The 139,445-nt window shown below is 39.1% G+C and overlaps 14 protein-coding genes, 1 long non-coding RNA gene and 1 pseudogene across 24 annotated transcripts; 6 read left to right on the top strand and 10 right to left on the bottom strand.

Annotated features, from left to right (window-relative positions):
• Nucleotides 1-6,417: 6,417 nt before the first annotated feature.
• On the top strand, nt 6,418-9,861 carry LOC121761285 (S-adenosylmethionine carrier 1, chloroplastic/mitochondrial-like). The gene is made up of 9 exons (XM_042156929.1): nt 6,418-6,584; nt 6,679-6,794; nt 6,863-6,920; nt 7,073-7,222; nt 7,395-7,605; nt 7,996-8,041; nt 8,784-8,904; nt 9,038-9,110; nt 9,448-9,861. The coding sequence occupies exons 1-9, from the start codon at nt 6,497-6,499 to the stop codon at nt 9,650-9,652; spliced, it is 1,068 nt and encodes a 355-aa protein (XP_042012863.1). The 5' UTR covers nt 6,418-6,496; the 3' UTR covers nt 9,653-9,861.
• A 16-nt stretch (nt 9,862-9,877) lies between these two features.
• Nucleotides 9,878-10,950, bottom strand: LOC121761286 (remorin 1.4-like). Its single transcript, XM_042156930.1, has 4 exons — nt 10,571-10,950; nt 10,317-10,482; nt 10,148-10,229; nt 9,878-10,075 (listed from the first exon to the last, which is right to left on the bottom strand). Exons 1-4 carry the CDS (start codon nt 10,716-10,718, stop codon nt 9,884-9,886), a joined length of 588 nt encoding a protein of 195 aa, XP_042012864.1. The 5' UTR covers nt 10,719-10,950; the 3' UTR covers nt 9,878-9,883.
• Nucleotides 10,951-19,227: 8,277 nt separating this feature from the next.
• LOC121762008 (heparanase-like protein 1) lies at nt 19,228-22,701 on the top strand. Of its 2 annotated transcripts, none has more exons than XM_042157733.1 (10): nt 19,228-19,501; nt 19,962-20,216; nt 20,316-20,352; nt 20,448-20,631; nt 20,880-21,028; nt 21,130-21,366; nt 21,493-21,682; nt 21,767-21,892; nt 21,976-22,075; nt 22,141-22,701. In XM_042157733.1, exons 2-10 carry the CDS (start codon nt 20,007-20,009, stop codon nt 22,519-22,521), a joined length of 1,614 nt encoding a protein of 537 aa, XP_042013667.1. In that variant the 5' UTR covers nt 19,228-19,501; nt 19,962-20,006; the 3' UTR covers nt 22,522-22,701. The 2 variants fall into 2 exon arrangements, with proteins under 2 accessions (XP_042013667.1, XP_042013668.1); XM_042157734.1 differs by having other exon boundaries at nt 19,957-20,216.
• A 116-nt stretch (nt 22,702-22,817) lies between these two features.
• On the bottom strand, nt 22,818-26,395 carry LOC121762009 (GPI mannosyltransferase 2-like). 2 transcript variants are annotated; one of them, XM_042157735.1, is made up of 8 exons: nt 26,016-26,395; nt 25,635-25,740; nt 25,287-25,379; nt 25,017-25,212; nt 24,543-24,724; nt 23,840-24,090; nt 23,375-23,547; nt 22,818-23,118 (listed from the first exon to the last, which is right to left on the bottom strand). In XM_042157735.1, exons 1-8 carry the CDS (start codon nt 26,353-26,355, stop codon nt 22,951-22,953), a joined length of 1,509 nt encoding a protein of 502 aa, XP_042013669.1. In that variant the 5' UTR covers nt 26,356-26,395; the 3' UTR covers nt 22,818-22,950. The 2 variants fall into 2 exon arrangements, with proteins under 2 accessions (XP_042013669.1, XP_042013670.1); XM_042157736.1 differs by having other exon boundaries at nt 25,635-25,747; nt 26,016-26,256.
• An 8,298-nt stretch (nt 26,396-34,693) lies between these two features.
• On the bottom strand, nt 34,694-37,719 carry LOC121762247 (putative SNAP25 homologous protein SNAP30). The gene is made up of 6 exons (XM_042158062.1): nt 37,564-37,719; nt 35,782-36,713; nt 35,587-35,680; nt 35,314-35,444; nt 35,022-35,119; nt 34,694-34,930 (listed from the first exon to the last, which is right to left on the bottom strand). Exons 2-6 carry the CDS (start codon nt 36,610-36,612, stop codon nt 34,831-34,833), a joined length of 1,254 nt encoding a protein of 417 aa, XP_042013996.1. The 5' UTR covers nt 36,613-36,713; nt 37,564-37,719; the 3' UTR covers nt 34,694-34,830.
• Nucleotides 37,720-38,369: 650 nt separating this feature from the next.
• On the bottom strand, nt 38,370-41,999 carry LOC121762936 (myosin-10-like). Its single transcript, XM_042158963.1, has 8 exons — nt 41,830-41,999; nt 41,305-41,385; nt 40,899-40,958; nt 40,327-40,429; nt 39,508-40,081; nt 39,168-39,303; nt 38,893-39,060; nt 38,370-38,813 (listed from the first exon to the last, which is right to left on the bottom strand). Exons 2-8 carry the CDS (start codon nt 41,383-41,385, stop codon nt 38,754-38,756), a joined length of 1,182 nt encoding a protein of 393 aa, XP_042014897.1. The 5' UTR covers nt 41,830-41,999; the 3' UTR covers nt 38,370-38,753.
• Nucleotides 42,000-48,420: 6,421 nt separating this feature from the next.
• LOC121761312 (zinc finger protein ZAT1-like) lies at nt 48,421-49,620 on the bottom strand. Its single transcript, XM_042156962.1, has one exon. The coding sequence runs from the start codon at nt 49,239-49,241 to the stop codon at nt 48,609-48,611; it is 633 nt and encodes a 210-aa protein (XP_042012896.1). The 5' UTR covers nt 49,242-49,620; the 3' UTR covers nt 48,421-48,608.
• A 12,076-nt stretch (nt 49,621-61,696) lies between these two features.
• On the bottom strand, nt 61,697-63,327 carry LOC121760830 (annotated as a pseudogene).
• Nucleotides 63,328-66,760: 3,433 nt separating this feature from the next.
• On the bottom strand, nt 66,761-69,082 carry LOC121762563 (UDP-glucose 6-dehydrogenase 3-like). 2 transcript variants are annotated; one of them, XM_042158466.1, is made up of 2 exons: nt 68,930-69,082; nt 66,761-68,379 (listed from the first exon to the last, which is right to left on the bottom strand). In XM_042158466.1, the coding sequence occupies exon 2, from the start codon at nt 68,357-68,359 to the stop codon at nt 66,917-66,919; it is 1,443 nt and encodes a 480-aa protein (XP_042014400.1). In that variant the 5' UTR covers nt 68,360-68,379; nt 68,930-69,082; the 3' UTR covers nt 66,761-66,916. The 2 variants fall into 2 exon arrangements, with proteins under 2 accessions (XP_042014400.1, XP_042014401.1); XM_042158467.1 differs by having other exon boundaries at nt 66,761-68,384; nt 68,946-69,046.
• Nucleotides 69,083-72,121: 3,039 nt separating this feature from the next.
• Nucleotides 72,122-78,521, bottom strand: LOC121760161 (diacylglycerol kinase 1-like). Of its 2 annotated transcripts, XM_042155785.1 has the most exons (9): nt 78,420-78,521; nt 78,142-78,295; nt 76,154-77,612; nt 75,120-75,486; nt 74,907-74,983; nt 73,632-73,751; nt 73,338-73,502; nt 72,733-72,870; nt 72,122-72,447 (listed from the first exon to the last, which is right to left on the bottom strand). In XM_042155785.1, exons 3-9 carry the CDS (start codon nt 77,327-77,329, stop codon nt 72,298-72,300), a joined length of 2,193 nt encoding a protein of 730 aa, XP_042011719.1. In that variant the 5' UTR covers nt 77,330-77,612; nt 78,142-78,295; nt 78,420-78,521; the 3' UTR covers nt 72,122-72,297. The 2 variants fall into 2 exon arrangements, with proteins under 2 accessions (XP_042011719.1, XP_042011718.1); XM_042155784.1 differs by lacking the exon at nt 78,420-78,521 and having other exon boundaries at nt 78,142-78,377.
• Nucleotides 78,522-82,514: 3,993 nt separating this feature from the next.
• Nucleotides 82,515-87,459, top strand: LOC121761536 (cell division control protein 6 homolog B-like). 3 transcript variants are annotated; one of them, XM_042157181.1, is made up of 17 exons: nt 82,515-82,774; nt 82,948-83,047; nt 83,168-83,388; nt 83,719-83,793; nt 83,862-83,965; nt 84,140-84,246; nt 84,332-84,391; nt 85,001-85,074; nt 85,450-85,500; nt 85,644-85,693; nt 85,888-85,987; nt 86,138-86,227; nt 86,424-86,489; nt 86,577-86,672; nt 86,776-86,865; nt 86,949-87,034; nt 87,131-87,459. In XM_042157181.1, the coding sequence occupies exons 1-16, from the start codon at nt 82,592-82,594 to the stop codon at nt 86,979-86,981; spliced, it is 1,500 nt and encodes a 499-aa protein (XP_042013115.1). In that variant the 5' UTR covers nt 82,515-82,591; the 3' UTR covers nt 86,982-87,034; nt 87,131-87,459. The 3 variants fall into 3 exon arrangements, with proteins under 3 accessions (XP_042013115.1, XP_042013113.1, XP_042013114.1); XM_042157179.1 differs by having other exon boundaries at nt 83,165-83,388; XM_042157180.1 differs by having other exon boundaries at nt 83,165-83,388; nt 87,120-87,459.
• Nucleotides 87,460-88,047: 588 nt separating this feature from the next.
• LOC121761537 (biotin carboxyl carrier protein of acetyl-CoA carboxylase 2, chloroplastic-like) lies at nt 88,048-95,598 on the top strand. Its single transcript, XM_042157182.1, has 7 exons — nt 88,048-88,390; nt 93,691-93,744; nt 93,838-93,971; nt 94,057-94,363; nt 94,741-94,812; nt 95,076-95,141; nt 95,389-95,598. Exons 1-7 carry the CDS (start codon nt 88,244-88,246, stop codon nt 95,410-95,412), a joined length of 804 nt encoding a protein of 267 aa, XP_042013116.1. The 5' UTR covers nt 88,048-88,243; the 3' UTR covers nt 95,413-95,598.
• A 937-nt stretch (nt 95,599-96,535) lies between these two features.
• Nucleotides 96,536-101,422, bottom strand: LOC121761031. 3 transcript variants are annotated; one of them, XR_006041903.1, is made up of 8 exons: nt 101,312-101,422; nt 101,036-101,201; nt 98,572-98,686; nt 98,380-98,475; nt 98,182-98,283; nt 97,974-98,088; nt 97,800-97,897; nt 96,536-96,826 (listed from the first exon to the last, which is right to left on the bottom strand). It is a non-coding gene; the product is annotated as an uncharacterized LOC121761031 (long non-coding RNA). The 3 variants fall into 3 exon arrangements; XR_006041901.1 differs by having other exon boundaries at nt 98,182-98,278; XR_006041902.1 differs by lacking the exon at nt 101,312-101,422 and adding an exon at nt 101,272-101,285 and having other exon boundaries at nt 98,182-98,278.
• Nucleotides 101,423-114,169: 12,747 nt separating this feature from the next.
• On the top strand, nt 114,170-117,513 carry LOC121762941 (LRR receptor-like serine/threonine-protein kinase FEI 1). Its single transcript, XM_042158971.1, has 12 exons — nt 114,170-114,419; nt 114,518-114,653; nt 114,728-114,799; nt 114,883-114,954; nt 115,074-115,145; nt 115,235-115,306; nt 115,416-115,487; nt 115,769-115,875; nt 115,987-116,154; nt 116,243-116,575; nt 116,656-116,910; nt 117,005-117,513. Exons 1-12 carry the CDS (start codon nt 114,338-114,340, stop codon nt 117,352-117,354), a joined length of 1,791 nt encoding a protein of 596 aa, XP_042014905.1. The 5' UTR covers nt 114,170-114,337; the 3' UTR covers nt 117,355-117,513.
• A 12,493-nt stretch (nt 117,514-130,006) lies between these two features.
• On the top strand, nt 130,007-134,716 carry LOC121762108 (disease resistance protein RPM1-like). Its single transcript, XM_042157878.1, has one exon. It carries the CDS (start codon nt 131,461-131,463, stop codon nt 134,107-134,109), a length of 2,649 nt encoding a protein of 882 aa, XP_042013812.1. The 5' UTR covers nt 130,007-131,460; the 3' UTR covers nt 134,110-134,716.
• LOC121762109 (putative late blight resistance protein homolog R1A-10) lies at nt 133,890-138,940 on the bottom strand. 2 transcript variants are annotated; one of them, XR_006042163.1, is made up of 6 exons: nt 136,241-138,940; nt 136,130-136,159; nt 135,857-135,923; nt 135,618-135,670; nt 134,744-134,868; nt 133,890-134,067 (listed from the first exon to the last, which is right to left on the bottom strand). XR_006042163.1 is itself a non-coding variant. In XM_042157879.1 (4 exons), exons 1-4 carry the CDS (start codon nt 138,661-138,663, stop codon nt 135,647-135,649), a joined length of 2,544 nt encoding a protein of 847 aa, XP_042013813.1. In that variant the 5' UTR covers nt 138,664-138,940; the 3' UTR covers nt 135,419-135,646. The 2 variants fall into 2 exon arrangements, 1 of the variants encoding a protein (XP_042013813.1); XM_042157879.1 differs by lacking the exons at nt 133,890-134,067; nt 134,744-134,868 and having other exon boundaries at nt 135,419-135,670.
• Nucleotides 138,941-139,445: the final 505 nt, after the last annotated feature.

The raw sequence follows: 139,445 nt of genomic DNA, 5'->3' as shown, positions 1-139,445 counted from the left end.
GTGTAGGACCAGAAGAGACGGATTACATCCTTAGAGAAGTTCATGAAGGATCTTGCGGCAGCCACATCGGAGCTAGAGCATTAGCTAAAAAAGTTCTGAGATGGGGATATTATTGGCCAACTTTGGTACAAGAAGCAGTACAGCTAGTTAAGAAATGTACGAAATGCCAAATCCATGCAAATATCCCAAGGACGCCGCAGACTGATCTATGTGCTATGCAAAGCCCTTGGCCTTTTATGCAATGGGGCATAGACATAGTAGGACCACTACCACAAGCTCCCCGGCAAATGAAATTCTTGATCGTTGCCGTGGATTACTTCACAAAGTGGGTGGAGGCTGAACCATTAGCTACGATAACAAGCTCAAAGGCATTAGATTTTGTCTGGAAGAACATAGTTTGCCGATTTGGCATACCCCATATCCTCATTTCAGATAATGGGACTCAGTTTACTGACAAAACATTCAAGAATTGGTGCCAAGAGTTGAATATTCAACAGCGGTTCACTTCAGTCTCTCACCCACAAGCAAACGGACAAACGGAAGTAACAAACCGTACTTTGGTGAAAGGATTAAAAACTCGGTTAGAACAAGCCAAAGGACAATGGGTAGAAAATCTTCCTCAAGTCCTATGGTCTTACCGAACTACACCAAAAACCTCCAACGGTGAAACTCCGTACAGTCTAGTGTACGGCACTGAAGCCGTAATTCCGGTTGAGATCGGCATACCCAGCCCCCGAACCCTTAATTTCTCAACAGAACTGAATGACGACGGACTGAGAGCCGAACTAGATCTTGCCGAAGAAAGAAGAGAATTGGCCTTCATAAAAGAAGCCAAGTACAAGGAGCAAGTAACCCGGTATTATAACCAAAGGGTGAAAAAGCTGCAGTTTCAAGTGGGAGATCTCGTATTGAGAAACAATGAAGTAAGCCGAGCAGAAAAGCTGGGCAAACTTGAACCCACATGGGAAGGTCCGTATCGGGTGTCAGAAGTCCTGGGAAAAGGGTCTTATAAATTAACTCACATGTCAGGAGAACAAGTACCCCGAACATGGCATATTTCCAACCTCAAGAAGTTCTATTTGTAAGAGACAAGGTCCGGTCAGTCTTGTGTCTAGTTCGGTCCTAGGGTTATGTGCTTTCATATTTTTATTGTTCTTTATACTTGTCGTTTTTTAAAAGGTTAAAATCTTTTTCGTCCTTTTTATTTGTCTCTCTATGTGCGTTTTGTCTCTTATAAATGTTACTGAGGTATATTGCTCCTTAAAGGCTGATCCCCTTTTTTTAGAGCATGTATTAAAGACAATTGTGAGTCCAAGCTTCTAAGGAAGATACAAGATTCCACAATTCAGCTTAAGAAACAAGCAATTCGTCTGAAACGAACTGCAATAAGCCGAAAACCACTCCGGTTAACTAGGGAAAGTCCAATCCAAGCGATAAAACTCGCCAAATAAGGACACTAACTAAGTCCGGTCAAAGAAGAGTTTACTTCATAAGACCGAGGACGAGTACAATAAATGAAATAAAAAATCGCTGAACTGTAAATACGCAGTGATAGAAGCGAAATGAAAAAATTTCATTTACTAAGTCTTGTTGGGCATACAATTCCGCTGCCCTACGAGAATGCGTTACACCATTACAAAGGACTATTCTACTGTCTACGATTGCTAAAGTTGAGCCACCTATCCGAAAAAATCCTCATGATGCTGAGTTCGGGCGTTCCGAGCAGTTGAAGAATAAGTAGGTGGACGAGATGCTCTGATCGACCTACCGCCTCTTCCCTGAGTCCGGGAAGTTCTAGCACCTCGGCGGCGAAGAGTCTCTTCACGAAGCATTCGCTGATCTTGCTCACTCATATTCACAACTCCTCTACGAACTTCAGGGCGTTCTTGTCTTGACGTTTCCGGTTGCTCCTGAGTCCGTTGCTGATTTGGAGTAGAATTTTGAGTAAGTGGATTAGAGGTTTGAGTTGGAGTGTGAGCATCTGTTAGCGGGAAACGACTAAGGAATCTCTCGATTGAGGGACGCCGGGAAAGAATGATGTCGTACAGAGAAGCCAAGCGCCGCAATGATTTCACAACTTGTTGGCAAGCCGAGCTCTCCAGCACATTGTTCTTCCGGAGTACATGAAGCTTCTCCCACAGTTCATCAACTTGATTCTGAACTTCAGATATAGTCATTCCCCTGCGCCCGCAGATGAAATCTTCATATGCAGCCCTCTCAGCGATGACAGTATTCAGCTCGGCCTCCAGATCTTTCTTTATGGACTCTAAGTCCTTATTGTTGGACTCCAGCTCCACTAAACGAGCCAAGAGTTCATCATACTTCATCTGGTCATCTATAGCTTTTTTCTCAGCTTCATTTAAAGCCAAAGAGTATAGCCGCTTCCAGTGAAGTACCTCCAGCTCCTTAGAGTTAAGAATACGAAGCAGCTATGTCAGTTCGGCATTTCAGTTTACCGAGCAGGCAGTAAACCACAATAGGAGTAAAAGAGATTAAGAAGAGCTATAAGGAAGACACGAGTGTCGAAAGAAGAATTTTTTTCATTCACAAGAAAAAATTTACACAAGGAGGGCTTCAAGGCCATTTTACAAATAGAAAGAAAGAAACTAAACTAAGAGAAGGGAGACGAAATCATACTTCGCCAGTTTCGTCTCCGGCTTCCCTGTGGGTTTCAGCTTCTTTCTCCTTGTCGACCTCGGTCTCAGCCTCGGCCTCCCTCCTCCCTCCCTCCTGCTCGGCGCCCCCATCGCCGATCTGCTGCACCTCTTGCTCGGCGTGCCCGTCGCCGGTCTGCTGATCCCTCTGCTCGGTCTCCTTGCCGGCCTCATTTTCCTGCTCACCCTCTTCTTTGAAAATTGAAGCGGGTGAAACAGGCCCCAAGGAGGCAAAGATGGCCTCCATGTTCTCGTCACGGTCAGCACGGCAATTACGGACTCGTTCAGCAGAAAGCAGGACCGATGAAGACGCAAGCTCCTCAAGGAGCGGCAGACTCTGGAGACGCGCTGCAATCTCTCGGCCATACAGCGGCAAGACGACTTCGGGTTCCTGCTCAACATTATCGGTCATCAATTTCAGCAGATCACCGATAAGGGCCGAAAATTGATTGCTCAAAAAGAGTTTCTCCGTGTAAACACGGAGAGCCTCCCCCTGAGCAACCACGGCAGCCGCCTCCCTCTGTGTCGACCGCTCTCTCTGGATGATGAGCTGGTCTTTGGCACGCTGGGCTTCATCCTGAGCCGAGATCATAGCGGCCCTTGCCCTCTCAAAGTCTGCCCGAGCCTGTTCGGCCTGGTGACGAGCAGCATTCAAATTCCTCTGCATCTCATCATAATCGCTGGACGCTTTAGAGAGTTCAACTGTGACGAGTTTGCAGAGCATATTGTTCCTCTGAAAATGGAAAAAGGAAAAAGTCAACAGAGGGGCCACAAAAAAAATATAGGAAAGAAGCAAAGCCAGAAAATCAAGAAGAAAATTCACCTCTACAAAGTCCTTTGGCCATAAAAAGGGCTCAGAGATATGCTCCGAAGTGGCCGTAACCACTCCTGATCCATAACCCCCCTGGACAATGTCTCTCTCTGGCGCTTTTGGGGGTTTCTGAGTCTTCGCCTTCCCCCTTGCCGAGGTCGATCCCGGCTTTTTTGGATCCGAAGACTGACTCGAAGAGGTCTTCTGCCTCTTCGGATTCTTCTCGGCATCAGACGCCGAGCTGGTGGTTTTCTGTTTCTCCGGCTCCTTTGATTCGGAGGATTTGCGACCAAGCCTGCTTAGCATGTTCACTGCCAAAAAGCAAGAAAACAAAGTTAGTTTTCGCCGCTAAAGCAGTAAAGCATAAAAAAGAAATCCTCACCCTCAGTCTCTTCGTCCGAAGACGAGGAGTCGAACACGAAGTCACCCTTGACGAGCTCAGATTCCAAATACTGTTTCCTAATCATGGGAATCTTATTGAGCCCGCCCTCGAGCTCGTCCAACGGTTCTACCCGAGGATGAGGAATTACGGACTTCGGCCCTCTCCAGGAAAAGTCCGGAGCCGCTGTCCTATTGTAAAAAAATAAGCGATTTTTCCACATCGGCCATTTGGTTTTACAGAAGGCTCTAAAGGGCTGTAAAGGGATCAAGTAAAACCAGGATCCCTTTCTCTTAAACTGAAAGAAATTAAGGATTGCCCTCAGAGACAGATCCTTTTCTAGTCTACGCAGCTCGGCAGCAAAGGCCGATAAGTGCCTCCAAGAATTTGGAGTCACCTGACCTAAAGGAAGTTGGAAAAAATCAAGAAGCTCTACAAAGGCGGGGGGAAGAGGGAAACGAAGCCCGCATTCTAAGCAGGCTTCGTAAACGGTGGCATAACCCTCCGGCGGCGAGTTAGCCCTATGAGTGTCGTCGGGAATCACCACTAACCCCCCAGGAAGAAAATATTTTCTGTGTAAGGATATCACAGTATCCTTACTCAAAATGCTGTGAAAATATTCTACCGTCTTCTCCCCGGACTTTTTCCGGCCAGAAGATCCCTTACCCCCCTTCCTACCACTACCTGATTCAGAAACAGTTTCAGAAGAAGAAGACATGATTCTTACTCTTTGATGGTCGAAAGTCTCTGAAGAAATTCTTGAAGAAGCGGAAGAAAATTTTACGAAAAAGAGAGAGAATGCAGAAGAAATAATCGCAAAAGTGTTCCAATGATGAAGAAAGGAAATATTTATCAGATTCGCAGAGGCATTTCAAATTCGTCGCACCGTTTCAAATCCCACTTTTTCTGGATTCTCTGGCCGGATTTGCTGTCACATTTAATGCAGACACGTGCAGAGCACGTCCCCTGACGTCAGCCTCCCCCTTACACTTATCCGAAATGCCGAAGTGATTCACTTCGCTTTTCGGGGGGGGTGGTGATGGGATACGAACTAAACAACTAAACAATAATTGCGAGCCCAATAGCAGTGACGGCCCATCAGCCCAAAACCCAAGAAAGAGTATCAGTTCGGCACAACCAAAGAGTTCGGTCACAGCCTATAGCTCGGTAAAAGCCGACCAATCGAGCTCAACTCTCAGATCGGCAAAAGCTGATCGGCAAAGTTCAGCAGTTCGGTCTCAGTATTCGACCGAACAAGGAGATAGTGGACCCATGCAGGATCTCCACGACCTCCATTACACCCACGATCTATTTAGTGGTATTAAGCAGTTATCAACCCCCCTACCAGGGCTGCAAACCACGATCTTAGTTCGAATGTATAAATAGAACTTAGATCAGATAGACCAGGGTTAAGTTCTCTAGATCCTGAATCTCATATAGCAAATCAGTATTGTAATCTGTAAGCTAGATCAAGCAATACAAATTTGCCCTCTATTCTTCCCGTGGACGTAGATTTACCTCAGTAAATCGAACCACGTAATTTTCAGTGTTGTGATCTTCATTTATTACTTGCATTTATTCCCATCAAAAATTCGCTAAATCATCATATCATATTCGCAAAACAACGGTAAAAATAGAAATCAATAATTTGAGATGGGACGGAGGGAGTATCTCTCTTCTTATTATATTTCATGTTTTCAAGTTCGCTCAAGTGGTTGCCATGGTCGTCGGATTCTGGGCATAATCAAGGTATTCCTAGTTTATTGTGCAATCTGCCAAATAAACAGCTATTAACTAATTAAAGTTTTCTCATTAACGTGAGATTTACAACTATAATAACAAAATTAATTGAAAAAGATGAGATACAATTTTAATAACAAAATAACAAAAAAAAAGTATTAAAAGATGAACAGATTAAATGAAAATGAACACAGATAAAACATTACATAGCTAAGTTGAAATTAGGTCACATAAATATGTGCATGATGCTATCTAGTAATAAGGGTTTAGAAGTTATATGAGAAGCTAGTATTTTATTGGACTATAATTTGTTCAATAGTTTTTGTTTTTAATTAAACCAATATCTATCTTTTCTGCTAAAATAACATTATTGTGAATTCTTAAATAATTATCCCTTTATATTGTATGGATTAGATAGATTGCTTTATGTCACCTTAAATATATTAATACTCTCCCGTCCATCAATATAAGGCCAATTTTATCGGGCACGAGCTTAAGAAATGTAGTAAAGTGTTAAGTGAGTGGAAAATATGTCCTACTTTAATTATATTAGATTTATAGTGAAATACGAGTGAAATAAAGTTAATAAAATATAAAACTCATTACCAAAAATGATATAATAGTAAATGAGACATTTATTGATGGATGAGCGAGAAAATGAGATATTTATTGGTGGACTTGAAAACAATTTTTTTTAGCTATTCATTATTTTAGATTTATGTAGATATCTCAAAATTATGAGTGATATTAAAATTAAATTTCTATAAATTTGAAAATTTCAACTGATGGGACCGTGGGAGGTGGGAGCTCGAGCCAGATTAATAGGTCCACAATAAAAACCCGCCTTCTTCAAAAAATCACTCAACAAACCAGAAACCCATAAACCCTAGCTAGCTTCTACCTAAATCATCAATGGCGATCGAGTCGATCGACCACTCCACCATTTGCGAAAACGGGAAACCACTCACGCTCAGCCGAAACAACCACAGCCAATTCTTTGGTAGAGCTATTTTCCAGCTGAAATTGATCGATTCACGAACGAATGATATATCACTAGAGGTGTTTGATTAATTGCCAACATTGAACTTTTGCAGTATGGAGGGAGTTTTTATGGGGGGCGATTGCGGGCGCTTTTGGGGAAGGGATGATGCATCCTGTTGACACAATTAAGACACGCATGCAAAGCCAAGCTATATTCAGCGGTAGCAAGGTGATTCTTCTGGATTTGGAATTAATGCGAGTCTATATATTCTGATACGTGATATTGCTTATTCTCAGAATCAAAATAGTGCAATGCAAATGGTTCGTGCTGTTTGGGCTACGGATGGTTTGGCTGGTAAACAATTTTTTCATCTTCTCTGGTCCATTTGTATTTCTTAAAATAGAAGCATTGCGTCTCGTGAAGGAATTGTGTATTTGATAAACTTCTGGATTTGAAATGTGTCATCTTATATGTGTACTACAATTATGAGCGTAATTGTTGGATAGGCTTGTACAGAGGAATTGCACCTGGAGTGATGGGATCTCTTGCTACTGGAGCTACTTACTTTGGAGTAATCGAGTCCACAAAGAATTGGATGGACGAAACATATCCTGGTGTTGGTGGTCACTGGGCACATTTCCTAGCTGGAGCAATAGGTATGTTTTTGAACATCGTCTTTACCCTGTGTAGTGCGTGGTGGGCAGTTAGTACGTCTATGTAAAATTGTTCATTTTCTGAGATTTCTTTTCCCCTTTTCCCAATTCTCTAAAAGTGGCATTGCGTCGATTTACTTATGATAAGTGTCCTCTGTTTCTTTATGCTGTTCAGGGGATACACTTGGCTCTTTTATATACGTTCCTTGTGAAGTGATGAAGCAACGCATGCAGGTTCAGGGCTCTAAGAAGTACTGGACTTCTGTTTTAGTGAAAGAACGTTCTCAGGCAAAACTTGGTATGCCCACATATGGCTACTATCCTGGAATGTTTCAAGCTGGACGTTCAATATGGAAGGAACAAGGGCTAAAGGGATTATATGCGGGGTATCTACTATCTTAATCCTGAGTTACTTGTCTCAATAATTTGTTTTGTAAACCTGTTGCATTCACGACATGATCTGTTGGAATCTTCTTAGTTGTTGAACATAGAGTACGGAAATAGCATTCCATTAGAAATTGGTTTTTAATTTAAGACATTAGAACAGACAAAGTAGATGATACTTGCATGATGTTAGGATTCTATTCTGCACCATACTATCTGGCCAATCAAAATACGATTCTATTTGATTATGTCAATGAAATTAATATCTCTGTAACTAGCTTTTACTTTTGCTGTTTGCATCTGATAAGTTGTATCTACACTCAATTGTGTTCGTATAGAAGAAAATGTTGATTTCATATCTTGAAGAATAATATGCTGTTATTTTGTTGCAGATACTGGTCCACACTTGCACGAGATGTTCCATTTGCTGGACTTATGGTATAAACTCTGACTGGCTTCTAATCATCAAATACATTGGCTACAGTATTTGTTTATATCTCCAGCTGGGGCTAGGTCTTGCCATGCTCCTTTTTTTTGAAATATGAGAATCAATCAGAATACAAAAATGAAATATAACATGGATCACTATCTAGTTGAATTTTTATGCCTGGCTTGGATGGTTTTTGCAGAAAAATTGTGAAATTTAAGGAAACCTAAGGTTGATGTGTGACAGTGTGAGATGATTAGTTCCTTGTTGTCAAAACTGAGAAGTTTATTTGTTCATGGGGTTTTCACAGTTATTTCCCAAAACTCTTTCCCAAGTATGTCCCCATCAACCTTTCATGTTAAAAGAAATGCAAAACTCCGCTGAAAGCCTGAAAGTTAGAAGACAATATTTTGTGCCAGTGTTTCTGTTTGGGAAAAGGAGTTCAATGAATTGTGCTTGTTACCTTCTTCTTGCTTTTTAAATATCTGCACATGCTTTTGCAGAGATGAATATCATATTAAGATCTACACAGATATATCCTTATCTATCTGTGACACCATTTATGAAACTATAACCTTGTCTAGCATGTTCTACCTCTCTGTACAAAAAGATGCAGCCACCTCTATCTTTCTTTTTTTCTATGCTTATCGTGTCCATGAGTATTTCAATTTGGACAATTTTCATGTCGTTTAATGTATCCACTTTCATTACTTCATATGATGCTCAATAGATTAATATGTGTTTATATTGCAGGTTACCTTATATGAAGCTTTTAAAACCATGTCACAATATGGGAAACTGAGAATTTTCCCCAATTCAGATTTCCATACTAATAGTACTTTTGAGGGGCTTGTATTAGGAGGACTAGCTGGTGGTATGTTATGCTGTTTAAATTCCATAACATCTCTCTCTCTCTCTCTCTCCTACCATCACCCTCGTACTCCTCATATGAAAAGACTTTATCATTCTAAGAAGTTACAAGCTTGAGATATTATTTTTTCGTTCAGGTTTGAGTGCATATCTCACTACTCCACTGGATGTTATCAAAACCAGATTGCAAGTACAAGGGTCCACCATTAGGTAATAGCGAAGTTTTGATTCTATTATTCAATAAGTCTAAGTCGCTGCAAAGTAATATGTTAATACTTATTCAAGAAGAAATAATGGGAATTTATTTATTCTAAAATAGTGTAGTACTAGGAGGGAGTACTTTTTATTTTCACCAATAGATTGTGCTGCTTTGTTGGGCTTGTGAGATAGAAATTGCTACTGGAGAACTGGTCTTCAATATTTACATTCCTTTGGCCTTTATATTCTTTTAGTGTCACTGAATGTGACGGGGTGTTTTTATATTCCAGTTCACAGTTAAAAAGACCTTTTGTACTACATTATCCTTAACATAGATTTACTTATCCAGGTATACGGGATGGTTGGATGCCGTTTATAAGGTATGGCATGCTGAAGGAGTTAAAGGAATGTTCAGGGGTGGTGTCCCCAGAATTGCATGGTATATACCTGCATCAGCTCTCACCTTCATGGCCGTAGAATTTCTTAGAGATCATCACAAATCAACTAGTATATCAATAGACAAAAAAGAGTCTTCGTTGCAAGAGGCTTCTTGAAGAGCTGATCCTATATTCGATCTATCAATGTTCAATACGTCAAAGGGCTAGGAATATGATATACACAGGAAACAAAGGTATATTTTCATGTCCATGTACAAATCAAATCAGACTTCAAGATGAATTTTCAGTAACAACCGGCATTGCAGGTAAACAAATGTCTCGTTCTATTTGACTTTTCTTGAGAAACTGTATGTCTGTATGTACATTGTACATAAATAATTTGTCTTGTTAGAAGCAGAAGCAACTAACAGGAGCTTTTCCTGTAGCTCTCATTTCCCTAGCTTTGTCTTTCACGGTGGATTCTTCATGTTTTCTTTTCTCCTCGATCCGTGCTCTTGTTCCCTGAGCTACATGATCGATCCTGGCTATCTTGTTATAGTAATGCTTCATGTTTCTTGATTTTTTGAGTTCCAAATCTCCCTGCGATAACAACACACACTTTAAGCCACTATAAAGTTTACTTGCCTACCTTTTAAAAGTCAAGAAGCAAACCTTCTTCCTTTCAATCCGATGTTTCTCTCCCAATTTCTTCTCATTTTCCCAAGCCTTAATGTCATTGTGCAGATTCTCATACCTATACATAATAGTACTGAAAACTCAAAATCTATGCTTGAAACTAAAGATCCCGTCTCTGTCACCATAAAAAGGCATCTACTCTCACCGTTTACGAATCCTGGCTATCTGAGCCTTTTCCCAAGCATCTGCTTTAGAATCTGATTGTCGAAATGGTTGTGTATACCTTCTATCACCAGTAAAAGAAATCGCAGGCGTAACAGAGGGTGAAGGTGAACCCCTGGTCTCTTTCATAGATGCCTTTCTCATTGAATCTTTCATGCACCCCAGAAAAGTAAAAGAGTATAACATATAAAGTTGTAATTAAAATAATTAAAAGAGATTCGAGAGAACTGTTAGTACCTCGTTGTTGCAGCTCTTGTTTTCTGGTATTTGCTCTTGCAGTTTTAGGATTTGGAGTTATTTCACCAAGAGAATGTATGGCATGAGCAGAAGCAGCAACTGCCGAAGCAAAATCAGAGTCGTTGGCTTCATAATTGCGTCGCATCATTGGATTCGATTTTGATTAAATTTGTTTACGTTGTTATGAACAGTGGGAGATGAAATCATAAGACAAACAAACACACTTATATATATGTATGTTTGAGCAGAAAAAGTGGTGAAAAAGCAAAGAATTCTTGTTTCTTTTCTTACAATCTTGGAGTTGTCTTCGACTCTCAGACGTTGTAAATGTGGAAGCCATCTTTCCTCTTTACAGAGAGCTCAAATTAATTAAAAAGTTAGCTTTTACAAAGTTTTGGTTGAATTGAGGCTTGTGATAATCATATTCTGATTCCTTTTTTTTTTTGCAGTATTCTTATATCCTTGTGTGTGCACGATGCATGTTAGTTTGTAGTTGGAGTTTGTAAGGATCACCTATAACATCTTCTTCTACATTGCCTAATACATCAATAAAAAATTGACATATGGATGCTCTTCAAGAAAATAAAATAAAGATTAAAACTCTAATTACTACCTATTGCATCTCCTATTACATCTCCTATTCCTTTTATAAAGATGTTTTAGTCTAATTTTCTTTATAAACAGAGTGACTATGTGCCAATTTCTAATTGATATATTAGAAGATTTTTAGGATAATTAAAGTTTTTAATCTTTATTTTCTTTTCTTAAAAAGAATTCATATGTCAATTTTTTATTGATGAATTAGGAGATGTAGTAGGGGAGATGTTATAGGTGATCCTCACCGAGAGTAAATGCAATTATTCGAGCATTTGCTTCAATATTTATACATCTTTTGAATAGCAACAATTTCTATTTCCGTCATGTTTTCGATTTGGTTCGGATCAGATTTTTTTTAAAAGTAGATGTTTCGATCGGATCAGATCAGATATTTTGAAATCCGATGCAATCCAAAATATATTTATGAAATCCGATGCAATCCAAAATATATTTATATACTCCCTCCGTCTAATAAAAATAGAAATTTTGGGATGACATGAGTTTTAATGCATAATTTGTAAAGTATGAGAGAGAGAGAGAGAGAGAGAGAATATTGGAGTATGTTAGTGTAGAATGTGCCCCACCTCATTAGAAAGAAATATCAAAAATAGAAGTTGACTATTTTTATGTGACAAACCAAAATGAAAAAGTGTTTATTTTTATAGATAAATGATGTATATATTATACGGAGTACCACTACAAATATAAACCCAAACAAATACTGTACTACATAAAACCTTTGTGTTAACAATTCTAATGGTGATTTCGTAGTATTAGATTTTCAAATTTATGATTTTTTCCATTGGATTTTCGGATTTTATACTCTTATGCAATTTCGGATTTTTTGGATCAGATTTCACAGTTCGAATTTTAAATTTTGGATATGGATTTGGATTTTTGGATTAAATCAGATTCATTAATCATAAAATTTCAAATTTTCGGATCGGATGGTTTGGACAAAAATCCGAATGCTCACCTCTACTCAAATAAGTATAAAAAATTACATTTATTAAATACCACCGAAGATTATATTATCTAAATTTATTAAAGATTAAATAAAATTAATTGCTGAAATTTTTTTGGTGCGTGACCAAACTGAGATTTTGTTGAAGACAATTATGAGCATGTATCACAAAATTGAGGCGGCACGCCATAATTTTGGGGTTGACTTGAATTTCCAAGCTACAACCAACTTCTTCATCCAATATGTTAATGTTAGGATAGTCGACTGCAATATTAGTTTGATATTGTCCGCTTTGGGTCAAGCCCGCAAGGATTTGTTTTTGGGTATTAGTTTGATATTGTCCGCTTTGGGTCAAGCCGCACGGATTTGTTTTTGGGTCACTCCCAAAAGGGCTCAAACTAATTGGGGTTGGACAGGAATTATATACACCTTCCAACTTCTCTCACTCATCCGATGGGATAGGTTTGTACCCCAACAAACCTCCCCTCAAACCGAGACCACATCGGGAACGCAGTCGAAATGTAGTTGACACAAACATAGGTCGTTCCAACCCTGGCCCCTGGGTCATCCTGGCCCCGACTCTAACCCGAGTCCTTCAGGACCCGACCCTAACCGTGGCTCTGATACCACTTGTTAGGATCGTCGACTGTAACATTAGTTTGATATTATCCGCTTTGGGTCAAGCCCGCACGGATTTGTTTTTGGATCACTCCCCAAAGGGCCTCAAACTAATTAGGGTTGGACAAGAATTATATACATGATGAATCCGCGAATTTCTGATGGTGATGAATGCAGGAAGATGCAGATCACGACACAGAGATTTTACGTGGTTCGATTTACTGAGGTAAATCTACGTCCACGGGAAGAAATGAGGGCAGAGTTGTATTGCTTGATCTGTTTTCTTACAGCTTACAATACAGACTTGCTATTTTGTATTTGATCTCTAGAAAGCGAGAGAGTCTATTTAGAACTTAACCCTATCTATCTGATCTAGGTTCTATTTATACTTTGAACCAAGATCGTGGCATGCAGCCATTTACTAGGTAGTGGATGTCGTGGAGATCGTGGCGATCTTGCATGGGTCCACTATCCTGCATGAGTTAATGACTGCTTGACACCACTAAATAGATCGTGGGTGTAGTGGAGGTGGAAATCCTGCATGAGTCCACTATCTCCTAGTTCGGTCGAATACTGAGACCGAACTGATGAATTATTGCCGAGCAGCTTTTGCCGATCTGAGAGTAGAGCTTGATACCGACCTGAGAGCAGAGTTTGATTGGTTGGCTTTTACCGAGCTGTAGGCTGGGGCCGAACTCTTTGGTTGTGCCGAACTGAACTCTTTAGTCATGCCGGACTGATACTCTTTCTTGGGCTTTAGGCTGATGGGCTTTACTGCTGTTGGGCTTGTTTAGTACGTACTCCATCACTACCCCCCCCGGGAAGCGAAGTGAATTACTTCGGCATTCTGGATAAAGGTACGGGGTAAGTTGATGTTTGTCCTCGGTCTTATGAAGTGAACTCTTCTTTGACCGGACTCGTCTTTGATCTGATGAAATAAACATCTTTGACCGGACTCGTCTTTGGTCTGATGAAATAAACATCTTTGACCGGACTCGTCTTTGGGCTGATGTAATAAACATCTTTGACCGGACTCGTCTTGTGTCCTAATTTGGCGAGTTTTATCGCTCGGATCGGACTTTCCGTCGTCCTAATTTGGGGATCGGACTTTCCCTTGTCCTAATTTGGGGATCGGACTTTCCCTTGTCCTAATTCGGCGAGTTTTATCGCGTGGATCGGACTTTCCCTTGTCCTAATTCAGGCAAGTTTTATCGCGTGAATCGGACTTTTGTTGCAGTTCGTTTCAGACGAAGTGCTTGATTTTTAAGCCGAATTGTGGTCTTGTATCCTCTTTAGAAGCTTGGACTTCACAATCGTTGGCTTATTGCAGCTCGTTTCAGACGAACTGCTTGTTTAAGCTGAATTGTGGTCTTGTATCTTCTGTAGAAGCTTTGACTCACAATCGTTGGCTTGTTGCAGCTCGTTTCAGACGAACTGCTTGTTTAAGCTGAATTGTGGTCTTGTATCTTCTGTAGAAGCTTTGACTCACAATCGTTGGCTTGTTGCAGCTCGTTTCAGACGAACTGCTTGTTTAAGCTGAATTGTGGTCTTGTATCTTCTGTAGAAGCTTTGACTTCACAATCGTTGGCTTGTATATGTTCTAAGAAGGGGATCAGCCTTCGAAGAACAAGATACCTCAGTAACATTTGTAAGAGACGACACGCACATAGACAGACAAAACGCACAGACAAAACGCACAGAGACAAATAAAGACCAAGTAAACCAAATAAAGCACATTGACTGAACAGGACGCAAGACTGACTGACCGGACTGTCTCTTACAAATGGAACTTTTTGAGGTTGGAAATGTGCCATGTTCGGGGTACCTGTTCTCCTGACATGTGAGCCAATTTGTAAGACCCTTTGCCGAGGACTTCTGACACCCGATACGGACCTTCCCATGTGGGTTCGAGCTTGCCCAGCTTTTCTGCTCGGCTTACTTCGTTGTTTCTCAAGACGAGATCTCCCACTTGAAATTGCAGCTTCTTCACCCTTTGGTTGTAATACCGGGCTACTTGCTCCTTGTACTTGGCTGCTTTTATGCATGCCAATTCTCTTCTTTCTTCGGCAAGATCTAGCTCGGCTCTCAGTCCGTCGTCATTCATTTCTGAGGAGAAATTTAGAGTTCGGGGACTGGGTACGCCGATCTCCACCGGAATTACGGCTTCAGTGCCGTACACCAGACTGTACGGAGTTTCACCGTTGGAGGTTGTGGGTGTAGTTCGGTAGGACCATAGGACTTGAGGGAGATTTTCTACCCATTGTCCTTTGGCTTGTTCTAACCGAGCTTTTAACCCTTTCACCAGGATACGATTTGTTACCTCCGTTTGTCCGTTTGCTTGTGGATGAGAGACCGAAGTGAACCGCTGTTGAATATTCAGCTCTTGGCACCAATTCTTGAACGTCTTGTCGGTGAACTGAGTCCCGTTATCCGAGATGAGGATGTGGGGTATGCCAAATCGGCACACTATGTTCTTCCAGACGAAATCCAATGCCTTCGAGCTCGTTATCGTAGCTAATGGTTCAGCTTCCACCCACTTCGTAAAGTAGTCCACGGCAACGATTAGGAATTTCATTTGCCGAGGAGCTTGAGGAAGTGGTCCCACTATGTCTATGCCCCATTGCATGAAAGGCCAAGGGCTCTGCATAGTGGATAGATCGGTCTGCGGCATCCTTGGGATATTTGCATGGATTTGGCACTTCGGGCAGGTCTTGACGAGCCGCACTGCTTCTTGTACCAAGGTTGGCCAATAATATCCCCATCTTAGAACTTTTTTAGCTAAAGCTCTAGCTCCGATGTGGCTGCCGCACGATCCTTCATGAACTTCTCTGAGGATGTAGTCCGTCTCTTCTGGTCCTACGCATCGCAATAACGGCTGGAGGTAAGACTTTCTAAAGAGGACTCCTTCATGAAGTTCGTACCGAAGTGCTCGGCACGTGATCTTCCGAGCTTCTCTCTTATCCTCGGGCAATTGTCCTTGATCCAGATACTGCAAGATTGGCGTCATCCAGTTCGGCGAGCTGGATACTGAACGTACCTCGGCTTCATCAATGCTTCGATGCATTAATTCTTCCGCCTTTGAGCTCGGATCTGAGGCCAACTTACTTAAGGTATCTGCTCGGCTATTTTCCGCTCTGGGAATGCGGATTATCCGAAAATATGAGAAACTTCGGCTGATGCTTTGCGCTTTGTCCAAATACTTCTTCATTCTCTCGTCACGAGCTTCACTTGTACCCAACATGTGATTTACTATGACTTGTGAATCACAATGGACTTTGAGAGATTTGACGAGCAGACTTTGCGCTAACTGGAGTCCGGCAAGGAGGGCTTCGTATTCGGCTTCGTTATTAGTGGTTGGGAATGAGAACCGAAGTGAATAGGTTACCTCGTGTCCATCGGGAGCGATAAGCAGAATACCAGCTCCACTTCCCGTTTTATTCGAAGCTCCATCTACGAATCCGCTCCAGCAGTCCGGCGGCTTTTCTTCGGATTCCAAGGGCTGTGCTAGTTCGGCATTGGCAGAATTTTTCTGTTCGGCAATGACAGGGATTGCTTGATCGAACTTGGCCTCTGCAAGAAAATCTGCCAAGGCTTGTCCCTTGATGGCTTTTCGAGGTAGGTACTCGATTGAGTGTTCTCCCAGCTCTATGGCCCATTTGGCGATTTAGTCTTCTCGGCAGGGAGAGCGTCAATAGTTAGGATTACTCCATCATATTGCGGCTCGTTATCGTCTTCGGGATCCCGTTGCCTTTTCGGATCCTGAGGAGCGCAGTTCGCACCTCCCTGCTTTTTGTTCCTTTTCGGCTGCTTGCTTTGGTATTTTTTTAACGTCCCTGCTTTCACAAGGGCATCAATACCTGCAGCCAAATGTTGGCACTCCTCGGTATCGTGACCGTAGTCTTGATGGAAGGAGCAATATTGATCCTGAGGTCGGCGCGCGGCCGATTTCGTCATCCGCCTTGGCTTTTCGAACATATCGGAATGTAGTTCGAAAATTTCCGCTCTTGACTTGTTTAAGGGTACGAACTGAGCGGGCGGCTTCTCAGGATTGAGACGTGGTCCCAATCTGCCTTGTACCGGTGCCCTTTGAATTCTTTCAAAAGGAGTTCGGCGAGGAAGCCTCTGGTCGCTATGATCGGGCTTCTTTTCGTCTCCTCTAGATGAGCTGTCTAAAGACCGTTTTCGACGGTCTGCCTCATCGGCACGGGCGAACTGGTCCGCAATGTCCCACATCTCTTGAGCTGTTTGCGGACTGCATTCCACGAGCTTTCTGTAGAGAGCTCCGGGCAGGATTCCATTTTGGAATGCCGAAATGACAAGTAGATCATTGAGATCATCTACTTGTAGGCATTCCTTGTGGAATCTCGTCAAAAAGTCGCTGATCTTTTCGTCGTGACCTTGACGTATAGAAAGCAGCTGAGCCGAAGTGATCCGGGCTTCCGCTTTCTGAAAGAACCTCCTGTGGAAAGCATCCATTAGATCTCGGTAGGATCTAATGCTGCCTTGAGGAAGGCTGTCGAACCACCTTCTGGCGTTCCCGATGAGCAGCTCGGGGAACAGCTTGCACATATGGACCTCATTGAGACCCTGGTTCGCCATATTATACTGATAGCGTCCCAAGAAGTCATGAGGATCCACTAGCCCGTCATAAGTCATTGACGGTGTCCGGTAGTTCCGCGGCAAAGGAGTTCGGGTGATATCGTCCGAGAACGGAGTCTTTAATGCTCCGTACATGGCGAACCCGATATTTCTTCGGTACGGAGGAGATGAAGTTCTCCTGTGGTTCCGGTACCGAGGAGGAACAGGAACATGTCGGGGTTGAGGATTCTTTCTCCTGGAAGACACGTCACTACTGCGGTAGTGACTTTCATGTCTGGATGAGGAGGGAGAATCCGCCGTTGTCTTCTCCGGCTGTTGGCTCTTCTGCAGGAAGGTTAAGAACTCCTCCTGCTTTTCGGCCAAGAACAGCTTGACAGCTTCATTTAAATCGGGCTGCTGGGAAGACTCGGTGCGATGACTCCTGGAGTGGCTCGTTCCTCCTTCGTGAGAACCGGAGGTAGATGTCTCCCGAGGCCGTTTTTCAGACCTGCGAGCTGGACTAGCTTCCTCACGGTGATCACGAACGGTATTACGGGTGGTATGTGATCTGGTATGCATTTTTTTGGGGTGGAAAAAGGGTCAAAAATTCGCTTTATCACAAATTTGGTTCTCTGTTTCCCACAGACGGCGCCAGTGATGAATCCGCGAATTTCTGATGGTGATGAATGCAGGAAGATGCAGATCACGACACAGAGATTTTACGTGGTTCGATTTACTGAGGTAAATCTACGTCCACGGGAAGAAATGAGGGCAGAGTTGTATTGCTTGATCTGTTTTCTTACAGCTTACAATACAGACTTGCTATTTTGTATTTGATCTCTAGAAAGCGAGAGAGTCTATTTAGAACTTAACCCTATCTATCTGATCTAGGTTCTATTTATACTTTGAACCAAGATCGTGGCATGCAGCCATTTACTAGGTAGTGGATGTCGTGGAGATCGTGGCGATCTTGCATGGGTCCACTATCCTGCATGAGTTAATGACTGCTTGACACCACTAAATAGATCGTGGGTGTAGTGGAGGTGGAAATCCTGCATGAGTCCACTATCTCCTAGTTCGGTCGAATACTGAGACCGAACTGCTGAATTATTGCCGAGCAGCTTTTGCCGATCTGAGAGTAGAGCTTGATACCGACCTGAGAGCAGAGTTTGATTGGTTGGCTTTTACCGAGCTGTAGGCTGGGGCCGAACTCTTTGGTTGTGCCGAACTGAACTCTTTAGTCATGCCAGACTGATACTCTTTCTTGGGCTTTAGGCTGATGGGCTTTACTGCTGTTGGGCTTGTTTAGTACGTACTCCATCAATACACCTTCCAACTTCCCTCACTCATCCGATGTGGGATAGGTTTGTAACCCAACAGTTAAATTGTTTCGTTCATCTTCTATCATCTTATGCAATATAATACGTACATATAGTAAGTACACAAGGCCTCCATCCTAGAAACCTCTTGTCTTTCAGCGAATAATATCCTCTTTATTGATGTCATATGCCCTCTCGTCCATATTCATCGAGGATTAAGCATTGTAAACAACCGACCTTCTCAAATTAGTGTCACAAGAAGGTATTTCCGGTAACACTAGACGTATTGGCAATGAGTAGGAACAATGATCTAGTATCTAACACATCTATGAATATTGAACCAAGCCCTAAACACTAGTGGACCCCATCGCCAAATTGCCTATGGACTAGATACATCCAAGATTGGTGGCTGATTTTGAGTGAACTAGGAGGTTTCAGTCAACTATCTAAATCAGATTTAAAAGGAATAAAAGAAACCTGTCCTTATCACACTATGATCTTATGCAGACCTATCCAGATAAAATTGTGTAATTTTCATTATTAGGTGAAAATATTTCAACTTTCAGTGCAAGGTAGTTTAATGATTGGACCTCTGTCAAGCCGACAAAATTTTTGAATTTTTATTTCCATTTTTCTTCCACTAACACTGCTCTCCAATTGACTATCTCAAATCCCATTAAAATTCCAACAAATCATGGCCATAACCTATTACAGGCAATGATTTCTCGGTTGTTAATGAGTTGGGTCAGTATCTGATTCCGGGAAAAGATTTTTCAAGAAACATTAGTAAAGATTCATTTTTCAGCAATATTCCGTGTGCATTTGCTTCTTCATGGAGAATGAATAATTTCTACGGTAAATTTTGTATTTTTTTGTTCAACAAATTAATTGCTTCCGATCTATCTGTTGTTTCAAGCTTTATACAATTGCAAGATAGTTCTTACTACATGTCAATTTTCATCAGCTTTGTATTTTCTTGTTTCTTGAAATTGGTATATAACTTTGCTTGTACGACTGGTAATGCACCAAAGAAGCAAAGAAAGTGCGTCTATCTATTGAGCATATACTGTTTGTGTTACTATAATTTTAATATTGTGTGTGTGTGTGTGTTTGAGAGAGGAGAAAAAAGGGGGAGAGAGCGTTAATTCTGGAATTTTCTGTTGGAAACAGTAAAGAACTATGTTGTTCATTATTTCATGATTTGAGAAAGTAATTAAATGTTTTGGTTATGCTTCTTAGACTTGCTGTGATGAGTTTGATACACTCTCTGCTTGATTTTGTCGATTTCTCTTGTTTGATCACTCTTGTTGTCTAGTTGATTTGGCTGGGCGGCCTTGAAGTTCTACTGGTTGATCTGCCAATGGGATTTCAGGCCCTGTTCTTGGTCTTTCTGGCCTTTTGCTCGGCAATTTTGGCGCAGGAATCTAAAGATGCCAGAATTATCATCGACACTAGCTCAACCGTTGCCAACACGGATGCTAATTATATTTGTGCCACCATAGACTGGTGGCCAAAAGATAAGTGTGAATACAATAGATGCCCATGGGGGTCGTCTTCTGTGTTAAATCTCGTAAGTGGTGTCGATTTACTCATAAACGATGGTGTCTTTTGTTGCCTGGCTATGAACTTTTATGTTTCAGTCAGTGATTAATACTCGTTTCTTTTGTAGAATCTGTCTCATCCTTCTCTAATCAATGCTATTCAAGGTTCGTATTTTCCTTTTCTGTAACTTGACCTTTCCTGATATCCTGATTGCACCATGCCTTATATGAGCGTCTCATCCCGCCTTGTTATACAACAGCTTTCAAGAATTTGAGAATCAGAGTTGGCGGTTCTTTGCAAGATCAAGTAGTTTATGAGGTGGGAAATTTGTCATCTTCTTGTCTACCATTTACGAAGCAGAAGGGTGGATTATTTGGATTTTCAAAGGGTTGCTTATCTGTGCGGAGGTGGGATGAGCTAAATCAATTCTTCAAGAAGACAGGGTAAGATGCATTTGCTTTTGTTGGTTGAATCTCAATATTTCTGCGCCTTTATGAACATGTGTCTCTATGCATAGCTATCAAAGATTTTTCACTTGGTTCTCCAAGTGCCATTTCCCGATGTTTTTAGTTCTTCGATTGCTTTCCAAGTGCTTTAATCCGTGCCATTACTGTTGTATATGTATGATGATCGGTAGCTGTGTTTCAATCCGAGGATTTCCAATGGTCTTTGTTTCACTTTGTCGTTGCAGAGTTGTTCTCACTTTTGGCCTTAATGCTCTTTATGGGAGGTACCAATTGCGGAAAGGAGTTTGGGGAGGAGATTGGGATCCTAGCAATGCTCATGATTTCATCAGATACACTATTTCGAAGGGATACAATGTCGACTCTTGGGAATTCGGTACAAAATCTTGAACTACCTCTTTTGTAGTCAATGAAAGATCTCCTCTGATTGTGATCTCAAAGCGACCGATCAGTTCATTCTGTCGTTACTTTTGTTAGGTAATGAGTTGAGCGGCAAGGGGGTTGGTGCTAGTGTTAGTGTGCAACAGTATGGAAAAGATTTGGTCCGTCTCAATACTATGGTCGATGAACTGTATGCAAGTAATGCTATGCCCAAACCGGCTATCTTGGCGCCAGGAGGGTTCTATGATAAGTCTTGGTTCGATACGCTGCTTCAAGTGTCGGGTCCTAACGCAGTAAATGTTATGTCGCATCACATGTACACTTTGGGTGCAGGTAGGTTCTACCTAAAATTTCATTCGAGTGTTTTGAATCTCAATATTAGTTTAAAAGGTACATACCCGATTAGGAGTTGATAAACTCTAATTAGAAGTGAGGCTAACCTCTGGCACATTGTTGCAGGAAACGACCCGAACATAATGAAAAAGATTCTAAACCCGAGCCACCTGGACAGGGCATCATTAACATTTGGCAATCTTAGTGCCACGATTCAAGCAAATGGTCCTTGGGCTGCAGCTTGGGTTGGTGAATCAGGAGGGGCCTTCAACAATGGTGCTAAGGGAATATCTAATGCGTTCGTCAACACCTTCTGGTAACCTCAGAATCGACTAAATCTTCGTTGGAAAATTGAGAGGAATTTGCTGGTTCTGACAAGAGCTTGAAATCATGTATGCAGGTATCTGGATCAACTTGGAATGGCAGCTAAGTATAACACCCGAGTTTATTGCCGACAGACTTTGATAGGCGGCTTCTACGGTCTCCTCAACAAAACTACGTTCATCCCATCCCCCGACTACTATAGGTTAGGCTCAGCATCGCCGTTTCTTCTGTGCAAATCACTGTTTGTGTTTCGTCATCTCATGCTAATATCCCGTGGCAACACAGTGCACTGCTCTGGGATCGGCTCATGGGAGAGGGAGTATTCTCCGTTCACAGCCACGAGTCGCCATTTTTGCGCGTTTATGCCCACTGTGCAAAAGAAAGAGTAAGCGCCCTTTTACCATTCTGTTAATATGAAACGTGTTGTCTCTAAACAAGTCCCCGTCTCAGGCTGGTGTGGTCGTTCTTCTGATCAATCTGAGCAACCAGACCACGTTCGACATTGAAGTCGAATCGAGTGACAGTGCACTAGTGCAAGTCACCAAGACAAGTTCCGTCGTGCGTGGGATTAAGAAGTCGGTATCATGGATCGGCAAGAGAGCCTCAGATGAGAAACTGTCGAGAGAGGAGTACCGGCTGACTCCTGAGAATGGTGATCTTCGGAGCACAACGATGCTGTTGAACGGACAGCCGCTGCATCTGACTGAGACAACGGGAGGTGTGCCGGACCTCGTCCCCGTCCTTGTTGGCACGAACGCCCCTCTTAGAGTTGCTCCGCTTTCGGTGGCGTTTATGGTGTATCCCAACTTCAATGCTCCTGGATGCAAGTGAAGTTTGTCCAACAGTTTGAAGGTTTGCTTCACATCTTTCTTGTATTTGTACATGAGTTTTTGAAGAGTGATTATGGAGTCTTGTATTTTGGAAGGAGTTATGCTTTGTATTTCTTTGGTATTCTTTGGGAAATATAATTTAATGAAAACAATAATGAATGAAATTATATTCAATTAAAAATTGTCTCATTCTGTTTCATTCAAAGTAGTACTACTACATTACAAGCGAAGGCTTTTTAACATTCATTTCTTCATCTTTCTGCATATCTATGAAAGAGATTACCCAACATTTGTAAATTGCATCAAAAACACACAACTATATCTAAAAATGTTGGAATAATTTACAAGAATATGGTGTGAGTAAAGTGGCAATAAAAATGATAAAAATGTAAACTTGAAGCTTTGTTGTTCTGTCTAAGAGTCTCCTTCTTCAGGTGAAAGGATAGAAATTTGAGAAAAGCAAAGTGCCAATAAAAATGTAAGCAGCAGAATAAGCCCATATAAAATGACCCCATCTCTTTCCAATGCTCCCAGATCCCATTATGTGGGATGCGAACCAGTAAATAAGGGGGCTGGCAGATAAGAAACGAGTCGAAACCTGTCATGCGAAACAAGAATACATGAGCCAGATAAGTAGAGAAAGGCGACCATCTGCATGTCAAGAAGAAGGAAGAGAATCCATTCACGTTAACATCTCATCACGGTTTAGACATATAATTCATGTTGAGCCCTAGGGAGAATATGCACAAAACATTGTAGGACTTGATCTTTGAAAACATGGTTACATCAGCTACTTCAAGAAATAATTGAATGTAATATTCAAGAAGAGAGGCTAAAACAAGCTTGGAGCTGACCTGAACGTGCATGACGAAAAACGCTGTGGCAACCATGAAGCTTAAGTGTAGAGCAAAAGGAAGAATAACGACAGGATCACATTGCAGGCGATCTGGTCCTTCGTCTTTTGATGGCTCTATAACCATTTTTTCTCTTCTAACTGTTTTTTTTCTCAGTTTAAGATCCCCGCTATCTGCGTTATGCAATAAATGCAAAATTCTCTTTTTAGAATTAAAATCACAGACATTCTAGTAAAACAAGTGCACCACATCCGCATGGAACTGGCTCACTTTTTCTGACCCTAGATCATCCGAGGATGATACAGATGTAAAAGACAGAGTGATACACTAGATTACTAAAGCCATTACGCCTCAGAAAGTGAAATGTGGCCTTATTTTCTAAATTGTCATGTTCTGTTTATCTTAACGTCATATTCATATAATGAAGTAAAGAAAACAAATTATAGCTTATAGTAAAATGCACACCTTGCGATAAGTTAGTAGCACTGTACTCTGAAATCCCAGATCTGCTAGCTTGTCCCTCTGGTTCGGTAGATAATGAGGAACCAACCATTTTGCTTTCTTTTTGAGAAACTCGGAGACCAAGAGAAAGGAAAACCTCAGGCCAAAGCTTCACATAGTAAACAATAGAGCAAAGTGCCAGAGACAATATAGGAGATGCAAGAAGAAAATTTGGCAACTGTTTAACTTGAAAATATCTTAAGAAGCCCACTCCCCTGGCATAAAACCAAAAGACAGCGTAAGAGATTGAAACAAATATCTTCTAATATTTAAAGGATCACATACTGGCACAAAGTGAACTCAACTAGACACCAATCCGATCTTGCATATAAATCACTGGCTAATAAATCCTGACTTCGGTAAACTATACATGAACCTAGTCTGAGTGGCTATATGTGAAGCACAGTCAGACCATTGATATGAGGGACAAGTTTTGACAACTCTTCCACACAGATCTTAGTAATTCAGAATGTTGAGGAAATAAGAAAGAGGAATATCATAACCGTCTAGTTAGTGTCTGTAACATAGTTCTCACTATCATGAAGCCGGACTCTTTGTTTTAACACCAAAGAGGAAGCATCCTTACTTCCCTCTATAGATATATAGCAGCAATACCAATGCAAGCAGAAAAAGCAAAGTGGCAGAACGGATAATATGTGTAACATACCAATAACGGCTTTGAATGTAATTGTAGAGCAAAGGAAGTCGTGCCTTGCACCAAGGCCTCATTTCAGCAACAGAACGACCCATGCACATATTCAAGTATCCATATGCTTGAAAGGAAATGAACGGACCAAAGATAAATATAGATCGTAATGCTCCAGCAAGAAGAATCTTCGCTATTAGCCGCTGGCACACATAAGGATTGTACATAAATAAAACACAAGAGACATGATTCCAAAGGTCAACAATTATGAAGAGCATAAACATGCAAATTGAAAAACTTGCCAATGGTACTGGAAATATATAGATATGATGTGATAGAAATCCTCAACAATTTCAATAAAAATGAACTCACACACCTTTTCAGATACTAACACAAGTCCTGCTATTGGTGGAAGTAAACATATAGCTATTTCTAATTCAAGGAGGTTCCATTTTTATATATTCATAATGGGACACAATGCAGATGAGTACTCACATAAGAGCGCTTTCTGGAAGAGAAAGCTTCATTTAGTTGTTTCATTGCATGGTAACAAATGTAGCCTGCATTAAGCACTCCATTTGACCGTGCACAGCCTGACAGCGCAAGCCAAAGAGTAGCATAATTATATTTCCCATTCATGAAATGATACAACCCTCCGATTGACAATACAGCAAAAAGACTCTCAGAGTACCTGCAGGAAATGAAAAGCGTCATCACTCAAATCCACGCTATTCTTCTATATGAGAAAAAGGATCCAGAGGGTACACTGATGAGTAGAAGACTGAAGCTGGATTAAAGCAAAACAAAATTGCTGCTCTCAGTGCAACCTCCTCATCTTTCATAACAATAGCAGAAAGGCTGCATAATATATGATTTTAAAAAGTTAACATGAGAGGAAAATAATCACGTTCGAGGGATACGTACAACAGGATCTGAACTAGTAGCTCAATAAAAGCAATGTAAGCAGTTTACACAATAATTCAATCAGTAGACTGACCAAACCAAACTCAAAATCCATACTTTGTATTTGATAACTAAATTTAGCTGATTTGAGTACATAGATGAAGCATAAACAATTAAAACAAAGACGAAGCCGCTGCAGCTAAACCTCACCTATATAAATAAAATGCAGCAAAAACAAAGGCAATGTTGTTAATCACATAGCCGGATAATCCAAGCACAGCCCTGTATCCAATCAGAGGTACCAATGGAGCAAAAACTGCACACTAAAAATAAAAATCATATATTCTCCCAACAGTTTGAGCAAAAAAAAAAAGCAATCTTGATGCTTAATTTTTTGGAAAACACGAAAGATCAAAATAAACATGTAAATCAAACAAAAAGAATTAAACTTGTTCTACATGAAGCTACACAGAGAGCTGTAGACTATTTGATCCGTTCTATTTCCACTATCTTCAAATAAATCACCACTAAAAAGTTGAACTAAACAACTCTAAATTAAGTTGCGCAGCAAAATTAACAACTTTCAAAAACCTGATTTTGAGAAAATAGTGACGCAGAGGGGAAGCAAAGGCAAGAAGGCGTATGTCTGTTCGTATTCGTATCCGCACTCCGCAATGCGCGTGAAGTAGACGCCATCCCACACGATGCTGCGCTCAATCGCCGATCCCACTCGCGGCAGGAGAACCGGCGGCGGTGGACTCGATGAATTTGCGGTTGAGAGGCATGGCGGATTAATTGAAGCAGATGTGTCGTAGGGGCTGAGAAGAGATCGCCAGAGTATAATTAGGGCCACCACGAGAAACCTAGAGGCGACTGCGTAGCGGAGGAGGCGGCGCGTGTGAGCACCGAGGCGGTTGCCGGAGGCTCTCATATCGCTGAAAAATAGTTATTTTACATTGATTCCTTATTCAGTCTTAATAAAGATCAAATTTTTTTTCTAATTATTTAAGAGTAATTAGATTAATAGATTACTATAGTACAAGAAAATCAGCAATGGCGCCCGTCCCGGCAAGCAGGAATTCCGCGGCGGACATCCGCCATTGTGCATGGTATGCACGGATACGGAATTTCACCGAGGACACCGCAATTCCGCGGCGTTACGCGGAATTCTGTCGCGACGGGTGTGCGGACGTCCGTCATTGCGTTGACTCACACGGACGTCCGAGCGGAATTCCCGTTTATTGCATTAATTTTTTTTTTTAAAAATTCTATATATACGGCTCGTTGAACTGCATTTCATTCGTACCACTTGTTTTAACAAGTTTCTTTCTCTACATTTCTTTTATATATCTAGAATGGCTAGTAGTGATAGTGGTAGTGGTAGTGGTAGTGGTAGTGGTAGTTGGCATTAGGGCACCGGCAACGCTGTGCCGTTGCAGTTCCTATGCCGTTCCGGCGGAACGGTTCCGCGGCGGCACGCGTTGCGGGGTGCGTTCCGTCGCCGTTCCGTGCCGTCGCCATTCCTATGCCGTGCCGCGTTCCGTTCCGGAGGAACGCGGAACGGAACGTTCCGCCACGCGCCGAGGCGACGTGGCGGCCTCCCATTCGACGCGTGAAGCCCACTCGCTGCCCCGCGAGTGGGCTTCGTCCGGTGACGCAATAATTCATTTTTTTTAAAAATTTGAATTTAATAAAATTTTTTTTTTTTTTTGCAACGGTAATGAGACCGTTTTTTTATATCCGTTTTTTATATTTTTTAAAATTTTTATTTTATTTATTTACTCTATAAATACTCCTATTTCATACTCATTTCAATCACAAACACACATCTATTCCTTTCTATTTCCACCCCAATTTTCATCTCAAATCAACTATATTTTCCTTCTCCCAAATTTAATCAAACTAATGGATCCTTATGAACAAATGCGTCAAATATTGGAACAATCACTTGAAGAAGATCGACGACGGGAGGCGGAAGAAGCCGCGCCGCCCCAACGACGCTCCCGTACGTACATCCATCGTAACCGGGAGGAAGCCGCCGCAAGGTTAGTACGCGACTACTTCTGCGATAACCCGATTTGGGGAGATACGTACTTCCGTCGCCGTTTCCGCATGGGGAAACCGTTATTTCTCCACATCGCGAATACTTTGGCAGCCCGGGAAGAGTTCTTCCAGGAAGGGTTCGACGCGGTCGGCCGTCCCAGCCACACGACGCTGCAGAAATGTACTGCAGCAATCCGCCAGCTTGCGACTGGACAAACGGCCGACATGTTCGACGAATACCTCCACATCGGAGACAGCACTGGGCGAATGTGCTTGCTCAAATTCTGCCAAGGCGTCCGGGCAGCCTTCACCGACGAATTTCTCCGAAGGCCAAGCACGACCGATTGTCAGTTCCTGCTCAACCTTCACGAAACAGTGCACGGATTCCCCGGGATGCTCGGCAGCGTCGATTGCATGCACTGGCAATGGAAGAATTGCCCGGTGGCGTGGAAGGGGTCCTACACGAGCGGCCACAAAGGCACCCACCCAACCGTTATACTTGAGGCCGTTGCCGACTACCGCCTTTGGATCTGGCACGCGTACTTCGGGGTCCCCGGGTCGAACAACGATGTAAACGTGCTCCACCAGTCCGACCTCTTGACCGAAGTTTTGGATGGTAAAGCGTCGGCCATCAACTTCGTCGCCAACAACCGGCTTTATAAAATGGGGTACTATCTCGCCGATGGCATCTACCCGAAGTGGCCTACCTTCGTGAAGACGTGCAGTGGGTCTGCGAACCCAAAGCAGACTCTTTTTGCGCAGAAGCAGGAGGCTGCTCGCAAGGATGTGGAGAGGGCGTTCGGGGTTCTCCAAGCGATCTTCAACATCATCAAAGCCCCGGCTCGTACGTGGTTCATGGAAAACATGGTCGACATCATGTATACGTGCATAATCTTGCACAACATGATTGTCCAAGACGAAGGACCCGAGGCGGAAAATTGGTTCGACGACGAATCCCCCGGAAGCTCAACCGCAAGTAGTCCGCCTCGAAGTGGAGCGCATCCGTCTATACAAGAACGGTTATCTATTCGTGCAAGGACACGCGACTCTAGTGCCCACACCCAACTCCAACAATATCTAATTGAGCACATTTGGGCAAATTTTGGCGGATGAAATTATTAAAATTGTGTACTTTTATTTTTTTAGGATTTTAATTGTGTGCTTTTTATTTTTTTACGTTTAAGTTGTAATTTTTTTTAATGTTGTGTGTTTTTTAATAAAGTGTGTTTGTTTTTTAAAGTGTGTTTATTTAAATTGAATTGGGTTGGAAATAAAAAAAATGAAATTGAATGAATAGTAATTTAAGGAACGGTTAAGGAACGGTTAAGGAACGGAGGGTTGCAGGTTCCGTTCCTTAGTTAAGGAATGGAGTAAAAAAGTACAGTGGGGCCCTCAAATAGTGGTTTAAGGAACGGTATAGGAACAGCGTTGTGGATGGCCTTATGAACACATGATGCGTTTGATTCATGCACGTATGCGAGAATCAGCGGAGAGGGAGGAACAAGAGGCCTTGGCGCCGACGGTACCTCGACCCATCCATCGTCGAACTATAATACCCCGGGACCACCTCGCTACCCACGCTCGGTTGTATGAGGATTACTTTGCGCCGGAGCCACGGTTTGGGTGTTCATGCGACGGTTTAGGATGCATCGTCCTCTCTTTCTGCGTATCGTGGGCGCTTTGGAGTGTCGATACGGGTATTTCAGGGTGCGGGAGGATGCGGCTGGTAAACCCGGCCACACGCCGATTTAGAAGTGCACTGCCGCAATCAGGCAGCTGGTATACGGAGGCGCGACTGACATGTTCGACAAGTACCTCCACATCGCGAGACGACTGCCCGCGATTGCCTGAAGTACTTTTGTCAGGGCGTTAGGGAGATATTCGGGGATAGGTATCTTCGGAGGCCTACCCCCGAAGATTGTCAGGCTCTGCTGGATATGCACGGGAATCAGCACGGGTTTCCGGGGATGTTAGGCATCATAGATTGTATGCATTGGGAATGGAAGAACTGATCCGCTGCCTGGAAAGGGATGTACACTACTGGTTTCAAGGCCAAGAATCCCACGATGATCCTTGAAGCGGTAGCTGACTACCGGTTGTGGATTTGACATGCTTATTTTGGAGTAGCCGGGTCTAACAACGACATCGAAGTCCTCCAGTCATTGCTCCTTTTCAATGAGCAGTACATGAGCGTTGGTCCGGCCGTCAACTTCATCGCCAACGGCAACCAGCACAATATGGGCTATTATTTGGCGGATGGGATATACCCTATGTGGCTTGTCTTTGTGAAGACGATCAGATGCCCAGCAGATGAAAAGAAGATATATTTTGCGGGTCGCTAGGAGGCAGCACGCAAAGATGTGGAGCGGGCATTTGGTGTGCTCCAGGCTCGATGGGCGGTAGTGAAGGGTCCAGCACGACTGTGGTATGTTGACAGCATCGCCGACATCATGTACGCATGTATTATCATGGACAACATGATTGTCGAAGATGAAGGTCCAGCACTGACTGATTGAACCAATGATGATGCTGGTGCCGCGGGTCCAAGCCATGGCGTGGCCACTAGCAATGTACGCATGGGGATACCCCATGACGATGTCGATCGAGTCCGTGCATTTGCGGACATGCGCCAAAGACAAGCCTATGTTCGGCTCCAAAACGATATTATTGAAGAAGTATGGCAGCGGAGGGGTCGTCGTTGATGTAGTTTTTAATTATTGAAATATTTTTTTTAATTTGTTGAAATGTACTTTTTTTTATTTAATGGAATTTTTTTTCGTATTTGTGTCGAAATTTTAATTCCGTAAATTGTTTAATTCCAGAAATTGTTTAATTTGTGAATTTGTGATTTTTTAAATTGTGGGAAGTCATTTGGGAAGTTCTTGGGGATGTCAACCACTATACAGTGAGAAGTCCTTATGACGTAACAATGCAGTGAGAAGTTTGTATGATGTGGCAGAAGGTGTTTTTGGGAATTTCGAGGGGAATTCCGCGCCACTACTAATGCTCTAAATGGAAATAATCAAGGAGAGAAACTAGTAGTATAAAAAAAGAATTTCGCATAAGAGAGAGAGGAGAGGAGAGGAGAAGAAGAGATGGCGACTAAACCCACGCGCCGCGAAGTGCTCTCGCTCTTTCGATCGCTGATGCGGACGGCGCGTGAGTTCACCGACTACAACATCAGGGAGTACACCAAACGCCGTACCGTCGACGCGTTCCGCCACAACCGCAAGCTGTCCGACCCTGCGGAGGTTGCCGCCGCCTTCGCCGACGGAAAGTCGCAGCTAGGCGTGGCCAAACGCCAGGCCGTCGTCTACTCGCTCTATGCGCCCTCAATCAAGAGCGTTATGGAGATGTGATGCAGCCTGCCTGATTTCGTTGCTATTTATCAGGTCTATTTCCACCGCTAGGGTTTATGCCAATTTTCCCTCAATTTTTTTCAGTTTATCTGCAGTTGCTTGCTGATACTTGTTTGAAGAATTGAATCTGTTTCTTCGTTTATGTTTTTATCTAATTGAGTTTTTTTTTTCTATTTTCACTGCTTCAATAATCATTAAACAAATGTCAGTGCAAGGAACATATATCTACTTTTGTTTCAGATTAATCCTTTTCTCTGTAGATGTATAGTTTCCCTGTTGTTTGTGTATGGTTCATTTGAACAGTGGCATACCTTGAATATGTAAATCATAACCGAAGTCCAAAACCACTTTTTTTACTGTTACTTCAATCTACTTCTGAATGAAAGCTAACTTAGCAGAGATGTTTGTGTTCTGAAGATAATATTTTTGTTGAGGCATATTCTGGTTACCGTGGTGATAAATGAGTTGCTGACATGATTGATTTAAAAGATATTGGGATCCATTTTGTATCATGGAATTGAGGGGTTGAAAAATATTCAGTTTTAGTACTACAAAATATTTGAATTTGGAATTGATCATCTTAGTTCCACAAATTGGATCTTGACTTATAAAACTGACCTTGGTTGAAGAAATTTTTAAATCTTTCTTTGAACCTAATGAAGTTGACCAAACATAGGACATTGCATCACCGTGATTTGAATGATGTACAGTTTATATGATTCCACTGATTCAACCTAAGTTGGCGTCACCTTTCACATTGAAGCCCGATTATCTGCCACCAATACGGATTAGGATGGTCTCAGAGGTGTTGCATATTCTATGTGGGTGTTTGTTTAGGGTAGGTTGGAATAAATAGAAGGTACTATCTGTTAGTCATGAATGAATATATAATAATAATGCTGGAGTTGATGTAAATAACAATACTCGAAAGTATAGAGGATCTGAAAGTTCTTGAATGTTATTTGGTATGGTTGGTGTAGGTTTAGCATTCTGTATGAATCTGTTAATTTCAATTTCTTAGGCTAGCCGTGTTAAGTGTGGCTGTATGAAATCTATTATACGTACAAAGAGGAGAGTGCCATAGTGAGGGCTAATTGTGCAGCTAGAGATATTTGTGTGTGCGGAAAGTTACTATAGATCTAACATGGCATTAGATTTGATCTTAACGGCGAATGTCTAACAAGCATTGGCGTAATATCAGTTGTGGTTCTTTACAATAGCTACAGACAGTGACTTTTAACATGTTCTTTGATATTATTGTCAAATGAAAAACTATTACTAGCAACACTAAGTTTTGAATATGTGTTTTTTGTCATTTTTCTTCACCTGTGTCCCATATTGCTATGCCATGTTGTAATCTTTCTGTCAGACTTTTGCTCAGTTTTGACTGAAAATGTTTGATGCCAGAACTGTGGATAAGTGATTAGAAACCTTATTAATGCTTTAGTAACAAGTAAACTGTCATGTGGCCTGCTGTGCTACTCTATCAGTTTGGTATAAATAATGTTGTCAGATATGTTCAACAGCTTGACGATGGTGCAAAAGTTAGTTGGTAAGACTTTTCCCTTCGAGGGTTCGAATCATCATGGGGGTAAATGGGAACCATTATTGATCACTTAAAAAAACCTATGTTCAGCAGCTTAGCATGAAATAGTAATATTTTATGCTCACTCAGTGATGCTTAGTCTGAATTATACATCTTGTCTGCTGCATACATATTAGTTTTCGAGTTTGTGCATAACTACTGATGAAGGTCTATTTGAAGTTCGCTCATTTTCCAATTCTATCGATGTCTCAGGACTCGATGAAGGAAATCAAGAATATGGAGATGCATTCAGACAAAGATGACAGTTTGATCACTACTAGCTTCATTCTGAATACAGAGAGTATTAGAGAATGATATATGGATGGGTTGCTTATGTTTTGATATACCAATGAACATCTATTCGAAAATATTAGCCTCAAACAGGAATAATGTGAAGCTGCTTCTTATATCTCTTACTACCTCCGTCCTGCTTTAGGGGTCCCGGTTGATCAATTTCGGGCGTCCTGCTTTAGGAGTCCCGGTTGGAATAAACTAATAAAAAATGGCTACAAAGTAGATAAAAAAGTGTTAAAAGTGGGTCCCAACACCCACTACAACATTTATTTATTACACACTCAATTAAAAGTGGGTTTCAACATCCACTACAATATTTATTTATTACACCCTCAAACACTTTCTTAAAATATGTGTCCGACTCAACCGGAACTCCTAAAGTGGGACTGAGGGAGTACATAACTATTTTGCTGCATCTTTTTCACAAGCAATCTTTCTGGGCGTAATTAGAGCTCTTTGATGTTGTTGCAGCTATCATCTTTGGTTTTCTTTTAAATTTTGTTAAAATAAAGGTTGCTGCGTTTGTTGTTGTGTTATTTCATCGGCTCAAGCTTCTAGTTAGTCGGAGCAGATCTCCTACATCACTTTTCCTACTCCATTCCTAATGCACCTCTTTAAGTGTTTTTGAAAAAATAAAAAATTCAGGATTCAAACAAGTTAGTCTTGGGGGGCAAAACAGCAACTTTAATATTGGAATTGGAGCATAAATGCATTTGTATCTTTATGGCATACCAAGGACGTGATTAGTTAATGATGACATGGTGAAGAAACTGCAAAAACCTCTACATGCAGAAATGCAGGCATGAATAAATTCTGTTATAACTTGTCTGCCCAATGCAACTGCACCAATTACTCTCTCATTATTTATTGCCTCACACAAGTCAATTCCGAATCTACTGTTACTCATGTACATGTCATCACAACACATTATCAAATTTAAATATCATATACTATTACAACTTACAAGGGAGAATAAGAAAAAGATTTCACAAAAGGAACCTTTCTTCTTCTTCTTCATCATCATACCTCCAAACAAACAAGAGACCTCAGCATGCATGCTACTATCATAAATAAAGAAAATCAAGAAACCAAATATATAAGTAAAATTACTAGTTAGCATCTCTAGCTAGATATCAATTGTGCAGAGGATTAGGTCCGCTGGGGACGAGCCGCTTCTCAATGCCGTATCTGGGGTCTATCTCGTCCCCGTCTCCACCAGGCGGAGGAAGAAATGAGTGGCTGGGCCGTGGACGTTGATGGTGGACGAAATTGGATGGAGTGGCTGAGGCTGGTTGTAAGGTTAATATTCTTGAAGACTCGGTGCTTGCTGCCGCCATGAGGAGGATTATGATGGTGGTCGACAACCATCGGCTGGTGGAGGAAGAGGGTGATGAGTTCTTCATGCTAGTGAGATTGAGGTGAGAAGAAGAGTAGTAAAGAGGGAAGTGAAACAAAGGAGTATTTAAAAGTGAAACAAGTGATCCATGAAGCATGTACTAGGCGCCATTAATGCTCTAATCAATGAGGTAGTAGCATTTTGCAGCACCACAAAGAGGCTAAAGTTTCTTTTCTTTATTGAGGTTTATGGCAGATGCTGTAATTTTCAGACAATGCTGTACTTGGTCATGGCAGATTTCATGTTTAAAGTTCCCTTAAAAAAAATTTTCCCCTCTTTTTATAAAATGATACACTCGGAATTGAATTGAAAGCTAAGACCTGAAAGGGCGGAACCAACCAATTTTAGGTTCGGGCCAAAATGAATCCTGCATTTGGTCTGTTGGGCTCACCATGAGAGCAATGAACATCACCTAAGATCGCCAAACAGAATTCCCTTTCAAATCTACACATGCGTAAACTTGGCCACTCGTGTTCGTGTGCAGCGTTCAAACAAAGAAAGCAAGGAGTGACAGAGAAATAAATATGCAATATCATCACACATTTTTGGTAGAGAATAAAAGAAGACCCGAACTGCTATTAGCTTGGTGCAATGAACAGCGAAATATCTGTTTTGGTAGAATTTCATAGCCGATAATGAATTGATTGCATCATAGCATGCAATTTACATGTTACGAGATGAATGTTAACGCAGTCCAAGTAGATGTTGAAACATTACTGAGACAATCCTCTATTTTCTAAGCAAGTGACGTGTGCGCTGATTGGCACCTTTCACTCGGAAGCTTAGCTCCTCCACATCATCCTGAAAATGGTCCATAGCTTTGTTCTGCCTGCAATTGTAAAGCATGTCAATAAATATCCTACAACATTTTAGTCAATTTCGACCAGACAAGATATGTATTACAATATAGAATGACTAACCTGTCTATTTCAGATCCCATGTCAATAGCCATTTCCTTTAGATCACCCAAAATGTTACTTAAATCCGAGAAGGCATCATCTTGCTTCGCCTTCTCCACCTGTTACACATTATGATGAAGCTCAAATCATTAAGACAGATTTTAACTTGATTCGAGATAGTTAAGGTTAACAGTAGGGACCACTGGACTGGTGATTTTTAAAGCTTAGGGGGTTCGTTCTAATGCAGGTATATTTATGGTTTTTTAGTTACTGATGCAAACTTAAGATTAGATATCAGATGTCATCAGCATACCTCTACTTTCTGCATAGCACTTGCGGGTTCAGAGGTTGGCATACGTGTTCTTGTACATTCCTTCGAGGCAGAAGTCAAACCCAGTTTTTCCCTCTGCTCCAAGTGATTACTCTTTCTTTGAACGGGATCATCTACACAACCATCAGAGTTTAAAACACAAGTCAAGAACAAATGGTAGATTAAAAACCCTATGACCACACTGCATAAGCCAAAGAGATTCCTCTTGTAGACATGTGTCACGTCATGGGGAATGACTAAAATAAAATGATGCACCTCGGGTTAATACAGGGCCTGTTATTGAGCGCATCTTCTTAGGCTTCCATGTCTTGGAGAACATGCCCCCAAGACTTCCCAAAAGCTTCTCACCCTAAAAACAGTCGGAAATAACTTGAGACCTTAAGAGAGTGGCTTGTAAATTTCTAACACATTAATTGGGCTTATGTTACTATAGTATAAGACATAACATACCATACTGAGATCATGGTCTATTTCAGCTGCAACCATATGAGTTTTTGCAATTTGCTCTCCCTGCTGATGCAGAGTAACCAAAGTTTCCGAAGCAGTTTCTCTAATGTCACCTGCAATCTTGAGACAATTGTTCACAGCCTTCGTAGCCTCTTCAGCTCTATATGCTGCATAATTCTCTAGTTCCTGAATGGACTGGTTCTCTAGCCCGCCAGAGTCGCTGAAACCATTCTTGTATCTTCTTTGAGATGAGGAGCTACTGTTTCTCTCTTCATCATCAAAATGATTCGTGCTTAAATTTGATGCGAAGAGAGGAGGCTCAGAAGATGTTTTTCCAGGTGTCTTTGGGATTTTCTTGTTTGCCAATTCATTACCAGAATCAAAAGGATTGCTGGAAGGTCCTGAGGTGTGTTTAGACAAACCGTGCAAGGGAGATTTCTTTACACTATGGTTTGTGCTTAAATTTGATGCGGAGAGAGAAGAAGGTTCAGAAGATGTTCTTCCAGATATCTTGGGGGTTTGCTTGTTTTCCAATTCATCATCCGAATCGAAAGGATTACTAGAAGGCTTATTGACGGAATGTCGGGTATTGCCTGAGGTGTGTTTAGACAAACCGTGCAAGGGATATTTCTTTACATTGTGATTTGTGCTTAAACTTGATGCGAAGGGAGAAGGTTCAGAAGTTGTTCTTCCAGATATCTTTGAGGTTTGCTTGTTTTCCATTTCATCATCAGAATCAAAAGGATTACTAGAAGGATTATAGACAGGGCGTCTGGTATCGCCTGAGGTGTGTTTAGACACCCCGGGCAAGGGGGATTTCTTTACACTATGCATTTTGCTCAAGTAAAATACAAATAGGCTGATATTATGCTCGTCTTTAGCTTGTAAAGGTTAGGCACAGATCAGTAGAAGAAACTTACTGAATAACCTAAAAACTGCAGAAAACAAGTATTTCAAAAAATAGGAGTAAACATACTACATATAATACGTGGATGCAAGGCCAAACAGAAGCAACAGAGCCATAAAGAAGAAACTCACAGAATCCAACATATACCAGAAATCTACTTTTTTGTTGAAAAAAACTACTACTAAATCATGCCAGAATCAAATGCTTACTATTGATAAGGCGTGGCTATAACTTTGAGCAATAACTAGGAAAATGAATTCATTAATATTAGCTGGACATAACAATTTATAAAGTAAAACTAGGTAACACACACACACACGCACAACCAACACAACGAGAGGGGCCAAGAAATTTGGGGAAAATAACTTTTCTGGGTTATTCTGTAATAAACGAAGCTCCACATCAAGAAATAAAAAATTCTTGCTCATGTTTCAGTTTCAACATTGTAGAAATAAACACCAAGACATCCCTTTTTTGATACAAAAGATTCAGAAAGGATGGCCAAAGTCATCTTGATTCCATCTGAACATTTTGGTGCGAATAGAAAAACGTGGAAAACAGGCAAAAAGGTACCAAAACTCGCCAAATACATATCAATTTAGATGATATAATCAACAATATCGATTAAATAATCTACGCAACTAAATCCTCACGAGCGGAAAACTGACCACTATACCTCAACACCTACGCTCTGTAACTAATTAACTGGCGCATACACTTAAAAATCTAATTTCATCTTTAACAAAAAAGATTCTAGCACAAGACCTAAGAAAAGAAAATTGAAAAAAAGAAGTAGAGAGCTGTAACAACAATTCTTCAGATAAACTAACAATTGGAATCAGATAGGGATAGATTGAGAGAGAATCTCGGCGGGGTACCTGGATTTGAAGAAAGATTAGAGTGATCTTGTTATTGGTGGAGCGCTCCGAGAGTAACGCCCCTTTCCAAAACTAAATTCAACAAATCTAGACAGAGAAAATGCAGAGAGTGAGTGAAGGAGATTATGAAGTGGGTTGGGCTGGGCTCATTTCATTACAAACAAAACGGGAATAATAATGGAATTTTTAGTCAAAAAATGGAATTTAGTGATAATTTTTTATTAATCAACTTTTTCAAAAATATGAGATGGATCTAATTGGATGGAGCGTGAAGCTGACGTCACTCAATCCAATCAAAACCCTTTTTGAGAATCTGACCGTTACTTGCAACGATTATGTATAGTACAACACGGTGCACTGCTCCATGCTGACCTAACACCAATGGTATATAACCTGTTTTAATGGGTCATTACGAATTCATCGTTATTTCATGTTTGCTACAACAAAATTCAACTTGATAAATCGATATCTCATTGTGGTAAATTTCGTCATAGGTGTTTGACAACGTCAATTTTTTCCAATGACATCTGAGTCATCGGCTTAAATGACAAAAGAACGATTAATTTTTATGTCTAGGTCAATTAAGGGTTGGAGGAATCAGATGATGTTAACCATTATATTGCTATTTTAGCCAATGACCCGGAAACTATTTAGCAAAATTTTACGACATCAAATACCCAGTGATGAAATGTAGTATCACATTGTGATCGAGTGAAACATTAGGTAATTACTATGTAAACATGAATATTTTTGCATCAACGTAGAAATAATCTACATTAATGGTGAAACATTTTGCAGAATAATGTAGTTGTATAAAAATGAATTTATTTTGCACACAATGGTTTCAAGAAAATGTGTATGCAACAATCAGTAATCTCTTTTCATTTGCAAACTAGAACTCTTGCAAATACGAAGAACACCAACAACCAAGATTCCACTTGGCACCCTAATCAACATAAATACCTTCTGTAAGAAAAAAAAATGACAGCGGAGGGACGCCTCTACCAACACACTCAGCTGATAATATATCGGCTGCAACGTGCAGTGAGGGGATCAAGAGCAGAGCCAATGCAGCAGACTATTTCTGCAAGTGTCACTGCAGCAATCTTGAAAGGAGATGCATAGAACACTTTTAACGACGCAAAAAACTTGGAATTAGATCGATTCTAACTTTGAGGCCTTGCTGCGTCTCACTGCTTGTGGAGTTCAATATCTAGAGAGCTGGTGGATTTCTTTCTTTCTTCTGCAATCTTCACAACACATGGAAAAGGATATTCAGTAATTTTGAGACTTGTATTCATTTGGAAAGAGAAATATCGAGTGTACTACCTGAGCCTCCAATTCAGATATTCTCTGTACAGACAGATGTTCAATGCTGGCACGGCGTTTACACTCTTCATCAAGCTTGAGTGTCAGCTGATACCTTAGCTCAGCCATTTCCTGAGCTAAATCCTCAGCTTCTTCTTTTGCTTTCACCCTTTCATCTCTCAGTTGCTCCTGGTAAAGATTCACATTTGTAAGAACCAAAAAGCAAACTCGCCACTCTAACTTGATATAATTAGTTGGTTTGTGAGCCCACCACATTGGGTTATTTGCAGATGTACCTTGAGATTTCTTGCAAGACATTCTTGGTCATCTATCTGTCGCAACATATCGTCAATCTTGTTTCTCAAATTTCCATCTCTCGCTCTCAAAATAACGAGTTTATAAAAGAGCGCGCCCAAGACATTGCCATATGTGCTGCAAAAGTAGTTTTAAACCCAAAATGTTATAAATGCAGATAATTACAGTTACAGTTACATAGAACAATTATAGCAAGTACATAATGGACAAAAAGTATATAGTTGGAAACTGAAAATTCCATTCAGACGTGCCCTCTAGAAAGGGTCCTCTAACGAAAGTGTAGCTAGCAGAAGCATATGTGTGCATACTGAATAAGCATACCTTGTATATTTCTTTAGTTTACTCGAAGGCTGGCCCTCAATTTCCGACAGCCAGCCATGTAATTGCTCTTCCACATCCTTGACGAATGCTCTGACACTCAAATCAGAATTGTGCAATTTTTCTGTCAAATCATTATTTTCCTTCCATAACCTCTCGATGACCTGGTACGTGTCCTGATTTCTAGTTTCAAGGTCTTCAATCAACCCATTCAATGTTGAATTCTCTTGAGTTTTTTCTTCCAGCAACTTTTTTGTTTCAATAAGATTATGCTCCAATGTACTTGCGTCCAGCTTTATGCTCTCTATTTCACACTGATATTCTAATGCCATAGATGAAATAGATTCCTCCAGGTTTTCGATGCGTGATGCTGAACATCTTATTTCCTCCTCCTTATCCTCTATTTCTTGCATCAACAATGACTTTTCGAACTCGGACATCTTTGTCTGTTCCTTTAACCTACCTACCTCCGCTTCTAAAATTTCCATCTCTGCAAGTTTAAAGCCACAGCTACATGCTTGCTCGCCAGGATAGTTAAGGCTTGAGTTCCTCAAGCCTAGTTGATCCTGCAAGTAATCTATGAGAAGGTTTACATTTGATTGAAGACGTCAAGAAGAAAAATAAATTAAAAATTGGTGGTGAATAAATTAAAAGGACTTATGACATATATATGCTTGTAAATGAGGAAATTAAGTACAGGGAAAACTCAAATTCTTTTCTGGCAGTAGCTCAATTTTACCCCTATACCGAGGTGTGTCCATGTGTGCCTATGTGCATATTCATGTGTATATTTGTATGTTATCTCAAAGAGGATGCGACCACCTATTTCTTGGATGGAGTTGCTGAGTTCTCTTTCCAAATCTGCTATGCGCTTCTTGTCTCCTTCGCGGGATTCAGACAATGTTTTAACATGGAATTCCAATCTCTGTGTTGAAGAAAGCTCTAAATTATAGCAGGCATAAAATAACTGGAATCCTCTATTTAAAAGCCCTTAAACATGCATAGTAAAGACAGCTATGTCTGCATAGTGACATGTATTTTAAAATTACATAAAAACAAGGTAATCCAGTACCATAATTTACTAATTTGGGAATTTACAAAAGTAATAAAATGAAGAATACATATGTCACCATTAGTGATAAGTGATAACGAAACTGCATATAGTCGCCACCATTAGTGGTGACTTTGCCAATATCTAAAAAGTTTATCTAACTACCATAAATGCGCAAGTTTGATCCAATCCACCATAAAGTATTTAAAATTCTATTAGACATTAATATAACCTTTTTGGTTGGAAAGGACACGATCTAACAAAATGATTGAGGAAACAAAGGTTATTAGACGATGTGAAATGATTTATAAATCAGAATATAACTAAAAGTTAGAATAATAACCCTGAGTAGCTCAAACCCCTGGGACTTGGAATCTCTCAGCATCTCCTTTTCCTTCGTAAGCTGTTATCAGACCAAAAACAATGTATAAGTATGACTAGCATGCTAAATGTAGCCTCAATCAAATTGCACCTTTATCAAGAATTGCTAATCAGAAACTGATCCGATTGATAGGGAGTAAATAGATTTCCCTCGTCTTATGATCCTCATAAGCGTGGGACTCAAAGAACCAATTTCACTTTGTTTCGCCTATTAATGCCAATTCTTGTTTTAGAAATACAAGACACAAAGAATCCATTTCAAGACTTCGGTGAAACTACTTACAGATAATGTAGCAGCATAACTAAGAAAGGAAAAGAGTACATATATCACATGATGACATCAAGTTGAGATCTGCCCGGAGATTTACCTCCTTGAATCGTTCACGGATCTCCGACAAGTCATCAGCATCAAAAGAACCATCACTACCCCCACTTAAGCCACCAGACATCTGCAAAGGGTTAATACACTATAAGCATCATATCCACTTCTCCAATGTATACATTTGCAGTTAGGGGAAAACCCATCAAGTAAATACCATGATTATCAGGAATTAACAAAATGAAATTGATGGAAAACCCCACAAACCCTCATAATAATCAGTTCATGGAATCAACAATGCAAATTATTACAGACTATTGTTTAAAATGCAGCTAATTTAGAGTAATATATAAAATTGTAAGAAAAAACATAGTCTTTCATCAAACAGTTGCACGACAAAAAGCACTCATGCTATCAACCCTCTAAAAGGGACAAAGGAAAGAAGGAAATAACAAAAACGAAAACATTCATTGCATAAAACAGGGGTAAATACTAATAGTAACCCAAAACACAACAAAATTCCAGAAAGAAAAAGCTCAGAGGAAAAGAATTGTTCTTCAGAGGAATTACTTACACTAGGGATTCAGATATCAATTACGAGCTTCGACAGCTTGAATTGTGAATTGGTTGCTCTGTTATCCGTCGTCTTTGACTTTTTTATTAGAAGAATTTGCTGATGTTGGCTTGACAGTGAGGACTTGCCGGATGCGATGATTGTCGAGCTATAATTTGAATACTGGAATTTGTACAATAAATTTATTGAATTTATAGTAAGTAACAACCAAATTTTTTTAGCTTGAAATCAATTTTCACAGTAATTTATTCGCATTTATTCTATTCTTAATTGCATAAGCTTCTTGGGCCACCCTCATTTTCTAAAACTCATTTTGTTTTGGGCTTATATCACTTACCTATACTTCAAAAAATTAATGAAATGACGAAAACTAAAAAGGGGAAATGAAGGGAATATTTAATTTCAATCATTGACTAAACATTTTAAAATATCGGTCAATTTCTTTTACAATATTAAAGAATATTGGTCCTAATATCACCAAACTTTTAAAAATGTATTTTTTTTCCATGAACTTTGAACTTGACATATAATATCACGAACTTAAATAGTTGTCACTGGCCACAAAATTCACTACATTTGAAAGAGATGAATAATCATACTATCTGATTTCTAAGGATTTTGTTATCACATTATTATTATTATTTTTCAATAGTAATCATATCTTATGTGAAGTTAATAACAAATGAAATATAGTCAGATTTTATTGTTAGTGAAAAAAATTCAACAACTATTTAATTCGTAATATCAAGTTTAAAGTTTATTAAAAAAAATTGAAAAATTTCGTGAGACAAGTGATCAATATCCAATAGATTAATACTGCTATACATTTAGTAAATCCATATTTTGGATAAATATTTCTTTTGATATTATAACAATGTAACGACCATTTTCAAAACACTCAAAACTACAACGTTGCAATTAAAAATAAAGTAGACCGAGGACATTATAGTCAGTAATTAAAATCCCATTAATATGGGGAAGAAAAAAGAGGCGCTTCAAGAAAAATCGAGAGTTAATTTTCTCCTATTTTTATGGACACACGTCAACATCTTTAAGGCGATTCAACAACTCATCTCAAGTCTCAAGTCTCAAGTCTCAAGTCTCAATTCAGTTCTCTCTCTGTGCTTCTTAGCTGAATCAATTTTAGATCTGTTAAAGTAGGAGCTGCGGTGGGGATGGCGGGGCCAGAGATGCGGCGTCGGAGGCGGCGGAGTGGGGAAGGGCGAGGCCTCGGATGCTGCTACTGCAGTTGTTGCTTGGCTTTTGCTGTTGTGGTGTTGTCGTTGCTGCTCAACTACTACTTGTGCTACTCAGGCTATTTCGGTGACTGCGGTAAGGAAAATTTTGGATTTATCTTTCACTTTTTGAAGAAAAATCGCCTCCTCGCCGCTCCTAGACTCCGCCTCCCATAGCGATGCTGGTAGCTTCCGGATCCGGTTGGCCAAAATCTCGAGATCATTGTGATACGATTATATCTTCCAAAATATCTCACATATCTCTATTATTATATTACCATATCTTTTCTGTATCTTTATTATCTTGTTCACCAAGTTAGGTTATTCACAAGAGTATTATAAATATGAGTTTTGTTATCATTTGAAGTAATCATGAAAGAAATATAATTATCTTTATCGTTCCGTCTTTTATTTTTCTACAACTTACTTTTCTGTCTTTGTTCATCGGTTGCTCGACGGGAGGATCCCGCGAACGGACCTTCAATATCCGGCGAATTCTCGCCAATCATCATTGATACGGGTTTCTCCGTATCATATGGTGCTTTCATTGTGATCTCATCCTCCGTATTTCTGCTATCATGTCATGCACCTACACTGACTACGTCCATCGCCAGTTCAATAGACCGTTTCTCTTGCCACTGCCCATACCGAGCCCCACATCGTGTTGGTACCTCCAAAGCCAGAACGTGCAATTTGGATACTCCTATCCAGACCCGGCGCGCCCGATTCCAGCGCTATCCTTTAGCGCGCCAAGTCCCTCTTCGGTGTTCTATCTGTGCCCTGAACATGACCCTCCTGATGGGAACCCGTTGTACACCCGTGCACAACAGCCTTACCAGCTCTTCCAGCCGCCATCGTCTCCATATCAGCCTCCTTACAACGGTGTAGGCCATATGGAGCCTCTCGACATGGCACGTGATCCGGTGACGCCGAATTTAGAACCGAACCTACAGTTGGCTGCCTTGGCTTCACAGCTCGAGCGTTTGACTGCTATTGTCAGGGAATTGGAGTCTCAGATGGATTCACGTGAACGTTGCCCAGGCGATCCACACGCCGCGACGCGACCCCAGCTGATCTCCATCACGATCCATCTAGAAGCTCGCGTCCTGTTGTCATTGCTATCCCGCCTCCACCAGCCACGATATCTCTGCCGTGCGACTCCAATTTCGGGTATGACTCAATATAATTAATTGTCGTTGATAATGATGAAGCAGTGAAACCTTCTCCAAATACTACAATTGATTGACTACCTAGTTGTGATCAAGTTGGAGTGGAAGGGGTTTTCCAGATGAGCTCAACACTCACGCCGTTGGCCGTCACTGATGTCCTGATACTACCACCACCGCCGCTGTCTCTCGACTCTTCAACAGCGCAGCTGCTGGCTGCTGCCCCGCCGCCACCATCAACGACTATCTTCTTGCCGTGTAGCTCCGATAGGATTCATACCTTATCAATAATTCCCGCAGCTGCTGCCCCATTGCAGGTTCACGAATGTGACAGGGTCGACATACACTACAAGGGAAAGCTGATTGATGGAACAATTTTCGATCCCACTTTTGAACGAGGGGATCCAATTGATATCAAATTTGGTAGTGGGCAAGTAATCAAACGATGGCTAATAGTATTGGGGATGTGCTTGGGTGAGAAAAGAAAGTTGAAAATCCCTTCCAAACTCAATTTTGGCGAGCATGTTTTTGATCCTGGAGGATTCTTCGTTGTTAGCTTCGTGGTTCCCACCTTGAGGACAAGGTGGATTTCAACCGTGGGGGAGTTGATACGATTATATCTTCCAAAATATCTCACATATCTCTATTAGTATATTACCATATCTTTTCCGTATCTTTATTATCTTGTTCACCAAGTTAGGTTATTCATAGGAGTATTATAATATGAGTCTTTGTTATCATTTGAAGTAATCATGAAAGAAATATAATTATCTTTATCGTTCCGTCTTTTATTTTTCTACAACTTAGTTTTCCGTTTTTGTTCATCGGTTGCTCGACGGGAGGATCCCGTGAACGGACCTTCAATATCCGGCGAATTCTCGCCAATTATCATTGATACGGGTTTCTCCGTATCACATGGTTTCTTTGATTCAAATTTAGTTTTGTGACGCATATCTTGGTTACATTTATAACCTAATTTGTGGTGGAAATCGTGTGTTTATTCCTGTGATTTTGGCTGTTAATGGGAGTATGCTTCAGCTATTCTAACTTATCTTTTGCTAATCTTATAGTAATTTGTTGGTTAATGTTTGATAATGTTGACAATGAGATGGTTTTATTTTATTTCGTGAAAATTGCTATTTAAATCATAATTCTTGGTTGATTTATGGTTCATCCTGTAACTTATAAAAATAATTAATTAAATTATAATTATTGTACATTTCTTAATTATTCTATACAAATTAATTTTGATGAACCTTGTTATGATTTTTATACTTCATTGTTTATTCTTTTATAAAAAAAGAACATAGGGGAGGGACGCACGGAGTTTAAGAGCATCTGTAACGCGCTGGGCCGGGCCGCAAGTCGCGAGTCCCGGCTCGTCCCATGCGTTACACGGAGGCGAGTCACAGCCCAGGCCGGTCCCGGGGCCGCGTTCCCGGCCTGGCGAGCGTCCCGGCCTGGGACGGCGTTGCAGGGTGACGGGCCGCAAGTCGCGTGTCCCGGCTCAGCGTTACATGCTCTTCGGGCTCGGCTGCAAGTCCAATTTTTTTAATTCGATGTCTATAAATACGAGCCTTTGTTGTGCATCAATCTTACGTGCATTCCATTTCAATCCTGCATTCCATTTCAATCCTCTATTATACCCTTTGTTTCGGCGTCAATGGATTGGTTCAACAGCGATGAACGTGAGATGGACGAGTTCATTAACTCGAACAATTGGTACATACCGGGGTCGCAACCAACGCAGCCACAGCCTAGTCTGGGAGTCGGTAGCAACGTTGATGTAACATCGCCGGTCAACACCGATGAATTCGAGCTTAGTGAGATGGAGCCCGCTCAAGAGCGGGGCAAGGGCAAGGTCGGCGAGGAGGATGGGCCGAAGAAGTACAGTCCGCAAGAGACAATGTGGCTTGCGAGGAACTACATCGACATCGCCGAGGATCATATCATCGGCAACCAGCAGACCAGCAAGGTTTTTTGGGAGTGGATTGCTGAGAAGCATAACGCTGGTCGTCCTAAAGGGTCGGTCGAGCGTAGCTACGTGAAGCTGCAAGTATTGGGGCCGGGTCCAGGCGGATATGAGCAAGTGGAATGGAAAGTGGGCCAACGTAGTCCGAATGTGGCCGAGCGGGCACAGCGAGGCGGACCTCGTCGAGAAGGCGAAGGATGAGTTCTTCGCTGACGGGAAGAAGGCCTTCAAGTACTTCGAAGTTTGGAAGCTCGTCGAGAAGAGCCCGAAGTACACCAGCGGTGCCGAGCCGACGACAACTGGGACGGCGAAGAGAACCAAAGTTTCCGCCTCTGGAAACTACTCTTCGAGCGAAGGAGGTCCGACGATCGACCTCAACGTGACGGACGACGACGTCTTCTGCTCCTCTCCTAGCATTCAGAGCCGCCCGATTGGAACAAAGGCGGCAAAGAGGAAAGCAATGGGGAAGGCAGCTGCGAGCAACTCCGCTATGGTGCCACCGCCGACCAATCCGTCTCTGGATAAGATGTCCGACACTTTGTCGGAGATGAGTATTACATGGCGGATGAGCCAATTGACGGAGTTGACATCGAGGGATACATCGAAGATGTCGGAGGACGATCTCGAGTTGCACCGTGAGATGATCGCCTACCTTCGCGTCCAAATGAAGAAGTAGTGGTTGTGGCCCGGGTTTCTAGTATTTTAAATTTGCTTCGTCTAGTAATATAATGTTAATTTCTAATGAACAATGCATTTTCCCGGTTTCAATTGTTCAACGAATTGCGTTTACGTGTTAAATATGTTGAAGTTGTGAATATTGTCATTTATTAGTTGCGGCCTGCAGGGTTACAGCAGTTGGGGCCTGGGCGGCAACTGTAGAGGAATGATGACGTGGAGGGGACTTGGGGACGGAGTTATTGATGCCCTAAGTAAACGGCGTGTTTTAACATTATTATGGAATTAAACTTTTAATTTATCCTCAAAATATTCAATATAATTATAGGATTTACTCCCTTTCGTCCTATGTCACTTATAACATCGATCTATTTCTTTTCGGCATGAGATTTAAGAAAGTTGTGTTTAGTGAATTAAATAGAGTAGAAGAGATAATAAAATAAAAAAGATGAGAGAGGATAAAGTAAAAGAAAGAATAAAGTAAGTGTGATTAAATGTTTTGTTTTTAATAAAAAGAGAAATGAGAAAGAGGGGAGTAATACTTAATCATTTAATGATAACGCTTGTGGGCCTTTATAGGATCGATAGTATTTTATGAGTTTATAGTTCAATGAATTCTGGGCCTAAACCCCATCAAAGGACTTTATTACTCCTTGCTAATCAGACATCAAATTACAAGCCCAGTGACGGGATGGAATCACCTGTTGTGCAGATCAAAACCATCCATTGCTGAAATGAAAAAATAATAATACAAGTATATAAAATTAATACAAAATGTGGATGTGCACTATAATCTAGCAGTAGTCGTAGTATATAAAAAATCTAATGAAACTCTATTGGTCAGTATTTTAATCAATGGAGAGATATAACATCTACAAAATTGTTCATGGACTTTCAAAGAAATTCACATGTGTCATCGTGTAAAATTTCCGACAGTGAATTTCCAACTTAGACAAATTCAGATCCTTGCACACAACACAAAAATATTAAATTCCATGTAGTGTGAATAGATTATATAAATCAAACAGAAAGGTCTTATTCAGCTGTTAACAAAAAAACTGAAAAACTAAAGTCTCATTTTTCAACTAATTACAGATCTCGACAATCGTCATATAAGCATAGGCACAACGGTTATTTATAATAAACCTTTTTTCATATCTTGCCAAATTGTATCTTTAAATGGTTTTCTTAATCAACATACATACCGACTTGATCCAACTATACTTTAGTGAAACAAATGACGACATTACACATTAGAAATTTAGACAAGTGGTGTTATACTATTAATGAGATTTAAATGTATGTGTATGGTCAATGAAATGCACATAAAACTGCACCACTAATCCATATTTGAGATTAATTAAGAGCTGAAAGTGAGATGAGATGGGCAGTCATGTTACACGTTAGGTGACTTAACAACTACCTTTACTAAAACTCTCCCTTCCCTTTCCTCTTTCCCTTTTCCCCCATTACACAATCCCAACCCGATTTCTTTCCCATCTCTTCGTATTTCATTTCATCAGTACATGACTCTAACACGACACAAAAAGTTAGATTGAACAACAATGTTGTATATAGTAAGTAGAAGCAAGTTGTTTGCTTAAGCAATAAGCAAAACCAACACTTTAGTAGATTGAACAACAATGCTTTGGTGATGATTGAATCTTGAAAAACAAAAATGAAAAAATCTAGACACTTCATAGAAGAAAGTGCAAGCAACATTGGCAATGATCATGAGGTTGATAGAAGTGGCTCGCGGGTGGCACGAATCCACCATGGCTTCAACTCATCCTCGACCGGGGCAGGCAGGTTGAGGTCAAGAATGGTCTTGGGCTGATGATCAGTGATCAAATGTGATCTCTTGTGACCACCCAAAGCCTGGCCTGATGGGAACACCTTCAGGCAAATCGGGCACTCGTGATCTGGCTTCGGTATTTCTGTTGGAATTGTTGGAGCGCAGCAGCCTTTGAACTTCTTGTGACTGGCTCTGTGGCCACCCAATGCTTGGTAAGAAGGGAATCCCTTATTACAGATCATGCACCTAAACTTGGAGCAATCTGATTGGCTGAGAGAGTTAACCAACTCAAGATCAAGATTCCGACTGGCCTTGGATTTCTTCTTCCTCCTAGATTCGCTCTCCTCGAAACTGATGCAATCCATGGAGAGGAGTATAAGGCTCAAGGCCACCTCCTCCCTGTCGTCGTCATCATCATCATCGTCAGAGAATCTTTTCCGGGGCTTCTTGGGCGTTGATGAGATGTTGATCAAGTGAGACTTCATGTGGCCTCCCAGGGACCGGCCGCAGGGGAACATTTTCCTGCAGAATTTGCACTTGTGCTTTGATTTGTGATCAACTTCTTCCATAGCTATTGAATGAATTATGACTAAATTGCCATGAAAAGATGAAGCAGAGCAAGAAAAGTGTTGAAGAAAGTGAGCTACTCTCTCTCTTTCTTTGCTTGGTTGCTCTAACTAGAAGTAGAAGTAGAAGTAGAAATAGGGTAGTTGAGAGGTGAAGAAAAATATCAAAATATGAAGTGAAGGGTCGGTTACCTTTGTTGCTAATGATGGCGATCAGCAAGCCACTCCTACAATTAAACAAGACAACTTTTTTTCAAATGGGATTAACTAGTACTAATTCTTTTCAACATTAATGTTATAATAAATTGATAGATGATGATTTTAAAAAGTATTCTTTTCTTTGTCTTGGTTATAAGAAAAAAGGGAAATGAGAGATGGGAAATTCAAGTGTTTGTCTTTGGAAGTTATTCTGTTGGACTTTTACTATATGTGCTTTGTTGCAGTTTGCACAATGTAGGGGTGGGGCCCAGTTTTTAGTTGTCAACAAAGCTTGCCACTTCACTTACTTTTGTTTGACAAATCATTTTGGTTTGGATTTAAAGCTTAACTCTATGGTTGTGTGTTGAATGTTGATTGACTCACATTGCCTTACTTTGGTGAAGGGTAATGCTTGCTACTGTTTTGTGTAATAATAATGAGAAATTGAGTCAATTGAGAGTGTGTGTTCATTTCTAATTAATGCCCCTTTTCATCTAATTTATTGATATTGATGATCATTTGCCAATACTTATGAAGAAATTGATAAAGCCCAATTTAGTTGATAAAAATAATTTTTTTCTATGTAATAGGTTGAAAGTTTAAGTTATCACGGGGTAGATAAGGAAATAATATTAATCCACTTTAAATTAAAGAACTAATGAATGCGGGGTTCCTCATATTTTCCTTCTTATTTGGACAATGAAATGAAATAAAAATAAACAATATTCTAAAATAAATTAAAGAATATGATATAGAACTAGAAGGTTATTGTTTTTTCTTCTCTCTTCAAATATAAATGGAGTAATTTTGCATATATATAAATGGGTCAAAGAGCTCATATTCTAAAAAAGCATGAGACAAGACGATGTAACATCGAAATCAAATTTTTTACTTAGTGGGATCAAGTTCAAGTACTAATTTAGTAAGAATAATTAATTATAGAAGTAAAAAAAAAAGAATAATTAATTATAGAAGTAAATAACAAATGTTAGTTGGAAAATTGCTACTACTGTGATTAGTCTGCCGTTGCTGCATTAATGCCGGCCTTTTACGGCATGCTATAGTTTACTACTATTATCTCATTGCACAAATCATTTAATTAAAATTTATGATATCCTCATCTTTAGCCAACATTTTGTTCCAAGATTTAGCTGTACTTTGTCTATATTCTGCCAATCTTTTGTTTCTTTATATGTATATTGAATTAAGGTGGTTTGAAGATGGAATTATTGAGTGTGATTACTAGCTAGGAAACACTCCTAAATAATTGATTATTTTCCCAAACATTTTTGGTTGATTTGTTTGAGTAAGAACCATGTGCATGCACATTGTATGTGGTAGTGTTCATGCATTACATAATTTCCCCAACAATTGCTTTCTTGTGATTGGTTTATGGAATCTTGGTTTGGAAAAAAAGGATATAGTAGTATAAATTTGAGTCTAGAGACTTTCCTTTTTAGTTTGATCTTGTTTATTATCAAACTTCCTGAAATATAAACCTAAAGTATGTAAACTTTTGAAGGTATTGTACTCTCTCGTCGGTGATTAGGAATCAGGTTGAGATTATCACGAGTTTTAAGAAATATAAACGAAAGTTGGTGGAAAAGATAGTAGAATGTGTGTTTATTTTTATATATTAGTTTTATAAGTAGTAAAATGTGAGTGAAATGAACTAATCAAATGTGAGGTATAGTTACTATTTATAGTAAAAACAAACCGGGACTTTTAGTCGCAAATGGAAGAAGTACAAAATACAAACCATATTTTGGTGTTCAAGAAGATAGCATATGAGTAATCCATAGGATGAAATAGCCCAATGTTTTCTAACATTTCTTCTTCTTGATCTTTCAAGATATTGAATTAAAGTAATGGAGGCATTATCTTAGAGGAGTGGGCTAGAAATAGTAGAAGCAGATAGTGTGACAATAGTGTATTATATTTAATAACTATTAAGTCACGAAAATCAGTTGCAACTTTCACCCAACTTTGAGGACCACAACATGAGGTTCTCTATGTCACCTCATATTGTATTGTGACAAAGTGAAAAAAGGGAAATGTTACCACGTAGGGGCAAATCTGTCTTTCAAACAATAACCTAACAGCACCATCTCAATATAATTGACCTATAAACAGACATTTATTGGCATTTTGGACCTAACATTTTACCATAATACATCCTAAATTTCAAGTTGACATGAGCTCAACTCCCTGTCTGAATTTCCCAAATTACCCCTCAAATAGGTTAATGATAGAGCAACGTAATTAAGCTATAAACAGTTTTGATCATGATATATCTTTATTTATACTGTGAGGATTTATGCATATAGTAGTCAGGCCCAATTCGTAAGCCCAATGTATAGAAATAATAAGATGGCCCAGTTCAAATATCTTGAACTAGCCGTTGGAATAGTTAGCTGTTGTAACTGTTTTTGCTTTCTTGCTTTTCCTTCTTCTTTACTTTCGGTTAAGCTGAGTAGCAGCAGTTTGTGGAAGATATATAGTGTAGGCTTCAAGTTGTAACTCTCATAAGCTTGAATAAGATTTCAATATTCTCTCACAAACTTTTCTTCTCAAGATTCAATTGGAAGAGTTCAATCGTTCACTCTCAACTCTCTCAATACTCTCTGTTTAGTAACAATTGGGGCCGTCTGTGGGAAGGCGATTTGAGAGAGATCAGTTGCGAGATGGCTGCACGATTGGAGGCTGAAAAATTCACCGGCAAGAACGACTTCGGGTTGTGGCGTTTGAAGATAAAGGCGTGCTACTGATTCAGCAGGGTCTTTCTGCGGCATTGGAGGAGAAGGCTGCATATGTGGGGGCTGGGGAAGTGCTGGATGAAAAGGCGAAGGCCAAGCTCGCTGAAATTAACGCTAAGGCACATAGCGTGGTTATACTCTGCCTTGGAGATAAGGTATTGAGGGAAGTCTCTAAGGAGACCACAGCAGCTGGAATCTTGGAGAAGTTAGAGAGCTTGTATATGACCAAGTCTCTTGCCAATCGCTTGTGTATGAAGCAGAGGCTGTACTCATACAGGTTCTTGGAAGACAGAGGCATCTGTGAGCAATTGGAAGAGTTCAACAAGGCGGTGGATGATTTGGAGAACATTGATGTTCAAATCAATGATGAAGATAAAGCGATCATGCTTCTGAATGCCTTGCCGAGGAGTTATGATCACCTCAGAGATGCAATTGTGTATGGGAGGGAAAAAACTATAACCCTCTCTGAGGTGCAATCTGCTTTGCGGTCTAGAGAACTCCAAGCTGGCTCAACTAAGTCCTCAGAGGCCGTATCTGAGAGTCTTCTTGTGAAGAAGTTCAAAAAACCAAAGTTCACCAAGAAACCAGATGATGGAAAGGCTCCTGCACCAGGTCAGAAAGAAACCAGAGCTTGTTACTGGTGCAAGAAGCCTGGGCATATCAAGAAAGACTGCCATGCTTGGAAAAAGAAGCAATCAGAATCAGGTAAATCTCACCCAACCTCTGATTGTATTGAAGATTGTGATACTCCAGAAATTCTTAATGTGATGGAGAGTGGTTTGAGTGGGGTTTGGATAATGGATTCTGGCTGTAGTTTTCATATGTGCCCAAATAAGTCATGGTTTCATGAGTTGAAGAATGTTGGTGGTTCAGTCTTGTTAGGCAACAATTATGTCTGTGGTGTGAGGGGTATTGGAATGATAAAACTGAAAATGCGTGATGGCTCTGTGAAAATGTTAAGTGATGTGAGGTACATACCTGAGGTGAAGAGAAATCTGGTGTCTCTGGGATTGTTGGAGAAGAAGGGGTTCTCATTTTGTTCAGCTGATGGGAGAATGGAGGTTAGAAAGGGGAGTCAAGTTGTTATGGTGGCTGAAAGAAAGAATAGTCTCTACTACTTAATGGCAGAGACTGTGACAAGAGACCTAAATTCAGTAATTGTTGATGACCTAAGGTTGTGGCATGAGAGGCTAGGACATCCAGCTGAAGGAAGCATCAAGGAGCTGGTGAAGTCACGCCTAATTTCTGGAGATGTCAGCTCCAAACTTGATCCATGTGAGCAGTGTGTGCTTGGTAAGGCTAAGAGGACTCCCTTTCCCACCGGTGCTCATTATTCTACTTCTCCTCTTGAGTATGCTCACTCAGATTTGTGGGGCCCAGCTCCAGTGAACACTCTTGGTGGTGGGAGGTACTATATGACCTTGATAGATGATTATAGCAGGAAGGTGTGGATTTACATCTTGAAAGAAAAATCTGAAGCATTCCAGAAGTTCAAGCACTGGTGTAAGGAAGTTGAAGCTGAGAAGGGTAGTAAACTGAGGTGCTTGAGGACTGACAACGGACTGGAGTATCTATCAAGACAATTTGATGAATATTGCAAGGAAAATGGGATCAAACGGCGTAGAACAGTTCCAGGCACTCCACAACAAAATGGAGTTGCAGAACGCATGAATAGGACACTCTTGGAGATGGTGAGATGCATGTTATTTGGCTCTGGTATGAACAAGAAATTCTGGGGGGAAGCTGTTGCTACTGCTGCCTACTTGATCAATAAATGTCCCTCTACCAGCTTGGGTGGAGATACACCAGATTTTAGGTGGTATGGAGTGCATCCAGATTATTCAAATATCAGAATATTTGGCTGCAAGTGCTTTGCTCATATCAAGCAAGGCAAACTAGATGCTAGAGCCTTGAAGTGTGTCATGCTTGGCTATCAGAGAGGAGTCAAGGGGTATAGATTGTGGCATATTGAAGAGGGAAAGCAGAAGGTTATTGTCAGCAGAGATGTGACATTTGTTGAGCATGTCATGCCCTATCTTGAAAAACTAGATGGGGGAAACAGAAAGGAGTCGGCTCAGGTGGAGGTGGAGTACACTGATGAGTTTCTGGAACCTGTTGATAACTCTAATAACCAATCTGAGCCAATGACAGTGGACGGTGGTTCTGATGCAGAGGAAGTTGCAGATCAAGAACATGATCTAAGTAATTACCAGCTAACAAGAGATCGAGTCAAAGAGTACCAAAGCCACCATCCAGATATGCAGAGGCTGATATAATTTCATATGCCTTGTGTACAGCTGAGAAGCTGGAGTATTCTGAACCTGCTTCTTATACTCAAGCTATGGCTAGCAGTGATAGAGAGAAATGGATCAAAGCTATGAATGATGAAATGGATTCTCTAATCAGAAATAAGACCTGGATTTTGGTAGAAAGAACTGAGTTCATGAAGCTAGTAAGCTGCAGATGGCTTTACAAGAAAAGGTGGAGTCAGTGGGCACCGAGAGCATCAGATTTAAGGCTCGACTTGTAGCTAGGGGATTTACTCAGGAGGAAGGAGTAGACTACAATGAAGTATTTGCTCCAGTAGTCAAACACACATCTATAAGAATCCTACTGTCAGTGGTGAATCAGAGGGATTGGGAAATGCAGCAACTTGATGTGAAGATTGCATTTCTGCATGGAGATCTTGAGGAGTCTATATATATGTACCAGCCAGAAGGGTATTGAAGAAAGGAGATGAGAACAAGGTCTGCTTGTTGAAGAAGAGCCTCTATGGACTCAAGCAAAGCCCAAGACAGTGGAATAAGAAATTTGATGCACACATGTCTGCCAGTGGGTTCACTAAATCAAGATATGATGATTGTGTGTATATTAAGAAGAAGAGGGGAGTTCCTGTGGTGTATCTACTGATTTATGTAGATGATATTCTGATAGCAGGACCCTTCAAAGAAGAAGTGCAGTTGGTGAAAGATGACCTGAACAGCAGCTTTGAAATGAAAGATCTTGGAGATGCAAAGAGGATATTAGGCATGGACATATGCAGAAACAGAAAGGAAAGGACTTTGTGGTAATCTCAAGAAGAATATATTAGCAAAGTGTTGAAGAGATTCAATCTGAGCAATGTGAAGCCTACTTCAACACCTATGGCTCAACATTTTAAGCTGTGTAAAGCTCAGGCATCTAGCAATCAACAAGAAGCTAAAGAATTGGAAAGCATCCCTTATGCAAGCATCATTGGAAGCTTGATGTACGCAATGCTATGTACAAGACCAGACATCTCACATGCTGTGAGTGTCACAAGCAGGTACATGTCTGCATTTGGAAAAGAGCATTGGAATGCTCTGAAATGGACACTTAGGTACCTGAAAGGAGCAGGGAAGTTTGGAATTGTGTTTAGAAGGTGGGATCAGGCAGAGGAGGAAGCATTGCAAGGTTTTTGTGATGCTGATTATGCAACCAATCTAGACAACAGAAAATCTCAAACCGGGTATGTCTTTACATTGTTTGGTTCAGCAGTTAGTTGGAAGTCTTCTCTACAAAGTGTGGTGGCTCTCTCAACTACGGAGGCTGAATATATAGCATTGACATCAGCCATTAAGGAAAGTTTCTGGATCAGAGGGATGGCTGCTGAGTTTGAGGTTCATCAAAAAGCAATAACAATGCACTGTGACAGCAGTAGTGCATTGTGTTTAGCTCGTCATCAAGTGTTCCATGAACGCAGCAAACATATAGACGTTCGGTTACACTTTATCAGAGACGAGGTGGAGAAAGGTAATGCAAAGGTTGTGAAGATAAGCACACTACACAACCCGGCTGACATGCTTACAAAAGCTATACCAAAGGAGAAGTTGGAGCATTGTAAGGAGTTAATCAATGTCAGTGTTCTTGGCTGAACTACTAAATGCAAGGTGGAGAATTGTGAGGATTTATGCATATAGTAGTCAGGCCCAATTCGTAAGCCCAATGTATAGAAATAATAAGATGGCCCAGTTCAAATATCTTGAACTAGCCGTTGGAATAGTTAGCTGTTGTAACTGTTTTTGCTTTCTTGCTTTTCCTTCTTCTTTACTTTCGGTTAAGCTGAGTAGCAGCAGTTTGTGGAAGATATATAGTGTAGGCTTCAAGTTGTAACTCTCATAAGCTTGAATAAGATTTCAATATTCTCCCACAAACTTTTCTTCTCAAGATTCAATTGGAAGAGTTCAATCGTTCACTCTCAACTCTCTCAATACTCTCTGTTTAGTAACATATACATTTATATCTGATAATTATTTTGTGTAGAAAACTGGAAGTGTGCGTATGTATATAATGGGAATGTTAGGCTACACTTAGTTTAAAACAAATATTGTGAACCATAAATTTATTAGTAAGATAGTATATGCTTTGTTACTAAAACCATCTTCCCCCTTTTGAACACAATTAAGACTTAATCCTAACATCACTACTAAAGATGGATTACTAGGTTACTACTAATGTAATGGTTAGAGCATCCACAACCGTGCTCTTGCCAGCGGCACGGTTGTGGGCCCGGGCGGTACTATTCATGCCTGCTCTCTGGCAAGAGCACAACACCCACAACTGTGCTCTTCCGCAAGGACGAGCACAATTAATATAAAATTCAATTACACAAAAACATTTCCATAATATTAAAATTCATTTAAAACCCACAATAAATATTACAAATGACAAATAAAATTAAACATTGCATAATTAAAATCCTAAAAATTAAAAATTACATAATTAAAATCCTAAAAATTAAAAATTACATAATTAAAATCCTAAAAATTAAAAATGACACTACTCGTTGCCGAATTTCGCCCACATGTGGTTGATTAGGTCTTCTTGTAGTTGATTGTGGATTCGAGTATCGCGCATTGTGTGTCTTGTCTCGATCCTCTGGCCAACCGTCGTATGCTCGCCTCGGCGTAGGGGAGACCTCGCTGTTGAGCTTCCGGCTTCGTCCTCGTCGTAGAAGCTAGCCGCCCTCGGCCCTTCGTCGGCTATAATCATGTTGTGTAATATAATACACGTGAACATGATGTCGGCGATATTATTCACGTACCACAGCCGAGCCGGGGCCTTCACAATGTTGAATCGAGCTTGAAGGACCCCGAAGGCTCTTTCGACATCTTTCCGCGCTGACTCTTGACGCTGCGCAAAAAGAACCCGTCTCGGGTCGTGCGGGTTGTGGAGCGTCTTCACGAACGTCGACCACCTTGGGTAGATACCATCGGCGAGATAGTAACCCATGCGGTATATATTTCCGTTGATGGTGAAGTCGATCGCCGGTGCTACACCATTCATCACATCATTGAAGAGTGGTGACGAATATAGCACATTCAAGTCGTTGTTGGATCCAGCAACGCCGAAATATGCATGCCAAATCCATAGGCGGTAGTCGGCGACCGCCTCAAGGATAAGCGTTGGGCCGCCGCCTTTGTGACCGCTCAAGTGTTGCCCCCTCCAAGCAGTCGGACAATTCTTCCACCTCCAATGCATGCAGTCAATGCTGCCAAGCATTCCGGGAAAGCCATGGACTGATTCGTGAAGACGAAGCAACCGTTGGCAATCATCAGTGGTGGGTGCTCGAAGGAATTCATCCCCAAAAGCAGAACGAACGCCCTCGCAAAAATTCTTTAAACATAGGATTCCAGTGGACTCACCGATATGCAAATACTCGTCGAACATGTCGGCCGTTTGCCCAGTAGCGAGTTGTCGGATGGCACACGTACACTTCTGCAACGCCGTGATACTTTGCCGGCCGGCTGCATCTACACCTGTTTGAAAGTATTCAACACGTGCGGACAATGTGTTGACAATTCGCATGAACAAGCGCTTTGACATGCGAAAACGGCGCCTGAAGTAATCTGCCGGAAACCGCGGCTGGTCGGCAAAGTAGTCGGCAACGAGCCTTTCGTGGGCTCCCTCCCGGTCACGATGGATGTACCGTCGATTTGATCTGGTTCGTTGAGGAGGAGGAGCAGGGGTATTCGCCGCGACATATGCTTCGTAAGCGGCACGATGTTGTTCGTAGTATTCTTGTTCTTCGCGTTCCGCTTCCGCAATAATATGGGTGAAATCCATTTGAGAATTTGAGTGGGGGATGAATGTGTTGATAGTTTGTATGAGAATTATGAATGAGAGATGAATGAGAGATGATTTGATGTGATAAATGGATGATGAATGTGTGTATTTATAGATGATTTTGGGGAAAAAAAAATAAAAAAAAATCAAAAAAATTCAGAAAAAACGGGAAAAAAACGGCCATATTTTTGGGATTTGGAAAATATTTTTTTTTTATTTTTAGCATTATTTATAATTAAATACCGATTTTTAAAAAAAAAAATAAAAAAAAGTTTAAACACAACGGCTATGCCGTTGACGAATGGGAGCGCGCCACGTGTGCGTCCGCTGGCACGGACGTGCTCGATACATCGAGCAGCGCCGTGCCAGCGGCGCGGCTGCAGCGGCGGCGGTCCTGCGCCTTGCCAACGGCGCGGACGGCGGTGGCGTCTTTCGCCACCGCTGCGGATGCTCTTAGGCTTTTGTTAGATGATCTAATTATTAAACCTTATTTCTCCTGAAATTTTTAATTTGTAAATGAGGTTTGTGTGTTCTGGACTTCTGGTCTTGAATTAACGTATATGTGTAAAAGGCTAAAAGCCCAGTTATATCATTTTATAAATTTATTAATGGTCCACAGCAATATAGTACAGTACTTTCAAATGAAAATAATATAAAAATGAAAAAGACTTTTAAGTAAAGAAGACTTAATTTAATATTACTTGAAACTAAAAATAATTTTAAAAAAAATACAAAATCCCTTTACGTGGACAAGTGGATAAATAAAACATTCAAAGTCCGGGAACCACAAAGAAATAAATTCAATTTAGTATCACTAGAAAAAAAACTGGTCAAAATATTATTTGACCAGTCCCATATCGCTTAGTGCACTTACCATTAAGGTCATCCACAATAGGAATAGCCCAGCAATAGCCCAACCATAGCCTAGCCACAAACTCCTCCTGCCATATCATCAACACTAAAAATCCTCCTGTCACATCATAAATAGCCCAGTCATAGCATAGCCACATCATACATAGCCCAGCCACATCAATAGCCACATCACTAATAACAATTATATAAAAATGAAATAATTAACAATCACACAATATACGGAATTTAATTTACGAGACATATACGGGAAACATTAATATTAAAATTTTAAAAAGTACAATAATTTTAAAAAGTACAATAATTTAAAAAAATTACAATAATTAACAAAAAATACAATAATTCACTCGTCGTCTCCTCAATCGTTGTCGGCACCATCGCCTCCGCCTCCGTCGCCACCATCGCCTCTGCCTCCGTCGCCGCCGCCGGGAGTCCCTCCGTGCCGCCTCCAAATCCTTCTGCATGCTCAGGAGCAATGTTTGAAGCAAACTCTTCTCGACGGGGTCCACCGCCGCCCGCCATTCGGTCATTGTCTTGACCATCTGAGCGCGCGTTTGTTGACGCGCGAAGAATTTGAGATCCGCTGTGGATTGGCCAAGGGGGGATGCCGACTGGACCTCCTGGGAACCCCCGGCGACCCCCCTCGCCTCCCATTGAGCCCGCTTGTGCCCAACCGGGCGAGTTCGGCGAGCGAACGAACGAGGGGTCGGGACCTCCTGGGCCGTCTCGGGGAGGTCGTGGGAACCACCGCTGCTGCCGCTGAAATCACCGGTATAGTTCAGTCGTTGCTTCTTCGGCCAGCCAGCGTCGACATCTACTCGGAACTTCTCGGAGTCGTTCAGCACAAAATAGCAGTTCCAGTAGGTGAAGTCATTATACACCCCCTCCAGGGGGAAGGCTTTCTCCGCTATCCTCCTGCAGTCTTCCTCCATTTGGCCACTGCTCATCATGCGGAGGGCGTTGGTGTACAAGCCCGAAAATCAGGAGACCGCAGCCCTGATTCGGTCCCACCCCTTCCGGCAATCCTCCTCGGTGCATCGCCTCCCCTCCGGGCAAAACCTCTGGTAGGGCTGATATCTTGCCCCACAAGTAGACGATCCTCTGGTTGTTCGAAACGAGAGGATCGTCGCAAACACTCACCCACGCCTTGGACAGCGCGACGTTCTCCGCGTCCGTCCACCTCCTCCGTACCGAGCTATTGTCCTCACCCGGCTGCGAGGACTCGCCGACCCTCTTCCCCTTGCTTTTCTTCTTTGGGGCACCACGACCCCTCCCTGCGCCCCCCGTTTGAACGGGAGCATCCGGAACACCGAGAAGATCTAACCCCAATTCATCGAAGGAGAAAGTGTCAAATTGGGGCAACGGATGCGCCTCCGTTGGGGTCGATGTGTGCGACGAACCAGTCGAAAAATCAAAACTGGGGCGATAGACGTCCCCTGTGTTGTCGGGGATCCCCCCGTCGTCCACTGCGTCGCCGGTACCCCCCCAGCGTCCCCTGTGTTGCCGGGGATCCCCCCGTCGTCCACTGCGTCACCGGTACCCCCCCGGCGTCCCTTGCAGGCATCATCTGCATCCCGGGTGCCCACCCCGGCATCGCCGGAACCCCCCTAGCGGACTCCCCCCGGCTAGCATCCCGGGCATCATCTGCTGCCACAGGTACATGTTGTAGTATGATGGCATCTAACTCCATCCACTTCCCACGGGGATCGGGGGAGTTTGACCTTGAGACCCGCTACTCCCTGAAGTAGGCTCGTTGTTGAAATCCATTTACCGTTGTTGATCTTGTACAGAAATTTAGATAGAGAGAGTACTCGTTAAAACAAATGGCGCAAATGAAAATGACGTGCAAGGCGCGTATATATAGTGTTTCGAAAAAAAAAATCGCGTTAGGCGGTGCGCTAGGCGATCCGGACGCCACAATAGCGCCGAGCGGATCGCCCAGCGCACCGCCTAGCGCCACGGAACCGCCGAGCGCTAGGCGGTTTTTAATTCCGGAAACTGCTAGGCGGTTGCAATAGATCGCCTAGCGCACCGCCTAGCGCCGGCGCTCGGCTAAGCGGTGCGCTAGGCGCTATTGTGGATAGCCTAAGACGAGGGATTAGTCATATCTGTGAATATAGTAAAATTGACCAACCTCCTATCACTTTGTGCGATGTCAATTTGGACGAAGAACTAGTCCTCTACCTATATACATGAGGGATATCTTGAGAATTAAAAAAAAATGTTGGTATGAAGGATACCAGCTTGAGAAATAAAAAAATGTTTATTTGCTTAATTTGTGTGAGATAGTTACGGCAAAAACTCATTTCAAATGCAACATACTTTTATTTTTCATATACTAATAGACCAAAGTCTCAAAATAGTCCTTAACATATTGCGTTTTTTTATTTTGGTCCAAAACATTATCTTTTGAATTATTCGGTCCCTCACATTTGAAATCGGATCACATTTGGTCCATTTTGGACGGTTCCGTCAAATTTTTGACGGTTTTAATTACCGGGTCACAAATCCGTCACTAATTGGGAGAAACTGATCCGTCACTAATCCATCACAAGCTGTTCGAGATAATTGATCAGCTTTTCTTTCAAAAATAATTTCAAAACAAAAACAAAATGTGGTTGAAATCTCTCATCCATGAGTGTTGACAGCTTCCCACAGCAAGTTCCTGGGAGCCATGGAGAAATCGCGGGCCTCAACCGCGGCGGTTCTAAGCGTTCACAGCATCTACTTGTTCGCCTCGACGAAGGTTAAGCTCCGGTAGGGCAAGTTGTGCTTCTTACAGAGCTCTTTAATGATGGGGGAAACTTTCCTCAAATGGCACCTCGGCAGCCTGGGGAAGAGATGGTGCCCCAGCTGAAACTGCAGCCCGCTGAAGAACCAATCCATCCAAGAAGGGCAGTCGATGTCGATGGTCCCGGCGGTTTGTTTCTCGAACCAGTTGTTCCCCTTGGGCGGGCCCACGTAGACGTCGTCGGCGAAGTGGTTGAGCGTGAATTGGATGTGCTGGATGGCGCAGACACTGAAGCTGGCTAGCATGAAGAGCACGTGTTCGGTCCAATTGGGCAAGCAGAAGACGAGGAGAGGGAACCATGTCCAGAAAATCATGATTCCCAATATGTTTAGGGCTCGGTTGGGGACTCTGCGGTTGGAGAGGAGGTGGAGGAGGAATGTTTGGAGATAGAGATTGACTCTGGCGACGCACATCACAAGGTAGTAGGTGAGGTGCTGGTAGCTGATGAAGAGTCGGGCGATTGGATCGAATTCGAGATTTCTGTTGTAGAATTTGGAGGTGAGGTTGGTGAAGAAGCGGGTGGAGCCGGCGAGCATCGGGAGGTGCTGGAGATCGGGGTCGTAATCGAGGCTGTTGCAGGCGATGTGGCCCGCGTTGTGCGTCCACTTCCACCACGCAATGCTGATGCCGGTGAGGCAGTTATCGGTGAGGATCTGCGCCAGTTTGTTGAATCTAGGGCTAATCATGATGTTGTAGTGGCCGGAGTCGTGCCCTAGGTAGGCTACCTGCATCCAGATCAATCCGAGGAGGCCTCCGGAGAGAATGTATGTGAGGAAACCGTCGCAGCGGAGGACGTCGTAGAAGCAGGGGGCGAGGAGCACCGAGATGAAGCAGAGGCTGTAGATCACGCCGTGGCCTTTCTTCTCGAACATTCCAGATCTGGTGAACTGCGTCGCGAGGTTGCGATAGTCGCGAGAAAGCTGATCAATTATCTCGAACAGCTTGTGACGGATTAGTGACGGATTTGTGACGGATCAGTTTCTCCCAATTAGTGACGGATTTGTGGCCCGATAATTAAAATCGTCAAAAATTTGACTGAACCGTCCAAAATGGACCAAATGTGATCCGATTTCAAATGCGAGGGACCGAATAATTCAAAAGATAATGTTTTGGACCAAAATAAAAAAAAAACGCAATATGTTAAGGACCATTTTGGGACTTTAGTCGTACTAATATTAGTAGTAATATATATTTAACTTAACTACAATTGAAGAAAATGAGAAAGAAAAGAAATTTTAAAATAAAAGGACTGAAAGAAAGTTACATTTGGTAACTATATTCATTAATTAATGCACTAACAAGTAAAAAGAAAAAAATGTGTGTTGACAAATGATAGGTATTGTTAATGTCTGTTGCCAAATATCATAATTCGAATCCATCTTACTGTCATTTTTAAATTTAATATTTATCATTATTGAAAAATCTATAATCTGGCACATGAAGCTAATTACCTAAATTAATAATTACTCCCTCCGTCCCGCACTACTCGCACTTATTTCCTTTTTGGGCGTCCCAAGTTACTTGCACTCTTTCCATTTTTAGTAAAAATTTTCACCTACAACCGTCATTTTTGACTTTCCTATACACCCATTCCTTAATCTCCGTGCCGAAAAGGAAAGGGGCGAGTAGCCCGGGACGGAGGGAATATAATGCACATTTAGTAATTAATTATCTAGTAATTATACTTATACAAGCAAATAAGAAGTGGAATAAAGTGGTTTTGAACCTCAACTGCTCCTACAATCTTCAGTCCCAAGTCAAAGGAAAAAAACTCTCATTTGCAGCAAACTAAAATCGTTACAACTAATGAATTAAACTGTAATAATCACGATCAAACTTCAAAAATCACAACTCTAGTGTCTAACATACTAGTCTACACCATTAATTTATTTTAAAATAATTTTTATTTTGAGAAAACATACAAAATGACTCAAAGACACAAAATTCTCTTTAGTTGTCTCCAACTTATAATCTACTATTTTGAGAGAAAACGTGTTCACAAAATGAGTTATATTAGCACACGCTATTAATTACTAATATTTTAGTTATGTAGTCTTTCCCCACGTCATTATAAGTAATAAGATGGCACTAAATATATATGTAACAAAATTAAATAAATGTGCTTATAAAGACACGGCAAGTCGGCAACTTGTCTATTTTGTAGAGTGCGTACTGGTTAGAATAATATTTTTAAGAAAACAATTAATCACATATAAATAATGGTGCATATTGATTTTAATTCAGTTATAGGATGCTTTCGATCAGTCACTAGTTATGCCTTTTTCATCTTATTTTTATGAAGTACTTTTTCCATGTATACTTGTATCGCACTAGTGATTCAAATCTTCGACCTATAATTAGAAAGAAAACGTTTATCAATTAAATTGTACTCGGAAAAAAGAACCCAACAAACATATACACATATTCATTATGAATCTATGATGATAAACTAAATAGAGTTAATGGATTCCTTTATTGGTGGTAATGGTGCATGTGTTAGAGAGTAACTACTCAGCATTATATGCTTGATGAATTAACACTCAAAATTGCCAATGTTCAAATAAAAAAAAACATAATAATTTTTTTCATATAAAAAAATATAAGCAATTAGTTTGCAAAACTATCATTTCTGACTTTTGTCTGTTGTATTGATAACGTACTCTTTATTTTCACCAAACTAAATGTCAATTTCTTGCTTGCGTACATTTATATGTGTCGTCTAATTGATGTAAGTTTAATTTTGATTTTCACATTTCAACACTTACCAAAAAGAATTGAATACGTGTCTTATTAATTTGAATATTTGATTTATGAAAAATACTAGTAGTATCATAATTTAAAAGTTTCGATATCCTTATAAACTGGCTTTGTTGTCTTGAGCCTGGTCATTTGAAAACTTCCTCATTTAAAAGTATAGATTTGTAATATACGAAGAGTTTAAGAATTTGTGGCATATCAATGCACGAATTTAACTAGTATTGTAAAGTGTAATTCCGAGTCCCTATAAATTGAAAATTTTGTTATTGATTTAACTAAAATTTATATACTCCCTCCATGCCGGAGTTTTAATTTATATTAAATGAAAGAGTTTTCATTTTCTCAATTACCATTTCGTGTGTAAAATAACGTCTTTGTGATGTTCAAATCGACATTCTTCCATTAAAATATAAAAAATGTAATGAAAAATAATACTACTTCCGTCCCACAATAAGAGTCACACTTTGCCATTTTGGTTCGTTCCACAATAAGAGTCACACTTCATTTTTACTATAAATGATAAGTAGGTCTCACATTTCATAAACTCACTCCACTCACAATTTATTATAAAACCAATATAAAAACATGGGTCGCATATTCCACTAACTTTTCTAACCCACTAAATTTCTTAAAATTGTGCCCACAATGAGAGTGACTATTGGGGGATAGAGGGAGTACTACCTACTTCATTTATTTATTATTCAACAAAGTTGTTTCATTAAAATATTGTAACTTCTCAACATTATTTAATCCTCACTTTGTCATTTCTCCACTTTAGCTATTTATTAGTATTATTTTTATAAAACGAGTGCGCAAAAGTGACCGGGACTCCTAAAGTGGGACGGAGGGAATAATTAAATATTCTTATTTTAAAACTTTGTATTGTTATGAAATTTTCATGTTTCATTATAAAACTTTTTATTGTTATTTGATATTTTAATTAACTATTAGTATTATTTAGAAAAAAAGGTTAGATATATGGCATGTACAGTAGATGACCCCTAATTTCTTTCTTAGGTATTAATTTATAATTTCCTCTTTCTTTTTTCGATAAAAGACATAAAAACGTGGTTGAAGTATTTGGGAGATAAAAATAATTAATAATTCCTTTCTTAATGCGTTAAATATAGTTTTTCTCACTCTATTTTGAAAGAGGACAAGAAGTATATTTGAAAAGTGTTTGCGAGATAAAAAAAAATTATTGCAGATAAAGATGAGATTGAAAATATAATTTTAGTTGAAAAGTGTTGAGAGAGATAGAAAGAATATAATTGCAGATACTTTAAATTATCGAAAGAAAAATACTCTGTCACATTATTTATTTAAACTTGGGATGATAGTCATTTACCCTATGAAATGTATAGTCAAATCATGGTTAACTAATAGCAGTAGGATTTAATAGCGGATATATTAAATTCTAGAGTTTTATTTTATTTTTTTCTCAATTGTTGTATATACGTATAAAACTTATTGCTCAAAATAAATATGTTTCATTAAAATATGAAAGCAGAGAAAAAGAAATTAAGTGAAATAAAATAATATTATCAGTCTACTATCAATAGTTTTACTAGTATGCGGTACGCGTTTTAATTCAAAATTTATATGAAAGATACACTATCAGAGAAAGAAACTTACCCAGATGGAAGAGGACTAATATTCTTGGAATATTTAAAATGGAAACAACATGAAGTAGTACTAATATTCTTCGAAAAGTTGAGTTTTTTCCACGATCTTTGAAATTGGCAAATAATATCACGAATTTTACCCCGAGTTTGTTATTTCTCACAAATGAAAAAATTCCAACTATATTAATAGATTGAATAACAATTTTGGAGGGTGTGCTTCAAGAAAAACTATCCTCAAATATTGAAAAACTTGAAGCTTTCGAAGTTGTTGTCGAGAAATTACGAAAAAAAATCCATATCATGATATTATTTGCCGGAATTTTTTCATTGGTAGGAAATAACAAACTCGGGGTAAAGTTCGTGATATTATTTGCCAATTTTAAAGTTTGTGGGAAAAACCCAACTTTTTGAAAGTTTCATGATATTAGGTGCCAATATCCCTTTATAAAATAAGTGCAAAATTTTATTAATTCTTATTCATGAAACTGCAAATGCATCATTTAGAAATGAAACACAAAAAAAAAAGAAAAAAATAAGAAACAAAGCATAACAACTTAACCAAAAATTGCAACAATATGAAAGAATTTGAGTGTTGCACTAAGCCACAGCAGGCATATCCTTGAGCCATGGATCCAGTGGCTTCCCAATGGAATACACTATGAATCCAATCTCCCTCAGCTTCTCCACATCCACCACATTCCTCCCGTCGAACACGAACGCCGGCTTCTGCATCCCCTCGTAGATCCTCCCGTAGTCGAGCCCTTTGAACTCCTCCCACTCCGTCATCACACACACCGCGTGCGCCCCCTTGCTCGCCTCGTACGCGTCCCCCACCACGCTCACCTGCTTGGCCGCCTCCCCCGCGGCCGGCTGCAAGTGGGCCGGGTGGTCCCACTCAAACTTGTTCAGGGCCAGATCCCTCTGTATCTGGTCCTCGCTCACCTGAGGATCGTAGATCCTCAGGTGAGCCTTGTCCCCGATTAGCCCCTTGCACACGTCGATCGCCGCGGTCTCCCTCGTGTCACCCGTGTCCTTCTTGAACGCGAACCCTAGGATCGCGACCTTCTTCCCCGCGACCGTGTTGAACATGGACGACACCACCCGGTTCACGAACCGGCTCTTTTGGTAGTCGTTCACCTTGATCACTTGCCTCCAGTACCCGGCCACCTCGGCCAGGCCGTTACACTCGCAGATGTAGACGAGGTTGAGGATGTCCTTTTGGAAGCAGGACCCGCCGAACCCGACGCTCGCCTTGAGGAACTTCGGCCCGATCCTCGAGTCCGTCCCGATGGCGTGGGCCACCTGCGCCACGTCGGCTCCTGTGGCCTCACAGAGAGCCGACATGGCGTTCACGGAGGAGATCCTCTGCGCCAGGAACGCGTTGGCGGCCAGCTTCGACAGCTCAGCCGACCACAGGTTGGTGCAGAGGATCTTATCCTCCGGAACCCAATGCGCGTACACGGACTTCAACGTCTCGACCGCCTTTCGACCATCGGAGGTCTCCCGACCACCGATGAGGACGCGGTCAGGATTAAAAAGATCCTGAATAGCCGTGCCCTCGGCCAGAAACTCCGGGTTAGATAGAATCTGATACTTAATCCCCTTACTATTGTGAGTGAGAATCCTCTCAATAGCCTCAGCGGTCTTAACAGGGACAGTGGACTTCTCAACCACAATCTTGTCCGATTTCGAGACGTCGGCGATCATCCGGGCTGCGCTCTCCCAGTAGGTGAGATCGGCTGCCTTGCCGGCCCCAAGGCCGCGCGTCTTGGTGGGGGTGTTGACGGAGACAAACACAATGTCGGCCTCGGCCACGTGCCTCTCGACGTCGGTGCTGAAGAAAAGGTTCTTGCCCCTGCACTGCTTCACCACCTCATCCAGCCCTGGCTCGTAGATGGGCAGTACGTCGTTGTTCCAAGCTTGGATCCGGCTAACCGAGATGTCCACCACCGCAACCTCAATCGACGGGCACTTCACCGCGATCACCGCCATCGTTGGCCCGCCGACGTAGCCGGCACCGATGCAGCAGATCTTCACCATCTTTCACAACAATGTACAAACTGGAACATACACATTTTTGCTTCATTATCAATCATTATTTTTCATATTCCATCAACACAACATCTAATATCTCTATAGACTCTATAGCTTCAAGCATCATTAAGAGAAAATGAAATCACATTCAATGTAGTACTACATGATTGATGATTGTAACATCCAATTCTTCAATCAAAACAATCAACTTTCACTTTTTCTTTTATCATTATTTACTTAACAGAAAGCAGAGTAGAGAACTGAAGAATCCTTGATTAATATCCTAATACAAATCCTGATTTTTTCAAAATTTAATTACTTTAATTTGCAAGGAATGTTAACCTAAGTAAATCATCTAAATAATGGATAGTTAAAAATTAAACTTAAGCACCTATTTTCAAGGGCAAATCAAAGAACTCAGCCAAGGAATTCAGAGAAAATGAAAAAATGTCACAACAAATAAGAAGAATCACAAGATAATTAAACTAATTCTACAAAGCTTAAAAATCTTGCTAGAAAAAAAACATTCATTTATTTAGCAAAGAAGATTTAAGGGATTGAAAGCAGAGAACTGACCTCAAATGGGAGAGGGATGAAGAGAGAGAAAGCAGAGGTGAGGCTGTGAAGATTGTGAAATGAAAGAAGCATATATAGTGATGGGAGTAGGAGAAGATCTGCAAACAACACTGTCAAACTAAGCAAAGTGACGTGAGCAGGAGTTATTGCAATTTGTAGAATAAAATGCATATTAACGAACGTTCGACACGTTTACGGAGGTGTTCCTTTCAGTAACAAATAAGGCAATTTTAAACAGCTTTTCTTGCCTAAGTTTACTTTTATTGCACATTTAATTTAATAGTGTTAAATACCTATTTCCAATCTCAACAGTCGGAAAAGATTAATCGGATACTTTCTTAAATAAATAAAAATCACATGATTAATAGCCAAGTAGTACCTTATATACAAGGTGGTTATATGTTTCTATCATATTCTTTTTAATGCACTCCGGATCATTTTTCTTTTATGATAAAAAACGGAAAACTAAGTATTTTTTTCGTCCCATAAAAATATATGCATTTGAAATGGTATGAGAAATAATGTACTTTCTCCGTCCCAACCAAGGTAGTGGAGTCATATTCTTTTTTTGTTTATCCCAATTTAGTTGAGTCATTTTTTTGGTAAAATCTTTATTTCCTCTTTTACTTTACTCTATCTTCATCTCTCTTACATTGTTCACTCTCTTACTTTTCTATCTCCATTTTAACCTTTAATAAATCAATTTCTTAAATCTTGTGTCCAAAAAAATGCCACAACTACCTTGGGACGGAGGGTGTACAATTGGTAAAGTAAGAGAGATAAGAAGGATAGTTAAAATAGTTTTAGTGGATAGTGAAACTCATATTATTATTAGTGTTTAATGAGTTGTAATGATAGATCATAATGGTATAAATTGTAAATAAATTAATGTATATGAGTAATTAGTTGATGACAATTTTTCATAAATGGAAATGTCCATATTTTTATGAACGGACGGAAATGAAAAATGCACATATTTTTATGGGACGAAGGGAGTATCTTTTACTTTATTCATTCACCTAGTACTTTATTCTCTCTTATCTTATACTTTTTTATAATTTTATCTACTTTATTTTCATTTATTCTGACTTATCTCTTCTGCTTTATTCTCTCTTTTATTTTACTTTTTATTTATTTATTTATTAAAATTTTTTAACAGTACTCTTGTGATTCTATATGGTAAAGACGAAAAATTAATGGGAATTTGTTATATTTATCTTATCTTTTTAGGGAAGTTACATGAAATAACTACCCTCGTGATAATTATAAATATGATCTAGAAGTACTCATTGTTTTTGTTTAGGCAGATAAAAGAAGTAATCATTGGGAAAGTCGTTGCATTTTCATGTGAAAATAGCGTGGAGCCAATAAAGAATTAATTAAATATTGTTGATGATTTGCAAATCACGATTTCGAGAGTCGTTTAAAGCCTTGGAAGCTTGAGAATTGAGAAACAAAACGTGATTGGTTGGCTCGGACAGGCAGTTGAGTGAGCTCAAAGGCAAATTATTACAACCCAAAAAAAATACTAGTACTGGTATCTAAATGTACTTTTATATTCTTATCATAAAAATTGACATGGAGGTAAATATTTGGTACTCCCTCCGTCCCATAATAGATGGCACACTTGAGAAATAGCATGAGATTTTAGGAAATGTTATTTTGTGTGTTAAGTGGTGAGAGAAAATATAATTTTATAATTAATATGAGAATAAACTTTTTTCAAAAGAGGAAATGTGACATCTTTTGTGAGACAAACTAAAAAGAAAAGTGTGATATCTACTATGAGATGGAGGGAGTAGTATATTCTCATACACACATACAAAAATCACGTATATGTTGGTGCCTAAAATAATGGCCTCAAATCAGCAAATATTCAAGGTGAATTGTACTCCACTGTAACAGTATGTGAATTTTACGTAATATACACGACTATTTTATTTCTTTTTATTGCACTATGAGGTACTTGTAGTTGTACTACAGTTTACACAAATTTTAGTTTTCATGCTATTTAATAAATATACCAAAATAAAAATCTGATCGTGTAACATGCCTGTTTTCAGAGTGGCCCAGCCCAGCCTAAAGTTTCAATTTTGACCCGGTAGGCCCGCTTGACCAGGCCCACTAACTAAACATGTGGTATCTATTGGTAAATATCAATTGGTCCGACGATGAAAGCAACTGACTAGAGAAGACGTTTCCCTATCCATTACATTATAGGTTTGAATCATCACAATTTTATAAAATCATTATTAATTTATTTTTCAAAACGAATTATACTTTTTAATATACAGATTTTCGTAACTGCATTCATCTAAATTACCTAATGAAACTCGTCAGGAACAATGTGATCCTAGTTAATAACACCAACAAGAATTTTAAAATAAAGACACGATATCTACAAAGCATGTCTTAAATTTTAATCATATTAAGAAGAATACAAGAACACAGCAAACAGGAAAGCAGAAGAAACAGTTGCACACAACACTGGCTCCAGATGGGATTAAACTCACCAAACCATCCACGACGTCGCTCGAGTCCTGTCTGGAAGCTCAGCCCAAAGCAACACGGCAGCAACCTTCTCGACTCCTACGAACTCCAAGTGATCACCAGACAGCTCAACCGTGCTATCCGTGTCTCAAACGGCAGCTCAACACCACGTTCGTTTCACCTCAAATCCCCTTTCTACCTGCATTGCTTAGACCAGATATACAAGGAGAATTCCAAGACATCAAAGAAGCTATCTAGCACAGATAAAAGTGGCAGGGGGAGTCGATGTAGAACTGAAGCAAAAGGAACACGGGGATTCGTTCTGAGGCTCTGGAACAAGGTCAAGTGCAGCTTAGTGAGAGAGCATAAGCCCCAAAGCTAAAGGTGTAAATTTCAGATGCATATGATTTTCTTAAAAACAACTAGAATCACTATGCAAGAATATCCTTGTTTCAGATCATATACATTGTAATGCAACCGACTCATGAAAACAAAATTACCTTTCAAGTTGACGATAAGTTCTAGCTTTTCTCTCAGTCTATCCACTGATATAAATCTTCCAGTTCGATCCGATCTCTGGCCGCGCTCTCAACTTGAAGCTGTTGGCGGTTTAGATCTAAGAAAACTTCAAATAAACCATCATACCTTGTTCATGTTTGAAACAAGAGGAAAATGCAATATCCTGTATCAGCATTACTGCTAAAAATATTGCTGCACATTGAGGAAGATTGTTTGTATACAATAAGGTCACTAACAACATTCTTCTCTTTCTTGTAAATACTACATACAAAATATAGATCACCCGTAAAAAGGAAGAGAGACAAACTGATCATTTTTTACACGAACAGACGTGGTCATAGCTAAACGTAAAAGATAACCTAAGACAGCCTCAGAGCCATTTCTTGAAGCAGTGCCCTTTTCTGTGATGTATCGATGACATGATTCGTTTCAGCATTCTCAAGGACATCAGCAATAATTGCAGCTGCATGGTCAAGAGGTTCTTCTGCAGCTCTCTTCAGCATAAAGGCCTGTCAGTTAGAAATTGCCACAGATTAAACATCAGAACCCCATGATAATAAGACTAAAAGCTAACATCTCTTGATTTGTTATAGGGACAAACGCCATAATGATCATTCTGAATAATTCGTAAGATACTTGCCCCGATTTTTCTTTTAATAGAGATAATTGAGGTAAAAGACTACACTTGGTTTTTATGACTAACTTAACAACAAACCATTAGTTTAAGCATGGCTTAACTTTCATCCTATGAATAGATATGATTCTGGTGGAGGAGGGAGGAGGCAAAGCCAGACCTGTCCGTGATGTGTGATGGTTAATGAACAAGGTGGTTGGAACCATGGCTCTCCATCTATTTGTACCGGCAAGCCAGCAAAAATCTGAATCTTAATAGACTGCCCCTGTGCAAGCCTGCGAGCCCGGGATAGCCCAACCTGTCCAAGACACCAATGATAATACAATACAACAGATTAGTGGTCAGTCACAACTGAAGTTGCAAATACTTCACCTTCTCTCAAGAAAGAGGATATGCTTTCCTGCATAACACTGATTTTTCTAGATTAAACCTTAACGTGGAATTTTGGACTGAAAACATTTTCTATTTGTGGAACGATTTACTGTATTCATGTATTATAATGCTAGAAAATAGCTATAGTTTATTACAATGCTTATAAAGTATTTATCAAATTTAGTGCAAGAAATTCTTTGCTCTGGGATGAAAACAGTGATATTGACACCATAAATTCTTTAAATGATGTTTCAGATCTATTCAGAAAGAGATTTAAACCATCTAGTTCAATCTAATCACCAAATAAATGGCTGAGTTAGAACGAAAAATTCCTGCAACAAAAGAGCTTCACAGTGTAATCATTATCTCGTAGGAAAAAGGAGTTTGACATGCCTGCAGCTTTCCAAGATGCCATGTCCCTGAAATGCTTACTACCTCGAGCACTTTGTCATGCATAGATTGAGGATCAAAATTATCATAGTTCTCCTCTTCATTCTGCCATAGGTCGACACCACCCATATAACTCCCAATATTAGCTACAAGGATACCCTCTGCATCCTAAAACGATGAAGCAACATAACACTTCCCATAAGAATGCTGCACTAGATTGTTTGCTATACAAATATTTTTAAATAGATTTAGCAGAAAGAAATAGTAAAACTTAGATTTTAAAAACGATGCACTGACCTCAGGAACCTCAACCTCGACACCATCCACATCCACCCGAACTTGCCAGGGGAAGTGGGCAAATGTCCTATCCATTATGCTCCTAGCACCTTCTCTTGCATAAAGAACCTTATTCATGAACTGCAAGAAACACTTTATTTGAGAGAGATGACTAAAGTAACCTATTTCGTGAATGAAGGACTTTAGCTAATAATAGGGCCTTGACCAGTTATGGAAAATATACACAAGTGCACCACACAAAAAACACTTAACGACTCTCATTCAGAGTGATGTTTGCTAAGTGCATTAGCACCTTGAGAATAAAAGGTATTATCAATTAGTTAAATATTATGAACTTTTTAAAATACAAAAAAATACTACTCAAGCATTGATGCGAGTCGACAAACAAATCTAGTACATAATCTGATTTCAAATCCAAACATTAGCATAAACAAATTTCAAGTCAAAGACAACTAATGTCTTTAAATAAAACAAAACATACCAAAGAAGAAAAGAATCCACGGCACGAAGCCCAAATGAACATAAGCAAATCATAGAATATGTAAAACAACAATGGAAGAAATAACTTCAATATTTGTTATTAGCTGCACCTTATAATATAGAGAAGCTTTTTCTTACTAGCGGGGTTGGGTAAAAATAGAAGAGGTGATTTCACTATATTTATGGCCGGGGACAGGCCCATTTACAAGAATACAGTTTTTATTAGGGCGGTAGCTTTGAAAAGACAAATATCTTTTCTTTCATTTCGGGGGGAAATATGATCAGAAGGGGCTAATTTCAACCCCTCCGGTAAAATAAGAACAGCCCCCACATTCAAATGTCTACAAGGTGCTCTAAGACCTGATTATTTCGCTGTAGGTGAACAGACCAAAGCAAATGATAAAAAATTCTAGAGACTGAATGGCAGTAATTTAGGGGCATATATCCATGTCATTTTGTGACTGAATTTGTAAATGAGTCTTGAAAATTAAGAAACCTACAGCTTCCCTTCAACGAAATTACCAAAGAACAAGGAACATAGAATTTCCCATGCACCATCAAGCAAGAATGTAATATCAATAATAAGACACTCAGTCATTTGCCAGTAATTTCCGGAAATTTTGAAATTTTACTTCCATTGACACATTACAATGTTTTAGAAAAAATGAAACTTCAAGCATTCTATTTGCTTATAAAATACCATCATCCAATGTATTTACAAATAATTAACGAGTGCAATGCCTTTATTTCCAGAAGCTGTGACCATCCTCTACGATACAAACTAACAGCATCTACCTGGTTGTAGAACTTATCAGGGTTCTCTTCTCTCATATTATGGATTTCCAAAGCAACTTTTGCATCACATCCAACCCCTACAAAAGCAGAAATTGTTAATGAGGACACACATTTTGTATACAAAATTATCAGTGTAAAAATTGGTGCAAGGTTGTCAAGAGAAGTTACAGATAAATAAACTAAATATGGCAGGAAGTTCAATATGAAATGTACCAAGATAGTTGTTCATGAATTTAGGAGAATGGAGTGGTTTCCTGTGCTGGCTCGAGAATGATACCTGCCATCTATCAAGCATGGTAACTGCAGCATGTTCTATGTGATCTAATAATGTATACAGACCTCCTTGCCTCTCAACTGAACCTAGGCCAGCCCCCCAAGAAAGTACTCGGGACATGTCATTTCCAGTCCCAGCAGGAAGAATGGCCACTGGTGGAGGAGAAACAAAGTTTTGTTTGTCTATTGCATTCAGAACCCAGCCAACAGTACCATCTCCTCCACAAACAAGAATTCGGAAATGAGGAATCTTTCTAAATAAGTAGAGTCCAGCTTCCGGCCCTTGTGTTGAGCTTAACTCAAAAACCTATAGTGAACGAACTAATTAATGCACCAAACAGCATAACAATTACTATAGGAATATTGAAATACATTCAGTAAAGTAAAGATATTAAGATTAATCCGCTAGGACAAGCAGGAGCAACCACACACACACACACACAACCACAAGATATAATACATGGAGTCAAAACAACAATTGAGACAGGTATATACAGAGCTGCACAACTTCATATATCTGGTCTTGATAATTGTTTCTAATTACAGATGATTCCTTCAATTCAACCTCATACTAGCCTAATCACCAGAAAACTGGTGAGCAATGAAAACCATTAATTGATGAATGAATAGCATATTCATAAGCATAGATGATGCAACTACTACTTTCTATGCAGCTCTTAGATTTCCAATCTCTTCTTCCATAGAAGTTTCATTAAACTATTTGGTGGGGACGAAAAATCAATATAAAAAACTTTTAACCCAAAAGGGAAAAGTTGGTATTTGCCATGGAGAACTTATCTTTAATTCATAAGCTCTAACTATCCTAACTGGTGGGATGCAACTATCATCTTTACATTAGTGTTTTCCAAGATATAAAGATACAAGTTTATGTTCAGACACTTCAGACCTGTTCTAATGAATATTTGGTTCAAATTAATGCCAAGATTAAATGATACTTCCTAAACAACTCTGACCTGTACAGGATTCAGTAGAATATTCAGTCTCTGTTTGAGTGAATTTCCTCGTTGAGCTCCACTCTTTTTGTTGATGAACACGAGTAAGGGCCTTGCCTCAGGTGGCAGATCATCATTTATTTCATACTTTTGTCTCAGGCCTCCTAACTGAGTCCCCTCCTTTTGATTAATAGATAAGCTTCTTTTCAAACTAGGACCCGTTTCCATTTTTTTTGCTTCTCCCTGTTGGTCCACCTCCTCAGTATTTGTTTGACCGTTTTGGTTTTCTTCAGTTCTATGAGAACCATTCACCATCTGACTGGTCTCCTTCATAATCTCCATGGAGGTGCCACTCATATCACTACTATTACCAATATCATTTGAGATCTCAATTCCATGCTTATAATTCATACTCTGACATCTTATGCTAGCACGCACAGAAGATGCAATCCCATTGGCTCCTTGGGTGATGGAACTCAGAAATCCACCAGAAGAAGTCCTAAAAAATTGTTTCACATATAGAGGTGATAGTATAAGCCTTCTATAAGGTCCCAAATCACAAGCATCCCCTGTGTCATTGAACAAACTACCATGGCAGTCAACATGCACCAAGCGCTGACACCATAAGCAACACCATATTGGGGATTCCCTAAGAAAAGTACGACCGCATGACTCTTCACAGTAGCAACAGAATGAGGATTCATCGGGTTGATCTGTTACCTTGGTCCACCGCACTGCCCATTGATGCATCAAGTGTTCATAGCCAAACATCGACACACACTTACAGTCTCTGTGAGCATTAGAGGAGCAACCTAAGTGGGACGCTGCACCACATATGCTACAACAGTGAATAAAACTATCAGAAGCTACCATTTGGCTGAGGGTTTGGGAAGGTGGCACAGACTTTAAACAAACACAGCAGTTAAAGCTTTTCCCTCGAGCTACAGATTCCAAAACCCAAGTATGAGGAGCCATGGCAACCATGTTCCTTGTTTTGGGGTTTTTCTTTGACCTGGCTATGGCCATCATCCAAGTTAAATTAATGTTTCTTCTCCACTGGAAAGCAGTGTAAAAAATAGTTAATATGCCCACCAAACCAGCAATGAAGCAAGATACAATAAACAGATGAGATTCTGCCATTTCAGCTGGATTTATCCAGCTGGGAAGAAGAGCCTCAAAGTCCATGAAGTCATCCATGTCTAGAATAAGTCTCCAACTGTCTGCTTACGTATAATCGAGAAAACTAGCTATCTGTATCCAGGTTGTCAGCTTCAGCACCCATTGAGGTTACAGACACCAGATTTTACATCCCAAATTGATTGTATATTCAATCGATACTATCAGCTGTGTGAAACTATGTAATGATTCAACTGCACCCTTTCAGAAAGTTTCAGCTTATCTGAACCTTATTTTCCTGAAAATGCCTCAACTATGTTCCTGCATCGGTCAATCATCAACCTCTTCTTGCGAAGCTCCTTAGCTGAGATAATGAAATAAATAACTTCATAAGTTAAAACCATACAAAGATGAAATGCTACACTACACCTAAATACATAAATTGAACACACAAAAACATGGAATGTACAGGAAAGCAAGATCAGGTGGTGGAAAACACACCTTTATATTCTTAAATATTAGTAAAATTTTCATTTAGGCCTTAATATAATGTAGTTTACTACTAATTCTTAGAAAAACATCGTTCTGCTAATTCTAATGCACCTAGGCTATCCTAACGGCAAACCAATAATCGAAATAATCCACCTTATCAACTCATTATCCGAAACAAAAGCCATACATGGCAAACTTAAGAAAACCAAATCAACCTCATTCTATCCCTAACACCAGGGTAAATTTGCGCATAGTTTCAAAAACTCAATCTCTAACGACAAAATAAAGTAAAAAATTCCACGTACTTTTCTTCAACGTTAAGCAACCAACAAAGACAAAATCAACAAAAATGTCAAAATCTCAGGAAAATTATAAATGTGAATCTAGAAAGGGAAACTAACGAAGAGATCAACACCGGCGAAACCGTAGAGCGAGGCAATGTTTATCCCGCAAACAATGGAATCAATCACGCGACAGAGAAAATGAATAAATGCGATATCTATTGTTCCTTAGCTCGTGATTCTGTGCGGATTGAACGTGCGAAAATTGTTGTTTCTGCAAAATTACATGAAATCTGTATCATCAAATGTTGTTGCGTATGTATTTTTTTTTGGTTGAAATTCAAATCATTCTTCGTTTTTGGAGATACTGTAGAATCGAGAGAGGGAGAGAGGTATACTTGGCAAATGGATTCTAGAAGACACGTGGCGTGAAATAAATGCGTTAAGTGTGAGCTGCGTTGGGGCTGGGATGGTCGGTCATGTCATGGGCCCTGTCTTTGACTGCCTGTTGTAGCCTAGTTCCTAGTGGTCGCGTTACTTATTTTATTTTTAGAGTGAATATTTAAGATTAATTCTCTATTCTTTGAATAAAAAATTAAGGTTTCTAAATTTTTGCACTTTTTAAATAAAATTGAGTAAAGGCCAAAATTGGTCCTGAATATATAGTCATTTTACGATTTTGGTCCTAAACATTATCTTTTGGATTTTTTGGTCCTGCACATATGGACATTTGATCATTTTGGTCCTCCGTCAATATTTCCGTTAAAAACTAACGGTCAACATTATCTTTTGGATTTTTTGGTCCTGCACATATGGACATTTGATCATTTTGGTCCTGCACATATGGAATTTTGATCATTTTGGTCCTCTGTCAACATTTTCGTTAAAAACTAACGGTCAACGGCCGATTTTTGACTAAAACAATGGGTTGGGTCGGGTCGTGTTTGGGTCGGGTTTAGGTTACACGTTAAGAAAAAAATAATATTTTCTTAAAATCTAAGCATAATATTTTCGTTAAAATCTAAGGATAATATTCTTAAAAAATTAATTAATATTTTTTAATTAATAAAATTAAAGTATAGTATTTTTTAATTAATTTTTTCTTGAATTTGAAGAAAATATTATGCTTAGATTTTATTAAAAATAATTTTTTTATTATTTAATTTTATTATATAGATTTAATATTAATATACTTTAGTTTTATTATTTTGATTAAAAAATGATTATTTTAATTTGGTAATTTTTTATTTTATTGTGTAATATCATGTTTAAATCGTATAATAATATCATGTTTTAGTCGTTATAATATTTTTAATCAACAAAAATAACTAAAAATTAAAGTTTTATAATTTTTTAATTAATAAAAAATAATTATTTTTTTTCTTAACGTGTAACCCAAACCCGACCCAAACACGACCCGACCCAACCCATTGTTTTAGCCAAAAATCGGCCGTTGACCGTTAGTTTTTAACGAAAATGTTGACGGAGGACCAAAATGATCAAAATTCCATATGTGCAGGACCAAAATAATCAAATATACATATGTGCAGGACCAAAAAATCCAAAAGATAATGTTGACCGTTAGTTTTTAACGAAAATGTTGACGGGGGACCAAAATGATCAAATTTCCATATGTGCAGGACCAAAATGATCAAATGTCCATATGTGCAGGACCAAAAAATCCAAAAGATAATGTTTAGGACCAAAATCGTAAAATGGCTATATGTTCAGGACCAATTTTGACCTTTACTCAATAAAATTTAGAACCAAAATACTCCCAAATTTGTAAGAACAATTTTTGTTCATTCTCTTTACTACAAACTACTATCCGATATGAAATGGTAAATCAATTAATCTTTTCAATAAAAGGTTTGATCGAAGTTTCTTTTTATTTATTTTTATATTTATATTTTCTCTTTTTTCTACTTTCAAAAGTACGTATGCAATTTGTGTTTAGTTCTCATCTTCTTCTTTTCTTCTTTTTCCTATTTTCGTCACACATGTCAATGAAGTCAAAGACGAATTATTCAAGCCGAGGCAATAGTTGTAGGTGGCTTAGATTTAAACATTGCATTTACTTATATTGTAATTTGTGATTGTTTGGGTATCTCAAACGATATTTTGTTACTGAATATATGTGCTTCATTTGATATTCAAGCAAATTATATAGTAATTGCAGACTTCCAACATCTATTTAATAGTAGTATGAAATTGCTTCATAAGCTAGCCAATTGTATTGCAAAAAATACAATTTAATAATGCAAGCTAAATCAATAAGGAAAAATAAAACACCACAAGCAGCTAAAACAGCCAATCTCTCTTTCCATCCCTATCTTCGGTGTTGTTCGACGCGCTCGGTCTCGCACTGCCAGCCATCCCGATACCCCCTCCTCTACAATCAGGGGCGGATCTACATAGACTTGTAGTGGGGCAATTGCCCCTGCTCAAAATTTTACTTCTATACTAATTTTTTTTTTCAGATTTGAATATTTATTTGAGTTCCTTCTTAAATGCCCCATTCTCAATTCTTCAAATTATTTCCTTAGAGTGTCCACTGTAAGGCGGACACGCCCAATAGCCTCGCCCCAGTTTTTGTCCATAGCCCCAATTTTGTTGTCCATAGCCCCAAAATTTTGTGCCCGCCACTATAGTGGACACCTCCAATAACCCCCAAATTTTATAATCAACTTTCATTTTATAATGTTTCAAGTAATTATGAACAAATTTATCGGGCTATACGTAATTAGAAGAACACGACTATACGAAGTAGAAGTAGAATTAAAATTAAAATAAAAATAAAAAATAAAATAAAATCGGCTATAGCCGCGGCGGTCAGTGCCGCCACTATAGGCGCCGCGCCTATAGCCGCGTCCGCCCCCATTTCGCCGCGTCCTCGCCCCGGAGTCGGCTGAAGCCTGTCCGCCCCCTACCGCCCCCATTTCGGTGTCCGCCCCGCTGGCGGACAACTTCTCCACTATAGCCCGCCCGCCCGCCCTCCGCCCCAACCCGCGGCTATAGCCGCGGGCTCCCCATAGTGGATACCCTTATGCATATTTTTTGCCCGCTCTTAAGTTCAATTCCTGGCTCCACCCCTGTCTGCAACGGAGTCACATTGTGCTGCGACCGACTCACAACGTCCCCCAAAACCATTACCAATGGCCTATTACCCCTTAAAGAAAAGTATATTTTGTGTGATCAAAGGAATAATAGAAAGTAGGAATTTACTTAAAATCTCAAAGAAAAGAGCCTTTAAAGTAAAAACAAATAAATTTGATAGGAACTATGAATTTATTTAATTTTCGAGGTAGTATTCAACATACTTATAGCATGCACAACGGTGGACGTCGGCCCCGCGTCTGTCCGTGCCAACGACAAGGACGAGGCTCGCCGGCGCTGCTCGATGCATCGAGCAGCACCGTGCCAGCGAGCAGGCGACGTGGCGGCACACGATTGGGCAACGGCATAGCCGTTGCCTTTGAATATTTTTTTAAAATTCGTTATTTAATTTTAAATAATGATAAAAAATAATAAAAATTTCCAAATCCAAAAAATATGGCCGTTTTTTTTGCCCGTTTTTCTCAATTTTTTTGGATTTTTTTATTTTTTTCCCCAAAATCATCTATAAATACACACATTCATCATTCATTTATCACATCAAATCATCTCTCATTCATCCCTCATTCATAATTCTCATACAAACTATCAACACATTCATCCATCAGTTCACTCAAAACCTCAAATGGATTTCACCCATCTTATGGCGGAAGCGGAGCGCGAAGAACAAGAATACTACGAATAACATCGTGCCGCTTACGAAGCATTTGTCAGGGCGAATACCCCCACTCCTCCTCCTCAACGAACTAGATCAACTCGCCGCTACATCCATCGTGACCGGGAGGGAGGCCCCACGCCGAGGTGAGCATACGACCGTTGGCCAGAGGATCGAGACAAGACACACAATGCGCGATACCCGAAGCCAAGACATAATCAAACACATGTGGAGTAGTGGTTTTTTTTTTTTAATTTTTAGTATTTTAATTATGTAATTTTTTATTTTTAGGATTTTAATTATGTCGTTTTTATTTTATTTGTCATTTGTAATATTATTTAGGTTTTTTTTTAATGAATTTTAGTATTATCGAAATGTTTTTGTTTAATTAAATTTTAAATTAATTGTGTTCGTCCTTGCGGAAGAGCACATCTGTGGGTGTTGTGCTCTTGCCAGAGAGCAGGCAGAAAAAGTGGGCCCAAGCCCACAACCGTGCCGCTGGCAAGAGCACGATTATGGATGCTCTTAAATTTTAGCTTTTCAAAAAAATTGGTTAAACTTAATACTTAATGAGTCAAACTTTAATAGCATGTCTAATATGCCAGCAAACCAACTCGGGTCGGATCCCGAGACCCGCCCTGCAACTATTTCCCGCCACTGCACCCACTTCCCGCCGTATGAAGCATTTGTACACTACCATATAAACTATTGGCCATCACTCTCAATCCCCAACAGCTGCTCTCTCAATTTCTTCAACCCTTTTCCATCCACACTGCTTCCGCTACCAATCCCGAAACAGATATGCCGGCCTTCGCAGCTCTCCGTCAATTTCCATCGTCGGATCCGACCTCAGAGACCATAGTTGCCGTTACACCTCGGAAAACTCGCCTGAGATCCGATTCGGATGCTGCAATCGGATCGCCGCTGCGAAAATCTCCTCGATTGTGCAAAGAAGGCACCCCGCATAGCTCCCCGACAGCTAGTGTGAGCTCTCTCGCCCTGTAAATCTTTATTTTATTTATCAGTTATCCGGATTCCGTAATTTGATGCGATGTGAGGTGTGATATCTTGTTGTTATTTGTTTCGATGATGGTCTCGAGGTTTAATATGTTTAGTTAGTCTTAAATTTTGCTTTGGATTCTCATCAATTACGACAGATACGAAAATGCCTGAAAACATCCTTAAATTTGAGTGGATCACCTCAGAAGAAGCAATTATCTGAGGATTTTGTTGAGAGACAGAACTGGAATCCAAGAGGTTAGTGTTAATTATTAGGAGATGATGTGTTATAAGTATATATCGAGGTGTTTCAGGTGTGATTATGCCTGATTTGTTTCTGACTGGTTAGTTCTTACACGGTTAATTATTCGCTAGTAGATGAGACGCAACGAAGAGCTGCTAATGAGGCATTACATGTATCAACTGCCCAAATGAATGTTGTCTGCCGCGAAAATGAGCAGAACCGGATCCTGGATTTCTGCAAGAAATGCATCAAGGAAGAGAAGGCTGGAAGTCTGTATGTGTGTGGGTGCCCGGGAACTGGGAAGACACTGTCGATGGAAAAAGTAAAAGTGATGCTTGCCGATTGGGAAAACGAGGTACTCATTCCTGCTGCATCTAAAATTATTTTTTGCTTAGGTACAGAAAATTTGAATAGCATGATATTCACTGATGCTATTAAGTCTATGTCTATGTGAAATTTTGGGTTCCCAAGTAGTAAAATGTTTAGTACTGAAATGGAATATGACTTTCCAATTAAAATTGTTTGTTTCATGAATTAGGAGCCCCAATCAAAATTTTCCTTTGATCTTGATTAAGGACCGAATTTTAGCTTAAGTAGATGAAATGTTCCGTTTGTGATAAACAACATGCTTTTCCTACAATCCAGTGATATCATCTATATGCATTTTCTTTTCTGCGGGGAACAGGAATGTATACAGTATCCAGATGTCTTGCCCATCAATTGTACTTCTCTTGCAAATATGAATGATATTTTCAGCAAGGTATGTTGATGCTATGTACGAGTGATTTCAAACCAAGACCTCAGAGTACTGATACCTTGCTGTTATAGATTATTGAGAAAAACCATTCTGGGAAGAAACGTAGTCGTTCTACATCATCTTTGCAGCAGCTTCAGAACTTGTATTCTCAACAGACCCCTGGCATGAAGATGATGTGAGTGTCATGTGCCTTTTTCTGTTCCTTAAGCTTAAGACATGATAGTTCCCATTTTATACAGCTTATTTCTTGGTTAAGTAAATCTTTAGTTGCCATTATGTAGGAGATGCATTCAAGTTCTATGAATTCTATTGTTTCTCAACTCACTGAATACTTCAATTATGGTTACAGATTGGTTATAGCTGATGAGCTGGATTATTTGATTACCAGAGATCGAGCTGTGCTTCATGATCTTTTCATGCTAACAACACTTCCTTTCTCCAAGTGTATTTTGCTAGGTATGTTAAAATACCTTACAAGGTTGAAGATTCAAGGTCATTCACCCTGAGAGTTGGTTTTAATCTCTTTAACTTGTGTATGCAGGGGTTGCTAATGCTATTGACTTGGCCGACAGGTTTATCCCAAAGCTACGTTCTTTAAATTGTGAGTACTTGTTTTGAATCAGCTCATTCCTAGTATCTGCTTATTACATCTTTTTGGCTGCATCTCTTTTTTTTCCTGAGGAATAATTTACTCCTCATTTTGAGGTACTGGTCCTACATCATGTAATTATGAGGATCTACTGATGTTTTTTTCGACCAGATTACAAGACGAAAGTGTTCTCCTTGTGCTTGAGTACCTTTTTCTGATCTGTAGAACTACTCTTGAAACACTCATAGTTGCTTGCTTTCATCCTAAAGTTGTATCAAGCTTGCAGAGTTTGAAATTCAAGGATTTGAAATGAATTTGTTATTTACTCGAAATCTACCCAGTACTCGAATGGATTTTCATGTCAATGCAATGTAAAGGGTTTTTCGCAGTATTTAGTGTATCCAGTTAACTGGTCTCTCACATACTCAGTTCTTAGAACCTCATTCTCCTAGGATATACTTCATCTCAGATTTAGTTTACATGTGCATCCTTGGATGAGCTGTTCATTAGTATTCTATGTCATGCTTATTAGCACAGTTTCATCTGTCTTTTATATGTACTTTCTATAAAGTTGTCATAAATATCCCAGCTTTTGGTTGATTTATTATATTTTTAATTTAGGTAAACCTATGGTCATAACCTTTTGTGCCTACTCCAAGGATCAGATCATCAATATTCTTCAAGAAAGACTAAGGGTAAGCCTTTAATTTCCCAGCTTTTACCAAGAGCTCACTGGATGTCATAAATACAGGAGTAACATACTATTGAATGCTGAAGGAAAATCTAACATTAGTTGACCTACTTGGATCAAATTGATTGAAGGCTCTTGTTTACCTTATTCCACTAATCAGTTTTTTGCATAACTAACTTTAAAGCATATCTAAAAACTAATTAGGATAACATAGAAAGAAATGAAAGGTTAAAGAATACGAAAAACATAAAGAACGTTTTAGCTTTATCTCATCAGCAATGCATCTATAGAAGTATTCTCTGAAAAATCACATAGTTTATAGTATATGCTTTGCTTGGATAAATATCATGTCAACCTAACATAACTGCAATTTTGACAGGCAGTTCCCTACACTGTTTTCCAGCCACAAGCACTGGAACTCTGTGCCAGGGTGAGCTCAATTTCTTTTCCTCTGGACCATTAAAACACGTGGTTTTCTTTCTCTCCTCAGATTTCTTGCACCTTGACTGGTAAATAAGGGTCAGTTTGACATGTCTTAAAAATATTATGAATTATGTTCTTCTATTTCTGCAGAAAGTTGCTGCAGCATCTGGAGATATGAGAAAGGCTCTTGCAGTGTGCAGGTTCATATTTTTCACTTATGCTTGCGTACCCATCTTGTATGTTAGGTCCAACTGACTCCAAACAGCAGTTTCCTGAGATGCCATAATTAGGTCCTTAGTAAAATGGATTAAGTTACTATTGACTTTTAAGACGATGTGTTGCTTAAGTCCACATTGAACCGGAATAACAAGAACTTTTTGATATGTTTTTTCAGGAGTGCGATTGAAATTCTAATAGGTGACTCTATGCTATCATCATTAGATGGGCCTGAAGATCAACACAAACCTGCAGAAAATGTTTCGATGTCCAATCAAGTAAGTAACACAAGAAACATTATTATTATCTACTTAGTTTTATCATTCTGCCCAAAATGTTCTCTGAAATCTGTAGCGAAAAACCTATCTTCATTCCAATATGCACTCTGAAGATTTCAACTGTCTTTTTAAGATTGGGAACTTTTTCAGGTAAGAATAGATCATGTTGCTGCTGCATTATCAAAGGTGTATAAATCGCCAGTAGTAGACACAATTATATCACTGCCCCAACATCAGCAGGTAGGATAAATTTGCAACATTGTAGGGGTTTTTTATGATGGCATACATCATGTAGTTAAATAATTTGATACCAAAGTCAATCCTCTTCCAAGCTTTTGATTCAAACTAATCACCAGTTTTATGAGTAATGAACAATTTACACTTTTCTTTTAAATCTCCATATGCTTTGCTTTTTTAATGGAAGCTATATCTCCAGATCATACTCTGCTCAGCTGTGAAGCTTTTTCGAGGGGGAAAGAAGAAAGACACAACTCTAGGAGAGGTATGCTTTCTGGCTTCTGCTAGTTCTCGGTACCAATATTAGCCTTCCAAATGTGGAGATTAAGTTCCATTCATTATATTGCTGCAGTTGAACAAATATTACGTGGATGTTTGTAAATCGACTTCGATTCCTCCAGTTGGCATTTTGGAGCTTTCAAGTATGTGCAGGGTACTGGACGACCAGGTAAAACATACTATTCACAATCCATGCAAACACAACATTCTAGATGACTGTCTGAATATTACATACGTTCTTATTCCATGGGAAAAAACATTTGAAATTGCAGGGAATTCTGAAACTTGGACAATCACGAGATGATAAGCTAAGAAGGGTAACATTAAAGGTTGATGGAGCAGACATTGTTTTTGCACTGCAGGTACTCGATTAGCCTATATTCGTGCATTTGTGTGAGTTGTATCTCCCAAGTTCTATATTTGATCACAATAATGTTGGGAACAGGGAGTTCGATTCTTCCGGAACTGTCTGCAGTGATCCTTTGATGGTTGTAATGAGGCCAATTTTCTGCATGAAACCAAATTAAGGAGGTAAAGTTAGTAAACCACATACATGTTAATACACTTTCGGTTGCATTTATTAATTTTATTAACCTAAATTATCTCTCCCTCTCTGATCATGTATAGGCAAAACAACACATGCAGACCTCCATGCTCTAAATTGGTAATACTCAGCTGCTACGATTGAAGAGAAGCAAATGAGCTCATGAACGCAACGAAGAAGATGAAATAGCTAGAAGCAAGGAAGCCATACACTGTAATGTTCACTAAAACTGTAAATTATTTCGACAATATATTACCTTGTGCGACGCAGACTTTTATTTTATTTATTTTTTTATATGAGTGTTAACATTTGTAGAATGTACTTATGAGATTTTATAAGAAATACACATTACATTTTATTGAGAAATGATATCTCATGTGAGTACCAATCTCTAGGTACTTTTTTCGTAGCATTTTTGTTTTGTTTTATATACCAATCACATTTAAAATATTAATAAATCATTTAATAAATTATCTAAAAATTAAAGTTTAGTTTATTATTTTATTCATTCTTTTGAACTATAAAGATTTCGAACTTTGATGTTTAAATGATTCATAAAATTAATGATTTTAATTACAGTTTTTAATGTATGGAGTAATAATCAAACTTAATATATAAATGAAATTATAGCAAAAAGCTATTTTTGGGTTGGTAAGATTTAGAAAATGTGAATGAATACGAATAAAAGAAGTTAGTGGAATGTGTATTCTTTTTATATATTTTATAATAAAATATGAATGAATTTAAAAAAATATTCATAGCATCTCTTTGTCATATCATAAATATATAAAATAAAAGAGCAAAATGTCATAAATACTTATACGCTAAAAGAGCATATTTTGACTACTATATTTTAAATTAAAAAATAAAGCCGTGACATATAAAAATTTGAAATAGGCAGAAAACTTGCTGAAGTTATAAATGTCCCCACCGATTATTAATTGGGCCGAAAATATTGATGGTACAACGTTGGTTAAACCACCACAATGAGCCAAAGCAAAACGACGCCGTTCACTCTACCGATACCCTCGAGCGCAACGCCTCCATTTCTTCTCTCATTAACTCCGTAGTTTCTCACTTCATTCTCATCGCCCTCTTCTCCTTGCTACTACTTCGATATTTCCCATTGCATTCACGTCTACGACTGCAATTCACTGATTTGTCCTTTACTTTTGTTGGTGAAGCAACAATCATCAATGGCGTCTTTCAGCGTCCCCTCCCCGAAGGTTTTGCCACTGCTGGCCGCTTCATCTCAGCCGGCTCAGAGACCGAACTGCATTGCTTCGTTTCCTCGATCTGATTCCAGATCAACTCCTGCATTGACAAAAACATCTCAGTTTCTGGTAAAATGGCTGTCTCTAGCTGTTTAGTAAATTTATGCAAGTATCATGCATGGACGCAGTTTTCTAGATTGGATTGAGTAATGCTCTAGTTTGGTTGAGCTGCTAAACTGTTACTATCAATTTGAACTTTTTGATTCCGCTGCGGTTGATTGCAAGTCATACATATGGAAATTTAAATCATGCGCTGCTATTGCTTTATCGTGTGTATATTAGTTATCTGCGAAGAAATTTCGACATTAGAAAGCATTGCTGTGTAATTGCGTTGAGAGAAGATGTATTTTAACATATAGTTAAGTTTGTAAGAACTGAATATGTGATATTAAAATAGTATGTATCGATCTCGTGTGAATAGGAGAACACGACAACAAGTCTCCATCAGCATTCAAGTCAATATGTTACTCTTGAAGCATTATTGATAGACATTCTCAAAGTAAATTCATGTAGTAGGCTCCGTTGAGTGATTATTACATCCCACAATTAGCATATTCCCGATATTCCACTAGTTCTGGAGAAAATATTTACCTGGTGACTATATTTACACACCTTTTTATGAAGTGATGTATCAAGATTCGAGACTGTATGGAAATTCAAAAGATGTTGGAAATCTGAGAGCATTCGTTCAGAGATTGCATTTTGTATGAAAAGTTCAATTCTTGGTTTAGTGGTGATGAGTATCGTGGATATTGTACATGAGTTTAATATCTGACCGTTGCTTTTTAAATGGAACTTGTAATAATGGAGTGCTCATTTCAGTTGGAAGAAGCTCGGTCTTACCGAGCTGGAACTAGCCTGGAACTAGCCGAGAAGAAGAAGAAGGCAGAAGTCGGTAAGCTCAGCGGTAAAGAAGCTCGGTATGGAAGCTCGGTATGGAAGCTCGGTAAGGCAGCTCGGCGTTGAGCTGGAATGAGCCGAGCAGGAAGAGTTCGGTTGTAAGCCGAGCAGAAGGAGTTCGGTTGTAAGCCGAGAAGGAGTTCGGTCTTGAACCGAGGAAGGAGTTCGGTCTTGAACCGAGAAGGTAGGAGCAACCTAGCCGAACTAGCCGTTGGAGCAGCAGTTAGTTAGCTGAGATGTAGCGGTTATTCTTCTTGCTTTCTTGATTCTTCTTGTAGTTAGTTAGTAGCAGTTGCTACTTGTTTATAGAGCTTTAAATAGCTCACCGTGTATGTAGTTTAGTGAAGAGTTTTTCAATAAAGAGTTTTCCAGTTTTCTCTCCAAGATTATCATCTTCAATACTCAAAGTGTGAGTGTGTGTGTTTCCTGCATTGTGTGATCTCATACAACAGTGAGTGTGTGTGTGATCTGTTTGAGTGTGTGAAAGCCTTGTGTGCGTAAATCCCAACAAGTGGCGCCGTCTGTGGGAAAGGGATATTGAAGCTGATTTGCAGAGGATCAAACGGTTTCAGAGATGGCAGCAAGGCTTGATGCAGAGAAGTTCACAGGCAAGAATGATTATGGCCTGTGGAAGATGAAGATGAAGGCGATCTTAATTCAACAAGGCTTGGCGGCAGTTCTTGCAAAACCAGATGAGAAAGGAAAGGCTCCAGTGCTTGATGAAAAAGCTCAGGCAAAGATGGAGGAGATGCAGCTCAAGGCACATTCTGCAGTGATTCTGTGCCTTGGAGATAAGGTCTTGAGGGAAGTTCAAGAAGCCAAGACTGCGGTGGAGATCTTGGACAAGTTAGATGAAGTTTACTTGGCCAAATCCTTGGCTAACCGGCTGTATCTCAAGAAGAGGCTGTATGCCTATAGTTTTTCTGGAGATAGGTCCATCATTGAGCAGCTAGAGGAGTTCAACAAGATCATTGATGACCTGGGATCTGTTGATGTCAAGATCTCAGATGAGGATAAGGCCATTCTCACATTGAATGCCTTGCCTAGCTCGTATGACCAGCTAAGTGATGCAATTATCTATGGAAGAGATAAACCTATCACCTATGCAGAAGTCTATTCAGCCTTGATGGCCAAAGAACTCCAGAAGACAGCCAACAGAGGCTCTGCAAGCTCCAATGTTCAAGCTGCAGAGGCATTGAATGTGAAGAAGTTCAAGAAGCAGAACTTCAAGAAGAAGTTTGAGGGCCCTAAACCCTCAAGTTCTGATGCTCAGAAGGAAACCAGAGCTTGCTATTGGTGCAAGAAACCTGGACACTTGAAGAAAGATTGTCATGCATGGAAGAGAAAGATGGCCTCTGAGGGACACAATCAATCTGATTGTGTGGAGAGTGCTGATCCCCCGGCTCAACTCATGAATATCAGTTGAGCAAGGGTTCACCATATTGATGAGTCAAGGAAAATTGTTTGTGAAATCTGGAGATGTAGTGATGATGGAGGCTGACAGAGAGCATATTCTCTATTATCTGAAGGCTAAGGCTGTTGATGGAGAAAGCAATGCAGTGTCAGATGATTCCATAATGCTATGGCACAAGAGATTGGGCCACCCAGCCGAAGGAAGCTTGAAAGAACTCATCAAGAAGGGTCTGATCTCTGGAGATTTCAACAAGATGGACCCCTGTGAGCAATGTATACTTGGAAAGGCTAAGAAGGCACCCTATCCTACAGGTATTCACTCTTCTACAGCCCCTTTAGACTACATACATAGTGATCTTTGGGGGCCTTCACCGGTGTGTTCAATTGGTGGAGGAAAGTATTATCTAGCTATCATTGATGACTATACAAGAAAGTTGTGGGTATATATTCTAAAAGAAAAATCTGAAACACTCACAAAGTTCAAGATATGGTGTAAGGAGGTTGAGCTAGAGAAGGGTAGAAGTGTTAAATGCTTAAGGACAGACAATGGCCTAGAGTTCTTGTCTGCTGAGTTTGATCTGTTTTGTAAAGAGAAGGGTATGAAGAGGCACCGGACTGTTCCTGGTAATCCTCAGCAAAATGGTGTTGTGGAAAGGATGAATAGGACAATCCTAGAGAGGGTGAGGTGCCTACTTCTTGGGTCTGGTTTGAGCAGCAGATTCTGGGGTGAGGCTGTGTATACAGCAGCCTATCTCATCAATAAATGCCCATCTACTGCCCTGAAATCTGAAACTCCTGATTACATGTGGTATGGAGCTCACAGTGACTACTCAAAATACAAGGTGTTTGGGTGTGCAGCCTATGCTCATGCTAGGCAAAGTAAGCTTGAAGCTAGGGCTCTGAAATGTATCTTGCTGGGGTATCAGAGGGGTGTTAAGGGGTATAGGCTCTGGTGTATTGAGCCTGGTAAGCAGAAGGTCTTGGTGAGTAGGGATGTGGTGTTCTTGGAGGATCAGATGCCATTCCTGAAAGATAAGCCGGACTCCAATGAAGATGAGGGTGATTTCTTCAAGGTGGAGCCTGTGGGGGTTGGCCTAGGAGCAGGTGGAGTCATTGACTCAGGGAGTGAGTCTGATTCAGATAAAGAAGAGGCTCCAACTCAGGGCAACCAGGCTAGTGAGTCTATATCAGACTCTATCAGGGACTATCAGCTTGCAAGGGACAGAGTTAGAAGAGAAACAAGGCCACCAACAAAGTTCTATGATGTTGTGTATTATGCTCTGTGTGCAGCTGAAGGTATTGATGGTGCAGATCCACTCACATATAAAGAAGCTATGCAGAGTAAAGATAGAGAAAGATGGATTGAAGCCATGAATGAGGAAATAGAGTCTTTACTCAAGAACAAAACATGGATTTTGGTGGACAAATCCAAGCTGAATACAGATGGAAAGGAGAGGAAGCTGATCAGTTGCAAGTGGTTGTTTAAAAAGAAGGTAGAAACCACTGATAAAGACAGAATCAGGTTCAAGGCAAGGCTGGTGGCTAGAGGCTTTACACAGCAGGAGGGAATCGATTTCAATGAAGTGTTTGCACCTGTTGTGAAGCACACTTCGATTAGGATTCTATTGGCTGTGGTGAATCAGCTTGACTGGGGGATTGTGTTCAATGGCTGGGAAGGTGAATCTGAGGAGGTTGTGCAGGGCTATTGTGATGCAGACTATGCTGCAAACCTGGACAACAGAAAGTCCCAAACAGGTTATCTTTTCACCATGTTTGGAACTGTAATCAGCTGGAAGTCAGGGTTGCAAAGTGTTGTTGCTCTCTCAACAACAGAATCAGAGTATATAGCTCTCACTGCAGCTGTACAGGAGAGTTTTTGGATTCAGGGAGTGATTTCTGACTTTGGTTTTGACCAAAAGACAATGGTGATTCATTGTGACAGCAGCTCAGCTATGTGCTTGGCTAAACATCCGGGTTTTCATGAAAGGAGCAAGCACATAGACATAAAGTTGCATTTCATTAGAGATGAGATTGAAAAGGGGAGAGTGAAGGTGATTAAGATTAACACCTTGCACAATCCGGCTGACATGCTAACAAAGTCTCTAGGTAGAGACAAGTTTGATCATTGCAAGAAATGGATCAATGTTTGTGCAAGAACTGAGATGAGCCCTCAGGTGGAGAATTGTAATAATGGAGTGCTCATTTCAGTTGGAAGAAGCTCGGTTAGAAAGGAGTTCGGTAAGCTCGGCTTACCGAGCTGGAACTAGCCTGGAACTAGCCGAGAAGAAGAAGAAGGCAGAAGTCGGTAAGCTCAGCGGTAAAGAAGCTCGGTATGGAAGCTCGGTATGGAAGCTCGGTAAGGCAGCTCGGCGTTGAGCTGGAATGAGCCGAGCAGGAAGAGTTCGGTTGTAAGCCGAGCAGAAGGAGTTCGGTTGTAAGCCGAGAAGGAGTTCGGTCTTGAACCGAGGAAGGAGTTCGGTCTTGAACCGAGAAGGTAGGAGCAACCTAGCCGAACTAGCCGTTGGAGCAGCAGTTAGTTAGCTGAGATGTAGCGGTTATTCTTCTTGCTTTCTTGATTCTTCTTGTAGTTAGTTAGTAGCAGTTGCTACTTGTTTATAGAGCTTTAAATAGCTCACCGTGTATGTAGTTTAGTGAAGAGTTTTTCAATAAAGAGTTTTCCAGTTTTCTCTCCAAGATTATCATCTTCAATACTCAAAGTGTGAGTGTGTGTGTTTCCTGCATTGTGTGATCTCATACAACAGTGAGTGTGTGTGTGATCTGTTTGAGTGTGTGAAAGCCTTGTGTGCGTAAATCCCAACAGAACTGAAACAGTTAGCGGTTGAATATAGGATGCATTAATGCCCCAGTGATTAGATGTTCAATTTCATTGATAAATCCTATGCTGGAGATGGAAAAACTTGGGCTGCTCTGAGTTTTTCATGTCTTTTAACAAGTTTAGATCTGGGAATATCGTATAATGCAGTTTACTTAAGGTAGAAGCAGTGATGTTTACTTTGTAGATAACCGACAAGCTCTAAGTTATTCCTTTTCTGCAGGGATGTAGCCGCACCCAATCAGATGCCTTTAAGGTCTGTGCTCAGCTTAGTCAGGTAAGACAAAAAAAATGATGTTTGTATAAACAGTTTCTGTTTTCATTCATTGCTTTATTCTTCAATACTAAGATTATTTCCCATTTCAACTAGGCTGTGGTCCAAAAAGCTTCAAATGGTACTCCAGCTCTAGAGACGCTGCCTATCCTAGAATCTGAAAAGCAAGATGAAGCTCCAGATGCATCCTCTGTTTCAACTTTTATGAACCAAGTATCGGATCTCGTCAAGTATGTAAAACCAAATTGCACTAGAATCTGGTCATTTTCCCATTCACTCTCTATTTATAACTTCTCCATTTTATCACATGGCCAGGCTTGTCGATTCCAAAGATATTGTGGAGTTGCAGCTTAAACAATTGGATTGTGAAATCCTTATTCGGAAAAAGGAAGCACTGCCACAGCCATCAATTCCAGCTCCTGTTTATTATACACCACCTCCTACATACCAGTCTGCACTACCACCAAGCACTCCTGCTCCGGCATCTGCGGCCTCTACACCTTCATCTCCCACTTCAGCACCTGCACCAACAAAACCAAAGTCATCGCATCCCCCATTTAAATGCCCTATGGCTGGAAACTTCTATAGCTCTCCAGCTCCTGGTGAACCACCTTTTGTGAAGGTTTGCATGAAACACACGAATCTATACGTGAAGATATCTATCTATATATGATTACATACAGTAGATGTGTACACATTTAATAATGTCTATTCTTTATCTATATATATAGGCAGAGACTTTGGTGTGAGCTCAATGTATGTGTCTGGGAGGACTTTCTCATTTTTTATATCTAACTAAAGCTATCTCTTCTTGCAGAGGTGCCACACACAATATACAGCCAATACTTTTATGCTTAAAACTATTTAACTATATTTTAATCTAGGTTTGCAAAGGAAACAACAGCACATGCCATTTTATTTTTATCTAATGCATGAAACTCTGGTTGTTAACTACTACAACATGATTGTATATTTGATTTTCTTTTTCCTGAATGTTAGGTTGGGGATAAGGTGCAAAAGGGACAGGTACTATGTATTATTGAGGCTATGAAACTGATGAATGATATTGAGGTGAGCTTCAATCTCTTGAAAAACATTTATTCATGTTTCTATATTCTTGTTTATTGGTGGATGGTGGATACATGTCTAGATAAGTAATTTGAAATATGAATTGGGTGATTCAGCTTGAGGGATTTTCTGAAAGCTCACGGTTAAGCTCCTTGAGATTGTTGATTCCATATTGCTATTTAAGTACTTAGCACTGAAAATATGCTTATCTCCGTTTTTCTATACGCCATTCGGATTCCTTTATTTATTTATTCGTTTATTTTCAGGCTGATCAGTCTGGCACCGTAGTTGACATTCTTGTAGATGATGGGAAACCTGTCAGCTTGGATACGGTACAACGTTTTCTTTCTCCACTCTTACTCAAAACTCCATTTTTGAAATTCGTATCAGAGTTCTAGACTTCTAGCATGTGGTTGTGTGGGAAGCTATTAGTTCAAAGCTGAAGAAGCTTTGATCTCAAACCTGATCATATTTCCTCTGCGTATGATAGAATGATGCACCCTTAGTAATTACTGATCTCAAACATCATATTCCACAGATCTGCTATATCTCTTTCTCATAATTATTTTTCCTTTGCAGCCTTTATTTATAATTGAGCCATGAGGAACCAGGTTCACCTCTAATGAAGAACAACCATTAAAGCTCTTAAGTGTGAGATTTATTTGCCTTCTTGAAAACTACAGTGTGGAATTAGGACAATGTTGTTTTTCTGTAACGCTGTTTAGAAATTCTGGTGCTAATTTATAAACTTCACAATAATACGTATTTTTGCGTCCATCACATTTTTTATGGTCAACTAAAGTGTATCATCTTTTACTGCAGTAGTTTTAAATTTACTTTGGACTTTCAAAATTTCTTTGAATCTTCTTAATCTTAAAATTAATTTTAATTTTGGCTTATGTCAAATTAATAATTTTGTGCTTTCGATAAGTTTGGAAATAGGGTTAGAAAATAAGTAAGAGGACACCAAGGTGGCGATTTGAAATTCACATGAGATGTGTTTGCTAAAGATGAATATTTTGCAATTATCTCACTCATGCATTTTTTGGTAAAAAAAGAGATGATAGGGTTAGAAAATAAGTTAAGAGGACACAGGGTGGCGATTTGACATTCACATGAGATGTGTTTCCTAAAGATGAAAATTTTGCAATTATCTCGCTCATGTATTTTTTTGGTAAAATAAGAGATGATAGGGTTAGAAAATAAGTTAAGAGGACACCGATTTGACATTCACATGAGATGTGTTTCCTAAAGATGAAGATTTTGCAATTATCTCACTCATGTATTTTTTGGTAAAATAAGAGATGATAAGGTTAGAAAATAAGTTAAGAGGACACCAGGGTGACGATTTGACATTCACATGAGATGTGTTTGCCAAAGAGAGGACACCAGGGTGGCGATTTGACATTCACATGAGATGTGTTTGCCAAAGATAAAGATGAAGATTTTGCAATTATCCCACTCATGTATTTTTTGGTAAAATAAGAGATGATAGGGTTAGAAAATAAGTTAAGGGGACACCAGGGTAGCGATTTGACATTCACATGAGATGTGTTTGCTAAAGATCGAAGATTTTGCAATTATCTCACTCGTGTATTTTTTGTTAAAATAAGAGATGATGTGGCATTCGATCACTTAGAAATTAGAATAACAATAAAAAGTACTAAATAAATTAAAAGAAATTGGTTCCACCTTTCATTTACAGTACTCGCGTAAATTAAAAGTGTGAGTTTTGTGAAAAAATTTAAAATGTCAGTTTTGCCCTATTTGGCAGGAAACTGAGCAATATTACAGCTGATTATTTGAATTTTTTGCACCATTTTCTGTCATTGTGGAGCTTATGTCTGACCAGTTTGTAAGAACCGAGATTTTGCTATTTTTTAGGATGCAGCCTACTGTTAGTGTCATAGACTTTTCTAAAAAAAATACCTATTCTATCACAATATATATATATACTTTCGATTCTTCCAATGCACATGCGCCTGATCCATTCTTCAGTTTCCAATGCAATTTGTCCCTGAAAAAATTCTTCATATGTTAACATCCATATTTAAAATCTTTCATGTATACAAATTAAAAAATAATTTTGAAATTCAGTTTTTGAAGAAAACAGGAGAAAGTGTGAGAGCCTAAAAAATATTGCAATCTTTCCTGAATTAATAATTGTACAATGCAAAAAGATTTAAAAGTATATAAATTGATTTTTTTTATATGAAATTCGTGTCTATAAAGAAAATGGGAGAAGGGGCAGTAAAGAAATTGGGAGAAAGACGTAGTATTGAAAGGATTTAAATATGAAATCAAATATTAGTAAGTCTAACTTATACATCATGTATTCAGATTCGTATGTAATAACTTTGACAGACTGTAATATTATTCTGTGTAGTCCTTTTTAATCTAAATGGGCCGTTTATTTATAGTATGTAGTTACTTTTTTGTTGTCATTTAGTTTCGAAAATTTCGATTCAGGTGTATTTACATATCCTAATGCTATTCACTATTAGTAGAATAGATTTATAAGCACTAAATAGTGTATGAAAGTATTATCGGATTAATATATTATATCTGGGACAAATGAAATAATTGAAAGGTCCGTTCATCATTTTGTTTTTTGGGGAACTACACTTTTTCAAGGGAGTATAGGCCCAGCTTCCATCTCTTTATAAATACCATGTTCTCTCATATTTATAATTACTCACCTATGTTCACTCACTAACACTCACTCAGAATATCCCAACTCGGTTTTTGGTGGTTCTATTCTTTCCATGAATCTTCTATCCATGAATGTCTATCATACTCCTATTCTGTTTTTCAGCCATTAATATGTTTTTGTAACATTGCAAGATCTATAGCAGATGTTTATTTAATGCTATTTATCATTCTTGTTTGCAACCTATATCTTAATTAACCTGTTCAGTTTTATTCATCATGTAATGTATAGTTTGTCATTCCACGTTCACCTATATCTAGATGTTAAGCATAGAACGAACCTTTGTTTATGCCTTCATGATGCAATGTTCAAATCCAAGGTCTATATTTTACTCCCTACGTCTCATAGTAGATGTCACACTTTCCTTTTTAGTTTGTCCTACAAAAAATGTCACATTTCTTCTTTTAGAAAAAGTTCTCTCTCACATCAATTATAAAATTATATTTTCTCTCACCACTTAACACACAAAATAACATCTCCTAAAATCCCGTGCCATCTCCCAAGTGTGACATCTACTATGGGACGGATGGAGTATTTCTTTGGTATTTCTTTGGTAAACAGTTTATAACCTGCAAAAATGGATAGTAGATTAAATTTTGATTGATCAAACCCTTTATATTCTCAGATAGGACACTGAGGAATGATTGACATATTTTTCTTACCAATTTAGCTTTTCTGAAGTAATTGTCTTCCTTCTATTTTATGAAAACTTTGGGTGACATTTCTTCTGTTCCCATGAAGTATTCTTATGCACAACATCTTCCCTGGCCAAAAAAGATGGAGTTAAATTTCAATGGTGATTGATCGTTAATTTTTTTTCCTGAAATACTTCTCTGATCTGGCAGATTTATATTTCTTACCATAGTGACATTTCTGAAGTAAACTCTTTCTTTCTATTTTGATAGACGTTTCTTTTCTTCCATATAATCTCCTTTTCTTCAGAGTTCAGATTATTCCTTGCAAAAAAATAAGCAGTTAATTTAACTGTTCATTGATTTATTTATTTTCATTGTTTAGCTAAATCTCAGATGTGACAAGATCTGTTTTCTTACCATAGGTTCATTTGTTAAGTAATGGCTCCCTCTATCACCTAGATTAACAATCTTCGCCAGGCAATTGCTTGGTCCATCAACTGAGTCTGGTGTGCTCATGTCTATGAAGGTGTACCTAAAGATAAAAATTCAATAGTTTAGAGTGTGTATTCTATGATTACACTGTATATTGTTCTACCAAATTTACTAGGAAATAAATTAAATAATGTAAAATACTAGTTGAATGAATATATATTTCTGTTAACATATGTTCTGTTTTTGCATTACAGGGAACAAGAAGTCATGCTACTTTTCCTAATAACTTAATCCAGAATAAGGCTTCTCAGCTAGGGAAGCCCTTGGATCATCCGAATGAAGTGGTAACTATTTTTCAGTCAAGCTCTCCCTCATCTATCATTGCCAGATCAACCAAGGGTTCACTTTTTAATGACTTTGCTCTATTTTTCATTGGCTATCCTCATTCTCGATAACATCAACTATAAGAAAAAGATATTACAATTATAGGGGAGCGTTATTCTCTTTTCACATCTTAGATCCTTTTTCCTTCTTAATATTACGCGTTAGATCTAAGGCATCAACGGATCAGATTGATTCTATAAAACTGGTTCCGTGTTGCATTATAGAAGGTGGTTGTATGCATTACAGGGTTATTATTGACATTTGACGGAAAAGTAACTGCCACATTTTGGTATCTGCGAATAATGCACCACATGGTCACGAGTAATGCATATAATTGACTATATAATGCACAATATGTGAACTGCAATGCATACGAATAAGATGTACCATGTTATGATGTTTGGACACACGTTTCTTGTTTCCCCTAAGGGTTTAATAAGCTTAGGGGCTAGGGTATAGTACGTAGACACGTATGTAATCTTCACATGGTAACGAGTAATGGATATAATTGACTATATAATGCACAATTTGTGAACTGCAATGCATACGAACAAGATGTGCTGTGTTATGATGTTTGACACACGTTTCTTGTTTCCCCTAAGGGTTTAATAAACTTAGGGGCTAGGGTATAGTACGTACGCATTAATAACAAATTATAAAACGATACGAATAATTCACCAAATTGTCACGAGTAATGGATGTTATTAACTATATAATGCACAATATGTGAACTGCAATGCATACGAATAAGATGTACCATGTTATGATGTTTGACACACGTTTCTTGTTTCCCCTAAGGGTTTAATAAGCTTAGGGGCTAGGGTATAGTACGTAGACATTACTAACAAATTGTTGTTATTGGAATATACGTATGTGCATTATTTGGTTTAGGTAGTGCATTATGTAGCTGTTAATTGTCATTATGTCAGTATATTATGCATTATTAGAGGTATTGTGTATATGGGTTAATCAACGGATTGAAGATTACATACGTGCATTTAGTAATGTCTACGTACTATACCCTAGCCCCTAAGCTTATTAAACCCTTAGGGGAAACAAGAAACGTGTGTCAAACATCATAACATGGTACATCTTATTCGTATGCATTGCAGTTCACATATTGTGCATTATATAGTTAATAACATCCATTACTCGTGACAATTTGGTGAATTGTTCGTATCGTTTTATAATTTGTTATTAATGCGTACGTACTATACCCTAGCCCCTAAGCTTATTAAAGCCTCAGGGGAAACAAGAAACGTGTGTCAAACATCATAACACAGCACATCTTGTTCGTATGCATTGCAGTTCACAAATTGTGCATTATATAGTCAATTATATCCATTACTCGTTACCATGTGAAGATTACATACATGTCTACGTACTATACCCTAGCCCCTAAGCTTATTAAACCCTTAGGGGAAACAAGAAACGTGTGTCAAACATCATAACACAGCACATCTTGTTCGTATGCATTGCAGTTCACATATTGTGCATTATATAGGCAATTATATGCATTACTCGTGACCATGTGGTGCATTATTCGTAGCGGTTTCCAGCCATTATTAGATTACTATTGTACCCTCATAATGCACAAAATAGGACAAATAATGCAACACGGGATTAATTACCCAATGTTGATCTTGACCGTCCATTTCTCTAATCTAATGGCTGATATTAAGAAGGAGAAAGGAGGAAATATAGGAAAAGGAAATGAATACATCCCTACAATTATATTATACTTACTCCCTTACTTACCCAAGTGTAGTGGAATATCATGCCAGGGGAAATCTCAAATTTGTGACAAGCAATCACATAACTTGTCATCGATATAACACACATTACATAGCCAACATCCATTAATTCCAAATAAATAGCCAATTTAATTTGAATTTAATGGAAGAAGTATGAAAAAGATTCAAATAGTCAAATAGTGCTAGATTCTATACGAAACCATTGTAAAATTATGTCCTAATTCCTCCATTTTTTAATCTGTTTATGAACAAAAATCTTAGACTTGCAATTTTTGTGTTGCATAGTATGGAATATGACACAAAAATTTTACCTTTTTGAAACTGGACTGTATGATTTAGCCCCAATCTTTTAGGATTTTGCTTTTCTGCCAGTCATTGTTGTCGGTTTTGTTGTAACCTGAGAGCCGATGTTTGAGTCGGCGACCGTTCGCGTTCTCCATCTCTAATGGTCGAAAGCCGACCATTGGGTCTATGAATCTGTAAAATAGTAGTTGACATTAGCTAGAATCGTTCTATTTTTCATCGATTTGTCGTTATTTTGTTAAACCTTTTGAACTTTGCTTCGATTTACCTGAAATCGGTCGTACTCCGTTTGGTTCGGCGGTATTTCTCAGTCTAGGGTTTTCAGTTTGATTCCTCCGTCGATCTTTTGTTGTAGCTTCTGACCGCCATTCTAAGCATCGTCGACTACGGTTTTCATAGGGAGATGTCGGCGTGTTTTGGGAAGGAGACGACACGATTCAGTCCTTCATGGTTAGATGGCGCGGTTTGCTCCTGTTGACGACGATGATTCAATCGTCGGAGGAAGATCGCAGAGTCGTCGAATTTCTAGGGTTTGTGTGTGTCGGCGCCACTGAGGAGAGAAGAATGGTGAAAAAAAATGAATTTATATGTTATAATAATCAAGCTTAGAAATCCCTAAGTACGATTAATTTAATTAGTTGTATACTCTCCTAATTAAAGCAGCTGCATTAATTATAAATTATTTTGTATGCATAACATTTGGGCCATGAGTATTATTTATTTGGGGTTGTTGTGTCCCGGCAGGTATGTAAACTTTTATTGGGCTCTTTTTTTTGGAGCTATTTGGATATTCTACTTCTAATATTATTAGAATTAAATCCTTATATTAATTATTTTATTTTTGTTTAACATAGTTGGATGTTTTTTAATTTACAGAAAATTAAATTTGAATTATACTCTTTTACTCCCATAAAAATAAGTACATTTTTCACTTTGTGATGTCCTATAAAAGTATCCCTTTTATTTTTGGTAACTTCTTTCTCTCTAATAAAGTGGCCCCCGTTCTCCACTAATAATACTATGATTATTTTTTCTTTATATCCTTCTCTTACTTTATCAATTGTATATTAATTCTCATGTCATCTCAAAAGTTCATATTTTTATGGTACGGAAGGAGTATTTTATTTATTTTGGTCGTATTAATAATTAATTATTTATCGTAACCGATATGGATGCTCTGTTGAAAGTCCTATTATCTGAACCGATGTTGTTCGTGGTGAACATAATTCATGTATTTTGAATGAGAGTAATTTCGTTTCGTCAACTTTAAATTGAGATGAAGGTAATTTTAAACACTCTTTTTTTCTAAATATCAATAATTTTATAAATGCATTTAGGAATCCCACTACATTGAAATATAAATTTGTTAACTAAATTTATAATCATATAATTGTTATAGTGTTATGAATACTTATTGTAATTAACATATATCCATAATATTATTATATCCTTTTTTTTCTCTTTTTTTCTCACTACTTATCTTAGAAATTTTCTTTATTATTTGAAAATTTTATGTCCCGTGCATAGCATGGGTGATAACAGTAGTTCTATTTAAATCTTGTAGTAGTAGTAGTAATAATAATGTGCATGTAAGTATTCTACAAGAATCAAGTCATTTATCTCCAAATATGGCTTTAACATCTCTCAGTACTATGTAATCACCAAGTAACAATAACAAAAATTCATTCCTCGAAAATGGAAGAATTATAAAGTGTAACAAGAATGAAAACCTAATTTTTATTGTTAAAAAAGGAGTGGAAAATGATACTAATGAATATTTTTTTTGGCCCCAAAAGTCATGCCAAAATTCCAGTTGCTAGGAACGACATTAATCGCCTGGACAACAGAGCCATCACTAGTTGTAACCTCAAAAGAGAGTGCCTTCCCGAGCAGGATTTGGCCAACGAGCTGCCAATTCTGGCCCCAGTTACGGGTCATCTGAGTCCACCTGGAGGCGCCCGAGCTTCTGACCCGAACGGATTTGACATCCCCGGCCCCTCCGACGTTGTAGACGAGGACGAGCGTCCAGTACTTGTTCCCGCCCATCACGAACTTGACTCCGTCGGTCTTCCCGCACTTGACGCGCCGGTAGACGACCGGGACGACTCCGGCCTTGTACTCGGCGATCTTGAGGTACATGGGCATGGCCAGGTCGAAATGCTTTTGAGGGGGATTGCACCATATGTCCGTGGTTTTGGTGTAGTTGGGCGGGCAGAAGTTGGTGGCCGTAACGCGGATTTTGCCGGGCTTGCACGCTCGTGGGGCATTGACGCACACGATCTCGTAGCACGTGCCACAGGCCGCGCCGTCGTTGAAGAGGGCGGTGCTTAGGGCTGTCGTCGCTTGCCCGTACCCTTGGTTGACTACATTTGTGTATCCACATGCTGCTCCTGTGTTCAAAACACACCAAATTGTTAGTAGGAGTATCAAATAACGTACTTGATACGTGGATACAAGGAAACAAACCTCTGTGAACATTTCAATACCAAATACTATTATGACTAAATTTATAAGTTATTTATGCATATGAAGTGGCCACATGTCTTTGGGTTGGAATCCACCGATATGCAATCTTTAAATTTCAGAAGAAAAAAAAAGAAGATGGAGACTGTATTGGCCCAATGATAAATGGATGAATGCCTAGCAAGGATGGAGCCAAATTTATCGATATAGGGGAGAAAAAATATATATATACAAGTAAAATTTGAAAATATATGTGGGGAAATTGGAGGAGGGGCACTACTCCTATGCTAGATTTGTTATTGTGGTTGAGAATAAAGGTCTTAGATTCCAACTTACTATTACATGATCTTAAAAGTTTTTTGGTCTATTTATTGTAAAAAGCCGGCATAGGGTGAATATGTATTGTATACCCATTCCATCACGGCCATCGGGTGGGCCGTAGAAGGTTGCACGAGCGAGACCCCATCCACTCCCTACTAAGCTGGCTTCGTCACTACGATTGCCATCAACAACACCCAAAGCTACTGCACAAATACCTACTAAACCAATCAACATCACTCCATGAAAACCCATCTTAACTCAAATCTCAATATGTATTAGTACTTCAATCGAACTAGAAAGTTAATTCTATGTTTCTTCACAAGTTGATGTACTCTATTTATAATCATCATCAAAGGTTTGTTGTGCAGATTATCATGTTGACTACTCACTTAATTGTGTTACCAAAGTAAATCTGGTACCGAATATATATTTTAATTACTTGATCTTATTATTCCACAAATTTTAGATTATAATAAAATGTAATTAATTACTTGATCTTATTAATTACCATAGTGTATCGCTATTGAATGAAATTTTATATACTGTCATGTTTAAAAGGGCAACTGCATACTGAGTCTTTATAAGTTTTACAAAAGTATCTCTATACTAAGTAATATGTTGACAAAATACTTATAGATGCTTCAACTATAATTTTCTACTTAGTTAATACTACTAATGGAATTAAATATGTAGGAAAAATCTTTGCCATTAATATATAAATTTCTAAATATAAATAACTCAAAACTAAATTAGTTGGTTAGCTTCTGTATACATAAATCATAAATTATAATCATATTTGTAGGCTTGATGACTTTCACATTTTACTTAAATGAATTGTTTGGTGGCCCAACACTCAAAAAAAGTTGTTTATTCACATAAGTCCAATAGTTCAATCACCTAGGCATTTTAATTATTTCATAAGCCCAATCTACACTAAGTATTATTTAAACATAAAACCTAGTTAATTTATTACGTTCTACAATACAGAATATATACTACAAATTAAAGTCTAATTTTTGTCCCCTATATTTGTCCTAAAATTCTTTTTAGTCCCATACATTAAGTTTGTGATCTTATGGTTCATAACATATTGTTTGGGTATCTTTTGATCCCAAACATATTATTTTAGTCCAAAATAAATTTTCTATTAAAATTAACGGTTAAAGTAGTTGACCAATTTAATAACTTAATTATAATCTAATTAACCTAATTAACTTAATTAATTTAATACTCCTTTCGTTCCCTCATTGCTAAGACAAAACCATTCCACACAAAGTACAAGAAGAGAATGTTTAGAGTGTTAAATGGATAGATAATAAAGTGAAGTAAATTTGGTAATTTTAAATTTATATTTTCATTTGTATAAAAATTGAATTTTTATATGCATGAAAAATTCTTTGATTTTTTTAAACTGGTCATTCATAGTTAATTAATCCTAAAATTCTTGTTTCCTAAAACAGAATTTTTCATAGCTCTCTGCCAACTTAAATTTTGGTCAAACACAGTCATTAATTTTAACAGAAAATGGTTATTTTTTAACAAAACAATATGTTTGGGGACCAAAAGGTACCAAAACAATATGTTAGGGATTAAAAAGTTACAAACTTAATGTATGGAACAAAAAGTTTTTTTTTTATGAAAAATATAGGAAACCAAATTAGACTTTAGTCTATAAGTACTATATATGGAGATACTATTAAGTTATTATAATCTGTTAGAATTATTTAATCTACAGTTCCACACCTTAGCATAACTTGAAAATATTGACTTCTGATTATAAAAGTAACAAAAAAAAAAATTAATAATTCCTACTATAATAATTCAAAAACTAAAACAAATTCTAAAATAATTCACGCTTCAATCTAAACTACTATTACAGTACTTTAATTCCAATATTTCAATCAAGAAAGAAAAAATCTTAATTTTCTTATATTTTTATTAGTTTGAATTTTTGATTTTAAAGAGTGTTAGATGGACATATTAAATTAAAATAATCTTTTGTGAAAATGACTTTTAGCCTATAAAAACTTAGACTATTCTCTCTTCATTCTATAGCAGTGGAGACATTTCTTTGTGGCTCGTGATTTAAGAAAAATTGTGTTAAGTGAGTAGGAAATGAAAAAGGTAAAGAGATTAAGACAAAATAAAGTAAAAAATGTAAAGTAAGTGAGAAGAAATATGTGAACTTTTAATAAAAAGGAAAATGACTCTACTACTATGGAATGGATGAAGTACCGTATAGTAAAATGTATATATGTCTTTAGTATAATTTTCAATTTAATTAATAACGTCACTTGTTATAAATAGTGAAAGAGGAAAATCGTGGTCATTGATCTCCAAAATTTTTAATATAAATAGGGTACGTTTTTCACGAAACATAAATCATCTATCTTCTCTACACACAAAGCCTGAAAGTCCATTTCTCCTCTGCAATAATCACGATCTCGATTTCAATGGAAAGTTTTTCTTTGAAAATGGCAGCAATATTCATGGTGATTTTTGTGTATGGTCCAGCATTTGGAGATTGTATGACAATCGATATAAAATGCAATGAAGGGCAAAAATACGGAGATAAGTTAGAACGATCATTTTGTCAAGATTTACCAAGTGGACTTGGGAAACTTTGTGTGTGCCTTCGTAAGGATGGTTCTACTACTAACTAAGTCAGCTATGGTAGCTAATAATGTAGTGGAAAATTAGAAAATAAACTTGTTGACAAATAAATAAATCGATGAATAATGTTTTTGGTTAACCGCCGGTTCGGTTCGGTTCGGTTTGTGCATGCCTAGGTGAAGGAATCGGTAATTTCTGTCAATCTTATTCATTCAAAATGTACAAACTCATACACTCTATATAGGCCTACATTCTATCAAAATAAGGAAAACCTAATTTACATTTAATGTGTATCTTCTATCTATGGAAAGCTATCATACCATATCAATCATGTATAATTATGTATTATTCTCTTGATTTCTTTCCTACACTCCCCCTCAAGTTAAGTAACGGGATTACCGATACTCAACTTGTCCAATACTTCTCGGAATGACTTCGAGTTCACCGCCTTCGTCAGGATATCGGCTAGTTGGTCTTCAGACTTCACATAAGGCATCTCCACCACTTTAGCTTCAATGTTTTCTTTGATGAAGTGTCTGTCTACTTCCACATGCTTGGTTCGATCATGCTGAACCGGATTCTCGGATATGCTAATTGCCGCCTTGTTATCACAGAACAATCTGCACGGTTGGATTGGGCGAAGATTCAATTCTGTCATGAGCTTCCTTAGCCACAATATCTCTGTCAACCCACTTTTGATTCCTCGGAATTCTGCCTCTGCACTAGATAGTGCCACCACTTTCTGCTTCTTGCTTCTCCATGTCACAAGATTTCCTCCTGCAAAGGTAAAGTAACCAGCGGTTGACTTTCTGTCGTTCGGGTTGCCGGCCCAATCAGCATCAGTAAAACCATGAATCTCCATATGTCCATGTTTTTCAAACATGAGTCCGTGTTCAGTTGTCCCTTTCAAGTATAGAACTATCCGCAAAGCTGCCTCCCAATGCTCTTCTTGAGGTGCGTGCATGAACTGGCTTACTATTCCCACGGCATAGGCGATGTCTGGCCTAGTGTGTGATAGGTAAATCAGTTTCCCAACCAACCTCTGATATCTCCCCCTGTCGGTCTGTCTTCCTTTTTCCTTTAACTGTAGTCCATGATTCTGCACTATTGGCGTATCTGCTGGCTTGCAATCTATCATTCCGACCTCAGCCAATAGGTCCAGTATGTATTTCCTCTGACTTATGAAGATCCCTCTTTTTGATCGGAGTACCTCTATTCCCAGAAAGTACTTGAGAAGTCCTAAGTCTTTCATCTCAAATTCTTTGAACAAGTTCTTTCTCAACTCGCCGATTTCCTCTTCATCATCTCCTGTAATGATCATGTCATCCACATATATGATAAGGCACGTGATCTTGCCACCTCTCTTCTTCAGAAACAGAGTGTGATCTGAGTTACTTTGTGTATACCCATATTTCTTCATTACCTCAGTAAACCTTCCAAACCACGCTCGTGGAGATTGTTTTAATCCATAAAGTGTCTTCTTCAACTTGCACACTTCACCACCTTGAAACTCTGCTGAGAATCCGGGAGGAGGTTCCATAAAAACAGGTTTTGGTAGCTCTCCGTGAAGGAAGGCATTGGTTACGTCAAATTGATGGAGAGGCCAATCCTTGTTTGCGGCAACGGAGAAAAGTACTCTCACAGTATTGATCTTGGCCACTGGGGAGAATGTTTCAGCATAATCTACTCCATATGTTTGAGTATACCCTTTCGCCACGAGTCGAGCCTTGTATCTTTCTATTGTCCCATCCGGCCTCCTCTTGATCGTGAATACCCATCGACATCCAACAGTCCTGGCCCCTTCAGGGAGCCTGTCTTTCACCCATGTGTTATTCTTCATTAAAGCCTTCATTTCTGTTAACATTGCTTCTCTCCAGTGTTTGTGCTTCATTGCTTCTTCAGCTGATCGTGGAGTTTCTTCTTCGTCATATAATGCAGCTGCAAAAGCTCTTGCCATTTTCGTCAAGTTTCCCTGCACGAAGTTCGCCACCCCATATCGGCTCCTCTTTCCTATATTCTCTGGCGAGTATCTTTTTGGTGGGACTCCCCTTGTACTCCGAGGGGGGAGAATATACCGTCCGGTATCTCCATCAATGTCGTTTTCTTCCATTGGCTCTGTATCAATTTGGTCACTGGTAATAGGAACAGGAGTAGAGTCTGAATCGGGAATTACCTCGGATATCGTCGGAGGAGTATTTTGGGTTGGCGACTGAGATGACTCCTGTGGCAAGACCTGCTCGGCGGTAGTGACTCCACTTGGTTCTGTTGGATCCTCAATCGAAGAGCTTGACGATGGCACAACCCAACTTAGATAGTCCACAGTACTACCTGTGCAGCTAGTCCATGGCCGATTTCCCCAAATGATGAGTCGGCTTTGTCGCCGTCGGTATCTGCGGAGGGTGTTGCGGATGTTGGTGGCATGATCCTGCGTCGAGCCGCCTCCGTCTTCACCCACCCGTAGGCCGCTTCTACTGATGGGTAAGGCTCTTCTTTCAGTATTTCTCGACGTATTGGATCGTATTCTTGATTTAATCCCGTCAGGAACTTGATCAATCGTTTCTCGTTTGAGTGCACTCGGTACTGGTCGATCCCCTTGTCACAGCATGTTACGGGCTGTTTCTGGCAGCGGTCAATGTTAATCCATAATCCGTGGATTCGTCGGTAATAAGTTTCTAGATCCATGTCTCCTTGTCTAATTGAGATAACTTTGTCTTCCAAATCATAAATCAAATACTTATCTGCCTTGCTTTCATATGTCACGGCGAGGCTATCCCACAACGCTCTTGATGTTTGGTGATGCGCGAAATCGGAGATAATGTCATCTTCGATGTTGTCCACGATCCAAGAGAACACTATGAGATCGTTCTCTTCCCATTCCTCGAAGCCCTTGCTCCCTGGGCTTGGCGGTTCGTTTCGGATATAGGAATAGGCCCCCCGGCCTCCTATCTTCACTTTCATCAATCTGGACCATAATGGGTAGTTTCTCCCATTTAGTTTGAAGGCTACTGTAATGCCTTTGCTGTTCCTCAAGCTTTTTGTCTCGTCTGTGGTTTCTGTGTTTAGTTTGGTCTCATCTTCTTTGTCTGACATATTGTTGGCTGTAGGGACTGATTTTTGGGTTTGATTTTGGTCGGAAAAGGGTCGAGAATTGGTAATTGGCTATGATGAAAAAAATTCTGAGCCTAGGATCGAAAAAACTGCTCTGGTGCCATGAAGGAATCGGTAATTTCTGTCAATCTTATTCATTCAAAATGTACAAACTCATACACTCTATATAGGCCTACATTCTATCAAAATAAGGAAAACCTAATTTACATTTAATGTGTATCTTCTATCTATGGAAAGCTATCATACCATATCAATCATGTATAATTATGTATTATTCTCTTGATTTCTTTCCTACACTAGGTTTGATAATGATAGCAAAAAAAGGAAAATCGATGTTGAAAAGATGATTAGAGAATTTATATCCCTAAAGAGAGCGGGTGGTTGTAATAGTAATTTGTATAAATTGATACTAGTGTTTTGTAATAGTGGTTTAGAATATAATCACCCAAGAGTATAATTTTATCAGTCAGAAGTATCATTTTATCAACTTATATATCTTTTTATCAGGTTAAAGTATCATTTTATCCGCTGAGAGTATCATTTTATCAGCTTATATATAATTTTATCCGCAGAGAGTATCATTTTATCAAGTTAATGTGTCAATTTATCACCAAAAAGTATCATTTTATAAACAAAAGTATCATTTTATGCACTGAAAGTATCATTTTATCATTTTATCAGCCAAAGTGTCATTTTATAAGCCCAAAGTATCATTTTATTAAACAAAAATGTCATTTTATACACCAAAAGTATCATTTTATCAGCTGAAAGTGTCATTTTATTTTAAATAGCTTCAATCTGTCATCTCATTGACTCTACCACAATTTCTTGAATCATGACGACCCAACTCATGACCTTTACATGATACGCTCGGATTTTGCACTATTTTAAGACTATTTTTTTGGTTCGTTTTGGGTGTCAAATTTGCATTACATGTTCATTATTTGCATATTTTATACATTTTAGTATTTTGACGTGTTTTGTGAAAAATGGAGCTGAAAAATGGCATAAAAACGTCAAATCTGGAAGCTGGAACTGAAGTGCAACCCAACGGCCCGCTGGACTCATGCCACTAGTCCAGAGAGTTCTGGAGTTGTCCAGCGGCCCGCTGGGCATAGTCGTGCACGACAGCCTCTGTTCAAACTCATTTTTCTGGCGAGTATCATTTTATCAGGTTAAAGTATCATTTTATCCGCTGAGAGTATCATTTTATCAGCTTATATATAATTTTATCCGCAGAGAGTATCATTTTATCAAGTTAATGTGTCAATTTATCACCAAAAAGTATCATTTTATAAACAAAAGTATCATTTTATGCACTGAAAGTATCATTTTATCATTTTATCAGCCAAAGTGTCATTTTATAAGCCCAAAGTATCATTTTATTAAACAAAAATGTCATTTTATACACCAAAAGTATCATTTTATCAGCTGAAAGTGTCATTTTATTTTAAATAGCTTCAATCTGTCATCTCATTGACTCTACCACAATTTCTTGAATCATGACGACCCAACTCATGACCTTTACATGATACGCTCGGATTTTGCACTATTTTAAGACTATTTTTTGGTTCGTTTTGGGTGTCAAATTTGCATTACATGTTCATTATTTGCATATTTTATACATTTTAGTATTTTGACGTGTTTTGTGAAAAATGGAGCTGAAAAATGGCATAAAAACGTCAAATCTGGAAGCTGGAACTGAAGTGCAACCCAACGGCCCGCTGGACTCATGCCACTAGTCCAGAGAGTTCTGGAGTTGTCCAGCGGCCCGCTGGGCATAGTCGTGCACGACAGCCTCTGTTCAAACTCATTTTTCTGGCGAATTTGAAGTCTGATTAGGGCGTGCCACACACCATTCTCTTCGTCTTTGAAAGAGCTTCGCATTGGTACCTTGATCATCTAAATCGGAGTTCTCTGGAGAAAGTTATGGACGTTCTACCAAAGTCGCGCAAAGCTATCAAGGGCAGAATTTTAGGCGGAAATTCAAGAAAGGAAAGAAGACGTGACCTTGTGAAGTCAAATCTTTTCCTTAACCTATGGGGCACAAAAATTCCATATTTGCTATTGCTTGGAGGAAACGTTTTACCAAGTTTAAATCCTTTTCAATCTTATGTATACCCCATAACCTAATTCATAATATTCACCCTTCCATAGCCCCCAAAAGAGGAGTCTCCAAAGCTCCTCCCTCTCCGCTCCTTAACCTAATTCTTCCATCATTCTTGGAGATTGAAGCAAGGCAAGAGGAGCATGAATACTTCAAAATTCAACCTTGGGTTTTGTTTGTTTATTTCATGTCTCGTACTTTAATTATTGTTTTAGTTCGTCTGTCTATGGATTGCTAAACAATAAAATTTTGAGGTTTGATAGTAATTGATATTTAGGTAGTTCTTTTTATGTTCAATGTTCAGAACTCGTTTCACTTGATTTTTCTTGAGCTTTTTGTTCGACTAATTGGTCGATACCTTGATTATTGTCAATCTTTGATTGGTGATAGCTTTGATTGGTTTATCTTATGTGTTCATACAATAATTGTGACATGAGTATTGATGCATGATAGGGAGAAATAGTGGTAAAACTTGAGTCGAATGAACATAGAACTAATTAGAATAACAAAAGAGGTAGTGAAATCATTATCCTTGAAATTCCTCCGTTTGCCTGATAATATCTTATTTGTTTTATGTTTTTACTTTATTTATTTTTGTTTCAAACCCAAAACTCTTGTTTCTCTAGGTAGCATATGATGCTTAGTACATGATAGACAATTGCAATTATATTCCATGTGTTCGATATCCCTGTACTGACCTTTAGCTATACTAAATCTACCATGTATACTTGCAAGTATTTTTATTGCTAATAAAAAGAGCATCATTACCACACCATCGTTGTGGCTTATTTGCTTTCTTTATTACACTCTCCCTCTTTGATATCCTGTCACTAGCTGATCCTTTGGTACTAACAACGTTTGGAGGATGTACATCAATTACATCAGGTACTGTCATTCCATAAAAATCCTCAACCATCTTCTTCTTTTCAATGACTGAAGGTGCTGCACCATTCCCAAATATATGCTCTTCCAAATCATCAAGACCAACACTTAGCAAAGAAAGATGATCCATACTTCCCTCAGACTTTTGGACTAATCAATAAAGTTGGAGAACAACTTTTTCTTAACTTCCCGCTTTTCATCCAAATCTGCAAGGTAAAAGATAACATAGATACTATCATTTCTCAGAGTGAAAAATAGAATTTTTACAAACAAGGTTAAAAATGAAGCACACGTTCAAATGGTTGTTGCTCCCTAGATGGTAGACCATGGGCTGCCTTTAGTAAAGAGCTCTTCAACCACCTTCTACCAAAATATTTCTCAGGAATGAGATTAGCAGACTTATTCTTCAACAGACAAAATATATGACAACATAACAAACCAATTCTGGAAAACTTCTTACAACTACAGTCGAATGTATCTTGCTCAAAATCATACTACTTAACATCCCATGGTCTACCATATTGGTCCTTGACCTTATGCATCTTGATGTTATCCTCAACAGTTATAGAAACAATCTCACATCTCATACTTATTTCCTGTTGTACATCTTTTAAAATAGAATCAGTGTAGATTGTAGATGCATGTTTCTCAATAGGCAATTGGGTTGACAAAACATGAATAGTTGAGTAATTCAAGTAGTTCAATCGTGAATTGACGCATTCCTTTGAGCTCTCACAGCACAGTTAAAGAAATTGATGAACTGTACAAGATTTGCACATGGCTTTGTGTAGTTTTTAAAAAAGCTATTCTCCGATTCAGACATCGATGTAGTCCTAAGAAGCGACCCCATAGGAAAATCTCGAAAATAAGCAGGAACCCAGAATTTTCTATCTTCAAACATCGATCCAAACCAGTGCACGTCTTCTAATCCATACCGTTCCATTATATCATTCCATATTGTATCAAACTCATCAGGCTCTAACAAATCAGACCAAACACATGCATTCAACTCTTTTTTGAAATCTTCATTACCAAGCAAGAATTTGAGCAATTTATCAGACACTTTAATCATAATATGCCACATACACCATCGGTGTCTTATTTGTAAAAGTACTCGTTGAACAACAAGTTTAAATTACTTTCCATCCCAAAATAAAATGGACTAAAAATAAAAATATAAAACTTCACTTTTTTAAAATTTTATTTGCGCGCGTCGAAATGCCAGCAAATTCTCGAACCATTTTGCATTAAAATGGCAGCAAGAATTCAGACTCGGGCAGTGCAACGTTGGACTTTTCTTTTCTTCAAAATCACCATATCCTCACGCGCCATCTTGCCACTCGCCACTGCTCTGTCCAATAGACCTTCCTGGTTGCTGTATGCATTCACGCGCCTGTTTGAGAGTATTCTAACTACCCAATATTTTAAAATTGCTTACCAAACGGCTATGCTTTACTGCACAGATTCCCATACCATTTAAAAGTTTAGTGAGTGTGTTATGTTTGAGGGAGAGTGTATAATTCCGGTTTGAGTTTGAGAGGCAGCAAAAATAAGTTCTTGATGTAATAATAATAGTACTCTGTAAGACTGTAATAATTATGAATTTTTGAAGTAAGCACACTATTTATCATACCTATACCCACTCGTCCCTACCAAGTTTCAACCTTTTTATCATAAACTACTTTCCTCTTTTCTCCTTTCATTCAAATTCTTCCAAGAAAGTAGTGGTACATTTATAATTCAAAAAAATCAAATCTTTTTTTTAAAGCTTTATATCCTTGTTAAAAAATTTCACATTTGGAGTCTAGAAACGAAAATGGGTGTTTCAGTTTTGGTGTTCCTAGCTGCTTTGTCAACAGGCCTTTTGCTGGATTCCTCTCTTGCCCTCTCTCCAGATGGTATGGTGTTTCTTGTTGCATCTTTTTAGCAGAATCATAGCAAAAGTCTAGTCTTTATGCTCATTTCTTGTTATTGGTCTCTCTATTTCCCTCTCTAGGTCTTACACTGTTGGAAGTGAAAACCAGTTTGAATGACAGTAAGAACTTTCTGAGTAATTGGAATGCTATTGATGAATCTCCATGTAAATGGACTGGTATTACTTGCAGCCAACAAGACCAAAGAGTGATATCTATGTATGTATAACCCTTTTTTTTGTTCATTCATCTAATTTTCAGCTTATCTTAATAGAATTTATTTATGCCTTTAGAAACCTACCATACATGCAGCTTGGAGGATTTATACCCCACAGCATTTGTAAACTCGACAAATTGCAAAGACTGTGAGTCCTCTTGTAATCTTGTTACTTTTATTTTCAGTTTTCAAGTTTAATATTCTAAAGTTTTAATTCTGATCTGAATTTAGGGCACTTCATCAAAATAGTCTTCATGGTTTCATTCCTAATGAGATTGCGCAGTGTTCTGAACTCAGAGCCCTGTAAGTGGAAATGTGGAACCCCTTTTTTTGGTGATTTACACCATTCTTTCATGGAATAAATAGATGTTTTTAGGGATATAAGTAATCCTCATTTGTGAATACTTGGTGAGTTTGTGTAGGTATCTTCGAGCTAATTATTTTCAAGGAGGAATACCTTCGACTATTGGAAACGTTTCTATGTTGACTATATTGTAAGATCAATACATATTTTCTTCAGATTTAACGTCTGTTTACTTAACGTCCTGCTTTATTGATGAATGTATGTAATTTTGATGCGTAGGGATTTATCAAGCAATACATTGAAAGGTGCTATACCTTCTTCTCTAGGTCGTTTAACACGTCTATCATATCTGTAAGTTATATAATATTCTTTCGTACATTGCACTCTATTGCTTGATGGAAGCTGTTTCCAATTGTATTTAGTTTACTGATGCAAGAAGTTGTTTATGCAATGTTTACAGAAACTTGTCATCAAACTTCTTGTCTGGCGAAGTACCAGATGTTGGAGTGCTAAGCAAGTTTGGAAGCAAATCGTAAGATCTTCTTTCTCGAATTACATATGTAACTCTATCAATTCGTCATGTACTTGAATGTCCAAGCCAACAAAATGAAAATGATTTTTTTCACAACAAGATCCTCTAATCCATTTTCTATGTTAGTTTGTGTTGGTGTATATTTATGCTATTGTATCTCATGTAAATGTGAACTGAAAGCTGTTGCTGTTTACATGAATGGTTAAGACATAAACTATCTGCTCTTTCTCTTGAATATATCATTATTTAGATACTGTTCTAAAGTTCATGCTTATACTTAGGTTTATTGGTAATCTAGATCTGTGTGGCCAACAAGTAAACAAGCCTTGTCGAACTTCACTTGGTTTTCCTGCTGTATTGCCTCATGCTGAAAGTAGCGAAGCAACAGGTACTGTATTCTTCGAGTATAGTTCAAATTTCTTAAGTTAAACCACTAAAAATACAACTGTGGTTTATGGCTTTCATTGCAAGTATTAACTTGAACTCATTGGATCTACAGTGCACAAGCAATCCTCCCATTACATCAAAGGTATTGTGATTGGTGCAGTATCCGTGTTAGGCTTTGGGGTTATTTTCCTTGGTTTTCTCTTGGTTTGGCTGCTGACAAAAAAGGAGAGAGTCGCAAAAAAATACACAGAAGTGAAAAAACAAGTCCATCAAGAAGCAAGTATGAACCTATGAAGTGCCTCTTCAAAATCTTTGCAGATTCCTTAAATATTTTTATGTCTTATTTTCTAAACTACTTTTTGTAACAGGAGCCAAGCTCATAACTTTCCATGGCGATCTTCCATACCCTTCGTGTGAGCTTGTCGAGAAAATTGAGTCTCTTGAAGAGGAAGATGTTGTTGGAGCTGGAGGTTTTGGAACTGTTTATAGAATGGTTATGAACGACTGTGGAACTTTTGCTGTCAAGAAGATTGACCGGACAAGACAAGGCTCTGATCAAGTATTCGAGAGAGAGCTCGAGATCTTAGGTAGTGTGAAGCACAGAAATCTAGTAAACCTAAGAGGTTACTGCCGCCTCTCTACAGCAAGGCTCCTTATATATGACTACTTGGCCATGGGCAGCTTGGACTATTTCTTGCACGGTATAGTTTTTTCTGGTCGAATTCAGTGAAAAACCAATGTTTTGATATGGTTAGTAACAATTCCCACTGAATGTGATCAGACAACATCCATGAAGAGCGTCAGCTGAACTGGAATGCTCGCCTAAAGATAGCTATCGGCTCTGCTAGAGGAGTGGCATATCTGCACCATGACTGCTCTCCGAAGATAGTCCACCGTGATATAAAATCGAGCAACATTCTCCTAGATGAAAACCTTGAGCCCCATGTCTCAGACTTTGGCCTTGCTAAGCTGCTGGTGGACGAGGAGGCTCATGTGACGACTGTGGTTGCAGGCACATTCGGCTACTTGGCTCCAGGTTCGTTTGAATACATAATGTTGGAGTACCCTCTCCCCTTATTTAGGCCTTAAAAGGGGGAGATGGGGCATATTCTAATACGAACATGGTGCAGAGTACTTGCAGAGCGGTAGGGCAACAGAGAAGTCAGACGTGTACAGCTTTGGTGTGCTGCTGCTGGAGCTGGTGACGGGCAAAAGACCAACGGATCCAACGTTCGTGCAGAGGGGGCTGAATGTGGTGGGATGGATCAACACACAGAATCGAGTGGAGGACATAGTAGACAGGAGGTGCAGGGACGCAGCAGTGGAGACGGTGGAGGTGCTTGTGGAGATAGCAGCAAGATGCACGGATGCAGACCCGGAGGAGCGCCCCACGATGCAGCAAGTGCTGCAGATGTTGGAGCAGGAAGTGATGTCGCCATGCCTCAGTGAGTTCTACGAGTCGCATTCTGATAAATGTTGAAGTCGTTATTTTTACTGTGGTTGCGTAAATATACCATCTCCTTCGACTCATGGATTTAGGACTGTAAATTAATGCATTTCACTCGAGTGTGAATGCACCATTTTGCCGCACAACAATCATTGTACATTCATCTGGCTTTAGCTTCGTTTTCTGCTACTAGTCGTGGTTTATGCAGTGTTTTAAACCATAGTTGACACGAGTTATCAATCAACCAGTTGAAAGAGAAAACACATCTCATATTTATTCTCATGATACAAGACAAAGGGAGATGCTGGGAAATACAGCAAGCAAGAGATTTTTGATGGTCAAATTTCGGAGATATTAATCTCAACTTCATCTGCTGGTTTGGGATGACGGAGATATGACATTCCAGCATTAGGATTAACCAGTTTCCATCTGCAAAATATTCCAACTCAAAACTCTATCATAATTCATAACTAACTTAGTTTGGTCATGTATGAAAAAAACTACTCCTTCTATCCGCCATTAGGAGTCCCGATTTACCATTTTATTTTGTCCGCTATTAGGAGTCTTGGTTCACTTTTATTATAAATGGTATGTACACCTTACATTCCACTAACTTATTTTACTCAAATTCTATTATAAAACTAATATATAAAAATGAGCCCTACATTCCACTATCTTTTCTTACCTACTTTTTTTTTTATATTTCTTAAAACTCGTGCCGAACTCAAATGTGACTCCTAATGGCGGACGGAGGGAGTAAGTAATTTAACCTTAACGTGTAATTGAATACTCTCCCCGTCTCATAAAAATATGGACAATAGATATGGTACGGAAATTAAGACAAAATTGGTAAAGTAAGAAAAAGATGAGAATGATATGATAAAATAAGAGAGAGGATGAGAATGATAGTTAAGGTAGTGTTAGTGGATAATGAGACATACATTATTAAATTTATATAATTTTCTAAAAAAGGAATGCACATATTTTTGTGGGACGGAAGAAAATGGAAAATGCACATACTTTTACGGGATGGAGGGAATGATCTAGTACTTTTCATTTTTTTCAATGTTGTTAACTTTTGTGATTATTTCCTTCTAAATCATTTTCGAGAATTATTTGAGTTTTCGTGTTCCATTATTCAAATAGTATTTGAATTTCACTATTTAATTTCTTATATTTCCTTATATATATGTGAACTTTGAAAAATGCTACTCACACTTGTAACGAAAATAAAGCCAAGTTTTAATGAAATCTAATTAACATACAAGACACTGTTGAAATCTAATTAACATACAAGACACTTGTAACGAAAAAATGCTACTCACACTTGTAATGAAATCTAATTAACATACAAGACACTTGTAACTTTGAAAAATGCTACTCACACTTGTAACGAAAAATGCTATTTTTAATACGTATCATGTTAATTTTTTAACTAATTCATTGTATATTTCTGTAAAATTATGCTAACACTGTTGGTTAATCATCTCCCAACTAATATTTGTTTGGATATACTAACAAAAAATAATTTAGTTTGCTATCATCAGAAGCGAATCGAATCATAAAAAAGATTAATTACATATTCTGGTTTTTCCCAACAAATCACAATTAATATCCTGAATAATACTACTCCATCAGAACATTGCAAGTGTTGTTTGATTCGAAATCAAATAGCAATATGAATTTGTTTGTAAAGAGATCATTTTCTTATTTACATTTTAAATTAATTCAATAATATAATAAAAAACTAAAATAAAAAAAATAAAATATTTATAAAGATAAGGATGACCGCGAGATTGCTGAAATTAGAAGACTATCTTTTAGTTATTTTTTCCGATTAGTCTCCTTGATTTTATTTATATCTTTTACTTATTCATGATATTGAGTTCACGTCCCTCACTTTGAACGACGAGTTCATGATATTGAGTACATAGCAATGAATAAGGATTAGTTGGTAGAGATTTTCTTACATCTGTCCGTACAATCTCTCTTGAGACTGAGAGCTGTCTGCAAATCCTGGTGTCACATTATCGATCCTAGCGCTTTCAGAAAATTGCACATTCACAACGACGACGACAACAACAAATCAGATGATGAGACGGTATATCTACGAGTTACTTTTCCCAAAGTTGTGCCGAACAAAACTGTCGATAAAGTTCAAGTTCCATCATAATGGAAAGTCATTAATGTCGTATGAATCCGAGCACTCTAGCGAGAAAATGATTAGTTGGGTTGGGTCAGTTAAAGGTCTAATCTGCATCAGCCATAAGAACTTTGAGGTGCCCATAGCCATATGCAAAGGTCAACTAAAGATTCTCCCACTTACTACCACTTCCACCTCCTCGTGCGAAATATTGCAGCGCTCCGTTGCAATTGGTTTTATTGACGAAGATTACAAAGTAGTGCAACTGCGAGAAACACCGCCGCTTCATGCAGAATTATACTCAAGCAGGTCAGCTTCTTGGAGCGAGTTGACCGGCGATTTGGGGGTCCTTGATGGTGTAGATCTAGAGTTTTCCTATATTAGTCCGATAAAATCATGGTGCAATAATGGCTAGTTTGCGCACTGGTTCCTGGAATACTATGGGGGTTATTGCACGAAAACACTAAGTGTCAAAATACTAAGCTTGGATACGAAGAAGAACGAAGTGTGTGTTTCAGACAGTCACATTGCCGCCCATTTTTGTTTTTGCAGTCGTTTCGCTGCATTGACTTTTTAGAGGTTTCTGAGAGGAGTAACACGGTGGACATTGTGAATTGAGTTGGAATGACGTGATGGATGTGAGAGTAGCCACTGCGGTAGCTCTGTGGAGGACTGGTTTAGTGTTGTTGGAGCATTAACGGGGGCGGGGCTATTGGAGCCCGTGGTCTAGTTATGCTTCTATAGGACCTGACTTGCGGGCAAGTTCATCTGCAGGCATGTCTTGCCGCCACAGTCCAGGATTGTTGAGTGTAGAGGCAGCTTCGTCTCACTACTAGTTTGCTTTTATAAGTCTTCTATGCTTTTTACTTGGAAATTATTCAATTAGTATTTTCTTTTTATCCTTGTTTTTCATTTTTATACATGACAACTTCAAAGAATGCTACTCATGTATGCTTTCAGTTATGAATCAAATTATCCATTTGTGATTGAGCTTGCCCATGAAAAGGAAAATATATCTTTATAGTACACGTATATTTAGTTCATACACATGCCAGACAACTTCGGATCGATCTCGACTTATTTAAGTTGATTAACATCAGTTACATGAATCAGACAAAATTTCAAAATAACAGTACATATAATGAAATTACTTTGTGATATCAAAACCAAAGAAAAATCATGCATAGCACAAGAAAAAGATTACCGTCTAACCTTTTGAGCTCTAATGATACAGCATCTTAAACCAATAATACAACGATTGATTTTGAACATGCGGATACAAAACCTGGGGTCTCAACTCTCTAGCTCGGCTATATACTTGCGCCCGAACCTGGAAAATTAATGCATATATATTCAGAAGTCGTATCAATCTGAAACTTTTTAGTTAGTTTCATATTTTATAACATCAAAATTTGAATTAAGTCTACTGTGAGCAATACATATTAAGACTAGAACATGATTTGATTTGTAGTTGGAGGACTAACCTTTCAAATATGGTAGTTGTTGGTTTCTCGTAAAATGAAGAAGAGGCAAGAACACGAAGCCTAACACCAATACTTGGTTGCAATTGGCTGGCACAAGTTAAAGCTAAAGGATTGCAGTCCACCATTTCAATCTCTATGGTCCTATTTCCAGTTAAGTATAAAGAAGCAGGCCTGTGGATCCCTTCTAGTTTGTAGCAATGTTTCATGCTAAGGTATTTAAGCTCGGGAAAGCTTCCGTATCTTGGTTTCCATTGCACCAAATCACTCTCTTCAATTGGCAGAAATCGAAGACTCCTAAAACTTTCCCTTTGTGTTTCCCAGTGAGACCCTTGAAAGGCGTAGGATCGCAGTTTTAGCACTTCAAGAAGAGGCAAACAGCCAATGGCATCCATGTGTTCCCACGGAAATCCCAAACCACTCAAATGCAACTTTCTCAAATTGCGTGGAAACTTCAATGACCCAGGAGTCACCGGTAAAACATGACTATACTTGACCACTGGATTTGTGAAACTGATTTTGAGTGTTTCCAAATTTCCAAGTGTTGAAACACAATCAAAGCATCTCAAAAGGTCGTTCTGCTGGTCATCATAAGGTGTTAACTCAATCCGTATTCCTAGTTTCTTTATGTTGGGAATTCTTCTAGAGAGTTTCAAGATAGTACAAATGCTAGCTAGCATTCACGGCTACAAGTGTTGAGAGCTTATTCAAAGAAGCAACATGAGATGGAGCTACAAGGCTCTTTCCCACTATCTCAATATGCTCTAATTCTTGCATATCCCATATTTGTGTTAGTATATATGATGGAGCTCTACAATGTCTAATATTCAGATGTGGATGGATAATCAAGACTCGAAGATTAAAAAACTTGGATATAGTTGGAGGGAGATCTCCATTGCAAGTTAGAGCAAGGTACTTTAGTTGGACTAGTGACAAGATTTCTATTGGAAAAGTATAGAAACGTTGTATAAGAGCATCTATTTCCCTTAGCAACCTGAAACCGACATCTATAGGGATTGGATATTGGTGGTAAGGACCATAGAAAAGGAGGGAATGTGTAGATGATGCACAATTTAATCTCACTGAGTCGCGAAACTCTTTGATGCCAAATAAAATGTTATTTTCGATACACAAGCCCCACTGACCTTTTAAACTTTCTTCTGAGGCATCAATTAACTTATTTAAGACATGATAAAACTTGTTCTTGCTAGCTTCTACTCTACACACGTGCCGCCACGTAGAATGAAGCCGACAAGTTTTATACGCTAAAAGAAAATTCATCACAAGTTCTATTCATGCTCTTGAAGCTGCGTAAAACAAGACTATAGATGACAGCTAGCTCTCTCAAACAAAAACTTCCCCAATCATATGCGGGTAACAACCCTTCAGCGGTGAGCATAGTGATGATCTTGGAAGGGGGAGTATCATAATCTTGAGGTAATACTCCCATAAATAGAAAAAGGCATTTTAAGACATTGTGGTAAGTAGTCGTAACTTGGGAAAAGTACCTTTGATATTTCATTATATGCATCCGTGAAGACTGAATTTCTCTTTTTCTCTACTTCATTCTAGTAGACTGGGTCTCTATTTTGCGATTCTGATAGAGAGTCGGCAACAGTGACTATCATGAGAGGTAGACCTTCACAAAGCTTGGCAATTTCAGTAGCAACTTTGTACAGTTGAGGAGGGCAACTCTCATCACCAAACACTTTTTTACATAGTAAATCCATACTCTCTTCTTCGTTCAAAAATCGCACCTCATACCAAGATTCATCACTCACATGAGCTTGAATCCATTTTTTATGTCGGCCAGTGATCAAGACATGAATACATCCATTTTTTATGTATGGTAAGGAATGTTCCAAGAAATTCTGTACTGGCGTCTCCCAGACATCATCCAACACAATGAGGCATTTCTTGCCGTACAATTTTTCTTCCAAGCAGTCACCTATTTCTTCATCTCCTTGACCAGAGATTCCACACAGTTGAGCAAGAATGCCTCGTGAAATTTGATTGATCGGTTGAGGTACTCTGCCTACAGTGACCCAGGCATGACACTCATATATGCTCTGAATTTCGGGATCTTGATAGATTTTCATAGCGAGAGAGGTCTTACCAACGCCAGCCGTTCCATAAAGTGCGTACACATGCTTCCAGCTGGGATATCCAAGCATTCTGGTGAGATCACTCTTGACTTGTTGGAACTGGTCTGATAATCCAATCATCTTTGAGTTGTTTCCATGAAAACCAATTATTGAGGAAATAGGTTCGTCTTGAGGCATATACTCTACTTGATAAAAGTATTCATTGAAAATATCATCAAGCGATTGGTACAACGAAAAATGAACATCATTTTCCAGACTCTGCAGATCAATGGAGACTATTCAAGGTGTGAAGGAATCTGGAGTGTGAGAAGGGATTCCAATGAGTCTTCGAATTTCCATATGGTCTCTTTGATTTTTTCATCCAAAGCATTTACCTTTTTCCTGCATCTGCTAGCACTAGTGTCGTCCAATATTTCCAGAATATTTTTCTTGTTGAGAGCGGCCACAGAGGCTAAATCGAGAACATTCATTGAATTCGTAAGAGAAAGCACAGCACCATAAGCCGTCATTTGTTTGGTGGTTGCTGAGTGATGGCGGAAAGAATAAAGTCAATGGTGGGGGAACTGGAAAGAAATAAAGTTGGTAATGTGAGACTGAGAGCAACTTGATAATTTGAGTGACACGAGATATGTTATTATAATTGTCACTCCAATTTGGCTGACCAAAAAAGGTTGTGCACATTCAGTTGAAATACAGTATTATTCAGGATGCATCAAATTAAACCAAAAATCATAAAAATAAATTAATTTGCATAACATCAATAAAAAATTCCGTGCCTGTAAAATAAGAGTAATCTGAAAAATGAGCTACCAAGTCTAAAACCCTAATTTTACAGATGAAAATACCTAATTTGCATGATTTGGTATGATGGTAACTTGCATGGGTTTGGCAGAGCTCCAACTGAGGACTGAATATTTCAAACATATTCCTGACTGGTTGTAGACTAGCTTTCTTAACGAGTTGGGTCTTTCAGATGATGAGGTACACTTTCCGAAGGAATCTAGTCAAGTTTCCGCAGTTTCTGCAGCTGCTAGACGACCTAACCTTGACCTCTCTGGAAACAAAATAAAGGATTTGGAAGAATTTCACCCCCAATGTCTCCTTGACTTTATTGGCGAGTCGGCCACCCTTGATCTGATCTTTGAAGCAATCTGCTTCAGGGATCACTTCCGACTGGGATCTGCATTTCCATTCTTGATGCTTCGCAGAATCACCTAGTGGATCGATCCACAAATGTCTAGGCTTGGTGTCAAATTTTAATGTCTTGCACCTGCAAGGGAACAATTACCTGTGAATCCCACCAGAGTTGGCATTAGCCAGCAGCCTTAGCTCTGTCATAAGCAAACTGCAAAATGCTTCAGGTGTTGGAAAAACATTGCTACAGAAATATCCCAACTTGAGAGTTCTGGTTTTGAGGAACAACAATCTCAATTGCCAAATAACTTCAAAGGAGTAAGCTCTCTCTCCTACTATCCTCCAACCAGTTCACTGAAGATTTTCAAAGAAAATTCCTCAGCAGTTTGGACGAGATGCTGATGAGCAGAAAAATCAAGTCTGCAGACCTGTAAGCGAAAAAGATAGGGAAACATGAGTACTATCAAGATTCAATGACAATCATGAGTGAAGGAAATATGATGGTGCTTTTGCGTTAGTGACCATTTATGTATCTATTGATTTGTCCAACAACAGGTTCCATGGGAAGATTCCCAGTGAGATTGGGAACCTAAACTAGTCAAGAAATGGTTTTGATGAAAGAATCCCTTAATCACTTGGGGACTTGGTCGAGCTTCAATTCTTAGACCTCTAAAACAATAAACTCTCAGGAATAAAGCTTTACCAGCATGACTTGTTGAAATTTGATAAAAAATTGTCCCACATCGGTGGGCATTAGGAAATTGGGGGGAGTGGCTGCCTATAAAAGGGGCACTCCTCCCTCATTTGTAATCCATCCCAAATATTGTATTCTCTTCTCCGTCTATATATAAGCGGGCTCTGCAGAGGGTGCTCGGAGATGTAGGCAATTTGGCCGAACTCCGTTATCAAAGTTTCGGGTGTGTTCTTTCTTTATTATTTATTTTGTTCCGCATTTATTTCTGGCTTTATTTTTTGTTGGGATATTGTATTCAATATTATTTGCGGGTTTGGTAGTAGTGTTTTGTACGGTTCTTTTGGGTGTTTTTATATTGTGATAAATACACCGACTGATAAATTCTGTTAGGAATCTGGTATTTAAGAGGGACAGTGTCCTCGCCAGTCTTTCCAAAGAATTTATTTGGAGAAGTAATTTTATCGAGTAGACCCCATTGGGTTAACTCTGAAATTACTGAATCGGTTCATTTCACTATTTGAGAGAAAATTACCCGGTTTTCTCAACAAGTGGTATCAGAGCCAAGGTTCGTCCTTGGTTCTATTTGTTTGTAATATTGAATACTTTATTTTGAGTCTGTAATGGCGGGTAATGATCAAGAAAACAAGGCTAGTTCTTCGTCATCGTGGTCGAGGTTTCCACTGTCAAATATGAAATTGACGGTGGAGATATTTGACGGTACTGGCCATTTTGGTATGTGGCAGGGGGAGGTTCTAGACTCTCTTTTCCAGCAAGGTCTTGATATTGCCATTGAAGAAAAGAAACCAGAAGATATAGATGATAAAGATTGGAGTACCATAAATCGGTTAGCTTGTGGAACAATTCGGTCGTGTCTATCCAGGGAGCAGAAGTATGCTGTCAAGAATGAGACTTCTGCACATAGATTGTGGAAGACACTGGAGGACAAATTTCTGAAGAAGAGTGGTCAGAATAAGCTCCTTATGAAGAAAAGGTTGTTCCGATTTGAATACCGATCAGGTACCACTATGAATGAACACATTACTTTGTTTAACCAATTAGTAGCAGACCTGCTAAATTTAGATGTGAAATTTGAGGATGAGGATCTGACATTGATGTTGTTGTCGTCTCTACCTGATGAATTTGAACATCTGGAGACCACATTACTCCACGGTAAATAGAATGTGTCTTTAGATACTGTATGTTCTGCTTTGTATAGTCATGAATTGCGAAAGACAGATAAAATGAAAGGCAAAGCAGTTACAGATGAAGCATTAGTGGCAAGAGGTCGTCAACAAGGCCGATCAAAGGAGATAAGAGGAAGGTCCAAATCGAAAAGGCGAGTTGCCAAAGATGAGTGTGCTTTCTGTTATGAGAAAGGACATTGGAAGAAAGACTGCCCAAAGTTGAAGAAGAAAGAAAAGGCTTCGCAAGATGCAAATGTTGCTGAATGCAAAAATGATGCGGAGTCAGATTGTTCTTTAACGGTTTCACCTTCAACATCGCATCCAGACGAGTGGATATTGGATTCAGGTTGCACCTATCATATGTGTCCCATCAGGGAGTGGTTCTTTGATTTCGAAGAACTCAATGGCGGACTTGTTTACATGGGGAATGACAGTCCATGTAAGACAGCCGGGATAGGCTCAATCAAGCTACGGAATCAGGATGGATCCACTAGAATTTTGAAGGATGTGCGGTACATGCCCCAATTGAAGAAGAATCTCATCTCATTAGTGGCCTTAGAATCTAAAGTCCTAGTTGTGATGATGCGAGATGGAATTCTTAAAGCAACTTCAGGAGCATTGGTGATGCTGAAAGGTGTGAGGAAGAACAATTTGTATTACTACCAAGGTAGAACAGTTGTTGGGACAGTAGCAACTGCAACTTCGAGTAATAAGAAGGATGCAGAGGCAACGAAGCTTTGGCATTTGCGATTGGGACATGCTGGTGAGAGATCATTGCAAATTCTCGCCAAGCAAGGATTATTGAAAGGTACGAAGTCTTGCAAATTAGAGTTTTGCGAGCATTGTGTTCTGGGAAAACAACGAAGAGTGAAATTTGGCACTGCAATCCATAATACGAAGGGAATTCTGGATTACGTGCACTCAGATGTGTGGGGACCTGCCAAGACTCCGTCACTTGGAGGTAGACACTATTTTGTCACTTTTGTTGATGATTTTTCCAGGAGAGTTTGGGTGTACACTATGAAGAGCAAAAATGAAGTCCTTGGAATTTTTCTGAAATGGAAAGCTCAAGTTGAAAATCAGATGGGGAGGAAGATCAAGGTTCTCCGATCTGACAACGGTGGAGAATACAAGAGTGATCCTTTCCAAGATGTATGCCAGGAGTGTGGCATAGTTCGGCACTTCACAGTGAGAAATACACCACAGCAGAATGGAGTGTCAGAGCGTATGAATCAAACACTAGTGGAGAAAGTTCGTTGTACGCTGTCTAATGCTGGGCTAGACAGAAAATTTTGGGCTGAGGCCATCTCATACGCTCAACACATTGTCAATCGTTTGCCATGTTCTGCCATTGATGGCAAGACTCCTTTAGAGGTATGGTCCGGTAAACCAGCAACTGATTATGATTCTTTGAGTATTTTTGGTTCTATTGCATATTATCATGTGACTGAATCAAAGTTGAATCCACGTGCAAAGAAGGCTTTGTTTATGGGTTTCAGTGTTGGTGTTAAAGGATATCGGTTATGGTGTTTGGAGTCTAAGAAGACGATTGTAAGTAGGGATGTTACCTTTGATGAATCTTCCATGTTGAATAAGGTAAATCCAAATAGTAGTGATACTTCGCAGCAGGTGGAGTATACACCGAAGCAGGTGGAGTTCGAAGAAACAGTTGTGATCCCAACTACGAACACCACAAATGACTCTCCTAAAAAAGAAGAAGAGTCAGATGATGAAGAGGTTCCACCCCAAGAACCTTCGCAGCAATCAGAGCCAATTGCAGTAAGGCGAACGAGGCGGAAAAATAAGAAACCTGCTCGATTTGCGGATATGGTAGCATATGCGCTTCCAGTTGTTGATGATGTTCCATGTATCTTTTCGAAAGCTATTGAAAGTTCAGAAAGCGATGGTTGGAAAGGTGCTTTGGAAGAAGAGATGCAATCTCTTCAGAAGAACAAGACGTGGAAGCTGATGCCATTGCCTAAAGGCAGGAAGGCAATTGGATGTAAATGGGTTTTTGCAAAGAAAGAGGGATTTCCTAACAAAGATGATGTTCGCTACAAAGCAAGATTGGTAGCTAAAGGCTACACCCAGAAGGAGGGAATTGATTACAATGAGGTATTTTCTCCTGTTGTTAAACATTCCTCCATTAGAATTTTGTTGACTTTGGTAGCGCAGTTGAATTTGGAGCTAGCTCAACTTGATGTGAAGACCGCGTTTTTACACGGTGATCTGAAGGAGGAAATCTATATGACCCAACCGGAGGGATTCAAGGTTGCTGGTAAAGAAAATTGGGTTTGCAAGTTGAACAAATCGTTATATGGATTGAAGCAGTCTTCAAGACAGTGGTACAAACGGTTTGACAAATTTATGAAGGATCAGATGTACACAAGAAGCAAATACGACCACTGTGTGTATTTGCGCAGACTTCAAGATGGTTCCTACATCTACCTACTCTTATACGTTGATGATATGCTGATAGCATCAAAGAGCCAAGTTGAAATTGACAGATTGAAGGCTCAGTTGAGTAAAGAGTTCGAGATGAAGGATTTGGGGGAAGCCAAGAAGATTCTCGGTATGGAGATTACAAGGGATAGAGAAGGAGGCAAGCTTTGGCTGACACAGAAGCAGTATTTGACCAAAGTACTACAGCGTTTTGGTATAAATGATGATTCCAAACCTGTAAGTACCCCACTTGCTCCTCATTTGAAACTTAGTTCTCAGTTATCTCCAAATACGGAAGATGAGCGGGGATATATGGCAAAAGTTCCCTATGCTAACGCAGTTGGAAGCTTGATGTATGCAATGGTGTGTACAAGACCAGACATTTCACAGGCCGTTGGTACTGTGAGCAGATACATGCATGTTCCAGGCAAGGGTCATTGGCAAGCTGTGAAATGGATTCTGCGGTATATTAAAGATACTGTAGATATTGGTTTGTTGTTTGAGCAGGATAAATCACTTGGTCATTTTGCAGTTGGATATTGTGATTCCGACTATGCTGGTGATTTGGATAAGCGAAGATCTACTACTGGCTATTTGTTCACTTTAGCGAGTGTGCAGTTAGTTGGAAGTCTACCTTGTAGTCAACGGTAGCTTTGTCTACGACAGAGGCAGAGTACATGACCATTACTAAAGCTGTGAAGGAGGCGATTTGGCTTCATGGGTTGCTGAAAGAATTGGGTGTTGGTCAGAAACAACTTGAAGTATATTCTGACATCCAGAGTGCTATTCATTTAGCAAAGAATCATGTCTTTCATGCAAGGACGAAGCACATTGATGTTCGCTATAATTTTGTGCGGGAAATTCTCGAAGAAGAGGAAATTGTCATCAGAAAGGTTCCAACTTTGGAGAATCCTGCAGATATGTTGACCAAGGTGGTAACGAGAGCCAAGTTTGAACATTGTTTGGACTTGGTTAATATTCTGCGATTTGGAGCTGGCGCTTGACTGCGCCAATATGAAAGCACCGCGAGTCGTTTGTTTGGATGGAGAAGATCTGTGTTCGGTGGGATTTGATATTTTGTCAAGGTGGAGATTTGTTGAAATTTGACAAAAAATTGTCCCACATCGGTGGGCATTAGGAAATTGGGGGGAGTGGCTGCCTATAAAAGGGGCACTCCTCCCTCATTTGTAATCCATCCCAAATATTGTATTCTCTTCTCCGTCTATATATAAGCGGGCTCTGCAGAGGGTGCTCGGAGACGTAGGCAATTTGGCCGAACTTCGTTATCAAAGTTTCGGGTGTGTTCTTTCTTTATTATTTATTTTGTTCCGCATTTATTTCTGGCTTTATTTTTTGTTGGGATATTGTATTCAATATTATTTGCGGGTTTGGTAGTAGTGTTTTGTACGGTTCTTTTGGGTGTTTTTATATTGTGATAAATACACCGACTGATAAATTCTGTTAGGAATCTGGTATTTAAGAGGGACAGTGTCCTCGCCAGTCTTTCCAAAGAATTTATTTGGAGAAGTAATTTTATCGAGTAGACCCCATTGAGTTAACTCTGAAATTACTGAATCGGTTCATTTCACTATTTGAGAGAAAATTACCCGGTTTTCTCAACATGACTTTCCTTCCCTTTATTAATGTATCGAACAACAACTGGACACGGCTTATACCAATTCAATTGTGCAGAGAGCCACTGTCCAGAAGCTGCGCGTGGCTTACTGGCTCCATGCTGCAACCTCCATCACAGGGTGATAACTCAGGTGGAATTTTTGCTGGATTTGAACTCGATTATGCATTTTTTCTAGATTTCCAGTATCATAAAGGCTGTTTGCAACTTAAAGAAAGATCAAAAGATTAGGTAGATTATCAGCTTAAGATGAATCTCGTCTTGATCCAAAGCAGAGCAAGAAATGAATCACCCTGGTGGCTTCAAATTCAAGAATATACTTTTATATCTTGAAAGATGCATCGATTACTATTAGTAACAGTTGATACATCAAGCATCCATTATAGATATAGTTTTCTTTTCTTTTGAAACGATTACAAGCAACAGTTATTATGCAGTGAGCACTACTTAATGCCCTAATTATACAATTTGTACTCATGATCAAACTGCAACACCAAATACAAGTATAACCAAAATTCTCAAAGCAAACAACAAAAATTTCATGGTACCTCTACAACATGTTTCATAATTCTTCCGCATTTAGTAGACATTAAAAAAAATACTTTAATTAATTAAACTTGAATTTAATTTAATCGACTAACTAAAATGAATGAATTATTACTTTTCTTTTGGGGGACATATCATTATTGAACATTGAGTTTACAGGTGTGTGATAGCGAAGAGTGTAACTAGAAAAAGACTATATCTGTCATGTAGTGGCTTTACACAATATTAAGACATAAATTTTTATTTTTTTAAAGCAAAGACTTCCAATTTGGAAAAAGTCTTTGTTTTTTATTTAATAAATAAAAAACTTCTCACTTTGTGACATCAAATGAATAAAGACTTTATTTGTCTGTTTCAATTTTGAAAAATTAAAATGCAGAGAAGCTACAAATTTGATGAAGCCTTCCTCTTTTCTTCTTCTTATAAATTTGACGAAGTCGTCGTCTTGTTAACTTGAAAGTTGCAGGTTGCAAGTTGTAACCGACAAAAAATCAATATAAAATTTAGGGGAAACATGAATATTACACATGATTACTTTTACCTTCACTCTAGAAGGATTTGTGAGTATATAAACAAAAAACGAGTTTTGAGAAATGTAAGACAATATATACAGCATTAGATGGAGTCAATCGAGGTGGGTGGCACAAGGAAGGAAACTTACCTGCTGATTCGACGAAAATAGAGTTGGCAGTCACCACACAACCAAGGCATAAGTTGTCTTGCCAAAAAGAATCTATTCTTCCAGTTTGCCATTGATAATCTGATCTATTCCGAGAGATGATCACTGAAGCATCTGCCTCCTATCTTTACAACAAAATTGATAACTTTGTGGCTGCAGAAGTGAAACTGCGGGGGAGCCTAGATCAAAGAATCAACGAGTTGACGAGTGAACATGAGTTGATCACAGAAGTTCTCAAAGGTGCAGATGCCCTCAAAGAGCCGGATAACCAATTTCGGGTGTGGATTAAGCAGCTTCGCAACATATATCATGACATTGGGAGTGTTGTTGGTATGTATACATACAGAAAAACTGAAAAAAATGCTACCCCATGGTACACTGGATTACCAAAGATGAGGTCTCATGACATCTCCGATAAAATAGATGACATTGAGAAAAGGCTCAAAAGCATCAAAGAGAAGAAGGAGAGATACTCGGTCTCTTCAACTTCAACTTCAACTTCAACTTCGGCTGAGCATCAAGCAGGAATTGCTCCTCTGTACACCCCTGAAACAGAGATTGTGGGCATTGAGGAACCAAGGAAAAAGCTGGTCTACTGGGTACATGGTTTTGAACAAGCGTACAGAACCATGTTCGTGGTGGGAATGAGTGGATCTGGCAAGACAGCACTTGTCAAAGTGGTGTATGAACAGCTCAAGGCAGACTTTGATTGCCATGTTTGGCTCACTGCATCCATGTTTGAGAAGATGGAAGATCTCCTGTCAACCATGTACAACAAATTAAGCAACCCAGCAGGAGTAGGTCAGTCTTCCTCGACTTCTTCTCAGGATCTTATTGGCATGTTGAAAAATTATCTGATAGACAAAAGGTACCTAATAGTTCTTGATAATTGGAATAGAAATGATTGGAGATCTGTTAGATATGCGTTCCAGAATTGTAACAACAGTAGAGTGATAATCACTACAACAAGAGGAGATATAGCTTCTTTATGTAGAGATACATCTACTGATGATATCTATAAAATTCCACCTTTGCCTTTGGATAAGGCTGAAGAACTCTTCTGCAGAGAAGCTTTCCCCGAAAGTGGCATGTATCCTTTGGAACCACACCTGCGTGAGGTATCTGAAAGGCTCTTGATAAAATGTGAAGGACTGCCACTTGGAATAGTCGAAATGGGGAAGCATTTATCCCGCAAAGAGAGAAGAGAGTCGATATTCAAACAAGTGGAGAGTAGTCTACAAGATGAGTTCGAGCGAGAATTGTCAAGCATCCAACAAGTACTGCTATCTGGTTATAATGACTTGCCGTACCATCTCAAATGCTGCTTTCTGTACATGGGCATGTTTCCAGAGGATCAACAAGTGAACCGTAGGATGTTGATTAGGCTGTGGATAGCAGAAGATTTCATAGAAAAACGGAATCAAACTGAACCAGAAGATATCGGAGAAGGGTACCTAAAAGAGCTCATGGAGAGGAACTTAGTAGAGGCCAGTGAAATGGAGTTTGATGGAAGACCACGAACCTGCCGACTCCATAACTTTATGCATAAGATTGTTCTCTCTAAAGCAAAGGATGAGCAATTTTGCCTAGTCACAGGTGAAGGTAATATTTCTGAAAAGGTGCAGAGAATATCAATACAGAGCAGTGAATTGAACATACAAGATGAAGGCATGTATCACATCCGTACCTTCTTCTCAGCAAGCTTAGGAAGGAAGATTCCACGAGGCATCATTCCCAGAATGATTCTTCTGAAAATTCTGCATTTGGATAATGCGATTTTGGATGCACTTCCTAAAGGAATTAAGGAGCTTTTACTATTGAAGTATTTGTCTCTACGTAACACAAATATCAAGCAGCTCCCCATAAGCACAGGGCGGTTGAAACTCCTTGAAACCTTGAATCTGAAGCAAACATTAGTGACAAGCTTGCCAAAATCACTGCTTGATCTTCAGAAACTCCGGCACTTGCTTGTTGGTCGCAAAAGCTTTGCTTACCGCGAGGCTTTTGATGCAGTTCATGGTGTCATGGTACATGAAGAAATAGGTTCATTAACCAACCTGCAGAATCTATCATTTGTGAGAGCAGATGGGGATCACAAACTGATTTTGGGGTTACAAAATCTGAAAAAGCTCAGGAAGCTAGGGATTGTTGATTTACCAAGCAGCAGTGGATCAATTCTGTGTAAAACAATCCAAATGCTAACGAGTCTCCGTTCCTTGAGTATGAAATCATCAAAGATGGGTGAAATTCTGAGCATTAAAGAAATCAATAAACCTCCCCAACTCCAGCGTTTGTATTTGTGGGGGAGCTTGGAGAGGATGCCTTCATGGATCGCAAAGCTCGACGACCTGGTTAGAATACGGCTCAAGTGGTCTAGGCTGCCAGCTTCCGACAATCCAATAACAATCCTTGGGAAGCTTAACAATCTTCTGGAGCTCCAGTTGCTTGATGCCTACACTGGAAACATGTTAGAATTTTGTGGTGGAACATTTTTGAAGCTCAAGATACTGGAGTTAAATCAAATGGAACAGCTTCAAATGATCAAGACAGGCAAGGGAGCATTACCTGGCCTCCAGAAACTCTCCATAATCCTATGTCCGAAGCTGAGAGATCCAATTGGCATCGCCAACATCCCTCAACTCAAAGAGCTTCATTTCAGAGAGATGCCTCAAGATTATGTGAAACCTCTACTGAGAAGTGGTCCACTGCACCACTTTGTCAGGCATGTAAGGATAAGACAGGACTAAGGAAGAAAAGGTACGTGTATTCTACAACCACTGGACTGGAAGTGACCTATGAATATACACTGTTCTTAGCATGATTTAGGACTATTCTATATTGTTTGTTCATTATAATTGTTCTATCTATCTTGTGGCTTAAGTTCATATCTATTGTATTGTGGATTTTGTGAAGGTTGATTTGTTTTACTTCATTATTGAACTCAATGTACTCAATGTTATGTAAAATTAGTGTATTTCATTACCCTTTGCCCCTTATACTATTTTTCTTATTGATGGAGTTCATTGATTATTTAGTTGCACATTAACCTTTGTGATATACTCCTTATACTATCATACTCTCTCACTAAAAAGGTAAAACCAAAAACAGAAACACCATCGTATACACACAAACAATAATTGTTATTTTGTCTCTCAGTTATAAACAAATATTGACCTGAAACCTACAATCTCCACTTCTAGTTTGTGAATTGTGATCTACTTATGCAGAAAATTGATGTGCTGAAATTGTGTTAATTTACATTTTATGCTGCAAACAGAATCAGAACAATAATTTATAGTTCAGCATTACATGGAGAAGAAACAAACACACGAAATTTACATCAGAAGATCATAATGATAACGGAATCGATGATCGTATTACCCGTTTCCTTCCCCATTCCGCTGATTGCTGAAGCTCATCCGACATCCGACTTCCTCTACCTAGTGTGGAAACGCCGCCGTTTCGATTTTCCAGCAGTCTCCAAGACTTCCGCTTGAAATTCTCAGCTGCGAATCATAGTTTCATAATTTCATTAGAAGCTATGATGGAAGAAAAAAAATGAAAAAGTGATTTAGTTTCAATAAAACTTATTAACTACTAAAGATATGTTAATTAGCTAGTGTTGATGGAAACTCATATGTTAATACGCCTTTGAATTCATGCTTTTCTGCAGCACTGAATCAGCTAAAAACATTCTTCTTATTAATTAAGTGAACAAAAGTGGCTGAATAATTCTAGCTTTATCGATATGTTAATCATTATTGCATCCAACTATCTCGAATTCATGTCTTATCAAACTCACTATCTTCTGAAAAAACTTGCATATTGCCATTTAACAAAGTGTAGTAGTAGTACTCCTATATCTTTCTCATATTTCAACATTGTTTGTTGGTGTGATTCTAAAAAATGCTAAAAGTTTATTTTTGCTTTTAAATATGCTGTCATTTACGATTTTGAACTAAAACATCATGTCCGAAAGCCTCAAATTTAAACATTATGGATTTGTCCATTTTTTGTCCTATTCCAACCTCAAATCTGTTTAAATGCTAAGTAATGTTTTCAATCAAATCCACTCCACATAAATATTAAATTCATACATAATCCACTCAAGTTATAATCCTCAAAAGTTACAATTCTTAAATACTAGTGACAAACCAATAATACAGAACTGATGATTCATTTATTGGAAATCAAACCAAAATACAAAACAACCAGTGCAGATGCTCTTGAATTCATAAAGAAAATTCATATTTACTTGAGTACTATCACTTTGCAGCAGCAGATTCAAAGCCTCAAAGAGCTGATCTCCTGCAATAGAAAATGGATTACATCCCTTCTGTTCACTTTCAACTACTAAGAATAATAGTATATTTTGCTTAATTAATGCTCCAGAAAATACCTTGAAGCCTCACATAATGTAGTATAATAATTTAACTAGCAAAATCACAAGTTATTACTCTTTTAATTGCTCCACATCAGTCAAGTATATGATACCTTCATCATATTGAGAATTTCTTCATTGTAATCCTCTTCTTGTGGACCAGCATGAGCAAAGAAGGATCTGCAGTAATGAATTCGAAGGAGAGCCACTGAACAATGTTAAAACTGAACAAGAAACAATAATTTGTATGTTTCCAATGTGATAAAAGGAAACCAGAGAAAGCTTCTGTTAGCAAAGTGATGTGCATGCTGTCCTTATTCTTAGCATCTAGAAACATTGTACGATGATTGAACTTGAACATGTGGATAGAAAATGGGGTATCTCACCTTCCCATATCGGCATATTCGTCTCCATCGCTGAAAATTGAAACATAAATATTCAGAAGTTAGAGCAACCTAAAACACTCAACTCTATTGTGAGCCTAATGTAGGACTAACCTCTGAAATTTGACGGTTGTCGGTTTCTCGTAGAAAGAAGAAGAGCCGATAACTTGAAGCCTATTATATCGATCCGGTTGTAATTGGCTGGCACACGTCAAAGTTAAAGGATTGCAGTCCTCCAATTCAATCTCTATGATCTTAAATGCCTCTAAATGCAGAGAAGCAGGCTTCTGAATCTCTTTTAGTTTGTAGCAATGCTTCATGCTTAGATATGTAAGCTTAGGGAAGCTTTCATATCCTGGTTTCCACTGCTCCAAATCACTCTCTTCAATTAGAAGAAACTCAAGACTCCTAAAACTTCCCTTCTGCGTTTCCCAACGCGAACCTTGAAATGCGTAGGATCGCAGTTTGAGTGCTTTAAGACTTGGCAGTGAGCCAATGACATTCATGTATTCCCAAGGAAAACCCATTCCACTCAAGTGTAACTTTTCCAAATTACGCGGCAACTTCAGTAACCCGGGGGTCACCGGGAAAACATGACCGTGCTTGACCACGGGATTTGCGATACTGATTTTGAGTGTCTTCAAACCTCTAAGTGTTGAAATGCAACCAAAGCAACTCAAAACGTCGTTATGGTCATCATAAGGCGTTAACTCGATCCGTATCCCTAATTTCTTTATGTTAGGAATTCTTCTGGAGAGGTTCAAGACCGTACAAATGCTAGCATTCACACCAACAAGTGTTGAGAGCTTTTCCAAAGAAGCAACATGAGATGGAGCAACAGGGCTCTTTCCCAATATCTCAATATGCTCTAATTCTCGCATATCCCATATTTGTACCGGTACATATGATGGGGCTTCACGACGCCTAATGTTCAGATGTGGATGGATAATCAAGGCTCGGAGGTTGAAAAGTTTGGATATGGTTGGAGGGAGTTCTCCGTTGCAAGTTAGAGCAAGGTATTTTAGGTGAATTAGCGACAAAATTTCCATTGGGAAAGTATAGAAACGTTGTGTGAGAGCATCTATCTCCCTTAGCAACACGAAACCGACATCTATACAGACTGGATATTGTTGGTAAGGACCATAGAAAAGGAGCGAACGTGAAGAGGATGCACAATCCAATGTCACTGAGTTGCGAAACTCTTTGATGCCAAATAGAATGTTATTTTCGAGACACAAGCCTCGTTGATCTTTTAGATCTTCAGCATCAATTAACTTATTTAAGACAAGATAAAACTTGTTCTTACTAGCCTCTACTCTACACACGTACCGCCATGAAGAATGAAGACGACAAGTTTTATACTCTTCAACAGTAAACTCGTTCGAAGTTTTATCCACACTCTTCAAGGTGCACAAAGCAAGACTGTAGAAGGAACCTAGCAGTCCCAAACATACCCAATCATCCGACAACCCCGCAGCAGCGAGCTTCATAATAATCTTGGAATAGGGGGTGTCATAATCCGAAGGGAAAACTCCCATAAATAGAAAAGGCATTTTAAGACCCTGAGGCAAGTAGTTGTAACTTGGGAAAAGTACCTTTGATATTTGATTATAGGCATCCGTGAACACTGAATTTCTCCTTTCCGCCACTTCATTCCAGTAGACAGGGTCTCTGTTCTGCTCGGATTTCGATAGGATGTCAGCAACAGCGACTATCATGAGAGGGAGACCTTCGCAATGCTTGGCAATTTTGGCAGCAGCTTTCTGGAGTTGAGGAGGGAAAATCTCTTCACCGAAGACCTTGTCACATAGCAGATGCATACTTTCTTCTTGGTTCAAAAACCGCACCTCGTAGCAATAAAGGTTATACGATAACATCCAGCCTCGATGTCGACCAGTAAGCAAAACATGAATGCATTCATTTTTCATGTTTGATAACAAGGAATTGAATACTTTTTCCTCCCAGACATCGTCCAAAACAACGAGACATTTCTTGCCATCAACCAATCTTTCTTCCAAGCAGTCACCTATTTCTTCATCTCCTTGATCAGAGATTCCACACAGTTGAGCAAGAATGCCTCGTGAAATTTGACTGATCGGTTGAGGCACTCTGCCTACAGTGACCCATGCACGACGCTCATATTTGCTCTGGATTTCCGGATCTTGATAGATTTGCATAGCGAGAGTGGTTTTCCCAACGCCTGCTGTTCCATAAAGCGCGTACACGCGCTTCTTGCCGATATATCCTTGCATAAAATCGGTTTTGACATGTTGGAATTGGTCTGATAAACCAATCATGTTTGAGTTGTTTCTATGAAAACCAATTATTGAGGAGATAGGTTCGTCCTGAGGCATATTCTTCACTTCATGAGTGTAGTCCTTCTGCATATCCTCGAGCGTCTGGATTAAGGAATGAGCAAGACTCTGCAGATCAATGGAGACTATCTCTGGAATGGGAAGGAATCTGTTGTGTGAGAAGGGATTCCAATGAGTCTTCGAATTTCCATATTGCGTCTTTGATTCTTCCATCCAAAGCATTCACCTTCTTCCTGCTTTTGCTTGGACTAGTGTAGTCCAATTTTTCTAGAATTTTTTTCAATGGCTCCAACTCGTTGCGCACGACATCGATGATTTGTTGAGAGCGACCAACGAGGCTAAAACGAGGACAACGGAGAATGTTGTTAATTGTATTCTTGAGAGAAAGCACAGCACCATAAGCAGTCATTTCTCTGATATCAAAGTTGGTGGTGGAGTGGTGATGGAGTTGTGTGTGATGAAAGCAGTGATTTGTGAAGAATGGGAAAATGGAATGTGATAGTAGTATAACTGTAAGTTCAATTTGGCATGTGATACTAGTCTTATACTATCATTATTTAGTTTAGATATATTAGGGATTTGCATATATTTTTCTATATATTTGTTTTCTTGTTCATTAAGTCAATAGCATTATAAATAGGAGTTATTGTTATCACTTTATTCATTCAATCAATATATGAAATTATCGTTCTTTTGGCTCAATTGAGTAGCAAATAAGAAACATCTCCTAAGTTTGCCGACGAGGCTGATCTCGCGCTCAACCGCCCCTTTTTTGCCGTCCAAGTCACGACCCAACGTTGGGCGCTCGACAACGACGGCATCTCGTTTCTTAATTTTGTGTGGAAATCGATGTTAAGGATTTAGGTCCTTAACAACTGGTGCTTTCATTGAGAGCTGGCCCTCCCACCATCTCGAACTGAAGCTACATCGCTGCCCGACGGAAAACATTCCGCGCACAGCAACTGCTTTGGTTGTCGAGTCCCGCTTGTCCGCCGAGCACTAGC

Source organism: Salvia splendens, chromosome 13 (assembly GCF_004379255.2).
Source record: "Salvia splendens isolate huo1 chromosome 13, SspV2, whole genome shotgun sequence".
NCBI lineage: Eukaryota > Viridiplantae > Streptophyta > Magnoliopsida > Lamiales > Lamiaceae > Salvia > Salvia splendens.
Note: the sequence above shows the minus strand (reverse complement) of the source record. Positions and strands in the feature narration are given on the sequence as shown.

Coding starts and splice junctions, on each gene's coding strand:
- LOC121760161 (XM_042155785.1), bottom strand. CDS start 77,329: ATGGATGACTTCATGGACTTTGAGGCTCTTCTTCCCAGCTGGATAAAT. Junction 74,984..75,119: donor ATTCATGAACAACTATCTTG/GTACATTTCATA, acceptor CTGCTTTTGTAG/GGGTTGGATGTGATGCAAAA. Junction 72,448..72,732: donor CCATCACACATCACGGACAG/GTCTGGCTTTGC, acceptor TCTAACTGACAG/GCCTTTATGCTGAAGAGAGC.
- LOC121762108 (XM_042157878.1), top strand. CDS start 131,461: ATGATCACTGAAGCATCTGCCTCCTATCTTTACAACAAAATTGATAAC.
- LOC121762009 (XM_042157735.1), bottom strand. CDS start 26,355: ATGAGAGCCTCCGGCAACCGCCTCGGTGCTCACACGCGCCGCCTCCTC. Junction 23,548..23,839: donor TGCTACTAACTTATCGCAAG/GTGTGCATTTTA, acceptor TGCATAACGCAG/ATAGCGGGGATCTTAAACTG. Junction 23,119..23,374: donor TTTTCGTCATGCACGTTCAG/GTCAGCTCCAAG, acceptor TTCGCATGACAG/GTTTCGACTCGTTTCTTATC.
- LOC121761285 (XM_042156929.1), top strand. CDS start 6,497: ATGGCGATCGAGTCGATCGACCACTCCACCATTTGCGAAAACGGGAAA. Junction 6,795..6,862: donor CTATATTCAGCGGTAGCAAG/GTGATTCTTCTG, acceptor GCTTATTCTCAG/AATCAAAATAGTGCAATGCA. Junction 7,606..7,995: donor CTAAAGGGATTATATGCGGG/GTATCTACTATC, acceptor ATTTTGTTGCAG/ATACTGGTCCACACTTGCAC.
- LOC121761537 (XM_042157182.1), top strand. CDS start 88,244: ATGGCGTCTTTCAGCGTCCCCTCCCCGAAGGTTTTGCCACTGCTGGCC. Junction 93,745..93,837: donor TCTGTGCTCAGCTTAGTCAG/GTAAGACAAAAA, acceptor CATTTCAACTAG/GCTGTGGTCCAAAAAGCTTC. Junction 93,972..94,056: donor CAAGTATCGGATCTCGTCAA/GTATGTAAAACC, acceptor TCACATGGCCAG/GCTTGTCGATTCCAAAGATA.
- LOC121761286 (XM_042156930.1), bottom strand. CDS start 10,718: ATGATGCGACGCAATTATGAAGCCAACGACTCTGATTTTGCTTCGGCA. Junction 10,483..10,570: donor ACAAGAGCTGCAACAACGAG/GTACTAACAGTT, acceptor GGTGCATGAAAG/ATTCAATGAGAAAGGCATCT. Junction 10,076..10,147: donor ATCGGATTGAAAGGAAGAAG/GTTTGCTTCTTG, acceptor TTGTTATCGCAG/GGAGATTTGGAACTCAAAAA.
- LOC121762008 (XM_042157733.1), top strand. CDS start 20,007: ATGGGATTTCAGGCCCTGTTCTTGGTCTTTCTGGCCTTTTGCTCGGCA. Junction 20,632..20,879: donor CAATTCTTCAAGAAGACAGG/GTAAGATGCATT, acceptor TTGTCGTTGCAG/AGTTGTTCTCACTTTTGGCC. Junction 21,367..21,492: donor CATGTACACTTTGGGTGCAG/GTAGGTTCTACC, acceptor ACATTGTTGCAG/GAAACGACCCGAACATAATG.
- LOC121762247 (XM_042158062.1), bottom strand. CDS start 36,612: ATGCATAGTGTAAAGAAATCCCCCTTGCCCGGGGTGTCTAAACACACC. Junction 35,120..35,313: donor GTGCTATGCAGAAAGTAGAG/GTATGCTGATGA, acceptor AATGTGTAACAG/GTGGAGAAGGCGAAGCAAGA. Junction 34,931..35,021: donor ATGGGATCTGAAATAGACAG/GTTAGTCATTCT, acceptor TTACAATTGCAG/GCAGAACAAAGCTATGGACC.
- LOC121762936 (XM_042158963.1), bottom strand. CDS start 41,385: ATGTCTGGTGGCTTAAGTGGGGGTAGTGATGGTTCTTTTGATGCTGAT. Junction 40,430..40,898: donor AGGGGTTTGAGCTACTCAGG/GTTATTATTCTA, acceptor TCTTCAACACAG/AGATTGGAATTCCATGTTAA. Junction 39,304..39,507: donor AAACTAAAGAAATATACAAG/GTATGCTTATTC, acceptor CTACTTTTGCAG/CACATATGGCAATGTCTTGG.
- LOC121761536 (XM_042157179.1), top strand. CDS start 82,592: ATGCCGGCCTTCGCAGCTCTCCGTCAATTTCCATCGTCGGATCCGACC. Junction 86,490..86,576: donor AAGACACAACTCTAGGAGAG/GTATGCTTTCTG, acceptor ATATTGCTGCAG/TTGAACAAATATTACGTGGA. Junction 86,866..86,948: donor ACATTGTTTTTGCACTGCAG/GTACTCGATTAG, acceptor TGTTGGGAACAG/GGAGTTCGATTCTTCCGGAA.
- LOC121761312 (XM_042156962.1), bottom strand. CDS start 49,241: ATGGAAGAAGTTGATCACAAATCAAAGCACAAGTGCAAATTCTGCAGG.
- LOC121762941 (XM_042158971.1), top strand. CDS start 114,338: ATGGGTGTTTCAGTTTTGGTGTTCCTAGCTGCTTTGTCAACAGGCCTT. Junction 115,307..115,415: donor TTAACACGTCTATCATATCT/GTAAGTTATATA, acceptor CAATGTTTACAG/AAACTTGTCATCAAACTTCT. Junction 116,911..117,004: donor ATTCGGCTACTTGGCTCCAG/GTTCGTTTGAAT, acceptor AACATGGTGCAG/AGTACTTGCAGAGCGGTAGG.
- LOC121762563 (XM_042158466.1), bottom strand. CDS start 68,359: ATGGTGAAGATCTGCTGCATCGGTGCCGGCTACGTCGGCGGGCCAACG.
- LOC121762109 (XM_042157879.1), bottom strand. CDS start 138,663: ATGCTTTGGATGGAAGAATCAAAGACGCAATATGGAAATTCGAAGACT. Junction 136,160..136,240: donor ACAACCGTCAAATTTCAGAG/GTTAGTCCTACA, acceptor TTCAATTTTCAG/CGATGGAGACGAATATGCCG. Junction 135,671..135,856: donor AAATTCTCAATATGATGAAG/GTATCATATACT, acceptor TTTCTATTGCAG/GAGATCAGCTCTTTGAGGCT.